At 44.3% G+C, this 144,179-nt stretch overlaps 1 protein-coding gene across 1 annotated transcript; it reads left to right on the top strand.

The window, feature by feature from the left end:
- The first annotated feature begins 49,161 nt into the window (after positions 1–49,161).
- Positions 49,162–142,942, top strand: LOC146178434 (uncharacterized). The gene is made up of 19 exons (XM_084579969.1): positions 49,162–49,264; positions 84,382–84,644; positions 87,564–87,808; positions 89,597–89,757; positions 117,222–117,500; positions 118,585–119,022; positions 119,633–119,767; positions 122,178–122,383; positions 122,892–123,029; positions 126,222–126,316; positions 127,416–127,632; positions 129,012–129,198; positions 131,033–131,155; positions 133,276–133,370; positions 134,881–135,005; positions 137,124–137,392; positions 140,565–140,634; positions 140,870–141,584; positions 142,427–142,942. The coding sequence occupies exons 1-19, from the start codon at positions 49,162–49,164 to the stop codon at positions 142,940–142,942; spliced, it is 4,380 nt and encodes a 1,459-aa protein (XP_084436095.1).
- Positions 142,943–144,179: the final 1,237 nt, after the last annotated feature.

Below are 144,179 nucleotides of genomic sequence, written 5' to 3'. Positions count from 1 at the left end.
CGCCCCCCTCCCCCCTTTTCCTGCGAGTCTCCGGTTGTCAAAGCGCCGGCTCGAACTTAATTCCTTTCTTCGCTCCTCCTCCAATGCAACCCCTGTGCGGTGGCAATCAGAGAGCCAGATCGGTGGCGGCGGATCTGTATATGTGCACCGCACATATACATAAAAAAATTTCTGTGATAGTGCATACATGTGTTGCTCGATTTCTTTGCCTCAATCTATCGAAAAGGTGAAACAGCTTATTTGCTGGGCTCAAATTTCGCATTAGGAAGTAACGTAATCGTCGGTAATTTTTTTCTTTCAAGAGTGCCAGGCCGGAGCAACCGCCTTTTATTAAAACGAAATTTTTAGGCATTCCATTTTTGAGATAGCGTGAAAAAGGTCCCAGAATATCCTGAACCATCGATTCTGATTTTAAATATTTAGGACATTAATATTTAGCCTAATGTAATAGTGAAGATATTGATGACGCATCCGATTATGTGTCCCGTATAATGTGCACTGCGTGAAAAAAATTTCAGAGCGTTGTATTTACTGCTAGCATTGTTCCGCATTAAGATATTCTGAAATTTGACGTTAAGCAATGATCGCCTGTCAACAGCGCGTGCCACGTACGTCGCGTGTCAGCTGCTGGGGAGAGGAGGCGTAGATAGGGTAATCCAGGGAGCCTCCATAATACAATGGCAATAACAATTGATTTTCAGGAAAGGAAGAGCGCATTATCTGCCACAACTTTCTGTGACGGCTGACAGGCGCCGTACGGGAAGGGAGGAAGGTGGGAGTGAAAGCGGATAGATAGAAAAAGGCGCAGTATTGGGGGCTTCGGAGTAATTTCGACCACCTATAGATCTTTAACATGCACTGACGATGCACAGCACAATGACAACTCTCCATTTTGCCTCCTTTGAAACGCAGCCACCGGCAGTCGGGTTCGAATCCGGGTACTCCGTTGCAGTATTCGCCCCTGTTAACCAATGCGCCACCACGACTGGGCCTTCTATACGAACGCCATTTCCAAAGGAAAGGCGCTTTGTGTGTCAGACTTCTGGGTGGACACCTGAACTGCGGCGTAAAAGAATGCAGGAGTTAAATAGAAGAGAAATATCTACAATACTGGAGGGCTCCAGAAAAAATACAACCACCTGAGGATCTTTAACCTGCAGTAGTACCAGCGTCCTAACTAGGGAGCCTCAACTGAACGCCGTTCATAAGGCGGTAATCATTGGTTCACAGGAAAGGAAAGGCGCAGTATCTGTCCCACTTTTCTATGAACACCTGAACTGCACCGTAAGAAAAGGGAGGAAGTACCAGCTACTAGCCCAACACCCAGTGAACTAAAAGTACATAATGAATGTTTCAGAATAAACGATTTCTAGTGCCTATTATGGGTGAAGTAGCGCTCAGTGATGAACCGACAGTCACGTTTTTAGCGCTCAGTATATAGAATATTCAAGGCGCTTGCAATAAATGAACGCCGTTTCGTGGAAGCTTCCTTGTCGTCCTCGCATACTTGAACTAGAACAGCCAGAGCAGCGAGACGACGTTTTCGCTCTGCGTCCATGTTGAAACTCTCGGTAGAAAGGTTTTCGGAAGCGCGCGAACAGCGCTGGGAGGAGGGTACACGCGGATAGTCCGCTGGCTTCGTGTGAATACTCGACGACCGGATGCAACGTTACTAAAACAAACTAGTAACGTCGACCGGATGGACACGCGGACGCGTAGTCACGTGGCACCAGATCCGTGCTGATGCGCGTGGACCATCTGCGCTCCGGTCCTTTCGTCTGAACCCACCTTATGGAGCAGTCCGAGTCTCCAAGCTTGCCGCTATGGTGAGAGATGGGGTTGGGGATGTATATTCCCTTCGTTTGTCCCGGCAGTAGAGGGGATATCACAGAAGGAGAGCAGGCGCTCCGCGGCCTGTAGAGGGGGCTCCGTTACTCTAGACCGGAATCTAAGACCTCGTGCTAGAGATTTCACCTTTTCGTTGACAGGGAGGCCGCATGTGCTGGAGTCTTGAAGAGGCTCAAGGACGCCGAGGCTGCCACACGCCTACGAGAAACGGTGCGGGATATATAGCCGATGGCGTAATTTAGAACGGCAGATTTGGAGTCAGCGATAGTTCTTGTGACAGATGTAGAGATTAGAGCAAGCGTGATGGTGGCCTCTTGCGCCTCTGGTGGAATTGGTGATTATTGAGCTGGAAGTAAACAACTTTGCTTGATTGTCGGCCACAGCCAGAACCATGCGGGAGCTTGGCGCAAATTCCGCTGCGTTCATGTAGATCACCTCTTGGTCCTCGTTATACTGTTTGTGAAGTGTGTGAGTCCTGGCTATTCTCCAGTCCTCGTTTCGGTCAGGGTCCACGTTTTTTAGGGTTGGGAGGCATGTTGAGGTTAGAGCTGAGGTTAGCAGAAAGGGGGACACCGTCAGTATGGTATGTAATTGGGTTGAGGCTTAGTTGGGATAATAGAGTGCTGCCAGCCGCCGAGTTGGATAGACGAGATATTTATGCCGTAAATGTAGATTGTCTAAGTTCTTCGAAAGTGATCTGTACACCGAGTTTGAGGAGCCGGGCGTTGGATGTGCCGGGGGAACTCGTAAAGCCATTTTCGTACAACTACGTAGGAGCACGTTCTCCGGGTAAGGCCACGTTCCCGTAAATATGTGTCGATGGTGTTTAGTGCCAATTGCAGGTGTCCTTCTATTTCCGCATCCCTCCTGCGGTTAGCCCAGGCAGTGATACTGTCGGCGTAGAGGCTGAAATAGATATCGGGGATCTTTTATGGCCTTGTGAGGAATACCGCGCAAAGCGATTTCCAACTCTACAGCTACAGCAGCCGTCTCGAACTCCGCTTTAGAATAGCCGCTGCGGTGTTAGTCATTTTTTAATAAACTTTTTGATTTAGCCTAAAACTACGGCGAATTCGTTCTCATTGCGGAACCCTCAACGACACACTCGTTGTTTTTAAAAGAGTGCTCGGATATAGTTGATACTGCCCAGTCGTATGGTCATCTAACACTAGTCAGAACAGAAATTTTACGGCCGACCTATATTTGCCGTTTAATGTTTGTATGTAGATGTATACTCGCTGTGGACTTCATACACTTTCCTACTATCAGAAAGGCACATATGTCTCATTATAAGCCTTGCAAAAATATTTCATTACCTCCCGAAATTTTTTTTCTTCTTTTCACATAGTTTTCGGGGCTCGCTTTGTATTAATATGCCTAGGTGGCATTTCGAAACGTCTTGTTAGCAGGTAACATTACCGGGAACTGACAGGTTGAAGGTGCAATCGAGCTCCGGTGCTATTTCTCTTTCGCTCATAAATTAGCCAGGCCTGTGCTTGGTCGGCCTCTGGCATGACGTCAAGAGACTGGATAGAATGGGCGAAAGCAGCTGCCAACTCGGACAGCTCCTTTCATAAGAAAGGCTGTGATAGGAATTGAACACACGGTAACTTTGCAAATCCTATTTGAAGCCTGGTCATCTTGAATAATCACGATTACATCTCACCAAAGCGGTATAGGCCTGTCCACTTCTCTGACCGAAAGGCTATGCTGATCCAGTTGAGTTCGAAACCGTCACATGAAAGAAATGTCACCTACAGGAGTTCCCATGTGGTTTAGGCCACCTAATATCAGGTTGCCACAGCGCAATACATGATTCAGCAATTTGAATAATGTGTGTGTCATTTCTTTCTACCAGCGATGATATTATCACGTAGCATACGGCGCGAAAGTAACACCCTCGACAATAAATCATAATCTCATTGATCATGTTCGAATTGTTTTTCTCCGGGTCTAGAAGTACTTAAAAGAAAACAAGTTGGTAAGCCTTTCTGGTGATCACCATGACCGTGTTATCCTGTCGGACACCATAATTAAGGTAGCCCGCGCCGCACCTCACCATTGTAGTTTTAGGTATGAAATAGGAAGCTGCAGGTGGCACTAACAGATATCAATTTTCCAAAGGGTTCGCCGAATATGACGGTGCGCGAATGGCACTTTTACTAGCACACACACACAATACCATGAACATATGTCGAAATGTTACTCTAATTGATCGATGTTTTAAGCAAAGCTAAAGTGGCATATTTAGTTTAGTAGCACTTACCCACACTTTATGCACAAAATTGAATTCTTGTTAAAGTTGAGTCATTGTGAATGTGGTTTCCCCTGTAAAGGGTGCTTTGTTGCTAGCAGGAGTGTTGTAAGAAAAAGCCGAACTCTGAACTGAAAATAGGCACGACGATGCACGCTGCCGACAGCTGTGCTGTGTCACTAGCCGACATCATATCAGAGTAAGCACTACTGCTAATTGTGCCGGGTTTATTCGGCAGTTTTAAACCCGTTTCCTGACCTAATACAAGTGCTAACTTCGTTTTGGGACGTGGCATCCGCGTCTGGTATGATCAATTTGGGCGTGCCGCCATGTAGTACACCAGTTAGAGGACTGACCCATGGACTAAGTGGGCGTGATCCTAGGATAGGTGCTTACGTAGAAATCTGCGGTATCAGGGACGTTGTATTGTCCTGAGCGCAGAAAGAACTAAACGCTTTCCTAATAGGCGCAGTTAATTTGCGTCTACTCCTTTCATAATTTATTATAAATATTTCCCCGCGTGACTGCTTGTTTCAAAAACATGATGGCAAGTTAGAAAGCATGGAGGGGCATTAAGGCCAAAACCTTGCTCAGTGACGAGTAAGCGTTTGCATCTTGTACGGCGCAAACACAGGCGAAATATCAATTCCGCCAAAAATGTTATAACATTTGGTCTAAAGGAGCTTGAGGCGCTAAAGCATATTGGTGCAATATTATAACAAAATTTAACAAATTAGAGTTGAAACCCCGTATCGTCGTCGCATTCGATAAATGAAGCTTATTAGAAAACTATTGATTTCCAAATATCGGCTAAGCCGAGACCATATGAAACAAATTCAATATTTCCTATTGCTCTGAGTACTGCTCTCAGATGTGCCTTGCTTCTTGCTCTGATCTTATGATGTATTTACACGTTCTGTAATTGAATCTAATGAAAAATGAATACATTAGCTTGAATTACCACTTTCTCTACATTTAGTGCTAGCATAAAGATGTGCCTAATTTTATTACGAATACAAATTCGGCCGCTTCCACGTACGCAAAGAAGCTGCCAAGAAAAAGTGCTATTCAAACTTACCAACATTAGATCAATTAGAACTAAAATATCGGCTAGTATTGTTGCTTGCGCGAAATTACCTTTACTGTATCGAACCATAAAATATGTGCTGTTTAGCTTCCGTTATTATCACTTTAATTTGAGACAAAAGGTAGCAATGAAAGCAGCGTTTTTAGAGCAATGTCTGAAACCAAATACATATAACATAGTGCGCCCAAGCTAAGTACCAAAAAAAAAACATAGAACTGCATAAGCCGAGGTTCTCTTCTAAGGTTATTCCAAGGGACAATGATCACCAAAATATAAAACATTTGTAACTATGTGCGAAGTTCTGGCATATATTTCAATATAAAAACTGTTGTTTTTAGTTAGTATAACAGTGGTCGTGAGGTGCTAAATTATAGAGAGATTTTGCTTTTTAAATTAGTACATGCCTCTCGACTCTTTGGGAGTGAGCTCCCCTTTATTTGTCTGTTAGACTCTCTTCACTTAACTCAAGACCAATTTTGACTGAATCCTCTGAAATGTTTTTCGCAGCACCTTGCAGACGTGCAATTGAACTTCTTGTGATGGCAACCAGAAGACGCTTTTGCAGTCTAAAGGCGCACCAAACATAGTGTGAAATATTCGACGATGATTATAAAAGTGCGCCTGCAGGGATGAAGGTCTTTTGACCACAAAAGCGGAAGTACGAAGACTGAGTAATATTTTATTGTGCATTGTTGCATGCAGGAACTATGAAGCGAAGACACAGCCCTAAACCACCAAATCAAGATAATCGAAAATGACGTGCAGAGGCACACTATCTGCTTTCCTTCCCCCGGAACATAGAAATAAGATTGCCTCCGCCCAAAAAGCTTGCTTCCAGGAAAAGCGAAAGTGATGACCCAACGAAACCGAAACGAGCCCTTGTCCCTCAAGTAGTAGGGATCAGGGGAGTCGCTTGCTCGGATGTTCCGAAAACACGGCGTTCGTGTTGCACACGTCCCAAAGTTAAAGATACGAAGTGAGCTTGTAAACGTAAAAAACCAGCTTCCTCGTGGCAAGTTTCCTCGCGTGGTTTACAAAACTGCCGGCGCCGACTGTTCATCAGTTTACATAGGCGAAACAAATGATGCATGGGACGCCGCCTTATCGTCAGATCATCAGTACGACCTACGTAAAGAAAAAGTGGCAACGAACGCAATCGCACAGCACGCGAAGAAAACTGGACATCAGAATTAACTGGAACAAAGCACAGAGTGTGAGAACAAAAAAGAATACGTCAGCCTGCTGAAACCTCGAGTCACTCATCAACCAGACTATGCCTAATGGAATAAACAAGAACGATGGCACATTGCACCCTATCTATGCTAAAGCCCTAAAAATGATACTGTTACAAAAAGCCGGGCACGTCCAGCTGGTTGCTCATTTTGAATAAGGGAGCCGTAACGCTCCAGAAAAGTCATTTGTTCTTGACCACTGTCGGAGACCAGTGAGCCTCATCAAGCATTCTTCATTGCATGATCAAAGAGTAAGACAGAATTCTATGGCATTGTAGTGCAAGCGTCAATTTAAGAAATTGGGGCTATCTTGCACATTGACCATGCATCTTCCGAGGTAATGTGTCCGCCATTTTTGCTTAGTTGCTTTTCTTATTTTCCTCGAATCGATATAAATGTAACTTGTTGAATGTGCAGTTTTAACGTAATACAATATAATGTCTACTTACGCACAATTAGGCATTCACACGTTAATATTAATACGAAAAACTAAAACTTTATTTTCTTCATCGGACTGCAAAGTTACGCGGATTATTGTATCAGTTATACATGATAAGATGCTTTTTCCTCTCTTCTTTTAAGCTTTCTTGCAAGCTGCCGAGTTTTTCGGAAGCAGCCGCTCAGTTCACACAAATGTTTCCTGCCTCAGCGGTTGTTTCATTATTCATTGCAAATGCAGAACACCGATGCTTTGCAAACTAATTTCAAATATTGATTATGAATTCCTATAATCTATTTTGGATCACACACAAATGAGAAAACCATAGGCTGTTGTGTAAATGTTTCGTCGAGATATCCTTTAAGTTCGATGCTCTGACGCATAATGTTGTGCAGTATATAAGAAAACTGCAAATACAGGTTACATAATACGATGCAAAAGAGAAGCCGGAAGCACGTGAAAGGCGAAGCGGACATACAATCATCAGTATATATATATATATATATATATATATATATATACACATTCATACATACATACATACGCGCTAGGCGCAGGAGAGCGCGTAGCCTTCCGCGCATCGGCCGTCACCCCCTCCTCACCACTAGGCGGTGACGATGACTCACCAGGCTGAGATAGCCACGCAAGTCGAGGGCATCTCCTTTGAAACCGGAAAAACTACCTTAACACTCTAGGGTGTCTGGGAGTGTGCGCACCAATAGTGGCGTATCGTTAATGCTTTTCAATTATTAAGGGGTGACAGTGGTGCACAAGACGCATTGAATCTTTCTCACTGTACACACACGACCAAACTTAGACTCCGTAAGTGCTGCGACGAATAGCATTCCTCGGGATCAACGTCTTGGATTGGTCGCTGTGGTGCACTGAGCTGGAATGTGCTCATGTTTCTGGAGCCGGATTCAGCAGCCGTGTCCCAGTGTGTTCGGTAGGGACAAATGTTGCGCTTTTTGCGGGATGTACGAGTATGCGGACTCCAAGAGTGAAATGAAGATTTCAACTCGCCAGTTTAGTGTCCACTGGCTGCCTGAGTCGCGTCAGGGAGAGGCATTGAATATGATCGTGAGGATAGCTAGAGCCGGCAGGTAATCGACTGAAAAGAAATATCTGCGTTTTTCTTTTTTTTTATTTCTGGGATAAATATGGGCTCCGACTATTATCATGTAGATGTTCTAAAAGCATTTAAAATTATTTTGTGAATAACTCAAGGTATTTTTTTCGCCCAAAATGTAACTGTGGGATATCATTTCTTCGATGTGATTGCCAGATCAGCTTTGAATAAATGTTCATTTGTGTATCCATTGTATACTATCTTTTAGCTTTTAGTTTTCTTCTCTTTAGAGCAGCACACTTCAAAAAAATTTCAATAAGTAAGACAGCGTGTGTTTAGATGTGTCTTGCCTACGCTCAAAGGTAGCCGAGAAAGGCTTACAGAAAATGCCATAAGTGAACGACAGAATGCCGACGATTAGGGTCAGTTGGTACGACATGCTGAATGGAGCACCGCTAAATGTACAAAACTATTGTCCAAGTTAGCACTCCTCGATTGGAAAAAGACACGAAACGGGGGGCCAATATTCCGTAACAGTTCTTAGAGACTGATCTTTCTTACTTCATTTTTCATTCGTTCCTGTCGCCTGCCACATAAAAAGATTACGGGCGGCAAATCAAGTCATACATATGATCTAATGCTGAATAGAATAACTACAGTAGACGAATGAGTTAACAAATGCGATCTGCAACTCGCAACCACGCAATTATATATTTGTACGTCTGTAGCGGTATCCAGAAAGCCTCTCAACTTCCCATCTTACTACCCTGAGTTGTGATATTATTTTTACATATTCAATGTGGATTTACACATGAGAACTTTTTGTCTCGATACCTGTTTTATCTACTTTACATAACGTAGTGTTCCTTTTTATCGATGTACATTTTAGTGTTTTGCTTTGGTCGTTCACGATACGCCTCTGCACCTTAGAGCGGACAGCTGCGCCACCTAGCAACAGTGCTGCCTAGAGAACAGTGCGCTGTCATCGTCTGTATGAGATTTCACTCAATGAACTTAATTTATTACACTTTCTTATCTCCGTCCTGCTTGTCTCTCAAGAGCTGCGGTAAACACGCAGGTGTCGTGGTAATTTTGTGCCACCTCCTTTCGCGTGACCTAAGCAGCAGGGTGGCTTGCACACTGCGCTCGCGCAAAATTTAATAGGTCTCACCAATGAGTACTCGTTCCGAGCATTTTACTATAAGAACGACTTTAACACTCATGGCTTTCTTCCATATGGTCGCAAACTTAAATTCTTCCAAATTACTGTCGGTCTAAGGATTCCTTCAGTACCATCCATAGATTTAGTGTATTAGTTTATTTACCCATCAGATTTACACTGCAGGGATGGGCCCCAGATAAAAAGCTACATATAAGGAGCTCGAGAGAGTCTGGGGCCCTAAAAATAAAAGGTCCCAGTGGGAGAAGAAAACAAAAACAGTGCAGAGGCAGCATGATCACACACACGAGTATATACATCGAAAATACACCAATAAAGCACACTGTTGGAAACGCTTTACAAGATAAACCTATACACAAGCGAACTCTCGAGGTTATATCAAGGTCTATATTATTAAAAACCAAAAACTGCTGCGACGCAAACAACAGCCACTCATCTGTGTTAGCAAGGTAGAACTTCAAATCCTTGCCAGAAAGAGAATAAATGTTATTGTCATATTTCTGATATTTATTAAGTATGTGTGGTATTAACAATTGCAACGTTTGCATGCAATAATTTGTTCAAAGGTGCCGGCTCAGTGCCATTATACAAATGTATTGTAGTTCATATTTCGACATTTATTTAATTTACGAAATGTTTGTTTTACAAGCGCTCCTGCGATAGCGCTTGCCCTGCGCAACGCAAGCCAGCGAACAAAAAACGACCAAAACTGACCCCTAACCTATCTGCTAAGTTTTCGCGGAAAAAGGCTGCGATGAAAAGATACGAACACGGCACATTCTTTATTTTTCCCAGGATCGAGGCCTCGACTGCCGGTAAACTCTCTATGCCAAGACGAATATATCAAGATGTGTGCCTTCGCCATTTCTTTGGCACTCAGCTGTAACGAAAACAGTAATATAGACGGAGAAAGCGAGTAGGCCATTGCGTCCGGCCGAAACTACGCTCCTAATCTCCCGCAATGGGAGTTGCTTCACACTCATGCGGATAACGCACGCGCTGGCACGCTCCTTCTCGCGCAATGTAGAATTCGTCCTTTATGCGCAACAGCGACGGACAGGCACTCGCAAATTACGATTATTTATGCTCCACTATCCTGAACAACCTGCTTCGCAGACGGCGAGTAACCTTCTCTTGCTGTCCCGGTGCTCAAAGTGGAATTAAGGCTCGCAAACGCGATTATAAGCGAACGGAACCGCCAGCGCATTTTCTTTTTCGGACAATGAATGTGCGCTCTTGCGGAATCAGCTTCTGTGTCTTGTTCGCTCAGCACGTGCATAGTTTTGGGAGGCTGGATTAGAACTGGCAGCCCGAGTGGCGGAAGGTTTGGCGCCTTTATTGAGGTTGAATAAGGCTTCCGGCAGCTGCGTAAGACCTCCTTCATGTTTGCAAACAAACAAGACGATCGAAGTGGTGCTGCTCTCGTCAACGATCCCACGGTAGGCAAAAAGCACGACCGCGGCACTGTGGCCAAGCTTTTCAAGGCTGTGTTATTGTGATTTGTAGGCGCCTTCTTGGCAGACCACATGCTAGTATTTCGTGGGCCTCAGCAGTGAGGACTGAAGCGATAAATTGAGAAAATCTACGTACACGGCGTGCAGCGTACGGACCCGCATGCCGTACTGATGAAGATTGGGTTCAAAGCGCACAAGAGAAGCGTTGCTGCCAGTCAAGGAAAATGAGCGACGTTGACATATATTTGCTGTTTTCTCACAAAAAAAAAAAAAAAAATTAAGCGCGGAACGCATCGAGGATTACAAAGCTTCGGATGCTTACAACTACTTTGAGTCGAGTAATCTGACGGTGATTTTTCTCGCTCATAAATAGCGCGCGCAAACCGCAAACGAAGTAGTCCGCTCGAATCATATCATTGCGTTATCGGATGATTCTTCACACCGGGCGGCAGATGAGCGTTCTTGGTAAGCAGGAAACACCTCGCTAGCGTAGAGCGGCTGTATGATTAAGGTGATTTAGGTTAGCACGGCAACAGATAGCCTTGACACCACACGGATTTGCGTATCATTTCGTTATTCGTTGAAATCACAACGCTGCGCGTCTGTTATATCTGCTCTGTTCGTGGGCGGCAGTCGTCGTTAATGGTAGAAGTTTTATAACGGGTAGTCACGCCGTTAGCTTGCATTACAATTACGAGCAGCAGCGGCCAATGTGGTTACGTGGGTTCCGGTAAAAACGTCCCAGGAAAAAATGGTCCCGGAAAAAAGGGCCCCGGATAAAACGTCCCTAAACAGATGCAATCAAACGTACTGCTAAGTCGAGCTTTCGCTTTCCCTGGTGCTCGGCTTATCAGCGATGAATTGCGCTCATTGTCATAAACTTTTAGTGTTTTATCTTACATCTTTTATGGTTTTAGCTTGAACATTATTTATGTTTTGATCCTCGCCTTTTTGTTTGTTTTTTTCACGTTCTGTAGTTTTTTTACTAAAGGCTTAGAGTGAGTTTCTTCGTCTCTAGCCGCAGTAATGTATGCTACAGTGCTTCCTTCTACCCGTCCGCTTGAAATTTGCAAAAAATGGTAATGATGCCGTGCGTTCGCGAAAAAAAAAAAAAAAAGAACATTAGGTGCCGAAATTTGTGCGGTTGAGGACAAGCACGTCTCTGAAATGTGTAATACTAGCCGGGTGATTAGAGCTATAAAAGAGCGATATTTCCTAGCTTGGAAATTGGGAACTATGCACTGCATGCATAATACTCGCTGGATGTTGTATAGTGGTGAGGTTCTTCTTTTTTTTTTTTTTCGCAATGCTTTCTCGCCAAGCCTTCTCCAGTTCCTGTACACGTGTAAAGCACCCAGAGGACCCAGTGCCCAAACAATAATTAAATCTATTCAAAAAAAAAAAAAAGAAAAGCCATCCAATAAGATGTTTAATTTTTTGCGAAGTGAGTTCCGGGCAGTTTTTCAGTCAATCTCATGGTAACTTTTTTTCCTAGGGACCGCTTCCTGAGGGGACCTTTCTGGACGTTTTTTCCGGGGCCGTATATTGTGATGTATGGATGCGAGAGTTGGACTGTGAAAAAGGCTGACCGCCGAAGAATTGACGCGTTTGAATTGTGGTGCTGGCGAAGACTCTTGAGAGTTCCTTGGACTGCCAGAAGATCAAATCAGTCAATATTGTCGACCATAAACCCTGACTGCTCATTGGAGGGTCAAATTCTAAAGTTAAAGCTCAGCTACTTTGGTCATCTGATGAGAAGAGAGGAGTCGCTGGAGAAAGATTTGATGTTGGGAAAGGTTGAGGGTCACCGGAGAAGGGGTAGGCAGCGAACGCGATAGTTAGATGGCATCCTCGAGGCACTGCAGATGAAGTTATGTGATGTTAGGAAGATAGTGAAAGACCGGAAAGCGTGGCGTGATATGGTCCATAGGGTCACGAAGAGTCGGACACGACTGAACGACTGAACTGAACTGATATTCCAGGGACCTTTTCTTCGGGGCTGTATCTTCTGGGGACCTCTTTTCTGGGGCCGTTTTTACCTTCACCCGTGGTTCCGTAGTTAGGGCGGCCCAGTTCGGTCTCGGCCACTGTGGCCGCGCTAATGTAGGATAAACCCCAGAACTCGCATTCTCAATCAGCCGCTGTGAATACAAATAAACGCGCTCGGCATAAATAAAAAAATGCAGATCTATTCCAAAACAGTAGCTACCAACGTGAAGTGGGAATCTTCATCAAGAACTAATAAAATACTTTGACGTGAACGCGGCGAATGTTAGCCATGCAACATATATATCACGGATTGAGGTGTGCAACACAGATCTCTCGCGTAGCACCTCATTGCATGCGCATATACATACAATTACCAAAGTGAAAAAAAGAACGGGCTTGAGGAATAGTTTACATAGATAAACATCAATGCATGCTCCACCAAAAAAACAGGCCTACGCATTACAACATATATATATGACTGCCTCGTCTACATATGTCACCTGCGCACCCACGCCCGCACCGGCATTAAAACAGTACCAAACAGAACCAAACTTGAGTTATTCGCGACCTTTCATCCGGTAGACCGCTCTGGCGTAAAGGTGAATAAGCTCCAGTTTAGCCGTGACGGAGTGTTTGCCGCATATTCGATGAGCAGGCGGCGGTATCCAGCCTTGGCGCTACACCGCGGCGGCTCACAACAGTTTACGGCGACCATTGTCGACCAGAAACCTGTGCAAGCTTACTAAACTTCCTCTTGTGTGCCTTTCAGCACATGTCATAGCGACGCGATTAGGCGGCATGGTGCTCTGCATTTCCCTGCAGCCATCTCACAATCACGGTAGACAAAGCGACTGAAGCGTTGTTGTGCCTACCACGCGAAAGTCACTAACGACGACTGCGCCACCGCATTTTCATGACGTAGCCGGAGTGAAGGAGGTCTATACAATCAAGATGTATGTTTAGTGGCATTAGGAGCAACTCTTGCGGAGTGGCGTGAGCCTATGTAAACTACTTATAGATGAATGCTTGCTTTCAATGCTTCACAGGTGACGTACAAGCCAGCTACCATCGGCCAGTGTGTGTCGTCGTCTGAATCTTCTGCACCTTTTGTGGACGTTTTGAGTGAATATGTCGCACAGAATAAGGATATCAAATATTATTTTCTATATAACCTTCTGCAGGTTTCGCCCTAAGCCTCATGCTCGCATGACAGAGCGATGCAGTCTGACATCCCGAAGAACTTCTGGCAACTGGTGTTTTCCTTTGAGTTCATATTTTCCGCAACAGTACATAATGATGGGCCAGTTTGTATGACGTACTAGGATAAAACAGCGGACGGGCGGCTTCGTCCTAAAATATTTTCCGATTTTGCAGTGAATTTTCTTCAGCTTTACATTTTTTCGTATCGAGCCTCAACAACCTCAAAATCACCAAAATGGATCGTTAAAACAACACAAAACTTTGCAGGAATGAGTCCTAATGCAGGCAAAAGGACCGCACATTAGCTTTCCTTGACGCCCTCGTTACAAGAGAAGGAGAGACCTAAAATTCAGCGTACGTTTGAAGCATCGTCATATTGGCCGTTATTTAAATTTTAATTTTAACCACCCCTGAAGCACAAAGTCTCGGTCTTTCCTATCTTCTGAGAAAAGCTAAATGCATCTCCTCCTCCAAAGTAGAGAAAAAAGCGGAAGAGGCCACCATGTCCGGCGAGCTGAAGAAAAATTACTACATATGCGCATTTATTGAAGTATTTCCCACCGCTCGGCCCGCAGGACAGGAGGATCTGCTGCCCAAAAACTACGAAGCGTCCTCGCCTTGTGCTCCCATACGTGAGGGGCGCAAGTGAGGCGCTTGGTCGCAATCTGCGAAAAACCATCTGCCTGTCTCACAAACCTCGGCCGTTTCTACCGGAAGATGGCATTCCCAAAGAAATACAACCTGGTGTCGTTTACAAGGTCTCGTGCTCCGAGTGCTCGGCCTAATATATCGGTGAAACGGAAAGCCTCTATCAGCGAAAAAAGCAACGAAAACATTACGTCCGGTTAATGAACTCAGAGGCAGCCCCCTCGCCGAGCACTGCGAACACGCCGACCAAAACATCGCCTTTAAAGAGTAATCATCCTGGCAGTAGAAAAAAATTCTTTTAAAAGGCGACTTGTCGAGTCTTGGTTCATCCGGCTCACAGCGGCAACAGTGAATACGAAACAAGGAACGCTGCTCTCATCATACGCCAATGGACTCCGCCACGTGTTGGGAAAAGGGAAACAAAGGTATCCGTCTGCTACTGCCGGTTCGCCTTTCACTCGCCCCTGATAAAGGGATTGATTCGGTCCCGAAACGTTGGGTTAAATAAATATTTTGGTAGGTGTTAGTGTTTTCTCGAAGTTATGTATCAAAACCCAAAGAGGAGGCTTTCCATCGAAGACGCTTTCGTTGAAAATAATAATGTGACGCAATATTTTGAGGACTACTCTGCTACCATATTTTTCCTGTTATATTATGAAGCCGCCTCGCACCCACTTTTAACAGACGTAACCTGCCTTCCCCACCCGAATGGGACAAAATAGTGCTATCATTTTCGGGCCTTTCAGCGACGGTTCACTAATCATGAAAAAAAAAAGACGGTAATAAGCTTCGGAAGATGTCACAGTTGATGAGAAAAGTATCTAGGTAGGGCGCTACTTTGTTTACTTTGCGGACGCCTCTTCTCGAACACACATCTCGAGGCACTTCTTTCCCCGTTTCCCGCGTGCCGACACACAAACATTGAGTCTGTTGATTTGTGTGAACCACGCGGGGCACTAAAAACGTTCAAAAGAAAGAAAAAAAAAACTCGAATTTCCAGCTTGCTCTTATGGGTTCTTGCTGTGGCACACAAGTTTCCTGCTGTTTATTTAGAGGGTGTGGCAGTGCCGTTCTACCTTGCAACGGGGTAATGGGAGAAGTTTGGGAGTGATTAGCTTTGTTTATTTTCCTTTCACCGGCATTTGTAGACCCAGTGCCGGGGCTCAGTGTTCTTTTTCAATTGAGGCGCAGAAGGTGGTAGTGTGTTTTTTGTTTTGTCACCTACATGTTCATTATATTCGTCTTATTTTTATTTTTTTGCAATGCAGCTTAGTCAGAGCGCTGAAAGAAAAAATATGTGAGGCGTCACAGTTCTGCTCGCTCTGGGTTCCTGCTGCTATTTGTTTTCCTTCTTCTACTTCTGCAAAAACTGCCAAAATCAGCAAACTGAGTTACTGTATCTACCTAACAAGCACACTGGTTTCACTTGTGACAGAAGGTATTTTGGGTCGCATTGCGTACCTTCACATCTTGATTGTCTTGCTGTATCAGAATAGCTTACGTTTTGCTTCGTCTTCGAACCAACGTCATACGGAGACTGATTTGCGGTATGCCGCGATGATAATCAAAGCCTGTTTTGAGCATGCGGCTGGATGGTTCTTATTTTTTCCCAAAGTGCCGTCAATGATTTGCTCAAGGAAGACAGTCAAAACAGGGTAAACAGCTACAAAGTGCGTCTGAGTTGATGCTTCATGCGTATGTCTAGCAGAATTTATGCCTGTTTGGAGTGAGTGAGTGAGTGAGTGAGTGAGTGAGTGAGTGAGTGAGTGAGTGAGTGAGTGAGTGAGTGAGTGAGTGAGTGAGTGAGTGAGTGAGTGAGTGAGTGAGTGAGTGAGTGAGTGAGTGAGTGAGTGAGTGAGTGAGTGAGTGAGTGAGAAGACTATTTATACCGATATGGACCTCGGGGCAGGGGCTCAGCCAGGGGGAGGGTCTCCTTGCCGGCTTTCCTGCGCCGTGGCCGCAGAGAAGGTCGTGGAGTAAGCCTCCTCCGCCAGGCGTAGGACGATCTTCTTCCTGTTCATCCACCTTTGGGCTGCGGATGTAGGACTGCCAGGTAATTTGATCAATGGGATCAATATCTTTAGCTCCCGGAGAGTCGGGCCATTGCCAGATTAGGTGATTTTGACATAGAGGTACGTTGCAGAGATTGCAAGCCTCTGGGTCCCCTGTCAACTAATTATGCAGAGTAACATGAGGAAAGAAACAATTGGCCTGAATTTTTCGTCAGGCCCCGCATTCTGAGGGTATTAGAGACCTATCTGGTGGGGGATAGATCCTTCTGTCCTCCTTTATCTGAGACTGATTCAAATATTGCGCGCCAGAAAGTAGTTTGGGCTTTTCGCCACGAGGAGGCGTAGCGGCTGTTTCTTGCGATGCATCGTATTCACTACCTGATTCATTACATTACGGAACCTTCCTTTGAGTGAAATAATGTGCAACAGTAGGTTGTAGGCGAACTGCGAAGCCCAATCGCGGCTTACAAACAAATATATAAATGTTTATATTTCGCAGGTTCAGCTGCTGCAGAGTCGCGTCTGGGTTTTGTAATCTGGCCGTCCTTTTCGGGCAATAACCTTGCAATTGCAATCTTTCGTAATCAATATTTTTTTCAGCAAGGTTGAAATAAGAGGACTGGTTCACAGTCACCAGTAACGAACTGTCAACGCAAGAGGGCTTTTTTACAATCATGCACACTCAAAAAAAGAAAAAAGAACTAGAAAGCTCCGTCTGAAAACGAATTCGAGATCCATTGTTCCAAATTCATTTGCAAATAAAATAATGGCGATGTTTTTTCATGCGATTCTCGCCCGAAAATTTATCCCATAGTAATTAATTTGAGTTTTCCGCCGCACAAATGCTCGTGCATAAAAGCTTTGATTACCTTCCGTGTGTAAAGGAAAAGACCTTGAGCCTACGCCTCGCTTTTTTTTTTGTACTGTTGGTTTTGTATCCTTGCGGGAGATGATAATAATCACAATATTGTATCTGAATGCTTGAGGCAACTCGGAAGTAGGGCGATATATCAAAATATCACGGAGAAGGGTCAATGGCAACCGTAAAGTGCATCTAATTCGATTTTGCGTTAACTCAATAGTGAGGCCACTCGACTGCTCAGGATGGGGACGCGGGTTCAATCCTGGTTGCGGCGGCGGCGGCTTTCTGATGGGGCCTTAAAGCATGGCGTCTGGGTACGACGCAATGTCAGTGCACGTTAAAGACTCCGAGGTGGCCAAAATTTGTAGAGTCCTCAATCACAGCCTTCTGGTAGTCTAGTCGCTTGGGGACGTTATACCCCGTAAGAAGAAACCAGCCAAGTTTTTTTAAGCTATAATTCTCTTTAGCATATGATTCTTTGCTTTGCAACTAATTTTATTGATAAAAATATGACGCAATATCAGTTCTACGAAATTTATTCCTTATTTTGTCTTTTTGGTGTAGAGAAAATACTTCATATTAAAACTATCCTCACTGGCTTTATTGTCTAAGAAATAAAAGCAGCTTCACTAGGAAAGTTCGATATCTAATGGATATCGGTATTTGTCGCAAAATCTAACCTATATATATATATTTTTTTTCATTCTTGAGTGGCCGCTTTCGTCTTTCTGATAATAATCTTTTTCTTCAATAAAAGCTTGTTTTTCAAGTCCAAGGTAAGGGGCGATTGAGAATACTGCGCTATAAATTCGCATTCAATGAAGGCCGCATGATCGAGTTCTATGTTAAAGGTTTAGAGTCGCGGTTGATGAAGAGAAGTGATTGCTTGAGTAGTCCAAGTTTCTTTAATGTTTTTGAAGCTTTTGAAGTTCTAGGTTCAGTGTGATCACCCGTGTTAAAGTAGAAATAAAAATGATTGCTTTATACTTAAATGTCGAAACTGATCGTCAAAAGCAACATTGGTATTTAGGTACGTTTTCATCGGAGTTTTCGACGATATGTTGGCTTGGATCCGCCGTATACAACACCATTCTTCTAGTTTGTTGAGAACTGACTGCAAGTCAGAAAAGTGGGTTGCACTGAATGCTCCGTTAATATTGTCACCAACACACGTAGCAAGCAGCACAACAACCGAGCTAGCCCTTTTTAATCAAGCGAAAAACTCGAGAGAGACGAGGATGAAGCTTAGCCACGTGCCAAGCCATTCGGCCACTTGGTGGCGCCAGAAGATGGTCAGCGGTGTGGCATTGCCCCCCTTCCAAGGGGCATCGACCAGATGCCGCAAGCGTAGGGGAATAGTCGAAAAGCGGGGCAAGTAATACGGGAAAGTCTCTGGCTCTGGTTTGGATCCTGAATTGGTTTACCGATTGTAATAGGGCTTCATTCTGGCAACGTGAACTATTTCAGATTTCGGCTGCCGAGAGGAGCGTACAGTGCCTTGTGGTAGCACCTCGTAGTTCACCGCGCTGAGGCGGCGGAGCACCTCGTAAGGTCCAAAGTATCGCCGCAGAAGCTTTTCAGAGCGCCCTCGCAACCGTATTGGGCTCCATACCCAGACTTGGTCGCCGGGCGTGTAAGTCACCTCTCGGTGTCGCAGGTTGTAGCGCTGGGCGTCGTGTACTTGTTGGTGCCGAATTCGCTGTCGGGCAAGCTGGCGTGCAGCTTCTGCGTCACGAATAAATTGGTCAGCCCCCACGACAGTGGAGGGAGCAGAATCTGGAAGAAGCATGGCATCCAGCATAGTCAAGGGTTCGCGTCCATGAACCAAATGAAATGGAGTGAAGCGTGTTGTTTCCTGGAGTGCAGTGTTGTATGCGAACGTGATGTACGGCAGAATCCGGTCCCAGTTCCCATGATCATCGTCTACATACATAGAAATCATATCGGCAATTGTCTTGTTAAGCCGCTCAGTCAGTCCATTAGTTTGAGGATGATAGGCTGTTGTCTTGCGGTGGGTGGTGCCACTGAGTCGAAGTATCTCACTCGTGAGTGCCGACGTAAACGAGGTTCCTCTGTCAGTTAAGACGACTGTTGGCGCACCATGACGGAGTACAATGCTGTGAATGAAGAAATGCGCAACTTCATCTGCGGTACCACGTGGAATGGCCTTGGTCTCACAGTAGCGGCTAAGGTAGTCAGTGGCAACCGCTATATACCTGTTACCCATGGAGGACTTCGGAAATGGGCCCAGTAAGTCCATGCCGACCTGTTGAAATGGGAATTTCGGGGGATCGATAGGCTGTAAGAGCCCAGCTGGTTTAATGGGTGGTGTTTTCCGCCGCTGGCACTCACGGCAGGTACGGACGTAGCGGTGCACAATGGCAGCTAGCCTGGGCCAGTAGTACTTTCGGCGTATCCGTGCCAATGTGCGAGAAAACCCGAGATGGCCGGAAGAAAGGTCATCGTGGCACGCACGAAGAACTTCGTCATGTAGCGTTGTGGGTACTACAAGCAGATAAGCAGTTTCTGTTGGACCGTAGTTCTTCTTGTAGAGCACACCATCACGCAGGCAAAATGACGACAGTCCGCGCCTGAAGAGCTGAGGAGGAGATGACACGGTTCCTTCGAGGTATTCAATGAGGGGTAAAAGTTCAGAGTCAGCCCGCTGCTTTCGGGATAAGGTGGACGTCGCGATAACACCAAGGAAAACGGAATCGTCGTCAGAGCCGTCCGCGTGGCAAGGAGTAGGGGCGCGGGACAGACAGTCAGCATCACTGTGTTTTTTGCCGGACTTGTGCACGATTGTAACGTCAAATTCTTGCAACCGAAGGCTCCATCGAGCAAGACGACCCGATGGATCTTTCAGGTTTGCCAGCCAACACAGAGAGTGATGGTCGCTCACGACACGAAACGGACGACCGTACAAATACGGACGAAATTTCATGACTGCCCACACAACAGCGAGGCACTCCTTTTCGGTAGTTGAATAATTAACTTCGGAACGGGACAAAGTGCGACTGGCGTAAGCGATGACACGTTCTGCACCGTCCTGCCACTGAACAAGGACCGCACCGAGGCCAACGTTACTGGCATCCGTGTGCAGTTCCGTGTCGGCCTCTTCGTCGAAGTGGCCAAGTATTGGCGTACATTGAAGACGGGACTTGAGTTCCGTGAAAGCGTTTTCCTGGTCGGGGCCCCAAAAGAACGGCTCGGCGTCTTTTGTCAGGCGGGTCAGAGGCTCAGCGATCTTGGAGAAATTGTTAACAAAGCGACGATAGTACGCGCAGAGGCCGAGAAATCGACGCAAGCTTCGTTTATCCGCTGGTCTGGGGAATGAAGAGACAGCGGCCGTCTTCTCTTGGTCTGGGCTAACACCTCGAGCACTGACAATGTGGCCGAGAAATTTCAGCTCGTTAAAAGCAAAGTGGCATTTTTCGGGTTTTAGAGAGAGACCGGCAGATCGGATGGCCTCGAAGACAGCGCGCAAACGTTTCAGGTGCTCGTCGAACGTGTCCGAGAAAATCACAACGTCGTCGAGATATACGAGGCATGACTGCCACTTCAGACCAGAGAGTACAGTGTCCATCATTCGCTGAAATGTGGCAGGGGCCGAACACAGGCCAAACGGGAGCACTTTAAATTCATACAAACCATCTGGCGTAATAAAAGCGGTCTTCTCACGGTCTCGCTCGTCAACCTCTATTTGCCAATATCCACTGCGGAGGTCAAGGGACGAAAAGTAAGTGGCATGGCGAAGGCGATCGAGGGAATCGTCTATGCGTGGTAGGGGGTACACATCCTTTTTCGTGACGTTGTTGAGGCGTCTGTAATCCACGCAAAACCTCAAGGTTCCATCCTTCTTTGCCACGAGGACAACAGGCGAAGACCAGGGGCTCGTCGACGGTTGGATAACGTCATCCTGGAGCATTTCTGTTACTTGGCGGCGGATGGCATCACGTTCTTTTGAAGACACCCGGTAAGGACGCTGACATAGCGGACGTTGGTCATCGGCAACTATAATTCGGTGCTTCGTTAGTGGCGTCTGTCGGACCTTGGAGGTTGATGCAAAACAATCTCGGAACGAATTGACAAGATTATCTATGCAGCGTTTCTCACTGGGCGAGAGGTGCGGGTTCACATCAGTCTGAATGGCTGTAGGCGTCGCATTGTCGGGGTCTGACGTGTTGGTTAAAGCGTACTGGCCTGTACATTCTCCAAGTTCTTCAAAATAAGCGACCGCCGTGTTCGCCGTCAAATGTTGGGGTTCACATGTGAAGTTTGTCACTAGCACGTTTGCTTGGCCACGGACAAGTTCGACAAGGCCCCGAGCTACACAAACTTGTCGAGTTAGAAGCAGTGACATGTTAGCTTCAGCAATGCCACTCGTGCCGGCGCTATGATCACATTCGACTGTGACGAACTTGCTCGCACGCGGAGGGATCGTTATGTGGTCGTCACAGACACGCAACATCGTTTTCCGGAAGTCCGTGTTGCTATCAACGGCTCGCTTCGTTGAAAACGATACCATGAGCTGCTCCCGAAGGTCTATAACCGCACCATACTCTTGAAGAAAATCCATGCCGAGAATTAGATCTTTGCAGCACTCTTGTAATACGGCAAATGTGCCAGTGAAAGTAAAACCGCAGATCTCTATGCGGCAAGTGCACATGCCAATCGGCGTCATTACATGACCACCGGCGGTACGCATCATTGGCCCAGACCAAGGCGTCAGAACCTTACGGAGTGCCGTGGCTAGCTGGCTGCTCATGACGGAGAAATCGGCGCCGGTATCCACAAGTGCGGTCACATCACAACTGTCGGCGGTTACAAAAATTTCCCCGGAAACAATGCGTTCGCAGCACGTCGGTAAGTTCATCGGATCGGGTCGTCGCCGCTCGGGCCGTCGCGTCAAATCGTCGGGTGGAGGCTGTTTAATCTGAAACGTAGCGGCGGCCCCACCCCCGGAGGTCGCCGTGTTTAGTTTTCCCGGTGAGGGGACGTGCCTCTGAATTGCCCAGAGGAAGAGTACCGACTGGGCGAAGCAAAACGCTTCGGAGATGTCGATCGCGACCGCCGTTGTGGTGACGTTGGCTGCATCTCGTTAGCAGCCAAGTACTCCTCAATCTCCTGTGGTCTTTCGCCATAGCGGGGTCGAGGCGCGTTTGGTGGAAATCCTCTCAAGCCTATTCTCCGGTATGGGCAATTGCGAAGAATGTGACCAGGTTCGCCGCAGTGATAACAGAGTGGTCGTCTGTTGGGCGTGCGCCACAAGTGCGCCTTGCTGATAGCGGGACGCTGGTATTGCTGTGGCTCGACGGGGCGCAGATCTTGTTGCTGCTCGACGGGGCGCATGTAGCGAGGTGGTGGTCCGACAACGGGACGGAATGGATTTGGCTCGGGAGCAGGTCGACGTAAGACATCACTATAAGTCATGATGCATGGCTCCGGTTGTGGTGCTGGTGTTGGTGGTGGCTGCACCGCTCGCCGAATTTCATCACGGATGACGTCCACGGTAGGATAATTATTTGCAGAGGGAGCATTCAAGTGGAGGTTTTTTAACTCTTCGCGGACAATGCTCCTCACAAGCTCCCGCAATGCCTCGTCGCTGGCTGCTGGCACGGACGCACAGCAGGGTGTGGCCGCTACGCTTGCCTGGCGGCCGTATTGGGTACTCCGTTCCTGCAGGGAACGTTCCATGCTGGTAGCTTCTCTCGCGAAATCTGCGACAGTTCTTGGGGGGTCGCGAATGAGGCCAGCGAACAACTGCTCCTTCACCCCGCGCATGAGGTGCCGTACCTTCGTTGCCTCAGGCATGGTAGGGTCGGCCCGATTGAAAAGCCTCATCATGTCCTCGACAAACATGGCCACACTCTCATTTGACTGTTGAGACCTTGAACGAATTGCAATCTCTGCATTTTCTTTGCGTGCACTCGAGCTGAATGTTGTAAGTAACTCACGGCGAAAGGCTGCCCAGTTGACAAAGGATGCCTCGTGGTTCTCGAACCACGTCTTGGCCGAGTCTTGCAGCGCGAAGTACACATTCATTAGCTTCCGCTCGTCGTCCCATTGGTTAAATGCAGCCACACGGTCAAAACTGGCCAACCAGTCTTCCACATCCTCTAACCGGTCTCCATGAAATGATGGCGGTGATCGCGGTGCGAGAAGGACGAACGGTGGGGCGTTGCTGGAAGGCTGGCTTGTCTGGCTGCTCGCCGTGGATGTCATGGTTCGTAGCGGGGTGGACAGCGGTTCAAACTCAGGTTGTAGGCCTCGCAGGCGACGGCAGGCTTTATGGACAGGAGTCGCGTCCACGCGTTGATGAGCAGCGTCACTGATGTCTTCGGGGGCAACGTACTACATGGGATCTTACCCAGCACCTCCACCAAATGTCACCAACACACGTAGCAAGCAGCACAACAACCGAGCTGGCCCTTTTTAATCAAGCGAAAAACTCGAGAGAGACGAGGATGAAGCTTAGCCACGTGCCAAGCCATTCGGCCACTTGGTGGCGCCAGAAGATGGTCAGCGGTGTGGCAATATATTACCCAGGCGTCCACAAATGATCGAATTGTACCGTTCAGGTTGGTTGCAATGGCAATAATATAACATAGGAGTAAACGTGGTCCCAGCATTTACCCATGCGGTCCACCTGACGCCGCACATGCACGGATAGTGACATGATTTCTAATTTAACTCATTGAAAATTGTCAGTGAAGCAGTGTTCAGTGCAATGCGTTCAAAATAAATTTAGGATATGGATCTTAACATCAAACGATTATAAGGGACGCAATCAAAGGCTATTGAGAAATCAAGGAACAATGCGTCAACGTACGGTGATGAAGGTAGTGAACGTTAAAATTCGGTTAATAACTCAAAGGGTTTAGTTTGGCAGAGAAGGGTTTTTCGGAAGCCGCGCTGATTGGTAGAGAGCATATTATTTTTGTTTAAATGTGGTTAAGTGTTTTAGCTTTCCAGATTAATATATAAACTCCGCCTTATTTATGTGCCTGCAAGGAACAAGATTACGACAGCCAGCCTCTTGCTCCCATTTAGAATTTTCTACAAATAAGAAAACCCTGTACGAAAAACGTGTGCATCTCCGCAATAATTGAAAAATTAAAATAAGGTAGAGAAAAAAAAAAAAAACTTTCAAAACTCTAAATCCGGAGCCGAAGAGCGTCAGGAAACAAAATTTCAGAATCCCTCCCAGGCAAGGTCACACACACCGATGTAGCAATCGACAGTCGTCAGGTTTATCAGCGAGCTTCAGGCAGAATGATGAAACAAGGAACAGCTGCAGGGTCTCTCTCGGTTATCTCCTTTTCTTTCAAAGGCAGACATCAATAGCGACATAAGCGAACCTCGAATATTAGCACACTCACTTAGCGTCAACTCTAGAGCGTTTTTTTTTTCGTTTCCAGTGAGATAGAGCAGCTTAGACAGCGCCCGTTCTAAGCCCGGTAACGTCATCAGTGATTCACTTAAAACTCCATTTATGAGTCATTTATAACTCGCCCCAGTACTGTCTTTCCTCAACACCTACGGTTCATCTAGCAGGCAAGCTATTCTACGCGCGTAGAATGCGGGTAAAAAGAAAATAAATACGCTCAGAGCACTCCCTTTGCTTCGCTGTATTCATATGCGCTAATATCTCCACACTTCACCGCTCCAGACTCAATGAAAAAATAGAGCCCTTCAAATCATCCAGATCCTAATTGCTTTAACGAATAGCTCGTATTAGATGCGAAGGCCAGGTTACAGTTAGGCAGAATATGGCATCGATTTCTCACACCTTAGGGCACAAATCGAATGAAGTCCGCTTTCAAATGAGTTATTAAATCTCTTCTCCAAGTGCAGTTTTATTTAAGCTCGTTAATCAGATTCGAGGCTTCTCGCTCCCTTTCAACTCTCACTCTTTCCTTCTCTTTGGGCTTGCATGGAGCTCATTCCTTCTTATATATATCGTTAATATAACTAGCGGCTCCCTAAGATATTTTAACTCCATCTAACTTGCGCAGTAGTGTAATCCCTCAGCACTGGCGTCGTTAAATATTTGCGTTTCGGGAGGCTCCTTTTTTTTTTTTTTTATCCTTACCCTGCAGTTATTGATTCATGAAAGTACTCAAAATTTACGCGTGCTATTCCTCCGCGGCTGTTTCATGCGTAGTTGTGCTCGAACTGCTAGATATATATTCTAGACCAAATGTTCTGTTCATTCTTTAAATAAATTTTATCTTAGACTCACCCTAATATGAAATAGTTTCGAAGAGTCGTTGTCCACTTTAAAAGGACACTAAAGAGAGAAAGGAAGTGGGTTTGCATCGATAGAATGCCAGTTCCTGATTACAAAAAGACCACTCTTACTGAACACAGAGCTGTTATAAGGTAGTAAAGAAGAATAACAGAAATACAGGTATCGCCACCACAGCCAAACGGCCGAGGCTCGCAACTACAAATCACGTGACGCGCTAGGGATCCCGGAGGCTGACAAATGCGAATTACGTTGTATGTTTGAATTCTCGGTAGTACGTTTTTTCTCAAACATGATAACACGCTTTTATCATACGTAAACGACGGCGAAAAGACAACGTAAAAGTTGCAAGGCAAATACAAAAATATACTTGGAGGCGCCACAGGCGCCCACTTCAGTTTTGGTTATGTTTCGGCTCAGGCATTTCGTGCGCACTCGGATAGTTTGTTTGAACCTGCAGCGCCTGAATTACGAGCTCGGAACAGCAGATGCGCCTTGAGGGTTCCCATTTGAGCATTCGGAGGCACGACCGAGCGAAATCCGCTACCGCCGACACGCTCCTTCGTTCACACTTCTGCGCCAACATATCGCCGCCGTTGCCGCTTCGACTGCGACTTGACCGCTTGACTGCAGCTACGTACGCCACGAAAAGCATACATATGCTAAGTACCGAAAGAAAAACGCATTATCATTCAATTGTTCACTAAATCATGGCACATCTGACCAACATATACTGCGTCAACAAGACCTTCAACGTGCTATTTGCAGGCGTCGTAAACAGAAGGGGCATACTTGCCGCTCATACCAAGGAGAGCGTCGATATATATTGCGCTCGTCGCCTGGCGAAAAAAAAAGGGGCCTCGGGTAAAAAGTTATAACTAAAAATAACGAAGCACCAGAAATATATTACAAATAGTTAAAAAAAATCCATTTGTAAAAAAAAAATGTTACCAGAAGCGGTAAGACTCGAACACGCTACTGCTTGCTCCGTAACGTTCAGCGCTAACCGCTCGGCTACGCCGCGCCACAAGTACCTTTGAAACATTTCTAGATTTTATGTCATAGCCCAGTTTACAATAAAGTGTTTCTGCTGCCGGTATAAAAATTACAACTTCTTCATCATCGGCGCATGCTGCCTGTTCTCACGTCTTGCAACTAATGTTCTGGATGCCTATGCGCACTATATTGTGCACTGGATCCATTTTAACATGTGGAATTTCACAGCGCTGGAAAATGTAGTGGTGCAGGCACTTCGGTCATGTTCTGCTACCGTGGACGTAATTTTCGCTGAACACGGAGCTGTAGCTCAAACCTTGAAGGAAAAAAGTGCGACGAAGCTTCAAAACTGACAAGCGCAGCAGCGAGGACACATTTTGCTGGTAACTTAATCTTATTTGTATGTAAACATGTCAGGAAGCGTTGCGATGACCGAGGGCTCAGTTTGTTTATACACAGTGGAAGAAGGAGCGCAAAAGCTTGAGAAACATGTAAAATATTGTGCATTACAAGCGCTGTTTTTTTTTTTCTTCCTTTATGGGCCCATCGCTCGGTAAATTACTCTCTTCATCATTTTATTTCGACTGAGGCCGTCATTGCGAGTACGCTGTTGCCAAGTTGGCCCTTGAGGGATGCGACGCCGCGGGCCGCGCCGGCTCGCTAGCTATCACGGAGTCTCCGCTTACGTCATAGTGTGCGTCACTCAACTCCAACTACGTAGTTGGAGGCCACAGTTTGAATTCGACCGGCGGGAACAAGAAAAAACCTCAACTTCTTATTGCAATATCTCAGGAATTATTCGATTTTTTGCTGCCGGATATGCGGCGACAGTGTCACCAAATGTAGTTTATTAGATTTTCATACCATCTTTGGCTGTCTTTAGTGTCCCTTTAAGCACCACCCACAGATCTCGCCAGTGCAGTCTTTGTTGCAACATAGCTTAGTGGGGGAGATGGTATAACATCTCGAATGGATCTAAAAACGCAACTTAAACGAAGGACTAGCGCTTTTCCTTTCCTTTTTTTCTCCTGGTTCTTAGTTCAAGTTGCACTGTTAAGTCTTTTTTTTTTCCCTGGTCCTTCCTTTATGTTGTACTAATGCGTCTGTTTGAAATGCAGTCATCGTGGTGGCCAGTCTTGTAAAATTTGCGCACTGTGATGAACCTCTCCCGCACAGTATCGGTAAAGGTCTCTGATTACCTTATATTTGTATTTCATCAAAATTTTCAAGAAACATTAATACTGTCCTTTTTCAAAACCAGAGTTTTTGGTTCCATTTTTATTCTTTGAATAGCGAAGTCGAAAAAAAAAAACCATCGATAACTACGGCTGAAAGCCGACTAGAATATTGTAATGTTTGAAGACATTCGTGTTGTAACATTGGGTTTTTGTTACTAAACAGTCTAAAAAAAAAGTGGGTTTAGTTTTTATGTGGAAGCATTTGAAGTCAATCAATATTCATGTGTAACCCAGAAGCTGAAAACAGCTCAGCAATATGGTAGAATAAAATAGCGCAGGAGACGGGACAAAGAAGTAGACACAACACGAGCGCTAACAACTGAATGTATTAAAAGCGTGAGTGTATAAATACACTGAGCGACAGATGCGCAGGAAGAAAAAAGAAGAAGGGCCCCAACGCCAACACGGAAAAATACCATGCTCATCATTAAGAGTTATTGATCACGAGTTAATGTTTTCTTGTCCGCCTCCAGCGCTATTTTCTTCTACCATAATCAGTCATGAACTTGCCCAGCAACACACTTAGCTGCATGCTAAGCATTAACACACGTTCGTTATCAAATAACGCGCTTTCCTAGATTTTTCGTCATGAATGCTGAAGGAGGTTTTCACATTTTCCAGTTTAAAGTGCGTGCCAATCTACAATGCTATAACGAATGCTTTCTAATTATGAATGTGTGTTTTCTGCCATTTAATTCTACAGTGAATAAGAGCGTGAAGGGAAATTCTTTGCTCCATAATAAAAACAAAATTCCAAAATAAAGTAAGTGTCACACGCCAAGAATGCCACTGTTCATGTGAATTGCTTTGTTTCCTCCCGGGCGGGAGCTCAGGCATCGCGTCTCGCCCTGGCAACCTTAAATATAAAGAAAGAAGCATCCGGAAGAATATAACGATCAACTGGTTTCCACTACCTCGCACTCTGTACTTCTTTAGCTTGTTCCACAACCGAGCCTGTGTACATGTGTACGCTGTTGCATCGTTAGTGTAATTGCTTCCGTGCGGGCCGGAGACTCGCACAAATGGGACCTCCAAGTTCCCCCGCCCCCTCTCCTCTTTCATCAGTACTCTGCTTCTGAGCGCACGACCTGAATCGGCCAAGAGCCGAAATATACGGTCCGTTTGACACCTTCGTAACGTTCTTTGTTTCTCTACGAGCCTAATTGCTGGCCCGTGTAAAAACGTGACGTGGACGTGTGAACAGAGAGAGGCGGTAACTCCTTCCTTAATGTTATCTCTGAGACAACGTTCTCGTTTTTTGGTTTTTGTTTTAACTGAGAATTTCATGCCCGCTTTTGTGGTCGCTGCTTAAATAGAGGAAGTGTTTGCAGACTACGTCGACCTGCTGCTTTATTTTGTATGCTGATTCCTTACGGTTTGTAGCTTTGAGACGGCTGTTTTTTGTTGGGCAATTATTCACCCTGACAGTATTTATCTCTGTATAATAAAGAACGAGCTGCCCTGACTTTTGACAAGGCCGCTTAGTATTCGACGTTAACTGACAATGAATAGCAATGTTGTTTCTGCCCGGTATTTTTGCTGGAGTTTAAAGATTTATACGCCAGCAGAACCAAGGTTTTCGGACATAAAAAGGGATAGTATGTCGCCAAGCGCCGTTTAATGTAACGAGAGAGATTGTCAAGCGTTCTCATTAAGTGTATTTCGTGAGTTCAGTTTGATATATTTTAGCGAGAGAGAAGTTATTTTAGCGTGAGCCTGCTGAAAATACTTTCTTCTTGAATTGATTCTGCGGTATAGAAGCAATACAATGGGGTCTTCCGGTACGCTCAATCAGATTCCCCGGAGCAATACGCACTTTGATGTGCGCCAATTAGCGCTATGAATCCGCACAATCAGAATTGTGTGCTTGCAAATTAGGTTGCCAAGAAACGCCGTGCGGTCATTGTGCCTCCAAGTGGACTCGTGAACCGCTCCGTCCAGGAGGGGCTGGTGTAAAAAGATAAGGGAATAGGGATAAATGTCTCCAGTTAAACTGCACCATTGGAGTCCCGCACGACGCCAAGGAAATGCACCACGACAAGTGGCCCAAACAAAGCGGCATTCCCACTGACGTCTTCGTAAAGGGCGCTTTATGAGAACAAAGAAATACTCGTTACTAATATTAATTTGATAACATTAGAATCCCAATTCCGTGAAACTGCAGGTTGCGTTCTCAGCCTTTAACAAACATTTCTGATTGGGGAAAAGAGGGCACGTGGTATTGTGGAATCACGGGCACCCCGGGGAGTCAGGTGTAACGCCGGTCAGTCAGCACTCGGTCTGGTCACGTGAAATTCACTCCTACCACGTTTATTTATTCAAGCTCTTTTGCAACCAACTGGTCAACTTGTCAGGCGTTGTGGCAGGTAGCGCTTGGCAAGTGACAGCCAAGCGCTAATTTGTCGGCGGGATATGTGATGACACAATACCGCGTTACATGATCGACCTGGCAAGTGCTCTAGCAGGAGTACAGAGTTGTGATGAAATCCAAGAGTTCGCTAACTATACTATTATGCAAACTATTATACTATTGTGCAAAGAATAATTGCAAGAGCGCACGAACAAATTTTCATGTTTTTCGGTTAAATATTAGAGTTTGCTTTGGTTTGCTATGGTTGCTAGGGGCAGCAGCTCCAAAGCGACAAATTTTGACCACCTCAAGTTCCTTAACATGCAGGTCGCAAATATATGGCTGCCTTGCATTTTGCCCTCATCGAAAAGTAGTCGCGTCCGCCCGGGTCGAACTTTCGTCCTATAATGTAGAGCGGAGTTTACAAACGAAAAGCTAGTCATGCCGTAAATGAGTACCTAATCAAGAAATAACACATGGAAATCGATTGATAACTTTATGGACTCAAAAACAAGGGGTGATATGAAAACGCGACCGAACATTCTCCTCTGGATCAAATAACTCACCAGTTCATCTCCATCACCAACGTCGTTTTCAAATCTAGATACATAACGTTGCGCCTTTTAAAACCTGCTATACATACGATATTGGAAGGGGAGTCGACATTATCTCTATAATTCGAACATTCGCTCTGACCGTTTTTGAATAATAGGAGACGCTAATGAAAAGCGGCGCTTTTCATCACAAAAGTGGTTTTGATGTTTTTGCTGGTTTTATTATCTTTAAGAATTCCTCTTTCATGTCCACCAACCCCAGCCTCGAATTTAGATGAGAAGTGACAAAAAAGTAGTTGTGATTTAACTCTGGTTAACCTTAGTTGAATTGCGATAGCAACTGCGGAAGCTTCTTTTGCCTGCTGTGGGGCAACGCGCAGCAATCGGAGGGCCCACGTGGTCGCCGCCACGGAGGAAGAGAGGGGGCTGAACTGGGGAACTGAGAGGGGGGAGGAGCTGGTTGTGAGGCCGACGCCGACGAATACCGGCGACGACACGAAACGCAAGAAATGGCGCCAAAGAACTCTAAAATGCGCTCTAAAATGCGCTCATGCGCATTTTAGAGTTCTTCTAAAAAGCATCTCTAAAATTCTCTAATTTCTCTTTCTCTCTTCTCTCTAATTCTCTAATCTCTAAAGCATCTCTAATTTTAGAGTTCTTCTAAAAAGTTCTTCTAAGAGCGCATTCTAAAAAGAACTCATGCGCTCTAAAATGCGATGTGAGCCGGTGAGCTGACGGACCAATGGTCACAACCGAGCTACTTCTATAACGGCTACAAATTTCATACACGGCGTCTACCGATTTTGTGGCGTTGAAAGGAGGTAGAAAGAACTTTTCACATTTTTTGAGTACTCTTGCAGTTGTAAAAAAAAAAAAAGAAAACAGAAACAAAATTTTCTATCCCCAAATCTGCACCGCCATCTCGAAACAGCCCCATCGTCATTGGTCCAAAGGAGCGGCAGTACCGCGTGTTGTTTTCACGTGTCGTGGTTCAATCAAGGACACACAGGCTTTGAGTAAGCTTTGTAGAAGCTATGCTTCCTTATTGGAATGTATTGTACTGATCAATCCGCGTGACAGTCTGCCAGGCACCAGGAAGTCTCCCTAAGGAAACTCCTGGAGTGAAGTCCCAGTGTTGCCTCAAGGCGAAAGGAGCTTGCACCGAGGACACTCCTAGGGGGCCATGCTAGGTGCCTACATACGCAGGGGAATTCAAAGGACATATGCTACATTGCAGCTCTTTAAGGTGCATTTTCCCAACTTTGCTTTTAAAAAGCGTCATAATAACTCATTACATGCTTTGTTGAAATTTGAAAACCCTCTTTGTTTCACATTTTCAAGTAACCTTACTTCTTGTGCAGAACATTACTTCATCCGCCAATGTTGTATCACTATGAAATTTTGTATGCATGTTTTTTATTATTCTCACATTACAGATATGCTATTTCTTTTTTGAACTTGCTGTTGTGAATCGGATATATATTTGCAAAAGCATTGTAGTTCCAACAATAGTAAGCAATTTAAAGAGTAATATATTTTCAAGGGTAACAAACTGGATTCCAAGGGAAGGAAAGCGTAGCAGGGGGCGGCAGAAAGTTAGGTGGGCGGATGAGATTAAGAAGTTCGCAGGGGTCAAGTGGATGCAGCTAGCACAGAACCGGGATAAGTGGAGAAATATGGGAGAGGCCTTCGCCCTGCAGTGGGTATAATCAGGCTGATGATGATGATATTTTTAAACCCTTCAGAAATTTCTGGGTAGAAAACTTTAAACTCATTGCACACAACAATGAAGGAAATGACGTACTGCTCACTGCTCTTTGATTTTTATACTGACGTCAAATAGGTGGACAAAACACCTGTATATTTCAAATGCATGACTTGCACAAATTCAGCCAATCTAGATAGGCGGGAATTAAAACCAGATTTGGAAACAGCTCCTAAAGTTTGACCAAATTTTTGGCTACTTGGCTCTAATATTAACAAAAATGTTTCCTACTAGAGCATGTCCCTCTTAAGCAAAGGTTAGCTAAGCAGCTGCTTCCTTTTTGGCAGGCTATCCTAGCTGCATGCAAGGTCACAACGAATCGAAGCATGTACGCTGCTTCAAAAAAAAAAAAAAATCAGTCTTTCGTATTTCACGCACCTTTACTGCAGCCATGGCCCCCATCAATTTTCCCGGTTCTATTCTTCTGGCGGTTGTGTCATACGCTGTGCTAGGAACATAAATTCTGCCTGCACAAGACAAGCCTTTCGACTATGTGAAAGCGTCGAAAGCTATGCCTTACCACGATTTTTTTTTCTGGAACCCTTTTCGCAACCTTTCTTCCACACCTTCATCCTTGCCCGCCGTTACCCACCGGAGCAATCCACCACACATTCTGACGGTAGTTCTGCAACAAACGAGGGGGAAGCGGGTAGAAGAAATTGAAGCCATATACCGTGCCGAAGTCACGACTGAACGCAAGAGGCGAACGCGGTAGACTTCACTATAGGTTGTTGGCGCTTTCGACGTCTCTTTTTCCTTCCGTTCTTTATTGCCCTCTCTCTCTTTTTCTTCTTTTTCTGTTCCTATTCAGCCGTCCGCTGTGTAGCGCTAGTTCCTCGGCTGCTACTTGCGAGAGCAGGTCAAGCACAAAGCGTGGCACAAATCAAACCAGAAGAACGAACCGAAGCTGGAAAATGAATGCTTCGGGCGAACCGGTCTGACCTGCATAGAATTCGGCGTCGCGGAAGGCCTGGCGGAGCTTGCAGTTCTCTTCGCACCGTCTCTTGCAGGCGGCGGTGCCATCTGCTTTCTGGGCTCTTGCAATGAAAGAAAAAAAAAATCGAATATAAAGAATGAAAATCACAGCAAAAAAGAAAAGACCCATACATTTAGCACACTATCACTGGGTGGAGAGAATAACAGTTTTGGAAAAAGGAATAGGAGGGTGGTGCCGGTTGGTCGATCGCCTTTCGTCGGTAAACTGCACAGATATATATTTCTCTTCTGCGGCACGTCCGACCCCTGCATCCTTCTTTTCCCTCAACAATCCATTCCTCAGCAGTTGGTTTGGAAGTTCAAGGTTTCACAGATCTTCCGTCCTCTAAAACATATAGTGAGTGCCGGGCATACACTGAAGGAATTAGATAGCTGTGCGTGACAAAACTGGCTTCGCGCAGCTACATCTGAAGGCATCTGAGCTACAGGTCATAGGTACGCCCACTTCTGTTCGAGGATCCTGTCTTTGAAATATTTCTGTGCCTAATCGAAACATTGTCTTCACAATAAGTACCACCATTATAACTGGCTTCTTCTTCGCAAACAGCCACTCTTGCGTTGTTAGTACACCTGATGTTTCAGAGAACGCTAAAATATTTTTGAAATTATAACGCTCAAAACTTAAAAATTTTGATTTCTTCAGGAGCAAGCTTTCAGCTTCAGTGGTCGTAATTTATTTTAAAGTTGCCGCTATTCGAAGCTAAATAACTAAAACGCAATGAGGAACTCTTTTATCTACACCTGTGTGGCTAGTGGGAAGAGGCCGCTCAAACCATGCACAAGGTGATGACATAACTGTTTTGACAAAATATTGAATTTCTAGAGCCCTGAAATCTACGGCAATTCTGCGATTTTTCTTAGAATATAAACTGGCAATGTTGTGGAATAGATTCGAATGAAGTTGAGTGGAAACACGACATTAGCTGATGAAATTTATCTGTGACTGTGAAACCCAACTGCACCATCTTTCAAACGTGCTTCTTCAACGTTAGATATTTTGAACGTTATTGAAGATTCTATAAATTTAAAAACTGGGCTTATTTTTGACATTGATGGCATTTAAACTTACATTGTAACCTTTCCCTTTGAATTAAAAAACTTAATTGGCAAATTTTAGTTCATCACTCATCCAATTATTGAGCTCTGTCAGTGACATTATGGCGGAATTGCTGTTCACATGCACAGTCTGTTTCACGTTTTAATCGCAATATCAAAAACAGAACCTGTGAATTTAAAAGAATCACCCTATGGAAGCACGCAGTATAAAACGCGTACAACAGACACTGCATCCCTGCATGTAAGCAGGTAATTTGCATCGAGAATGACTCAGCCGGCACCAGCATCATATTTCTATGACTAATAGTGAGAGCTCTGCCTATGTTTTGCCGGAGTCTAGCCATTCAGGAGCATAATGCATAGGATTTGGCTTTGCGATGAATGCGATACGTGATTCGAGAAAGCCTCCGTGCATATAATACAGCAATACAGTATGCGAGGTTCACGAGAACAGCACTGCGCACAGTTTCAGACCACTGGAGCAGCGACTGTAGAAACTACCCAGCACACGACGGCTCCACAAATCCACACCCCCATCGTGGGGCTCAAATGTTATGCGACTTCATGAATGTGCACGTACAGGGCAGATAGCTAGATGAAAAACCCATAATCCGTGGAATTGCGGTTTTGTGCAGAGCAGCAGACGCATTCAAAATGTGATGGCACGTGCCCAAGATGAACAAATATGAGCAACTCGCTCTGCTCAAAAAAAAAAAAAAAAAAAAAAAGAATTACCGCCTCCTTTTCTTCTTCTGGCTTATATACGGAAATAATCTGTTATATTTGAGACCGTATTTTAAACTTCGTGAGAATAATTCGTATGAGAATATTTTTTTTCTTCATCGTTAGCTGCTCCAGTGGAATTTGGTGCATGAGATTTTCGTATAAAGGCTCTTGCAAAACATTATAAAAATTATGGCCTGTCTCCTAGTGCTCATTTTAAAATTAAATGGAGCGTGGTCGGGAACTTTATTGAATGCTCTTTTAATGTAAGGAATATTACCGCTTAACATGACAATGAAACCACAAAACTTTGTTTATGATGGCTGAGTCGCGCAAGCAGTTTTTGAGACAGGTCTTATGAAAAGGACACATGAATTCATTGCAACTGACTGATAAGCAAACAAAATGAGCATTTAAACTATAAGCGAGCACATGGGATCCGAAAGGACGTCTTCAGGTGATAAGCAACGTCAAGTTATCGTTCCATTTGTTCTGATTTAAAGCTGAATCTGAAAGTAAAGCGTACGTTGTCCTTGACCTAAAGTGCTCATAGTTGTAGTTGGAAAATAGGGCTACAAGCGCTAATGAAAGCAGAGCTGTTGTTCCAGGCGTGTCTCTTTGCACTGCTTAATAAGCCGCCAAGTAGCGGCCAGCTTAACATTAATTTTTATTCATGCTTCCGGCGAAAACACTGCTAACACGTGGATGCCTTCCATCACTGGCGAAACTTCCGCTTGGAAATAACAACTAAAAATGGCTGACGCTATTTTTCTGAAATGTATGCTTTTGGTAGTCTGCGCAATTTCGTCGAGGAGACGATTATTTTTTTAAAAAATTGCGGGCCACTGTCACGACTGCCTACGACGGATTTAAACGGTATAATTTTGTTCACGATCACTACCTACTGCTCTGATTGTAATGATTACGGAATGATGAAACAAAGTGACTTTCGGCATAGTGTTCAATGCCAAACAACAGGAAAAAGAAGAGTGGGAGCCGATGGAAGTGTTTTATCCTCTTACTTTTGGATAATAATCGACAAAGAGTAATTTTGTGCACCTCTGTGTGGCGTGATGCTACGTTCCATTTATACTGGTGCTGATTCGCGTAGTGGATGCTTCACTTTGTTGGTAACTAGACTCAGAATGTTATATTTTGAAAAGGTGAACTCAACCAGTCCGCATGAAATGTGAGAGCGTTTTTTTAAAAATGGTCCAGCGTGGAGAAGGGACCGAGAAAAGTAAAACAGGGGCCCCACTAGCGAAGCACCTCGTGGTTTCAGTTGTTCTCATTTATCGATATGTTCATTGGCTCATTTGAAGTTTCTCATTTATTCATTTTTGCTTGGCTGCGTATTTCTTCGTTACTGTGCTCGGCAGGGTCTTGCTAGTTTTCTTTTTTAATTGTCTGCGTGCTATTTTTGTTTTCCTATTGCTTGCTTCTTTGCGTTTGTGTTCATTTTTTCATTCGGTTCCTGAATTTTTTTTAAATTTACGCGCAGCACGGCTAGGATATCATGGCGGGGCGCATCGCAGCGCGAACAATTTTTGCCTAAAATGGACTGATTCAGTATTTGAAAGCATACAGCAAAGCAGAGTCGAAAAAAATAAAAAAGAAGAAACACAGAAAAAGGATGCAGTAACATTAGAATACCTTCCATCATTTGGGCTGTTCTACGTTTCCTTTTCCTTTAAAACTGCGTAGTTTTTTACGAGACTGTCTGAGAATATAGCCTCAGTGCGTGCTGAATAGAGATGATCCTTTAAGTAATACAGAGGAGTACAAAATGAAAGATAAAAAAAATAACATCCCTTCTTTGTTTTGTTTTTTGCAGGTGAGTCCACACCGTGTATATCGCAATGAGTAAGTAAGAAGTTTTTTGCAGTACTTTTCCATCTGTTCTCACGTAGATCTCAACACGAACAGCCATTGGTGGATGTTACGGTTCTCTTAAACTCTACCTATCGTATTTGCCGCACGCGGCGTATTGTCTCCAAGCGAAATACTGTAAATGTCGTAATTTTTTAGCACACCTTTTTGTTGCGTCTTTATTGAATCACAGGTACCTATTTAAATAATGGCAATGTGAATAAATTTTACGAATATGGACCTGCAACTTCTACTTAGATAAATATTCTGATATAGTGATCTTATCACGATATGCGATATATTGGGCTCATGAAAAACAACTCTCTTAGGGGATTATAAAACTCTTAAAATGTACGACATTTTATGCAAGTAATCAAATGAGAAACGTAGCGTGACGTGTAGCAGCCTGCGCCAATACTGGTAACATATTTGGCATCCCAAGAATTCGAGGAGCACTTTGACGATATAAAGGGTGCAGAGGCGAAAGCTCTTTGCGTGTGAGCAGTTGCGGTGGCTACTAGGTGCCGGTTGAGGTTTGCGCACGAGAACACTGCGCATACACAGTGCGTGTGTATAAGATGACTCAAAGCCTAATAATAACCCAAGTATCATCGAATAATTAACTAATTATTGTTAACTGATGCTATTACACCTACACTACTCCATTGACTGATCAACTATCAGTACTTAAAGCATCCTAATCTTTCTGAAGATGATTGACAGCTGCCGCGGACGCATGGACGCATGCCGGCGAGTCAGGAGCCATAAAAGGCTTTCGACTTAATACCTGTCCACTCGCCTGCCGTAGAGAGAGGACTAAAATGTAACGCTGGCCGAGCTGAATCATGTTGTTTCTTTCTTATGTCTGGTGTCCTCGCCTTTGCACTACTTTCGTCATTCCGTATCAAGGAACACAGGCTCAACTGTAGAGGGCCACCTGATCCCCACTTTTCCCTACCATCTATAAACGAATATCTGAAACATGCATCTAGCGATATTAGTTGAACGTAAAGTACGCATTTTCACGACTTAAAAACAATAAATATCTGAACCGATACAGACATGTCTTCTATGCTGGGCGTTTGGGCGTGTCAAAGAGATTAACAAGAGAGAGCAAGCTGGAATGTCTTCGTTCATGCGCTAGTAGCGAAACGCTCCAGTTGTGACGCGTACCGTTGCACGACCGGTGCCATAAACAGGGCTGTGATCAGCCATGTTCAAGCATCGCTGCAAAAGGTGATTGTTATGACGTTACTCGGGTGTTGACATAAACAAAAGGTTAAGATGAAGAAGACTTGAGCGACCGCCTTTCACCTCATCGCATTACAAAGCTTTAAAGTCAATCGATGACTCCACTCACTAAAGAGTTATCAGGTGCACGCACTCGACGCAGTCACTGAAGCATTAATACTCTCTTCGTCCCCATTCCGTAAACAGAAATGTGATCTTCGCTTTGTACGATGTGACAGATAATTCTTTAAACCACCACATGAAAACAAAATTGTTTATAAAGCACGTGCACATATTTAAACTTATTTATACACGATAAAGCAGAGGAAGAGTGAGATTAATTTGTTCGTAAATTTGGCTCCAAATAACAAATAATGAAAGAGGAGGGAGGAGGAAACAACTTTTTTAACGCACTATTAAGCATCGAGAATGTCCTGGGCAAGGGTTACCAAGGCCAACTGGTCTTTCAGCTGGTCAGAGGCTAACCAAGCCTGCATACTTCGACGCATTCACATAAACAAAAAGCATATAGTGACATCGTTAAATATCTCGATTAACACTGATAGTTCACAATAAGAGAAAAATTGACAAAAAACCCAGCTTGGATAGATTTTTAAATTCCTCTGCTGGTATCAGAAGGAGCGACATGTGTAAACGACGTTTTGCTGTCTATTAGTATAAAAATGCAGAGTGAACATATTTTTTTTTGCATACAGGAGCATTTTAACACGATGACTCAAGTGACCACGGTGTCGCCCATACTTTATCACTTCACTCCGTCTGAGTGATCAGCAGGTGCGGCTTGCATCTTTCGTAAAAGCCTATTGGCGTCCCTAAAACTTTATAGGCACAATATACTTTCCATGCGCCTTGATGGACAAATAAATGATTAGAAGTATCGACCTGTATCCATATTCGGCCAACTCGTGGATCGCCCATGTTGACTCGGCGTCTGGAAACCTAATCGGAAGCGAAACATAGCATGACAGATATGCACACCTGTCGCTGTAACCCGCCGCTGTCCCACCACGTATCTTGTTCTCATGGCTTTTCCGCCGAGCAGTCAACATACACATATAGTGTAGTCTGATCGAGGAGCCGAATAAGTAACCTAACTTAGAAAAACAGTATATCTCTCAGACTAAACATTTTCCGTCTTATTAACGGCGCATCGTCTCGGTCATTGCTGTATATGTTTTCCATTATTCGATCCGCATACTATGAAGCTACTTCGTCATTTGATATCCATGATGATCGTTGCTACAGAGTTTCCGCAGCTCGTTTTTTTTTTTTTTTGCTCATCTGCCTGTTTCTTTCTTTGCACGCACTCAGCTACCTCTTTTTTGAAAGATGACTAACTTATGTTATCTGCTTGCTCCTTGGTATTTCTGTCCTAAGCTTCAGTCACAAGCGGCTGCATTACCGCTACCATATACAACAGTATACCCCCCCCCCTCCCCCGAGATAAATCGTCGATTATTACGCGCAGATGTGCATGTACTCTAGAAAACTATAACTCGCGCACTACCCAGTTGACGCGCACTTACCCGAGACATGAGCGGTAGTTCGTTTGCTGCGCTGTTAGGCCAATGCGTGGCCTCGTAATTATCGAAAATCAGTAACCAGAGAAAAACCAAACAAGAAGAAACAAGGACAGAAGCAGGACGCAAATACAATGCCGCCGCACCACCGCATAGTGGCGCGGAGGTCGTTTGGCAGTTAGCACCACCTGGTGACTCATGCCAGAATCTAATTTGGCGGCGAAGAAACGAGAAGCAGGGCTGACAAACAAAATTGCAGGCATAGTTATGGGGCAGCCAGATATAGGCTCTCCCACTCAGTGAAAGCTAGACGGCGATCATGACAACGGTGTACGTCGTGTTTCGCGATATTCCTATTGCCATGAAGGTAGAGCAACAGCTGTTCGGAGACCCCGGCTTGCAATCACTTTATCAGAACACGCACACACACAAGCTGAAGCACTGGCTCGCCTCAGCTGGCGTAACGCCATGATCATTCAGCGGCGTGAATCAGAGGTCGGCGTTTGTGTAATAAGGCTCGAATGCGTCTCTGAGGTGCTGCCCTCGCAGGCTTTGATTTTTGCACGTGAACGGCATATGTTGCTTATTGGCGCTCGCTTCTGTTTCTTGCTTTGCAGTAAAGGAGGAGGGGGTTGTTCTCGCCAGCAATTCTCATTTTCACTTCGTCGGAAGTTGAGATGGAGCGCCGTGTTGAATCATTCGCGGAAAGCTAGCCATAAACACAATTCACACTTTTTTTGCCAAGTTCATTGGGAGTTATTTAGATACGCCTATAGCGACCCCCCCCCCCCCCCCCTCATCCTAATATGCTTGCGGACTTGCCCGATCATTTTCATTAGGCGTGTCGTTTTGAATAAAATCAGTGATCGTAGCGCTTTTCGTGGTCTCTACAACTTCGTGCGAGACTGTGCACGCTATGTTCTCTTTCGGCATTCATTTTTGTGAACTCTAAACACCCTGGTCCCCTACGTAAGCCGTATAATTACTCGTATTAAATATGTATGGTGTATTGAGCTAAACGAGCCAAGCGCAATCAGTTTTTCGTTTTCTTTGTCTATGCATGGTAGGTGCTGCATGATGATCTACAGGAGCCCTCTTACCTGTTCCACAAGGTCGCTGATACTATTGTAAGACTTAGATTTTGCAGCAACAAATGGAACCGCCGTTACTCTAAGCGCCTCGGATTCAAGAAAGGTTTTGAGACAGGCCGTTAGAGACGACTCGGAGAATCTGAGTAACCAAGCTCGTAGTAAACGAGGATCCGGCCAGTACTGTTACACACGCACGAACACAACTGTGGGCTGAGTTTTAGATTTGATGACGTTCCTGTAGCGCAATTCTCGTTTCGAGCGATATGTACTACAACGTTTCTGGGTTTCAGCGAGGTGGCAGAGTGTGAACGTATTGCATTTAGTAGCCGGCTGCACAAAGTACATTAGGAAACTTTTTATCGTAGTGTAGTTCACTACAGTGTAACATAATATAGTGTAATATATAACATATTACAATGCAGTTTAGTGTATTATGATTTGTTTGGATTAGATTTTGAGGTTTAATGTTCCAAAGCACCTCGGCCTTGATAGACGCCATAATGAATGGCTCCAGAAATTTAGGCCACCTGAGGTTCCTTAACAGCACTGATATCGCACAGCACACGGACATCTTGCTTTACGCCTCAATCGAAAAGCGGCCAGCTCGGCCGGAGTCCAGTCCCGTATTCTTGGGTACAGCAGTCGAGCCCCCTAACCACTGCTTCACCGCGATGGGGCTTTAGTATAGTATAGTATAGTATAGTATAGTATAGTATAGTATAGTATAGTATAGTATAGTATAGTATAGTATAGTATAGTATAGTATAGTATAGTAGTGGTATAGTATGGTATAGTATAGTATAGTATAGTATAGTATAGTATAGTATAGTATAGTATAGTATAGTATAGTATAGTATAGTATAGTATAGTATAGTATAGTATAGTATAGTATAGTATAGTATGGTATGGTATGGTATGGTATGGTATGGTATGGTATGGTATGGTATGGTATGGTATGGTATGGTATGGTACAGTACAGTACAGTACAGTACAGTACAGTACAGTATAGCATAGTATAGCATATCATAGCATAGTATAGTATAGTATAGTATAGTATAGTATAGTATAGTATAGTATAGTATAGTATAGTATAGTATAGTATAGTATGGTATAGTATAGTATGGTATAGTATAGTATAGTATAGTAATGGTATGGTATGGTATGGTACGGTACAGTACAGTATAGTATAGTATAGTATAGTATAGTATAGTATAGTATAGTATAGTATAGTATAGTATAGTTCACAGTAGAGTACAGTACAGTATAGTATAGTATAGCAGAGTAGAGTTCACAGTAGAGGACAGTATAGTATAGTATAGTATAGTATAGTATAGTATAGTATAGTATAGTATAGTATAGTATAGTATAGTATAGTATAGTATAGTATAGTATAGTATAGTATAGTTCACAGTAGAGGACAAGAGAAGAGTGCAGTAGTGGAGTGTAATAAAGTAGTTTGCAATGCAATGTCGAATACAGTTTTTAGGTCATATCACAGTGGTTAATCATGACATTTACATTGTTTACTACAAAACAAAAATGCTTGGAAGCATCGTGTGCGAGGAGAAAACGGGGCCGTTAATCTCCTTAATGGTCATGATCATTCGGATCACAGCGCATCAAAGCGACGAGTTTGATATCTTAGCATTTAGAAGATTTATGCCACTCTTATACTCCCCCTCCTGCTTTCATCGAACGAACACGACTCACCCGTTATATTTCCATGGCGTCCTTAGCCGATAACTCATCCATGAAGTAGACATGTGAGTGCCATTGGTTAAGGGCTTTGAATCATTACATCGAGTTGAATATAGTTGAGTAAAAGAAATCGCCTAGTGCAAGCTGCGTTTCACGCCAAGAATGCTTCCGCTGACGATAGTAGTAACAGTTTCGTGACCGTTTAAGCATAGATATGCATGCGACCGGTCATCTGACCTTATGTGTCATTTCGCAGTCACCCAGGTCAGATGGGACCGAAAAGGTCTCTTCTCGTCTTAACAGCACGTCGACTCCTTAGTCCGAACAAAACTTAATCCGTAACATGCATGTAATCCAAGAATAAGAAATTAATTGATGATATATTGCGATAATAAAGTTACTGCCATAAATTTGCTGTACGAGATAACACACGAAATTTTACTGGGGCAGTCTGACCAACATCAGCCTGAAAAAGATTTTTTCTTACAGTTCAAATGAGACGGGCTAATTCAATTTCTGAGATTAAGACATAAACACTTTTCTTCGTTAGGTTTCAATGTTTCAGCTGCGCGTTTGACGCAGTCTTCAGTAGAGTGCTTGCTCAAAAATAGAACAATTTTTTTGCAGAAATATAATCTCGGCCTCATTACCCACCCAGCACAATAGCTCAATACTCATTTTCATTTCCTACAGATGTATCGACGTGATTTTGGAGAGACACGTGGTGAAGTTACGACTACTGCACGTAGCGACTAATGGCTTCTGTACATCCATAATGTCGCAATCTGCACACATTTCGCCCTAATACCTCGCTTCAAATTCAAACGATAATTGTGTTCGCTTTCGTTTTGTGGTCCTGTATCTTTCCAATCAATTATTTCAGCCAATAATGCAGCCGAATTGCTCTGTCTGCCTCGTGAAGTCAAGGAAAATGGCGAGCCGCGAAATGCGAGCGAATCACTGAGCGAGGAAATAAACAATTATGAAATTTGTTCCGTAGCAAGCACCGAAGGGACAACACAGCATGGAAGAGCTGCCAACAAAGGCAGTAAAGGCGTAGACGATACGAAATCAGGAATCAAACAGTGGGCATTACTAAAAAAGAAACGAGACAATTCTACGTAAACGAACGAATTACGCACACCACAGGGATGTCCGATCAGGTTAATCAAGGAATGGAGATTTGAACAAAAATGAGCCAGCAGCTAAAGAAAAAGGGTCAGAAAAGTCGACTGGCATCGTTATCGTTGTTTTGCAGGCAGATAGCAAGGATGCGATGCCGAGAGAGTGCGTTTGGTCCTTTAGGAGCCATCACATAAAGGGTAAGTGGGTTATACTACGCGGGCAAATGAATTATGCACGGCTCGAGGAACCAATGCGTCACAGTGAACACATGAGGATAGACACGAAAGGAAGGAATCCACGAGGAGAGGTAGAATAAAACATAAGAAAAGAGAAAGAGTGAACAGCGGGAAGGGAAGGAAATGCGATAACTCCTGGCGAGACGTGAGCTCATTGGATGGGTCTGAGGGTAAATAACTTCTGCGAGGCCACAGGACGTTACCCCTTTGAATGTGAACCAGTACAATGTGGCGATGCAAAGGAAGAAAAGGTTTAGAGCACAAACAGGAATAAAAAGCACATTCTGGACAAAAAGAAGGAATAGTTAAGGAGGGACGGATATCCGTCGCGTCATGGCTTCTTTCTGGGTGTCACCCTCCATCCTTTCTGAAAACCACGCAGATCCGGAAGCAACGGAGGAGTATATTGATAACGAACTGTGCTAACGAAACGTAAGACTTGGCTTCTAATCAGGTAGCGCTACGTGAGTGACCACAAAGACCTACCCACTCTACACTAACCCAGGATTTCATGAACTCTCGTTTATTGACCAAACATGTCAGCCCACAACCGAAATGAGTGATTTCTATACATGTACCTTTGTTTACATCCACCCAAATTTCCACTCCAGTCCTTGTTGATGCATGTTGGTGCATATGATGCATATGATTTAACTCATATGTTATCTCGTTCGTATTGAGTGCTGCAGCCTTCATTATGAACAACCAACATGCCCAATCAGCTACCCTCATCCCATATTGGGGTTTAAGTCATTATCACCCTAGCACCTAGCTCGAGGTTGTCCTCGTGAAAAAATTCTATAGGTCCCAAGTCTCGCACTAGCTGGTGAATTAAGAATCATTATAGGATATAGATCTTTGTGTCGTCTGAATACATTAGGCTACGCTTCGAAATAAGTTCGCTGCTTCGATTACTTTCAAAATAGCCAAGAAATACTTTCGAATTTATGCGCAACGTAATGGACAGCATACATTCACAGCACATGCTGGAGGAAATCTGTTGCTTTAGTTCGAATAACTTCTTCAGAGAACAGAAAAAAAGACAATTTTACTCCGACAAGAAATATACGTTCGTACGAAAGCGTCCATATGTAGACTGTCAATTTTCATTTAAGAGCTCTCCGATCTAGTGTTGAAGCTGGGCCACTCATATTTTGGTGCTAGGCCAAGTCTATTTTGGTGAAGAGCTGAGAGCTGGGCGAGTTGGATATAGTTCGTTTTGGTAATACTCAGCGCGCACAGACGGGGACAAAGTCGAGGAGTGTTGTAGTCCCTTTTTCAAGGAACTACAGCAATTTTGAGACAAGGAAGAAACAAAGAGTGACAGCACATGCTGTCCACTCTTTGTGTTGTAATCGTCTCAAAAGCGCTGTATTACCTTAACGAGTAACCAACTCGCCCGAACATCCATTCTTATCCTCGTTTGTCCACTCGCCTCTATCCTCGTCCGTGTGCTCTGAGTATTTGCAAAATGATCTATTTTGGTGGTTGGCCAGGTCGTTTTATATCGCAGGTCATCTCAGTCTTCGAATTTCAAGTTTCAAATTGCGCAAGCTCAATTTTAGGGACGGGCTGTGCATCGGTCAAACCGCCTCTCATCTTCAAAACGCTTTAGGTGGGAAATACGATAGTGATGTGCTTGGACCCATTGCGCACGGACGAAAAAAACGACAGTAAAACGCGCGGGTTGATTGGCTGCGGTGATAACTATACGATCAAGCCTACTTCATAGCTACTTCAATCGATAAATTCCTGGGAGCGAATCCACTCTGCATTGACGGGAATTTTTCCCTTTAGCTTGGCAGATTTCACACAAGGTTCGAGGTCTGTTTTCATCACGTTAAGCATTGATTTCGCATTGAACAACACGGACAAGACTCGAGAAGGAGGCTCAGGGGCCAAGGTTTTGACAAGGGGTGTTGTCTCTTTTGGAAAAGTTGGCTAGCGAACAGAGCCATCTTCTCAATTAGTGGCTATTTAGTTTTATCTTCCCACATAACCCTTGATTAGGCCCTTTTTCTGCCGCTGTTCTTTAAAGCCATTCTCCTAAGTTTGTTGCAAGATGTGTACGTTTTGTTTTTATTTTTTCATTGTGCTTGTGCGCATCTATTTCCCTCATATGCCAGATAATGTCTGTTAAGCCCTTATACGCCAAACCTAATTACCACCATACCGCGTTTTTTAAGAAATATATATTACGTTATCAGGTGTAAAATATATCAATGTTCTTGTCAACGCCGTTTTTATTGCGCTCACAATATTGCCTCGCATTTCCGTGCCCACGAACTGTCTACTATGTTTACGTTTTAGCAACACGCCGTTTAGGTGACGCAGTGCCTACGGACGCCTTATTCAGTAAACAAGAAACTAAATTTGGCTCTACCCTGTGGGGAATGCGTCAGATCTGCAAGTTTCGCACTCATAAGCACGGTAAGAGACTGAAAGAAGCCAAAGACAATAATTTCATTCTATAATGTGTATGTGTCATTATTCGTCTTTCTTACCCGTACGCGCTGTCTTTTTTTTTTTTAATTAACGTAGTCCAGCAGGCCCAAGTTTATCTTCTTATGGGAATTAAGCAATTACAACAAACTCAATGGGCAAGCATTGATCATACGTCGCCCACTTATACTTTTCTGGTCATGTGAGGGTATAATCAGGCGCAATTGCATATAGAGGCACGATTACCAAAATAGAATGCCATACGTGTGGCTCTCTGTTTGCGATGATTACGTTACTTCCTAATGTGAAATTTGAGCGCAGATCATTAGCTGTTTCAGCTTTCAATATATTGAGGCATGCTTTTTGGCTCGGGCGGTGCACATATCGAGATCCGCCGCCACCGATCCGGCACTCTGATTGCCGCCGCACAAGGGTGGCCTAGGAGGAGGAGCGAAGAGAGCAATTAAGTTATCGAGAGGTCGCAGGAGGCAGCGCGTGGGCCCATAGGAACGTTAGGCGGCGAAGAGACAGCAGCGACTGACTGATGCCGCTACGCCGCTAGCGAATCAAGTCAACGTGGATCTGCGTTTTGGCTTGAAATGCACGCACCGTGATCCGCTGATGCCGAGTCGGAGCTTCGGCAACCGGAGAACACCATCGCTGCCACGCAGAAAAAGAGGGGGGGGGGGGGGGGGGGGGGGGGGGTACACGTAGTGGCGAACGGTGGCGGCAGGAGCGCGGGCTGCCCCGGCTGGGAAGCTGGTTACGAAAGACAACGGCGATGGCGACGACGACGCGAAACGCAGGAACGGGCACCAAAGCGCTGCGCTCTAAAAAAAAGCTAAACAATGACGCCAAACTCCTCCATAGTGTGGCCATACAAAATTGCCACTCGTGCGAAGTGCTAATGTGTGACCGCTTATTGGAACAACACAAGAAAAACGGCTATTTTCGCCTCTTTGAAATAACCAATAGCAAACGTTTTATCTGCACGAAATCGCTCCTCGATGCTGCCATACGCTACGGCTCTTCTTTATATATAAAAGAGAATGGTACCTCACACCCGTCCAATATGATTTTTCTTCGAGCAGAGACACCAAGGCAAAAGCCAGCACCTGAAGTATACAGTAATCACAAAAACAGACTGATGAACGATGTAAAAAGAAGCGAAGGGCGCGGAAGAATAATTTAAAGGATGAAAGTGGACGGACGGAAAGAAAAAGGAAGCGCAAGATTCGGAAATCATGGTCATTTCACTCTCCTTAAACAAAGCGGTGTGCCCTCCAGGCGTTTCACTCATCGGCCACTTATTCGGAATCTCTAGCTCATTCTGTAAGTGATTCGGGGCCTCGTAATAATCATCAATAGATTCCCCTCATGCCAACCCTTCTTTCTTCAACCTCTTTTCTGACGCATTCCTTCTCCAAGCCCTTCAGTTCAAAAACATGCATATTCTCTTCTGCTCGCTTGGTTCCCACGGGTTGGTTGTCGTCCTCCTGTCTGGACAATGCGTTCTCTTTGGCGTTACACCTTCGTGCATGCACGGGGCCGCCATTTAGCATCTCATTTCCGCGGTCGTCACCTTTGCGTCTTCTTTATTACTCCCACTTCTTTTTTGTTAACCACCGACCGAGCCGTCGGTTCCGTGCAGCGATCCCGCGCTTGTCGAAGCTCTCTCCAGGCCGTTTCTCGATTCAATCGCTCTGCGCTTGTAGCGAGAGTCGATGTGCGCATGCGCCCCGAGGGAGCTTTCTCTCTCTAACTATTGTCTCGCCCCTCGTTCAAACCCCACGCCCTCGCGCTCCCCGCCATCAACCTCGGAAAGCTCGCCCAGCGGAGATTTAGCGGAGTCGGGAAAGCGCATTCGGCTCTCCTGCAGCACAGTCGCGATACTCCTCGGTGCGAGCTTGTCCCAACTGTTCGGCCACACTCCGAGACTCTCCCTCTTGTTCACTCTCGTCCGTGACTGTGTCTTGTTCCTTACTGTTCGCGCTGGCAATGCAACTGTAATTTGTATTCTTGACGAATGAGTGTAGCCAAGGGAAAACAGCGCCGACTAGAAAGAAATTATCTCCTGTGCGGCTACGCCTGGAAATCTCTCTCGCGCACGCGGTGCATTGCCGCCTATCACAGGTGCTACGTTGTCGTAACTGCCCTAGCTCTCCTATTGGATTGGCTACGGATTGTTGGCTTCTAGTTACTGCCTCTCATTTTTTTTTCGTCGTCACTGGATTGGGGTCTGGCGCCGAGATCGCAACAGGTAAAAGAGGCGACTTCTCAAACTTTTTTTTTTTTTTTTGTCGTCTGCGGCATCGTTGTCGCATGGAGTTATCGTTTGCGTAGATAGGACCAGTTGCAGTCGACGTCTTTATATGGCACGCCCCCTGACCTTCATGAGTCCATGCTCTGAAAACTGTAGGACCTTAAATCAAGCTTTCATCTGAAATGATGACGTAGAGAAATTTCTTTTTCTGACGCTGAGGCAGAATGCGAGGACATTTTCCACATACGTTGTAAGAAAGGTGCAGCTGCTGTTTAACTGCCGGTTAACGACTAAGATCTTCCTGATTCATTGCGTGGTAGCATCTTTTTCAGCATTGCTGAACGAGGACAACCGGTTTCTGACAGGGTTGGTTACTGCTGGAGTGTTAACTGTGCTAGCTTTTCGTCGGATAACTTCGACCTGACTTCCGTTTGCCGCATTCCTTCTTCCCATGGGAGCTACAATGGAGTGTTCTCTGTCCACACGACGTGGACCGTTTGGATTTATGGCGACGCTTCGCATCGTCTTTATGTTTCTGCTCTGCCACAACGTCCTAGCGAGAAGAGGTAAGTGGCAATATTTTACGTACCAGTGTCGTCCACAGATAACATTTGATTTTAAAGTTTTCCGCCCATCAAAAATGAGAGCACTTTTTGGACTTCGGTGACGTCGTCATGATGTTGTGTGTCAGAAAAAAAGAAGACGCACTCCTGCATCTTATAGTAAAAGTCCCTTTTCACGCTATGTGCATATTTTGCCATGCCTGTGATATTAGGCGGGCTTCAGCTACGGCGGAAGAATTATGGGACTTCGCTGTCACGGCCCATTTAAAGTCTGGAAGTGTAACCAGTTGATATAGAATTTAGACGAATAAGCTCTTTTGTGCCCAGGTATGTTTCGTTTTTATTTCGACATATTTTCTGGTAAACGTAATAAGGTATGGTTTAGTACTGATTCATGATAGTGGACCAGATATTCGGCGATAAGGGAACATGCAGGCGAACTAATCCGTCGGTATAGCTGCTACGCTTTTAGCACTTACTATAAGGATTGTAAAACTAACTTTCCTCCGTAATATAACTAAACTATATTTAGAAAATAATTACTTCAATTCATCTTTTTCTGATAAAAGAAATCGATATTCCTAAACAGTTATTATGGGTGCGTCGAAGTTAAATCGTACCTTTAATTTCTCTTTTTGATATGCAACTACAGGGCTGTCAAATGCTCTTAAGTGCTATCTCATAACCCTCATAGTATTACTTACATGCTTCCTGGGTGTAAACATTTTTTTCTCTTTTAGCCTGTTATCGTCGTGTTAAATTTTATTACGTAGACTGAATTGGGATGTGCAAATATAATCGAATGCTTTTGGGATGAAGCTGCAATCATATTTATGTTTCTTTCATGTGGAGAAATAAATAAGTGATTTCACCAGCGCGGAAAAAAAAAGGCCATCTAAACAAGCACTCCATGACTGTCTAGAGTGACGTGTTCTTTCCGTACGTTTCAGAAAATTCCGCTCGCTAAATTACCTGGTTTTAAATCTTGAACATGAAATTGCGCCTTTCTTGGGAATAAACGCTTCGCTTTTGTTTTTCTTTTTTTCCATGGAGGAAGAAAATCTAGTCGAGTCATTCTGAGTAAAGCTCTGGGTTGATCGACACTTGTGGTCAATGCAGCCGTGCCGACTCGCAACACTCCTTGCCAAGCACAGCGCGAGATATGCTTCCAAATGTATTTCTGTAAAGCTACTACTGCCGCCGGGCCGCCATTTCAGCGACTACCAAAAACAAATAAATTGCCACGGGACCTTGGTAACTGAGTCCGACCGCAGCCATCCTCGATTGTTTGCCCCGAGATAGCTGTAGGAATATACGCGGCACTACAGATCCAGTGGGAAAGGAGGAACCAGGACTCATTCCTACCTGTTTGTTTTGTCACTATGTACCTTGTGCACTCGTAACCTAAATCTCTTGTTATTGTCCAACTTGTACGTTGTTCTTGACCCTGTGCCTGAGTGTCCATGGATAGAGTACGTCCTTCGCATCGAGTTGAATCTCTGTTTTAGCTCGCCGCCCAAGAAGAGATATTGCCGCCTAAGGCAGCCTGACTGGACTTCGGCTTCCTGCAGGTTTCATGCTCAGGCATCATGTGCTGGAAGCGATTAACTTATTAGGAGATCAAAAAGCGTGAATAAAATAAATGTACAAACAAAAATACTGCAGAAGAGATAATAAAGTTTAAAAAATTGCCAGTAAATGTTTTTGAACGGTTTCAACCTCATACACCGCACAAAAAAGAATACGTGCTGACCTAAAGACACCACTCAACACTTCGTGCTGGTTGCTGTTGTTGTTCTCCTCTAAATTGACTGCAGATACACACACGGGGGGAACAGGCAAGAATTATGGTGCAGAGATATTTGACTTTGAGATGTATATCTACATCGCCAAAAAATATAATGATTGCTAGGGAAGAGAGAAGGAAAGTAAAATAAGAAACACCGAAAGAAAAAGGGGAAATCATAACGCACGCAGGGGGTCAACACTGAGAGATTTGTAGCTACTGATTAAAAAATTAAAAGCATATCAGCAAGGCAGACGTTTAAATTCTATTAAAAAGTTTGTTTTGAATGGCGTTGAAAATAAACCTGTGGCCTCATGTTTGTTTTTTTTCTCATTTTTTGAGCTGCAATGAAGAGAAGGAAGTGGAATTAACTATTTCTATAACCTCTCTTCGGCACAAAAATTTCGATCAGAAACCGTATCGAAAAACATAGATTTAAGAGAAAATAAGCACTTGAGTAATTGCGAGTAATGAGCAATTATCCCCTTAATAAAAATAAGCACTTCATACAAACATTCGACGGTACACCAGTACGGATAACGGTTATTCTCTTAGCAAAATATTTGCTCGGTGTTTCTATGTTTGTCTGTCATGTTTCAGCTGGTTCAAAAGGAAAAAATATGGGTGGACTGGCAGGTACTGGCTTTTTTGAGGGAATCTACTTTAGCTTTTTTTTTTTCATAAGCATTTGCGACTCAGAACGTTTATTACATATCGCGTCAATTAATAGGTGGTTTGTGTGACGCGACTACGACGGCACAAGACTCGTTGTTATGCCAGAAAACCTACTGCAGACTTCAGAATAAGAATATAAAGCAGCTCTAGAATTACGAGCTAGGCATGAACGATGAGACAGACAGAATCCTGAAACGTGCATGACAACCACTTCAAGAAAGCAGTGATGCTTTCCTTAGAGCACTGAGTTAGGCTTCAAAACAAACTTTCGCTACTAGACTTCATTTGTAAACGGGCGCTCGTGAATTATATATGATTGTAATTTGGATCATTCATTAAAGGCAGTCATGGCAGCTAGCCATCTGGCTCTAAGTTGTGTCGCACTGACACATGTAGCAAATTTAGGTGTCAGTACAAGTTGTTTCCTTTGTGTTTTAGTGTATGTTAGCGAAGCTCAAGATGACAAGATTATAGCATATAAAACAAAATAATCCCACGTCACTCGGCATCCCCTTGTGCACAAGAAGTTATTTTAGAGCTGTGAAATGAATATGCAATGAAGCGAGTTTCTGCTATTTTCAGTTCCTTTAGACTGTGAAGCTGTTTTTAATATCTCTATCTGATGTACGTTTACTATATGTGTTTATGACACTCAATCGAGAACAAGCTTTCAACTGAATCGAAGAGACAGAAGTTAAATGCAATTGCAGCTCGGCAATTGAGCCGCATAGGCGTCCGCATAGTTCTCAGCCATGTAATTGAGGTAAGTTCTAATGCTTCTCCGGGTATCTCCTAACTGTCCTAAGACCTTTATGTCCGCAGTCACTGCTGGCGCCAGGTAAGCAAATCATGTCGCAGTTACAACGTGCTAATTGCGGTTGTATTCAGTGAGAATAACGCGAACAAGTTACAAATAGACCACCATTCACTTGTTCAATTTCCGACAACCGATAACGATGTTGCACAAAATGAACTGCCATGTTCATAAAGGCGCACTAAATAGAAGTAGCTTTCATCATCATCATCATCATCAGCCTGACTATACCCACTGCAGGGCGAAAGCCTCTCCCATATTTCTCCACTTAACCCGGTTCTGTGCTAGCTGCATCCACTTGACCCCTGCAAACTTCTTAATCTCATCCGCCCACCTAACTTTCTGCCGCCCCCTGCTACGCTTTCCTTCCCTTGGAATCCAGTTTGTTACCCTCAGCGACCATCGGTTATCCTCTCTTCGCACTACATGTCCTGCCCATGTCCATTTCTTCTTCTTAATTTCCACTAGAATGTCGGTAACTTGAGTTATTTCTCTGACCCACTGTGCACGCTTCCTATCTCTTAATGTTACCCCTACCATTTTTCGTATTATAGCCCTCTGGGTTGTCCTCAACTTAAGTAGAACTCTCTTGGTTAGCCTCCACGTTTCATCGCCATAGGTGAGTACAGGTAAGATGCAACTGTTATATACTTTCCTCTTTAGCGATACCGGTAAGCTGGTAGTCATAATCTGCGAGTGCTTGCCAAATGCGCTCCATCCCAATCTTATTCTCGTTGTTATTTCCTTTTCATGGTCCGGATCTGCGGTTACTACCTGTCCTAAGTAGACATATTCGCCTACTACTTCCAGTACTTCGCTACCTAATGTAAACTGCTGTTCCTTCCCGAGGCTGTTGAACATTACATTAGTCTTCTGCATATTGATTTTCAAGCCTACCTTTCTACTTTTCCTGTCTAGGTCATCAATCATTATTTGCAGTTCATCCCCCGAGTTGCTTAGCAAGGCAATGTCATCAGCAAATCGCAGATTACTGAGGTATTCTCCATCTACCCTTATCTCTAACTGCTCCCTAAGTAGCCTTAGTTGAAGACAACTTGGTCGTAACTTAGACTTATGGCAATAAAATACGCCCCTTCTTTTTGCTTTCGCAAGGCTCAACGTCACCACTCCGCGGCCGCCTATGAAAATCCTGTACTCTGTGAAGACACAATTGTAATTCTTATTGGTTTCTTCGGATACAATGCAAATAATATTTTGAAACGCTACATATATGGATTGCAGAGAGCACGTCCCCAAAACAGTGAGCCCAGTGTAAGCGCACTATATTCACGAGGTCACTCCGCGTATTGCTCATACTTGCAGCGTTGAAATAGCCCAGTTTGCATTCATTTGTCATCTGCATAATCGGCTCACGCCGATTAGACATATACGAGGCTTTTATTCTTAAATTCGTATTTATCCCATTTCGCGTGGTTTTATTCGCACGGCCTGTTTTACTGTAGCTTCGAGGCTACATTAAGCAACCCATGCACCCAGGAATGAAAAAGATAGTGTAAAGACACACCGCTCTTCTTTCGCGCACACTAATCGCTCACGTCCAACTCCGACTCTTGCGTGTCATATCGCCGTTTTTCTACAGGCCTTACGTGAGCCTGCACTTACACCAATAGCTCCACGACGTCGTTTACAAAACACTTGATAAAAAATTGCATTCCTGGCTTCTTGTTGTTTCTTTATTTCTCTTGCTGCAAATTTTCCGCGGTAATTTCGTACTTCGTTCTCCCGTATAGGCAACAATAAAAAGAAAACTGGTTTAATGACCTGCACTCCAACCTTAGAAAGGACAGTTAGTTTTTCATTGCACGTTGCATTGCCCGGTCTTCGTATGCACCCGACGTTGGGCCATTTGGAAGGCCTCCAGACGAATTCGTTTTGTATATTTTCTCCACTTTGTCGCCGGCGAATATTGCAGACCCGTGCCGTGAAGCGCGCCTAATGCCATATTGAAAGGGATCCACCGCTGGTCGTCTGATTTTGAATGCGGCGGACCTGGTTACGAAAGCCCGCGCCGTCCCCCGAAACCACAAGGAGGTTTAGCCAAGAGACCAGATTGAAAAGGAAAAACGAGCGATGTAAGGAGAACAGAAGAAACGAAAGGGTCGCATTTCTCGAATATGGCTCCGATGAATAAGAGGAGTCCTGTCGGGTGCAGACTTCTTTGTGGAGGAGGGATTTCAAGAAGAAAACGCCATGTCTAAGGAAGGATGAAGACGAGTGCGGACGTTTGCAATAGAGTGCTGTAGTTAGTAGAAAATGAAATGGAAAAGGGCAAAGAATAATAATGGCTGGTTTGAAATGAAAACAATGTCTAAGAGAATAACCTTTAAAGCGTTCATTTTTAGGCGTTCCAGTGTGCCTTGATTTACACGAAAACAGAGTGTTCAGCCGGCATTAGATATCTCCCTTTATCACTTTTTGTGATGCTTATCTGTGTGCTACTTCTACTCTATCCCTTTGTAAAGAGAGAATCATATACCCAGCATCAGTGAGCATGCAATGTTAAGTAAAAATTAGAAGCACTATATTTAAATGTGTGTTTTAGTTCTGGCTCCTTTAGACCCAGCTATATTTTGCTAAGATTAACAGACTCGATTCGAAGTGAAGCCAAGCGTAGCATCCTAACAAGGCAAAAATGCTAGATAGTTGGTGTTTCATACTGTCGAAATAGTACTATACGGTACCAAAGGACAGATGGACAAAGCCTGCCTTTTTGTACGACTTAGAGCAATTTCTTTAGCAGCAGCTAAGCTTGACTTCGCTTTGGTTACATGCAGGAGGCTGCATAAAGTTACGCGGCAGTTGAAGTTCTGAGTTTTGCTGATAGGTGGCCGGCAGATGGTACAATGCGAGGTTAATTGACGAGATCTGGGAGAGGCCTTTGACATCCAGTAGTTGTAGTCAGGCTGCATATTGTGATCAGCATGAAGTGTTTTTTGCTTTTGTTGTAGGCGGCGTTGAGGTCACCGTGATCCAAAACCTGGAGCCAACATACGGGCACCAATTTTCCATTGTCCTGACACTAATCTCGAGTTATTTCGGAATCAGAACGGGAACATGCGGGCATTTAGCATAATTTAACGAGACGGTAAAAGAAAAATCAGTGGCAAAAGACGCGTTCACTAAGAGGAATACTGGGTTGACGTTGCGCTTTGAATTGAATTTTAATCGACGAAAATTGCTAAAAAACGACTCGGTTCCACATGCACGAAAGCAACAGCGCCCACAAAAAAATAACAGCAAAAGCTTTGATTGTGCAGGAGCCGATATCTTGTGTCATTCTATACACCGTTCATAAACTGCATCCTCTTATTGGGAGCCTGAGCTTTCGCTGACGCAATCAATCCCTAGCTTTATGTTTTTAAAATGCGAGGGTTGGACTGTGAAAAAGGCTGACCGCCGAAGAATTGACGCGTTTGAATTGTGGTGCTGGCGAAGACTCTTGAGAGTTCTTTGGACTGCCAGAAGATCAAATCAGTCGATATTGTCGACCATAAACCCTGACTGCTCATTGGAGGGTCAAATTCTAAAGTTAAAGCTCAGCTACTTTGGTCATCTGATGAGAAGAGAGGAGTCGCTGGAGAAAGAATTGATGTTGGGAAAGGTTGAGGGTCGCCAGAGAAGGGGTAGGCAGCGAACGCGATGGTTAGATGGCATCCTCGAGGCACTGCGGATGAAGTTATGTGATGTTAGGAAGATAGTGAGAGACCGGAAAGCGTGGCGTGACGTGGTCCGTGGGGTCACGGAGAGTCGGACACGACTGAACGACTGAACTGAACTGAAAAAGTATCTCTCTCTCTCTCTCTGTTTTTTCGTGGCCGATGATGCAGACGTTATTGGGAAAGGTGGTACAATCCCCACAATGTCTGCAATGTTTTGGCAGATTGGCTGTATTATCCGGCTAAAGCGATGTGCTGTTCTGTCTGAAACGTTCGTTAATGCAGCGGCCAGTATGACCTACGCACGCCATGACACACACACATGACAGAGTGAGAGAGTACAGAAAACTGTCGGCACTAAAGCCTGTTTTAATATGTCACGGCAAACAAGAGAATTAAAGAATGTGACGTTAATCACCAGATTCTGCTCTCCATTTGTCATGTGGAAAGGCCTACATAGGTAAGACTGGCCAGAGTATTAAGGTTATCTGGCAAAGCCATGAAACGCAGTGCCTCAATAGTGTGCACACTCATATATATGCATAGTAACAAAAAACAAAACGGCAGTTGCTTAGCTAGGCTACGCCAGAATATAAGTAGCGAAAGCTACCTTCCTTTGGTTTCTGCATGTTGCCGAGCCTATTGTGCTTATATTGAATAAAAATGAAGATACATTGGTCGTCATAAATCATTCTTTATTTCATGCACAGAAAGAAAGGGTGATCAGTATAGTAACACGCGGCCACAGTCCTCACACACATTGTATATGTGTCCAAAAGTATCATTCACAAAGTCTGCTTCAAATATTCGACTCACAGATGAACTTACTGACAGATAATTGGTATGATCTGTTACACGACGGGACTTTAAATCCTCTTCTGTCACTGTCGTCGGAGGCTCCTTCTGAGCTGCTATGCGCCGCCTGTTACTCTCTGCATCCTGGCGTCTCCGCATAGCGAGACATTCTTCTCTCTGACCAGGCTTCTCTGCTAGTCGCTTGGCATTTCAGTATTCATTCTTTCTCTGCTAAACGGCCCACTGAAAAGCCACAACTACTAGGTTTGAGAAATTGAGCCTCTCCTGTCGATACCGGCGCTGAGCAGCAGCTCGTCTCGGCATCTCCATGCATGAAAAGCGACAGTGCTGCGGCCGCCGTGTCTCGCCTCAGTTTATTCCTGCAGTTTGGCATGCGCAGTTATGCGCATAGCTAGAACATGGCATCCGCGTGACGTCATGCGCAGCAGCGAATCTCTCACGTCATGGCCCTCGCACCTGCTCCTCCTCTCCGCGGCGCATTGCACACATTCCAGAGCGGTTCCATAGCCAAATGCTCGAATGGTAGCCGAATGTAGCTCTCGCTTCAAAATATTACTTCTAAGAGGGGGTATGTTTTGGTATTAGTGTTCTCATCGACGAGCAGCTACTGCCACAAATGTATTCAAGCCGTGTCAGCCGGTGTCAGCAATCACCGTCAATTTCTCCGGTAACCACCGCACAATACGCAAATGTCCGCTCAATAGTCCTCATCTAATACACCACTCACAGCATGACGCTTTCTCCTCAGTATATTTTAAACGCATCGTGAAGGAGAAATTTTCGCAGCTTTAGATTTGATATCCTATTTTTGATACTAATTTCTTTCATTTACATTTCTACGCGACCCTTTTTTTTTTCTTCTATTGATGTGTGCCTTCAGAACAATTGATCTTGTTTTCTACGTTTCAGTGGATATGGAGTCCTTTTTGTAGCTCAGCACGGTACTCGTATAATGCTTCTTCTCATATTTGTCATATTGTGCTCCTCTCCATTCCTACTTATTAATCTTGCTCTTAGCGCATGATATCCTTAGTTGCTTGTGCGCGATAAAAACCAACACACCAATCATTCATGATTTACTTTTTTTTTTCATTTCTTTGTTGCTTTGTTTCGAAGTTTGGCACTCTGTTTATACCCGGACCTGTAATATAACCACATGTGGGGTGGTTATGTTTGTAAGGAAGCTATGTATGCTATCAACAAATCGGGGACAGGCGAATCTCCGCCGCGAACGCCGTTGCAGTCGGAAAGACGTTACTAGGTGTCACTGGTGCTCAACCATAGGATGCTAAATAGTCCACTCGTTCCGAGCTATAGAAGCCGCCAGATTTACCATTAGTGAACAGTTAACCCCGGCCTAAATTATTAATGACCGATCATCAGCCCCCCCCCCCCCCCTCCCCCCCCCCCCCCCGCCAAAAGCGCGCAACACCGACGGAACAATGTTGTGGGTCGAGCAGTTATCCGGAGCGTGACCACGTGCTCTATACACAACAGTCACTAAAAATGAATACGCTACATACTGTGCATCCGAGATCTCGACCATGAGCTGTGGGAAGCCACAAAGATTTACAACAGAGCGCGTGGTGCTTTTGGCACAAAACAGAAAATGTTAAAGCCAAGGCTAAGAAAAAGCCCATAAACCAAACGCAAAAACCAGATAATGCGAAAACACTAGAGACGCTTTTATTGGCACAGTGGCCATGGCCCCGCTTGCTGCGGCCGCCATGCGAAGGGAAAGGTGCAGTATCTGTCACACTTGTTTTTATGGACACCTGAACCACGCCGTAAGGGAAGGGAGGAGGGTGAGAGTAAAAGTGGAAAGAGAGGAAGGGGAGCCGTAATGGAGGGCTACGGAGTAATTTCGACCACCTGTGGATCTTTAACGTGCGCTGACATCGCACAGCACACGGACGCTTCTCCGTTTCGCCCCCATCGAGGCGCAGCCGCCGCGGTCGGAATCGAACCCGGGTACTCCGGCCCAGTAGTCGGGTGTCTTACCACTGCACCACTACTGCGGAGCACAAAGAAGGAATAGGATCGCTTCTTTGCAGAACCAACCTCGGGATCAAGCCTCGAGGAAGAAGAAAGGGGTCTCCTCTCACATTACCATAACGCACATCATTTCTGCCTCAGAATTAGACTTGTTAAATGCAGAAATAAAGACATAAAAATCTATTCGTGGAATGAAAAGGCAGTGTTAGAGGCTCTTCGCATCAAAGCTTAAGGCCAAGCTTGAGCATCCCCTTAATTTTCTAACATGAGAGCGCCTCGCGAATTCCTACCTTTCGTCTATTTATTTTCCTTTCTCTTTGTTATTTCACCAGTGTGCACTGGAAGGAAATATATATGAACAATTACTGTAAAGAATATTTAGTGCGACCTGTTTACCGAAGGTCTTGGGGGTGTTTCACTTTTCTATTTTTCAGCAATAGCTGCCTGCATTCGCTCGTTGCACACGGGATACACGTAATAAATACCTGTGCGTTTAGACAAAGAGGGAATTTGCTGCTAAGCCACTCACTTCTGCTATGTAGCGCATGAGTCTGTAGAAGAGTTCTTCATTTTGGGTAAAAGGTGTCCGACTCATCTATATTTCCAGGTAACGTCGTATGCTCGTTAGCACTGGAGTGATTAGGGAACTAGAATTCTATTCCTTCAATATTTTTTACTGTCGTCGTATCGGAATGTTAGCGATATAGTTTCAGTACACGGTGTTTTCAGTGGTGAGCCAAAAGCCTCGACAGAAGCGAAGGCACCGAGCCACTGGGTAGATGCTAAAGGGTGGTTAAGTTGTTCTTGCTTTCGACTGCGGAGAGAAAAAAATGATCAAGGGCATCCCCCGCGCATTAAGGAAGTGTTACGTTCGAATTCCAAACCATTGACGACCCTACCTGGGACGCCACTATTTAGAACATGCATACCCCAATCAACCGCTCGGCTGTCTCAGTGGAGCAACGCTAGGGAAATGTACTCTACTGCTGACCAGACACGTAGCATGAAGCCCACTCTAATGGAAAAAGGGAAAGGGTCTAAGCCAAGACAGACTTCAATAATGTGCACGAGGTTGTGCAAAGGACCAAAAAGAATAAGCGCTACACTATTAGCAACTCAGTGTTTATTGCACGTACCTCCATTGATACAGCCAAATTAAATGTGACAGCCAACAAAAAACAACATATGGCTCTGTATTCGATATATAGTCCTCGTTATGAGGGACACTCGCGATGCGCAATGTAAGGCCTTGTTTTACCATTGAAATCGACGAGGTGCTTACATATGCTTCACCTTTTTTTTCTCCTTTTTATCACAAATTCTTCGATCATCTCCTTGGTCGACTCCTCCCTGTGCTTCGTAATGGCACGTGTGCCGACCACTCTTTGCGCGATCTAATACGTACAGCAAGATGGTCGTTAATGTCAGTCTTTTGGACTTCTCTGAGGTGTTGGAGAAGCAGTCCATTAGGCAGGCACCTGTTTGATAGATGTAATCTTTTCCACGAGGTAGCGGAAAGCAGCACACGATGGCTAGAGAACAAGGCACAAAGGAGTCACGATGATTTATATTGTTGTATCTTGTATACAGTGCATAATGTATCTCATACTGCTATGACCCCGGAAAGAATACGCCCTACACATCGGAATATGACTTACAGACAGATATTGCAACACTAAGTTAACAAATATCATGGTGACGTAAAAGCGGACCTGCACATCTTCTTAAGAGAGAGAGGAGAAGGCTGGTTCTGTCGAAAATGTTGTATGCCGTACCCTGCCCTCCATTTTCGTCTGCGTCTAAAAATGAGGCTGTTATGTATTTTCCATCAAACAAAAGCAAGAAAACAAGGTTATCGTTGCCGCTTTGCAAATACTGCGGACAATGGGCGGGCCTCGTGCTCGGATTTGTGGCTCATCTCGACCGCTCGCAACATAGGTTGTTTCCATAGTGGCTGTTCAACAAACAAAACAATCGGTAGAAGAATAACGCTGCGACGAAAGTATACTGCCTGCCTGCACGTGTGTGTGTGTGTGCGTGCGTGTGTGTGTGTGTGTGTGTGTGTGTGTGTGTGTGTGTGTGTGTGTGTGTGTGTGTGTGTGTGTGTGTGTGTGTGTGTGTGTGTGTGTGTGTGTGTGTGTGTGTGTGTGTGTGTGTGTGTGTGTGTGTGTGTGTGTGTGTGTGTGTGTGTGTGTGTGTGTGTGTGTGTGTGTGTGTCCTAATGTGCGGGCGATGAGATCGTCTATAATGGTCTATATTGCAAAAAGAGAAGACGGTCCAGAAAAAACGAAAACCTTTGTACAGGCAACTCTCCTGAATAACCTTAACGCTACTGATGCTCTCGTCATTTCTTTTTTCTACTGAAATTATAAACAAGGCTACAACTGAACCCGTGATGTAGAAAGGGCTGTCTCTTCGAAGAGAGTTTTTCAAAACATGGGAAAAAAATGGCTACGGCAAGATGAAAGTTGTTGTGAGCACTAATGCCAGCATTTTACCTCGGCAGTTTGGCTGTATCTATCTTACTGAAACCTAAACGAAGGTCATTGTTCTTTATGATCATATTATCTAATCAAGCCCGTTCAAAAGCTGAAAGTATTTCCCATTGTTTTCGTAAATATTCCTTGATTATCACTGTCATCATGAATTTTTTTTTTCTAAAACGATACCTGTGTAGATTTTTTGTGCCCATTACGGCAAGGGCAATGTAAATATTTGCGTTTTTTGAGTTTAAGTGTTAGGGTCTTGCGTCTCTCGACTTCATCTGCCCAAAACGGGGTACCGGGGCGCTGCATAGCATTTGCGTGGTAAAGCAATACTCACAGTCCCGTTTCCATGTCGAGGTGAGGCACTTTGAATTGTTGGAGAGCTAGCAGAGCCCATATTTATTTCATCCTGCTATCCTTATTCATATTTCGATGAGTTTGTTTCCCTGCACAGTTCATCACTTTGCATCGAAACTTTGTGCACAACATTCGGCGTGATAGTTCTTTTATATTTGTACTGGCAGGTCGTTTGATACGTAATATATATTCATAATTTTCGCAACTTCATTTGAATATTTAGGAACGAAAATGTTTGCTGGCAGTCTCTATTAAACCGATTATAGTAAGAAAGCATGGCCAATTTTTTATCGTCTTACTTTATTTAACACCATGTAATTTCTGCTTTTTACGCGATGGTTAATTGATACAAACTTTATGTGGATAATGGCCTGGTGCGCTGCAGTTTCACCTCTACAAGTGGCGCCATCTGAAAGCCGCCCCGTCAAGTTGCGGATGCTTACCCTGCTTCAACATGGTTATAACGAGCGACCGCACCCGTGTCGTTTGTAAATAGCTTACTGTGTGATTTATGTGGATTTTGTTTTGGGGAAATACAATGTGTCAAAGCCAGGCAATAAAGTAAAAACATTAGCTGTGGTTGCCCGATGGTTAAGATGCTAGGCTGCGGAACTCGATTACCCGGGTTTGAATCCGACTGGTTCCAATGCGCTCCGATGATTTCTTGTTCTTAGTGCGAAAGCATTACACATGATCCTAGTCAGTGGTTTGTCAGTCATAGGCGTCATCACTCTCTCTCTCTCTCTGTCTTTCTCTCTATTAGCTGGCGAACTTGAACACGAACGTGAGGCTCGCACGTTGGAGCCACTATACCAGACTTGGTTTAAATTGCCCGCGCGAGGCAACATGGTTGTGACTTCACGAAACAGCTTAGCCAATTAGCATGACGGCACAAACAAGATCGGACAAGATTCTTGGTCGATGGTGGTGCGCGTATGAGACCCATTCGTGAAAATGCGATACGAAAAGTGTTGCTTTTTAGCCATTTTCTGGGCGACAACAATACTTGTGCAAGTTTGCACCCAATTCACTGATGCTTTAACTGTCATCGTGACTTTAACAGATCTAGGTAGTTATTCTCGCTAATATTACAACGCTCGCCATGACTGATCATAACGTGCGTGGTACCTATAGGAGTTTTCTTGTCAATTGATGGCTGAAATGCCCTTTGAAGTGCGCAAACAACTCATGGTTCATTAGCGAAGTCTTTGACAGGACACGCACCGCTCGCTCGATCAAGACAGCGCCGTAAACATTGATCGATAGCTCTTTCTACGCTGAGTAATTTATGCAACGAGCATCGCCTTATATGCTCCAACAGTGTGTGCACTCGATGCAGTGGTGCGCTCAAGAAAAAGCGGCTTCGATTTTCTCAAAAGAGTCCCTGAGTGCTTCGGCGGCGCTTCTAGTTGCGCAGTTCATCGCCTGGCAAATTCGCTCGTCTGAAGTGAGTGTTAAACATGAAAGTTACTGAAGAACAATTCAAAATGATGAAATATTACCTGCGCGCGTGTGTTCAGAGAAATAACTCCATACTTTGGAAGTTTTACTCCGCCGTTTATTGATCGGCACTAACAAACACAGTTGTGGAGCTTCTCAACGTAACAAGAATTCGTAAAAAATGCAGGTCCTAATGCAATTCTGTATTTGTGTCCTAAAATACCTTTATTTGCCTCAGAAGGACTCTGGTACTACCTCTGTTTCTGCTTAGATATTATTGTGTAGTTTTTTGTGTGTGTCACTCGTATTTCGATACCTTGATCAGTTTCATTCATTGCGCATTAGACGTTCCAATATAAGTTAATTTCTTTATTATATTGCGCGCAGTATTCATTTGTTTTGTCTTCTAGCCTTTCTAAATAAATATTGAACTGGGTCTTGAAAGGTACTGAAGAAGCACGCAATTAATCTGACCTCCACAGAGTTCATATAAGGCTATCTTGCACACAGTAGAACAGAACCTCCAAGAACCCTCTGCGGAGTCATTATCTTGCACTAAAAGAAACATCAAATTATAGCAGCTTTGGCAAGGTTGAGGTATATTTTAAGCGAATGCATTTTCACCAGCAAGTGGCCTGTCTTGAGAATAACTGTTGCAAAGATGCGTACAAGCCTGGCTGCTCTCGCAACGAAGGCCTCCCATGCCGCTTACGGTAGGGCGATTGAAAAAATGAAAGCTGTTACCAGACTCGCTTACCGCAAATTTTTCCCGTATTAATTTAGAAGGCGGTCTATGTGGAAGCGCAGCCACGATAGTGGCGCATAACTGTACTGGGCAGGGTGGCCACCGCCTCAAAACTGGAATAAATATAAACATAATAACTCCATACAGGAAGTTATATATATATATATATATATATATATATATATATATATATATATATATATATATATATATATATATGTACAAAATGCTCAGCCACATGCATCCAGGAATCGAGTCACGTGTAGCTTTCCAGCGCGGCGTGTACGTATAGAGTTAAAAATTGCCTTCATTAAAGGAAATCGATTTCGCTGTGAAATACATTCACCACCTCGGCGGTGATAACGTATCAGTGTCGGTCAAAAGCTCTCCCGCCTCAATGGCGTGAAAAGAACTAAGACAGTAAAACCTCCAGGGGTGCTGTTACGTCTGCTTAGTTTTGCCGTAACGAGAAAGCATTCGTCTTACTATCACTGCTCTCAACGTCGCTGCTATTGCATTACTTCCATAAAGAAAAAAAAAACATGTACCGTCTGAGTGTTGGACCTATTTAACTTTATTAAAAGAAGGATCGGCGCAGATGGAACTTGAAGAAAATGACGAGTGATATTCTTTTCTGGACGCAATTCCCTCCGGAACTCGTTCGTATGCGATTGGTTCACTGTTCCACATTTCCATCTTCAGTCCATTCGGCGCAGGTAATATGGGCCGGCAGGTGAATGCTTCCTGAAGTAAATGTCTCTGGCATCTTTTTTTTTAAGGTTGCAAGCGGTTACGTTGAGGTTTGGGCAAGTTACGAGGCAGAAAACTATAACTAGAGATGACGAAAGTGTACCGCCCACCCTAATTGATCCCCAGTTCTGGGCTTTTATGACCACGCCCTTTCATTCGAGTTGGTGGTGAGACTCGCACATGCCAGTCGGCGGCTCTGCGAGCAGAAAGCGATTGAAAAAAAAAATTATTTCACCTTAGTATCTGCGTGCGAGCAGTAGAAAAAAGCTGCTGCGTTGACCTCTTATCCCAAGAAAAAAAAAAAAAAACATCTGTCCAGAAGGATACCAAACGCAATATAATATAACAAGCTGAGATAATCAGCCCAAACCTTTAGGTCCAATCAAAAAAACTTTCTGCCGCATCAAACGTGGGCTGATCACGAACACTGGTGAGAGGGAACTGTTTATATCCCTGAGGTGAGGACAATTAAATCAAGGACAAATATTTATCCAAGAATTAGTAGTGTGGAATGCTACGATTTGGTTTAAAAATTGTATGCGGGACACCGATGCAATTTAATCAAGGAATGTCAAGGCTGATGCTTCTTGGTGGAAACCCGACGCAGTGCTCGACGGCTGGAAACTCATACACGGCACCTTCATTTCATTGCGGCACGCGTATTTTTTCGCTTCAAGAATTCAGTGGTAGAACTACTGCCTAACGTTACCCTCATGCGCACCTTTTATAAAATACTGAAATTAGGAGAAGTAGAAGATCTCGTGGAACGAAAGCACGAGGTATATCACCGTCGTCTTCCTTATCTCTGCTCGGCGCTATACCTGATATATCACACTGCGCGCTCCATTGCTAGGCGAGACAACATAAGTGCGCCGCGAAGTCAATCAACCGCCGCCCTCTTAGCTGCCGAACTATATCACTCAATGCAGCGATCTAGGCCTAACAGGTGATTCCACTTCCCTCTGAACAACGTTAAGCGGCCGTTTTTGGAAAGAATTCGTTCCCCTATTGTGTATACTGCACTTGCCGGCACCATTAACTGTTGCTGCTGCTATTGTGGTAGGGCGGATTCGAGCGCACGTTTGGAGCAACGGCCTGCCCTACTTAATATACTGCCCCTCATTGACTCTAGGTATCACTGCTTGTCTTTCTTCTTTTTATGTTCACTTTTCTCTTGCTTTTTCTATTTATGGTGCTTGTTTTCGCCCCGGCTGCTATGGGTTCTCTTCTTTCCATTTGCGGCCGCATGAACTTAGCATTTGACTTTTTTTATTTCCCGCCAGGGAGGAACGTTTGCCCTTGAATCCATAGGTACGCTTCTCGACGTGACTCTCATTCTTTTTTGTTTGTTTGTTTGTTTTACTGACAGACAACTTTTTTTTATTTTATCCGCCTTCTCTCGGCCGCTCACTCTTCTAGTGTGAGCAGCTTTGCTCCAACGCGAAATCCGTAATGGACGGGATGCGCATATCGAGACTTCCACGCACTGCATATATGAATGCGAAAGCGAGGTTCTTGTGGACCCTAACGGCAGCCCAGAACGAATACCAGCGCTTGCCCCCATAGAGAGGGGCTGTACTCAATATCCTTCCCACCAGCATCCAGCCGTGGTTGCGCTTAAGCAGTTTCATAGGAAGTCGGGCAAAAGATTCTGCTTCATTAGGTTAGCCAACATCGGCTCAGTGAGCGTCGATTCAGCCTGCCGTGAGCACATCTATTTATATGCTAGCAAAGGTCACTGTGGAAGACTGTAAAGTCAAATTAAGGGTATAGATGCACTTTGCGTGGGCAGGTTATGCCGCATTTCGTGAAGTGGGCTTGGATATCGGTGGTCCTACGTACCTACATTACGCGCTCGCAAGGTACTCTGGTAAATTTAACCAAATTATATTAAGGTTGGGGGCACGTTACGCATATGTTACGAAGGTTAAATAGGAGGGATTGTTTTGTAAATGAAGGCTGAACGTAACTTTCGTCCTCTATTATGAGGAAAGAGAGCAATAAGTTATCTACCGTTCTGGAAGTCTTACAAGGATAGACAGTGGATGTTGGGGCATTCATGGGCATTCAGCTATGTTTATCGATCGAGGAGTCAGAAAGAACACCATTCAAGACTTTAACGAATCCAAAAGAGTTTTGAACACAGGCAGGGTCATTCTATGCAGCGCTCCCAATACACTAAGGGTGACGAATGCCTATGTATAATTCGATTTCTGAGAGTCGTTTTATGAGCGGAACTGCAGTTTGACACATTAGATGCCCTCAGTTCAGTTCAGTCGTTCAGTCGCGTCCGACTCTTCGTGACCCTATGGACCATGTCACGCCACGCTTTCCGGTCTCTCACTATCTTCCTAACATCACATAACTTTATCTAATGATGAAGTTATGATGATGATGCCCTAATGAGTGTTATAAAATTCAAATAGCAGGTGAGGCTGGATAAAAACGAATAATCCCGCTAGACCAAAGCGCACAACGTAAATTAGGTAACTTTATTTTCCTAGATGTGCCTTATGAAGAAACGAAGCAAGGTCTGTCGCACGAAGCTGAAAGACGATCACACACTGCTACGGGCGTAATTAATGAAGTGATGTAGAATTTGATAATGATTATGATGATGATGATGAGCTTGGTCATAATGGCACATACCCACGGCCAGAGATTGGTCAGGGTGCATTTCAGATAATAAAAATATGTGTGTAGTATTTTGATAATTAAGAGTGTTAAACTATATTTTAAACAAAAAATCAAAATAAAAAGAAAATGCAATGAATTCTAACAGAGAGACCTACCTGACGAAGTTACATAATCGTGAACAGATTCGCACATTGGTTTTAAGTCGTATCCCTCGGCGCTTGCCCTGAAGGATAGGAGAATCGGAATAGTTAAATGAAGCCCGAATTCAGCAAGCGGGGTCTCTAAGCAAATTCTACGTAGGCGAGCAAGCTGCCAGCAGAAGAGGATAAAATGGTCTATGAACTCAGTTTCTCCATAAGACTCACAAAGGTTGGTAAAAAATAGACCTAAACGACATAAATAAAGATTTTGTTGCTGTATTCTGCAGCGCAAGATGGTCATGAACACCTCCCACTGCCTTGAACTACACATCCGCACACTCCAAGGCCATTTAGGTTTTGGTAATCCTCTGCCGCAAGTACAGACTTAAGGCTTAGATAGTGGCGACGTTGAAATCATTGAGAGCGTGCTATACTTAAGTAGACAGTATTTAGGACGTACGGAACAATAGGTCCATCCAGGGCGCACTTTGATTTAAAAAAAAAATGCCCTCTTATTAGATTTAATTCCACAGTGGCCAGGAACCCAGTGAAAGCGTATTTATGCAATTTGAGGTAGAACAAAAAAAAAATGAAAGGAACGGCAGATCAACCCATCCCTCGAATTTTCGAGCGATAACTTTAGAAATATTGCAAGGAATCTTTATTAAGGAGACCTCAATGGCCAGAAGCTGAGGTACAAAAATGGGCATTTAGTCAGGGTTCCGAAATGACGAAATCCTGTCAAGAGCCCAGAGGCATGTGTAAAAATGGCAATATGGTTAGGAACATTGTCTAGATACTCTTCTATAATGCCATTTGATACTTTGCCAGACAACTTCTTAGCAAGCTCTGAGAGGATGTCATCAAATAAGAATACAGTATCAGGCCGCCGGTGGTGAACTTGTACAAAAAAATAATATTGATACGGAAATTTCTGGCAGTAGGGAATTAGTAAACACAACATGAGGGAGCTTATACCTAAGCCAATTATTATCGAATAAGTGAGATGAGTTCGCAGTAAGTATGGGGTTAGCCAATTTAGGAACAGTCCAAAGACCTTAAAAACGTTCGCATAGTGAGAAGCTGAAATTGTGAATTTAGATTGGGTATCCGAGCCGCGGTACAGCACATCATTAGTCACTGATTTGGGCAGACCTAAGCAAAAGTGCAGAGCTCGTCGCTTCAAAACAAACAGGGTTAAAGCTTGTGCATTGCTCAACGCTGTGTCAAGCTAAACCCTTGCGCCCAGTGAGGGATGTAGTATATTATAAGGAGGTCGAGTGTGGAGAAAGAAATTGAATGAAAAACATGAGATAATAGGAAGGTCGGCACTATCCTGTGCCTTCTTCCTGTCGCTCGACTCTTTGATTTCCTCTCCCTTACTGTCTATTTCCGCCGTCCCACTTTGGATGCTTCAGAAGATTAGATAGCAGATACTGTTATGGACTAGAAACACCTTGTTTCCTTCCGGGTTTTCCCTTTATTTAATAAAACCACTTACTACTAATACTAGTTACACCTTCACTATATCGAAGCCTCCACAGGATATCAGCTTAGCAGCAAAGCCGAACAACACGAAGCGGGAGGAAAAAGTGACAAGGAGAGAGGAACCCTTAGGTGCACACAAATAAAGACTAATGTTACACGTGTGGAAGGCAAGTGACAAGGAAGAAAGCACCGGCAGGCACGATCAAAGCCAAATTGTAACAGATAGACACAGCTGTATGAGAGGGTGTCCTGCCCATCTGAATTTAGACCTTTGATGAACATCTCATTATTATCTTCCCGAGGAAATGCCTCTCCTTTCATCGTCCTGTAGGTCGCGACCTAAGATGAACAGGGGTATTTATGTCAGATCAAGGATCAAAACTTGAGGAAGGAGGAATCGGGGAGAGTGGGATAAGAGACGACAAACGCCAAGCGGCTTCATTGGCTTGCATTTGCCTCTGATGTGAACGAATGAGGTAAGTCGGGCTCAAGGAAGCAGCGAAGCATGCTCTCGCGGAGCTGCAAGCCAGGAGTTAAATGTTAATTAAGGTGGCGCGCCGTTTTCTTTTCCTTTCTGCACCTTCCTGCCTGTGGTGTTTCTTTCGTACGCTTTTCCGCATTCTGACATCCACCATGGGAGGGCTCGGCGTGCTTGCCGTCTAAACACCGCTGGTGTTCCCTGCGGACGCTGTTTGTCACCCTTTCACTAACACCGCACTTTTCGTTTCCGCTCTTTTATTAGTTTTGTTGTTTGACATTGTTTTAATATATGCCAATATTGAAGTTTATTTCTTATAACTCTTGCACGATACGCATCGGATTAAGGCGTAAACCGCGATTATCTGTTGTACCGTCATTATGTTAGCAAACTATTCTCGTTACGTCGACGAACTTCGAGGAAAATTATTGTAATCGTAATATATATATATATATATATATATATATATATATATATATATATATATATATATATATATATATATATATATATATATATATATATATATAGAGAGAGAGAGAGAGAGAATAAGAACTTCTCCTTTATACTGGCTACAAAAACATTAGTGTCTATGAATGACTGCAATTACGAGGACGAAGTGTACTTTTACAAAACCTAAAAAACATTTTCGCCTAATGCGAGGCAAAACAATGAGGACAACAATTGCTCCGTGACAAAGAACGTCACTAAGTCCCCGAAGCAAGCCACCCAGGACAATAGCCCAGCATAGCTGAACTACAGTGCTATAGCTGAACGAAGGCGTTTACTTGTAAACCGCATCATGAAGCAAAAATGGGCGACATTTACCGAGAGCAAATTTTGCTGTTATTATGTAGCAAAATGAAATGTATAAACGGTCCTTCATTCAGGGTGGCAGTTTCTGGCCCTACGGGGCTGGGACGGTAGGTCAAGCCACCGAATTTTTATCTGTTGTAGGCCGTCATTGCACCCCCCACTGCTTCGGTGATGGACGACGGCAGTTGTTGCGGCGCGCGTCTTTCTCTCCCTCTTTCTTTTCTTTCTTCTCTATTTTCTTTTCTGTCTGCACTAGGCAGCGGAGGTGGCTCAGCTACAAAGCCAGTAGCAGGCCCGTGCATTTTTTTTTCCTTCTTCCTACAGCCACAACAACAACAGCAACCTTCATTCAACCCACCTGCAAGGAGATTTTTGTTTCCTTTTTTCCTATCTCTAATATATAGCAAATAAAACAAACCTGCCAGGTATTTAGCAATTAGGGTTGAAGCTGCGCATTCTTAACAAGCGCTGAATTTCTAGACTATCTGTGTAGTTAATGCGATTATGCAATGTTTATTGAATATCATGTTGTTACAAATACGCTACCCAAATGTGTGTTGTCAAGATGGACTTGGCTCAAAAGTCCGATCTCCATCTGCGCACATTTGGCGTCGTCTTCAGCAAGAAACAATTGTTTCTCCACAGCTCCCGACATCTTGTTCGAAGGAACACATGATTACAAAAGTTCCCCCATTACATCGAAATTATTTTGACATGAGTTTGGAAGACTACACAAGCGCTTTTTCGGATCTCGAGAGTGACACACCTGGAAGCATGCCTGTGGTTTCCGGAACCACCTCAGCGCACAATTTCACCTAACTTTGCCATCACATTCAACTCATTCGTGAATATTAGCATTCCTGATTAATTAATTCAAGCAGCTGTACTTGTGCACTTGCGGTACGATAACTACTAAAAAAAGAAATTTTTTACAGCCGCTCTTACGACTGAATCCTCCTCTTCACATTAATTTGCTTCTTTTATTGAAGCAAGCAGTGCGGCTGAAAGTTGAAGCTGCTTTTTCTTTTTTTTTTTTTTTCCTTCATTGTACAGTAATCGTTTTACGGTGCATTTCTGAAATTAAGGCTTGCAATATTACGGTGGAAATAACGTTCTCGGAGCGTAAAGCTGTCAGGTTTAGTTTTTCATCGAAAAGGTACAAATTCAAAGCTTGCTTTCTTCATATTAATATAATTATTCGAGCATTCTGTCAATGCACGGCGGCTTAAGAGTTTTTCTAACTTACATGTAAAGCTTATCATAAACGGCTCGAATAGCAAAACGTTTTCCGCAGGTAGCCAACTTTTATTCAGTTCCTGTGTAAATGAACTTAGCCAGTCTGATAGGAAAAAAACCTTGCTGTTTTGTTTTTTAATGAGGGATTGTTAAATAATTGCTTAAATATACAATAACTTTAATTAGGTGCCAGGGGCTCTTGTTTACCAGTGCAAGTGTTAACAGCACGTGCGTATGAAATGTTGTGTCTTCTTTTATTTATTAGCAGCTGCATGTGCAATACTACCTAAAAGAACAGCTTTCCCCTCAAACCTCACTCCTCGAAAGTGACACTATTTCAGACCACATAGCGCGCCGCACGCATGAATATAATTGTGTATGCGATGGCTCATTTATAAAACATATTAAGACCCATAAATGACTGCTCGTGGAAACGCGCCGGATTTGCACAACAAAACAGTATTGGCCTTCGACATAATTCACCCCTTGGTTTCATTGCTCTCCTCTACTTTGCAGTAGATTCTACGTTGTAAAGATGTGCGCTGCGAAGAACATCTGCCAGTAGCGCTGTTCTAGTCATTCTACGTGTGAAATAAGAAAAACGATTAAACGATAGAAAACTCTTCCGAACAAAATAATGAGTAAATTAATAATTACAGCTACAGCCGGTAGGATCAGGAACTAACTTCAGCCCCAGTAAAAGGTTCCAGGTTCACTGAACAACACCTTCAATCTCCCACACAACCTAACGGGAAGCATTAGCGAGCAGTGGATAGAAAGAATCTGCCTCGCCAACCGTGCACCAGCACGTCCATTCGACAGCACACGACAAAATAACTACGGCGCTAAACAAGATATAGGCGACGCAGCGGCCACGAAGGAGCGAGGGAGACACGCAAACAATGCAGTCCTTATCCCTGTTCCTTCTGAAAATCACTTAAGGGTCACAGAACAGCGATAATTCTCTTAGCAACGTCAGCTATCAAAGCAAGCCTCTGTCTTCTTTCCGTTAAAAAACCTAGGTCGGCCACTCTGGTGTATTCCTTATTCGGATATATCTTCTTCCCACTGCCTCTGTTTCTTATCACCGTTCTTCCCTAGGGAGAAGCTTGAAATGTCTTGAGAGGAAAATGACCGGGCCCAAGTTCCGTGGCACCGTACAGTGGTGTCATGCTTATTTCACTAGGTTACTTGCAGCACTCAAAGCATTAGAGCCTCGCCGATCATCTGTCTGTTTCAACACGGTGCAGTGAACACGATGGTCGTGGTTTCGCTCTGTTTTTGACTGGGTCCCCCGAATTCCTTGGATCGAGCTCGCACATGATTGAGCCCGCCAATTACGATAAACCTGTTACAGAATGCAGTGCAGTGCTTAATATATGGTGCGCTGCTACAAGGCAATGTAGTAGCTTCGCGTGCTTTCTCGTAATTGCTTATTCATCGCAGTGCGAAATAAGCTTACTTGCTTGTCTACGACATGCGACAAAAGTCACAGGATTTATTTGATCTCCGACGCCTCTCTATAGCGCTCATCACCCGGATGACAGCTGGGCTAGTAGGCTAAGCGTAGTAAATTCAAAGGCCCACATGCATCTTCCGTGTACTTCTACCTCTCCGCTGATGTAAAGGTTGAATTCACCACGACGAGCTGCAAATTTGGCCAGTTAATAAGGTCTACACGAAACTTATAGCCGGTTTCAGATAAGATGCGTTTCTCTACACGTAGAGCTTATTCGTCCAAGTCGTACTGAAGGGGAAAGTGGTGGATGTGGAGGACACAGTAATAGCCAACCAGCTGGAATTCCTTCAACCCAGGACAGTGCGTAATGTCCCAAGCAGAGCTGCCTAACATTTCTGCTGCAACATCATCTTAGAGTCAAGTTGGTTCAGCCGTATTAATGTGCGCTGGCGCATATTTTGGGCCCGCACGTAAAACACCTATATTCGCTACGCCTTTGCGTAAGCTACAAATTTCTCGTAGCCCGAAAACTGGGCAAAGAAATTCGCACTAGATTAGCTCGGATCAGATTGTTCTTATCTATAATGCACAAAAGGCCGCGCTTGCTGCAGCTGCCGATGAGTGAATACGCGCATAACATTGCCTTCTTTGCGATTGAGGACATTGTCTTAGACAGGAACTGCGCCGTCCGTCTTCGTTCATTTGAATGTGCATTCTCTACGTATTAAAACTGTGCGTGTTGCATATTTAGTTGCGCTGTGACCGTGCAGTTATATTTATTGGTTAAACTGATGGTTGCGCCTAGATGAAATGCTAGTTCGTGTTCATTTAGATGCTTATACAGCTGTATAACAAAGGCGCCAGAATATTATAGCCATTATCATTCAATTTCCTTGTTGTTAAACGTTTCTGAACTTACGGCTCTTTCTCAGGTATGACTCAGCTATCTTCGGTAGAATACGAAGGAAAGGATGTAAATGTATAATGCTAATTTCATGGGACGAGATAAGAATAATAGACGTGGTGCGATACGTGATCCTTAAGTGATGTGCGAGTTATGAATTGGATCCGCCAGTCGGTACATTGGTCACCAGAGACTACACTAAGGCGAGCTCTCGTCTACCAGCTGACCACAACATCTCTCACAGCTAGGGTCACTTTGGGATGCTAGACTACATATATTATAATGATGTGTAAAGGAACCGATTCGGCGCGCCCGAAAGAGACAAAGTGAGCGAGCACATCAGAACGCACAAGGCGCTTCGCTTTCTTGGCAGGCATCAAAGTATGCTCCGAGACCTGCCTTCGTTGACTGCAGGGCATCCATAGCTAAACATGACTTCGCCTTCATCCCTCACCACTTCGCCACAGATAGAATAGAATCGGAAGAATTGCTGAATATACATCCCTTAGGCTATTGGCACTGCCATTCAAATGTTTAAATCCCATAACATGCGACGCGACACAGGACAGCAGAGGTACTAAATATGTCGTAGAAAGAGAAATACTGTCTGTACCAGGACTACCAGCACAGGAAAAAACTCCTTTCTTTCTTTTTTGCGGGGCGGCGGGTGAGGATAGACGGAACTCAGCACCCGAATAAGTGGAAATGGTCCTTGTTCGCACTCTCTAGGCGATACATTCTGAACAGGAAGGAAAATCACAAAACAAAGCAAGGACTTAAGTGTGGAGACAGGACGCTATTACTGAAAACCTCGAGGCAGGAGACACAAGAAAAAGCCTAGGAACGTCAACGGGGGAACGCTACTCTTATCGATCCTCGGTTCGGCCACCTCACTTCGAGTTTCCCTCGGGCCAAACTCCGTATGACAACAGCTAACCACCGAGGTCGAATAAAAAACGAAAAGACACGGAGAAAGCCAACAAGAGAAGGCGGGCACATGGACAGTCGATGGGGCCATCTGCAGATGACGCTGTTCCTGCTCCTCCCAATGCCGACCTGGCTGTATGGACGGTTGGCTTCCATCCATGTAGCTTTCTGCGTGGTGAAGCTACCGGCAGAGTTTTGTATTCTACTTTTCATGTTATTTCAAGAATCCCCATCTTGCAGGCGCCGTAAAGTGTTGGTATATGATGCCATTAATCTGAATTGCTGGTTTAACAAGGTTCCGACGATCAGTTTCTGCCGCCCCACAACTGTAATACGTGGTAACTGCTAAGCGGTTATATGATTTGCGGTATCAGATACCGAATTCTTTATTTCCATCCCATCTCATCCCATTTGTGCAATACTTGAATTCATCATGAAAGTATGCTAGTGTTAATTTTTGTTGCTTTATGTTAAGCATGCCGGGTTGCACCAATGAGTGCATAGCTTCCCTCTACACTACGCCTCGTATACGGTAAAGCTGATGCGGCATGGGAATTATCAATCAGCCTATTTCTCAGTGAGCCGCTTTTTTCAGTTAATGATACTAAACTTAACTGAGTAGAAAAAATAGAATAAAAAGATAACACCGAATATAGATACTTCTATGTATGTTTGCATTATAGCAAAAATATATTGTCTGGATTTTCTTGTTAGGTGCCTCTATGGCATGGAAGACCAGACAAAATGCTGTGCCGTACAAACTTTGTCGCTGTCTGGCAAAACCATGGCAAAAAAGCAAACTTAAAAATACCATTAGTACTTACGCCAAAATATCCTGACGTGCTTCTTTAGAGTGGACGAAAACACACACACACAAAGCTATAACCGACTTCATTGAACATTTCAGTGGTATATTTCACAATGCAAGTATAAATCACTCACGACTGTGACTGATGCTGCTCGTGGCCCCCTGTGTTTTGGTTGCTTTGGTTTGCGGGGTTTAACGTCCCAAAGCGACTCAGGCTGTGAGAGACGCCGTAGGGGAAGGACTCCGAAAATTTCGACCACCTGGGGTTCTTTAACGTGCGCTGACATCGCACAGCACACGGGCGCCTTGCTTTTCGCCTCCACCGAAAAGCGACCGCCGAGGCCGGGATTCGATCCCGCATCCTTGGGAATAGTAGTCGAGAGCCGTAAGCACTGCGCCACCCCGGCGGGGCTCCCTGTCCTTTGTATGATTCTCTGTCAACAACGTACGTGACTTAATCAAGAGCTGTCCCTGCTTGGACTGAATCACCTATGTGTCTGTATTCTCATTACTGACATCCATGAGCATTAAAGTCGGCCTTTAGACGTCGCTTGCTTTTATGTGAGCGAGAAAAAAATGAAAAAAGAGTATAAATTCGGTTAAAAGATCTACGTTCATGAAGGTTTATTTTTCGCTCGTGGTGAATTTATCGAAAGAGCTCGATATGCCCTTGTTCACGATCTTCTTTTCACGACTGGGGAAGTGTACCTATGCATGTGCGTGAGTACGCGCGAAAAACTCTCGATAACTGCGTATACAGTGCAGTTCGCGCTCTGAAAACGTTGCTCGTAAGAAAGAAGCAGCTTGTCGGGCAATAAATGTTTGTCATGCTTACGAACGATAACATCCAACGGTAAAGCTTCATATATTTATTTATTTATTTATTTGTCTTTACCCATCGACGTTCGCAAGAAATTCACAACACCCAGAAAGCGAGTGGAAGTGGATAAAATTTGGCCCAGCGGCTTCAGTTATCGCATTTCCGTAAAAATAAAGATAAAATCAATTGTGTAACAGCACAGTTGAAGCTGTAGTGCTGCTAATACATGCCTCAACATAGAGCTAAAGAGAGCCAAAAGAAAGAAAGATTGGGAGTTGGGAGGGCATTCATAATTTTTGGATGTCTGTGCATCCACTGCTCCTGATTATAGAGAGGTGCAAAAGTGTGAGGAAACTCGTATACACCACCACAGCCACGAGTCTTAATTTCTCCACACCGACCTTCTCCTGGGTTCAAGATGGAGAGCTCGTCTTTCAAAGAAAATGACACAGAAAAGATTTTAAGATTAAAGTAATTATTAGCGATTGATCACGAAGCCTCTTCTTTCTGGTGTAACTTTTTCTCAGTTTTTTTTTTCTTACTCTTACGTGCTGACCCTTTGATCAGTGCCAACATAAGGAGAACTTTATTTTTTATTTGCTTTTTTTTTCTAAACACTTTCATCTTCGCTTCAGCTAACTTTCGCGAAGATGCTGTTCACAAGCGAACAGTTTTTTTTTTTCTTTGCGCCCCGGCGCACGGTCAGAGGCCCATTTCACGCTAAATTAGGCGATATCGTCCTCTAGCCGGGACAATGACTCTCTTAACTAGCCGTCCCGGGGCACTGTAGAGTCAGCTTTAGAAGAACGAAGAAAATCGAAGTTATGGCAGTGCGTTCAGGTCGTCTTCTAATCGAAAATGGAAGTACGCTAAAAACAAAGTTTATGCGTAGCAATAAAGATTAGCCAAAATAGAAACAAAAACAAAGAGGAGAGCAGCAGGAGAGTGCTCTTTTGTCCCTCTTCTGCTGCTCTCCACTGCTTTTTAGCAGTGATGTAGGGAAGATTAGGCAGAAAATTAAGTGCGCAAAACGAATACCCTTGGGGAGTTAAGCTGTTCTTCGAGCCATGAGGCCATCGAGGTCACTGCTTCGGTTATTTTATTTATTTATAATTTTATTTATTTAGAAGTGCTTTTTTGAAGAGTAGCGAGAAATGCATGCACGAAGGACGGCTGGTGCGCGGGAGGCAGCTCCGCCCCTGACTTGGCTTTGGCTTCGGCTTGACTATCCGAATGGCAGCTCGCTCAGTCCGCGGAGCTTTCAGAGTATTCGTTTTGCCTGCCCTTCTCTCTGTGCATTTACCATCGATTGTTTGTGTCTAGCTATACCACAATGTTTCTCTTCTTTGAGCTCAATATATAGTGACACTGATAGTGACTAAAACATATTAATAAATGTTAAGATAAGAGACACTGCACTACGCGAGTCGTCTGCCGCCCAGAGGGAGAGCTTATACTCTCGCGGGAAGGGGAAATTATCGCGTCGAAGGCATTACTCAGGCTCGCTAGAGCCAACCAGAAAGGGCGAACACAAGCCGGAGCTGCCCAAGAATTCAACCATTAACTTGCGGCCCGACAGAGTGTTTCGGTGCAGGTACAACTTATACAGACACCAGTATCAAGGCAACACAAGAAAAAAGCAACCACAAACAACATCTCACTCAACCGTGGCACAACTATATAGATTATCTGCTGTTTGTTATGGTTTTTTCCTTGTGCTGTCTTGGGACTGGTGCTTATATAAATACCTAGTCAATATCAACGTTGTTAGTCAGCGCTTGTGTTTGAATCCATCTTTCTTATCCGCGTTGATATTGTGCTGAATTCCTCTGTATAATGAAGCAACAAGCCAGTCACTATACGTATTGAGTTTTGCGTTTTACATTTCAACTCAGTGTATGATATCTTCCTCTTTATTAATGCCACAGCTGAAACAACCTTCCAGAAGTGTTACACAAACTTCTGGTTTTGTTAGCTATTATAAGACTATAAACACCATATATTATAATGCTATTTTATCTTACCATTTGTCTTCCAGAAGGACTCTAAAGTCATAAATGCGTCCTAGAAAAGGAAGCCAAATGCCTGAGCTTGTCGGCACTTCATGTCATACCAGTAGTGCTTTTACTGCGAAAAAAAAAAACAAAAACAAAAAAAACACTCCTCTGCCATAGTTCGCTGAGAAAATCTGGCATGGTGAACGCAATTTTGTTCTCATCAAAACGGGAAGTTTTTAAAAATTACGATTGCAGACAGGGTCATCGAAAAAATGGTTTGAAGATTTTAGTACTACCATGAAGCATAGTTGGTTTCCGAGCTGAAGAAAAATACTGTAGAACAAAAGACGGATAAGACAAGATATCCAGCATTTTTCTGACTTAATTTTGAGAGGTGAGAAGTGGCTCACGCTCCCCAGAGTGGTTGTTTCAAAATTATCCAAAGTGTAGATTCTCTGTTGCGTATATAAATTTATACAAATTTATTAATATACTCGCTTCAAATGAGTGCATTGTATAGAGGTACTTCATGCGTAAAACCGCGAGACACAGGACGTCAGTACGTGGTGCCATTCGACCCTCGAACGACCTGACTTGTACACATCCTAGCTCAATACATAGGAGCATTTTCAATGCCGTCTACAACGCAGACCAAAGCCAAACACATTGCTACGTAGATAACAGAGCTTTGGATGTGCAATATGCCTAGACATAAATCCCTTAATTCGAGAATACTCGTTCACCTTTTTCATTTATTAACAGTAATTGAGCCTTGCTGGTAAACTTCTTCTTAAATAGTAACGTTATCTTAATTCGTTTCGTTCCTGCGGTGATGGAGGTAGAATATATACTTTCCAGCTGATCGACCTTTGAAAACACTTGTCGATCGCATTTACCTTTCTGTAAAAGGTAAATAAATCACTTTCAATATCTCATCGAATGTATCGCCAGTTTGGGTGGAGGTTGTCGTTCGCTTTCTTTGGTAATATCTGTTCTCCAGGCACATTTTCAGAGCGGCTGCAACAGTTTAGGAGCAATATATTCATTAGTTATAAAATATCATTCTTGATGGTCTTAATTTCATGCTTTGTTAAGCTGTTATACCCAAACTTCAGCCAAGTTCAACTGCTTGCTGCGAGTCAGAGACGTTTTTCCTCATCAGAGCAGAATACCCAAACACATCTTCAAGGGTACTTAGGCTATGTCAGTCTTTGCATAATACAGCAATATACAGCGCATTCACTTGCTCATGATGTCAGGTAGAAAACATTAGGCAAAGAGCAAACAGCCAAGCGATGGACAGTCGATGAGGTCAGATTGGCAGAAACTGTCCGCCAAGGAGTATTTATTCGTGACTCCGAACACTAGCGACATATCTATAGGTCCTCCCCGAATATTTCAGTGTCATCGTGCGTGGTCTGGGTCCTCGTAACCCATCCAATCATGTACAGCACCTTACACAAGATAGCTTCCACCGTATAACGAGCCATGAAAAACAGAGATGCTGGCTGGCGGCTCTAAATAACACCAAAAATAAAAATAAAAACGCAAGTAATCTTGAAAGGCAGTGTTTGATGACGGGTGCTATCACGTGGCCTGATGATGCGCCTGCGTCAGCAGCTGGCAATAAACCACGGAAAGAGAACAGTGACTTTTGAATACTAAATCACGCTTGCTTTTGATTTTGCATTGTATTTCTTATTACTATGAATTTACGAAACAAGAAAAAGCTGAAAAACTTCATTCAATGTCGCCCAGAGGCTTCTGTGCAATAAATCCTCCCCTCGCCCCCGCACAGTTGTTGTTTGTCGCACTGAGTGGCTTTTGGAGCTACGAAGCGTTTACGTCTAAAAGAAATTCAGCTCCTCGAAAAAAAAAAAAATGGTACGAGGTCGAGAGCCACTCGGAAATTCGTCCGTTTAACACCTTTAAGAAATCTGCGAGCGGGAAAACGAGGATAAAACCGTCACCCCAGAGAGCATATAAGAAGCCGCAACCTCGCGTTGCCGTGCGAAACATCTGCCGCTCAATGAACTCCTGTCCCGTAGAGCACTAAGACAAAACCATACGAAGCACGTCACGTCACTCCTACGACTTGCCGAAGAACAGGATATGATGGATATTTTCTGTGACATGCTCTGTCATAGCCTCCTTTATACTCTATGGCTCTGTCCAAAGTCGTAACAGAGAATGTGGCTTTGTTCTTCCTTTTAAGTGTTATGTGTACTGGCTATACGGCCCAAGCGAACTCGCGCATATGAGCTTCGCACTGATAACCTTGTACCGGAATACGCCGCAAGCAGTAGAGAAGAAGCTACAACAAAGAGAACTGTAACAACAGCCACCAATGCCATCAAAGCTGTGATTGATTTGAACCAACGCAGAGCTATAAGACGCAACCGTGTTCAGTCTGCGTACGCTTCTTTTTTCGTGTGAGACACTGTCGCTATGAGCAGCTTGTTTTTCTTTTGCGTATACGCCCAACTCTAGGCACACTTCCGAGTGCTGAAGCATCAGGAAAGAAGATATAAGCTTCAGAGTAAAATACAAAATTGCACTTAACGTGAAGGACGAGGTAGCCCGAGCATACAGCGCATGTTTCTCCGACCAAGGTTCATAAAACATTTGTCCTCTGGCAGAACCCCCTTTCACCCTCCAACTTTATCTCGCTCTTGTAGGATGAAAATATTCTACCCTGCGCCCAGAAACGAACAGATTTGATATCCCACTTTCTTACCCCCTACACTCGTTTCTCTCTTAGTTCCCACATATCCCGCCGTCTTCTCCCTTTTCTTCTTTTTCATTGCCTTTTTTCCCCATTGTCGATCCCGTTTTTGCTTCCTACCGATATTGAAAACACGGGTTATAGAGTGTGCGGCTAGGAGCAGACTGGTTTTGCAGTATTGTGCGAAGTCCCTAGCGGCTATAGGTAGCCTATGCAAGTTACTCTACACGAAACAAAAGAAGACAAGAAGCAACGACCCATGAGGAAATTGGACGGAAAAAGAGCTGCTTGGGTTGACAGGGTGTCCCCAATGCGCGTATCTGCGTCCACTGCTCGTATCTGTTCGTGTCTGCGGTGCCTCAAGAGGCAGCCGCGGTGGGCGTGGTTTTATCCGAACGCAGTTGTTTTTTCTTCTCTACCAGCACCAAAAGAATGTGGAACTGAATCATTTATTTTTCTAACTTTCTGCATGGTATTGTATTTAGATTTAGATAGCGATGCTCTCGGGTCAAGGCGTACAGGGAAACGAGGAAACAGTGACGCTGAGATGCCACTGCTGAGGAAGGGGACCTAGGGCTGAACAGAGAAGAAGGGGATTCGATTTGAATAAGGCAAGAGAGTGGATGAAAGGCGGAGTCTCGTTTCTTGGAGCCAGCAACGAAATTCGACTGCCCTATCTACGAAGCTCCCGAAGATACAATTGAACAGATTCAAATATTACAGAACTGCGCTAGTCTGCTTAAGAGCACGAATGGCAAAGCCACTTCACAAGACTCTTTTACCTACCTGCATCGGCATTATCATAATCAGTATTGCTACTGCAATCATTATAAACTAAATGCACCATGATTGTCATCGCTACTATCATCAGTATCATTGTCACTGACTGCATTTCCAAAAAAATGAACCCGTTGCATATAGCCCACCCCACCGTTACTAGTTATCATGTTAGGCTTAATTTCACTTAGTCAAGTAAAACGTGAATTATAAACCCTACGAAACGAACCCCATTATATAGAAGTCTCTCCAGTGCGGCCCGTGGCTGCAGTCCCAGGCACCCGTGTCCGGTAGCACAAAGTTGAACGGCCTGGCAACAGCTTGAAAATATCGCAAATATTTATGAGTTGAAAAAAAGTCAATCAGGAAGGTTCAAACCTAAGCCTCCCAGAGCTTCTTTCGTGCTCCCTGCAGTAAAAAAAAAAAAAAAAAAAAAACGGCGTCTCAGCGACGCAGTATCAACGAACACCGTGTGTCGCGGCTGGTAGACGTATCTTTAATCCCTTATCGGTCATGCGACGCATCAATGCTTCTCGTCTTTCTGACGTGCAGCTCTCGGCGTTTCTAATAGCAGCCAAATATGATGTTCTACTTTAAGCCCTCAAAAAGAGCATTTGAGGGCTTGCATTAAACTCTGTATCATGTCTCTCTGTTTGTATAATTTATTTGTCGGCCCAATATATTGTTAACCATAGCGAACATATTGCACTCCCATGCAGTGCATCGAATCACCGCGCATAGCGTAGTGCCAGAGCGCCATCAAGGCTAACCTCTTTCACCTCAGAGGCCTTAAAATAAATAAAAAAACATAGATACCGTAAAGTTGTTGATGGGCAGAGTGCGATTCGATGGACTGAAAAGTGGACTCAGAAATAGAAGGGGGATATAGTGAGACACTGGGCGCCTATGCGCGCTTACTACGAAATTTGTAGGTTCTCTAACACGTGCTGCTGCTTTGACGGCTGAAACGTCAGCGTTTAACATGAACGGTCTGCGTCCATTTTTGTTCGCCACAGTACTGTAGTAACCAAGCGAGACTGCTTGGCAGATTATCAGTACTAACCATATCATGCACGGTATGACGCACTAATCTTATCGTGCACAGCGCTAATTACACTGGGCAACTTTCCCCAGTCCGCACTAACTATGAAACTATGTGTTGTGATCCTGGTTCCAGCGTTGGGCATCTATATTAGGAAAACAACGAATCCTGGTGGATCACAAACCTCGGATGCACCGGTCTGTTCAATGCACCGGTACAATGAACCGGCTAGAATGCACCGGTCTGTTCAGTGCAAAGCTTTTGTCGTAATCTCTATGTTCTGGAAACCTGCGCCGTTTCTGGGGGAAATTTATGGGCTTGGTGACAAGAGCAAGCCTTTTGCCCCTTCCTTCGCGAAAAGCCATTCCCAAGTTCTTCCTGCAGACAACGCTCCAATAGCGATAACGAACAAGCGGCATTGGTTGCCCTTGGCAACGTTCCCGTTGCTCTAGATTGTATTGAACGTTTGGTCTTGTTTTTCTGTGTTGCCTTGTGTGACTTTATTATTACTATCGTATCTTTTGTTTTCTCTTCCCAATCCTATTCTTCCTTTCTGTTCGGGAAGAGGGGTGGTGTACTTATCTTTTGCGTCTTGATGTCGATTTTCTACCTCTTGTAATTACCGTCGGCTAAGAAGCGAATTGGCTTGCCCTTTGGTTTGCACATTTCTTGCCAATACATTACAGATATGTTCCTCATATTTTTGCTTGTTTTTTTGCAAAATAGGGGATTGGGAGCGTCAAGTGACCAGAAACTGAAATAAACTTACAAAGGCACGTTGCTCCATAAAAAGAGATATCTGGTTTTTTGTTTGTTCCTTTATTTTCATGGAGGTCCTTGAGATATATCGAAGGATAATGAAAGCGCAGTTTCCTTATTGCTTTATTGTACACGTTGTGAAAAGATATATTGAAACTAGCGTAGGAATTTGTTGTGTTCTAAAATACTTCGATGCTCCAGACGTTCTAAAACTTGGCACTTGATCAGTATATAAAACAAAATGAAGTACACAGGCTAATTGCCAGCTCTTCACTGATCACTCTGCTCCCTCCCCTTTGATACCATTATGATAACTATCTATCAATTATCGATTATTTGCAGTACTTTTTTCTGCCAACCTATTATCTCCCCTTATTTTCAAACAGGATATTATTGACTAAGGTGTATTTCTTCTTACCAGCCGCTCTCTATATGCTTCGCGAATTCATTGCTGACGTCCAAAGCACATGTCTCGTTGTGTGTAATCAAAGCGAGGAACTTAGGGATATGCACGGAACCCTTATTTTCTTCTTCCCCGATTCTTTTTCTCTCTTTCCTTGATGCAGGTGTGCTGGTGTTCTGGTCCCCGTTCCACGACCCGCGCGTACATGAGAACGCGTCGGCTGGCGTGCACGTGACCACCGTGCGTGCACTGGACGAATCTGCACCCGGCAATGCCGTGGCCTACAGCCTGCTTGACGTCAAGGACTCCAGTAATTTCAACCTGAACCACATCACAGGGAACATGACCACCGCCCGCCCCATCACCCGCAAGGTTGGCGAAAAGTACGAGGTGGGTGCCTCGAAGATAACCTACAGAAGTGATCGTGTAGGTCCTTGAATGAGCGCTGTCGATAATGTGTCATTATCGGTCATGGAAAGCAGGAGTAGACTCGATGCTATTATGCAGATTTTTGCAAATTATCATTGCGCAACTCCACATATAAGTTTCAATACCCAAGATGTGTCCCTCTGGTGGGTTAATGCTAAAGCAATTGCCATTTGTCACATCACTTGCGGCACCATTCAGGGCATAACATGTTCGTCCATCAAAGGATTGCGCTGATCGATGGTGATGCTATAATCGCCTGGCCGCCTGGAAATGCACGCTGGTTCAGAAATAGAGCTCACTCGTGCTAGTAAGCATATATCTGTTCTGTGTATCCAGTTTTCAGGGCTAATTTTGCCTTTCCAAAGGTATAGCCTTTGTCCGAAGTTTAGAGTCCAGAGTGCGTGCTTTTGAGCCCCATCTTGAGCCTCCTAATGCATTCTCAGTGTTTTGAATTTTTTATTAAACTTAAGCCAGTACTTCGTACGCTGGCTGCTATTTAACTCTGATACAGTGAGCTATCATTTTCAAATTGAACTTTTTTATGTAGTACCTCTATAAAGTAATTTCAGGGGAGGACCAAGGGCTAGGTCGAATGCCTCCATGAAGCACGAGAGCCTATTGCACACTGCAGACCTCATTATTGGGAGTTACAGCAATATGTAGTCACTAAATTGGAACACAGCACTTCACAATCTCTCGCACACAATACATTTGACGCGTCAGCTGGTTCCGGCAGGCTCAACGATGCGGTAGGGCAGAACGTATCAGTGAACGGCCGATGCTCGCACCGGAAAAACTTTTGGACGACGGAGAATCACTATTCTGCGATACCTTTAAACCTTCCATTTTCTAGCAAACGAATGACATATTTTATTCGGTCGCCCCCGCTGCCTCTGTCCGTTTGAAACAGCACGCTGCCTTCACCGCCGTGCGATTGCCAGAGCTCAGCGAGGCCCCGATTTGAACTCAGCGGGGGGCACGCTGTTGTCCAGGCGAACCAAAATGGACCACGCTGAAAAGTGTCTTCAGCGCTCCCGCTAAAGCCAAAAGGAGATCACGATGCTGAGAAGCTTCGCTTCAGTGATTGGCCTTTTGCGCAGTGTTCACCCTTCGACTTTTGTTGTTGAGTTGGTGAACTATTGTTTCTTTTCCTCTCTTCACGAAGTGGCCTCGCGCAGCTGGTCTCAATTCGAAGCGCAAAACGATTTTGCTTCACCGTCCCAGACACAGCTCTAAAATAAAATGTTTCTTCCGCATGTGTGTTTGTATTAAGCATCAGAGCCGGTACATTAAAAAAAATTAAAAGAAATAGAAGCGACAAAAAAAGTCAACGATGCCTGTGTATTTTTTACGCTTACTTTGAGAGCTCAGTATATTGAGAAATTTAGTACTTTTTCCTATTTCTCGGCAGCGGGGCATCGCAGTTGGCCTGGAGAGATGAAAAGAAGAGCAGGCTGCGCTCTTTATGGGAGAATTTATGGTTCTGTCGAGATAATGGAACAGTGATCGAAGTCTTGGGAGCTCTGTTTGAATTTCCTTCAACTTTTCCATTATTCCGCATTTCTGTCCTTGCATTCCCACGCATTTCTTATACAGATCCTTGCATTTTTATTTCCGCCTGTCGTTTCTGTCCTTCTTTTCATGTGTGCACTCTGATTTTCTACATGATATTCAGTTTTCATTCTTCATTTTGTTCAATTCGTAATTTTATATTTAAAATTCCCGTATGCTTAAAGCAACAGCAAAATGACAGCCCTGTACTGCATCCCTTGTACATGTATCAGTTCGGCCTCGCATCCCAGATTTTGTGACGTCATTTTTCTTTATGTGGCCTTTTATTATATTCATTTCAGCACCTTGCCCTAAGTAAATAAAATAATGGATCACCGTTAACATCCACATTAAAAACTCTCCTGCGGAAACGCTGCTCCAAATGGCCGCTTGAGAGGTTCAAAATGAATGAATGAATGAATGAATGAATGAATGAATGAATGAATGAATGAATGAATGAATGAATGAATGAATGAATGAATGAATGAATGAATGAATGAATGAATGAATGAATGAATGAATGAATGAATGAACGAATGATGAGACTAAATAGACCTCCACATATCTACATGCCCTTGAAATGAGCCCACCGAATTTCTGGTCTATGGCTCTCTCTATCTTCGCTAGAAAAATGCTGCTGAGGACGGGGGTCACACGTGACCAGATACAAATGCCGGTTCGCTGCACGAAAAACTTTCCCTTCCACCCTATGACTGTACACTGAAGATAAAACGCTAGAATTTCTAAAAACGACCCCACCGAAACACCACGCCTGGATACGAATGCGGCTCGTCATTGCGCTCCGAAATGCAGTCCTGGACGCTTTTCATGAGCTCGTTACATGGCATTGAATAGAACGAGTCCTCAGTGTCGACACCGAAGGCGGTGCACTGCCCAGAGTTGCTGCTGCTCAGAAGGCTCACCACAGCTTCTGAATTCTGAATGATGAAAGGTCCTCCACCGTCAGGCTCCCCAGGTTCTTCTGAAGGTACTTGACCATCATATCTTGCCAGGTATCCCACTCGGAACCAATAGCTCGGAACGGGATGCACTTCCTTATGTGTTTTCGCCGTGAAGCTACTAGGTGAGGTTCTTGAGCATTCTTGGTGTCACTTGCTAGTTTCTCCAGATTGTGGCGGAGCAGCATTACAACTGCCCCTTCCTTAACTTTCTTCGTCTTTAAGTCAACTTCTCTGGAGGCTTTCGCGGTGGCTGCGTGGGCTTTTTCTGCGTGTGTCCTTGTGTCCACGCGCAAACTTTTAAGTATGAATTATTAAATTAATTAATTATATAGAGACAATAAAAACAGAATGATGTCAGTTCACTGTTCTCCCTGTGTTCTTTTCATCTCTCCTTGTGGTGTAGGTGATCGTAGCCGCCGTGAGCCAGGGTGTGACCGAAGTTAAGACGATGCAGATCGAGGTAACTGTGCCCAACGAGTACCCGCCCCGATTCGAGCACTCTGCGTACCGCGTTGAGGTGCACCGGACACGTACGCGGCCCGGATACCGGGTGCTCCAGGTACGCGCCCAGGACCCAGACCCAGTACCATACAACGCCGAGGTCTACTACACCCTCGAGGCCGGACCGGAATCCACCAAGGCGTTGAGGTAAGTTATACCGACCTGTTTCTTTCCTGAGTAAACTGTTATGACACGGTTTCAATGCCTTAATTTTTATGGCCGTTGTCTTGTGAATGCATAAAGGAAAACAAGGTAATGTTATCGACGGGCATCCGTAACATGAGTCGTTGATTATGTGGAGTAAGTGGAGTATGTGCGCTGTGACTTATCACTCCCATGTTACATGCATACACCATCTTTCAAGAGCACGCTGAACCTATTTCAGTCACTGAACTTGTTGACCAGCGCGAGGCAAATCGAGCATATAAACAGTTCCTCAAACTCATCGTTTAAAAACTGTTCTTCCATAATATTACAGTTTAATATAGAAGAATATTACATACGATTGCAGGGGTTATTGGCAATACTCTACCCTGCCTACCCGCCGGTATCAGCCGCTCACCTACCCCCAGGGTCTATTATGTACACCAATGCATTACACGCAGTACTACAGGGAGTTACTGCTGTGTATAGCCCTTCCCATCCTCAACTTCCGCACAACGTAGAACGCGCATACGTCCACCCGTCTTGTCTTTAAACTTCAAGCGATCTACACTGTAATTGAATCCCTTCCGTTCGTAAGGATATTCAGTATAGTTCACGTTTACTCTGAATCCCTCGCCGCCCTTTGAGGCTCTTCGGCGCGCATTCCAAATTACACGGTCCATTCAGCAGCTCTTCACAAATCACCCTTTCCCTGTACGCATAACCCGGATTCGCTGTCATGTTCATGATTCTCATAATATCAACGTGGATGCAATGGCAAAGCTTGACGCACCAAAGAAACCGCCTATTTCCGAAGAGCACGCTCTACTGCAGCGAATACACGCTCTAATTCCGACGTGTTCGAATCGTTTCTTCCGTAATCTTACTCGGGATGAGAAGGTAGCCGTGCGCCGCCGAGGAAACGTGCACGGCGAGAATATGTCCAAGTGTCTGATTAAATTTTTCGGTGAGGCCTTTTGTTTGTGGATGGTGAGCAGTAGTCGTTTGAAGCACAGTGTTCCACGCATCCAATAAATCGTAAAGGATATGAGACAAGAAAACGCGGCCGCGGTCGAGGAGAAGCCCGAAGAGTCCCATGACGTAGGACGAATTCATGAAGGACGAATGAGACGACGTCGCGAGCACTAGGTGCGGGCAGAGCTGCAGTCTGAGCGTAGCGAGTGAGGTGGTCCACGGCGACGATGATCCAACGACTATCTGAGGCCGAACGCGGAAGGGGTTTATACTAGTCGATATCCACAAGGTCAAAGTTCGAGTCAGTGCGACACGAGAGCAACATATTCATTCTTCGGCGAAGCTCTTTGTAAATGCAAGGGGAATAGAGAAGGCCAAACAGCACATCTTAAGCTCGTTTCAGGTTTCATTGCCGAACTATCTCGGCATTCATTTACAGTGAGGTGCTAAGCAGCGGTGGTTGCTGTAGTTATTTCGAAACCAGCGCCGACGCAGCTTTAAGTACAGGACTTACAACAGTAATTGAAATCAATCAAAAATATTGTGCAGGAACAATTTAACATTTAGTTCATACTTTGCATCATCGGTACAGCACGCAAAGTCTAAACGTTGTGACACGCTAACAATCTCATCCATTTCGATCTTCTAAAGAGGCTATCAATCTTCTAAACCGGATCTTATATAGCGAGTGATTCGGGATACTTCTACAGCCTCCTTGAACAACGGTGTTGTGTTTTGAACGCAGTGTTTGGGCTGTAAGTCGAATGTCAAGCACTTCCGTGACCAAGGTTTTTGATTAACTTCGCGCTCGTCTAGGTATCTCGCCCTGGATAGCATCACGGGCGAGGTGATGCTGAATCGCAGTTTCCTGGACATCGCCGACTCCATGATCGCCTTCACCGTCATCGCCGAAGACGGCGGTTCGCCAAAGAAACAGGCCAGAGCACGTGTCGAAATCCTCGTCAAGACCATCTCGGGTGAGTAGTCAGGAGAGGGAATTTTTTTATCATAATTGTACATTATTGAGGGGATAACACAACAGCAAAGCAAACCCACGCCACCAACGTTCAAAAGGACTTGAATTGTGCTTCGGAAAATCTACTATGCCTTGCAGTTGGGTGAGTGCTCATCACCTTCCGTGTCGGCCTTATACTGCCTTGAACTCTTCAACCTCTCTCTCTCTCTCTCTCTCTCTCTCTCTCTCTCTCTCTCTCTCTCTCTCTCTCTCTCTCTCTCTCTCTCTCTCTCTCTCTCTCTCTCTCTCTCTCTCTCTCTCTCTCTCTCTCTCTCTCTCTCTCTCTCTCTCTCTCTCCGGCATCACAGCGCGAGCAGTGGATGATATGCTCTGCAAGAACACAGGATGCGTTTTGGCCAGCAGCGGAGTTTTAGAACAGCGGTTTTCTACTCAGTGCCGGCCTTGATTCCTTTTTCTCGTCTCTCACTTCATCGGGCGCTCTTCTAGTAGCATTTGAAGCCGCTTATCTGAATGTCACGTCCATTTTCAGTTACCCATGCCAATGACTAAAAAAAAAAATACTGCCTGTAGTGAGAGGGAGGAGGAATGAGTCGCCTACGCGGACAACTCCTGACTGCAACGCACATTACTGATTATACATTAAAATGTTTCGAGTTGCGAAGTCTACGCTAGATAGACTATGGCAGATTGTCGGCAAGATATTCAGGAAACATTCTCAGCATATCAAACCGTGAATAATACTCGTGTTACCATCGTTGCCAGCCTTCTAGCGAAGTCCGTAGCTGGCCGACTGCAGATATATAATTAGCGTTTTGTGGCCTCGCGGAAGCTCTCAAAGTCCTCGCAGAATCCAAAGCCGTAGTGAGTCTTAATTGCTGAACGACGTTTTCAAGGCCAACGACCTTTAGCAGACGGCGCGTTACATCAGAGTGGAACGGGCCGTCGGCTCGTCTCGAATGAGGTCTTCAAGTTTCCAGAAAATAGACCATGCATTGAATTGTTATTTTTACATTACGGTCACCTCGAGGTATTCGCGTGGGTGAAAAGAACATATTAATCATGTCGTAATAAAAATACACTGTACCGTCAATTTAGACGAACTTCAAAGCTAGGTCTCTAATCCGGAAGTGCCGAAAGGATGAATGCATCTTCTCCAGACTGTCTGTGCATATTTATTCTAACCGCTAAATTGATTGCTATTTCATAATAAATAGAGCGCCTCCCAGTTACATCATCTCACTATTAACTGGACGTATCATTGCACCAAACTTTTGATGAAGAATGAATGACAGAAAGGTCATTCGTGTAAGTGCAGTAAAATGACTTTGATTTATTACAAATATTTCGAATGTAAAAACAGAAGCTGTTTTATTTAAAAGTGGTGAGAGATTAAGTTCACCTAACGCGTTCTGAGACGCCGACGGAAGCGTATGCTCTTTTTACAGAAACTGTTTCGGCCATGGCCTTTTGACATGTCAGCATAAGGGTCATCTCCAGAAATGCGACAGCTGACTGCGTACATTGCCGTGTACATCTTTTCAACATTGATAATCAATGTTGAAATATAATCAGTATTTCAATATTGATAATATAATCAAGATAATAATAATGGAGAGCATCGGGGCGTACTTGCACTCTCATGTTTTTACCAAGTTCATCTTTTTAACAAGGAGGAAGTACTGGCTTCGATAAAAGCAAACGGAGCACGCACTGTCTTCCTAATACATATTACGCGCAACTTGGTCGAAACTGGGAAGTGTGGCATCTATCCACGCTTCAAGTGCTCACCAGTAGGTCCCACATAAACGCGCAGTTGGTGTAGATGTCTTTCGAGATAGGCTCTATTGCGCATACGACATAATAGGATGCTTCCTTCTCTTACATGCTCACCTGTACATTTGCGGCCATAATAATAATGAGTACGCTTACGCATTGCAATTCCTATCACACACACGCACGCACACATATACACATACGCGCACACACACAAGAGATTGCAGCGCCAGAAGTCTTCAGATTCATCTAACCAGCTAGCCCGCACGCAAGTACTACAGAAATTAAAGAGGTATAGCAAGAAAGGTAAACTATCGCTTTACTAACTCGGACCAGCTGCGAAAATACACTGCAAAAGAGGAACTTAACTAGGCTATCTTGAATACTGCCAGACAGCGACTACACTGCCTGTCGCGACAATGTCATACAAGCAGACGCTTTCCTTCGCTGCAGAGCTCGGAATTATGTTTCCATTACTGCCGATAGGTAACGTAGCAATACGCAAGTTTTAGTCACTTTTCATATCGTTGGATCGCATTTGCATTCCTTGTGGTTTCCGGGTGAGATTTTTGTCACTAGGTGCAATCCGTTGGTCTATGGATCCGGAAAACCCGAAGGGAGAGAACGAGGCTAGAAGGAGCATTTATGCAAATACGTTTGTTTAAAGCGGGGCGGAAAGAGGACTCGCGTTGAGTTATCGATCCACTTGATACGAAAGCTCTTCATTTTCGTTGTGTGCCAGCCTGTCGCCGTGCACCGGCCATCGAATGTGAGCCAACTAAATTAAGCTAATTAAGTTTACCCGCGCTATCAGAGTCCCGATCACGATATGCATCGACACTTTCAACAGAGCCGATACTAAGAGCACAATGGAGACGCTTAGTTCGTTACGTTGACGGAGCATAGATATATCTTTCTCAGCTCAGTTTTTCTAGCGTTTACTTAATGAGTTCTTCCTCGCCGAAGTGAGTTGAAACGATCTCAAGAAGCGTGCTTCAAATTAAAGGGCCATCAGAACGGTAGTTAGAACGGAAGTCATTACGTCGAAGCGTAGAAAGCTCCCTGCCGACCACGTTAATGTTAGGGCCTTCCAGTACTGCTTTAATGAGCACAGAGCTTCTTACCTCTGTCCCAGTGGTCGCATGCATGCCAAAACTACTTTAAAAGCAGGATGCAGCCGCATTCATCATGCAAGATTCACATCAGTGCCATGCACAGGCAAGAGGTATGGCAGAGAGTCCCATGTTTTCTTCAAAAGGAAAACATCCGCTATTCACTATCGAATTTGGCAGAGAACAGGAGGCTCCTACGTGTTTGCGCTGTACCCCGTCAGCCAGGGTAATGTTGCGATTTTTGAAATTGACTGTTCAAACTGGTGGCCACTCGTGACCCAGAAGGCCCCCATAAAGGGAGGCAGGGAGCGCAGTCTTGTTATTGCCACGTGGTAGTGACAAGGCTGTAGGCACGAAAAGAGAAGATAGACTTAATGGTACGGAAATCAACTCTTTATTGCATGACTTGCGCCCCCAAAAGAACTAAGGAACTCGGCGGCGGCAATAGGAGAGAACGTGCTCGCTGGTCGTCGAACCGAGAATGCGCGTTTTACATCGTCAGCGCCCAATTTAAAGGCAGCGAAAGAAAAATCTAGATAAAACCGCAGACGGTTGCTAGCATAATTTGAAACATTGTAGAAACACACGTGAGTGTTTAAGCTGAAGGGGTTGGGGTGCGACCTGATACCGGTGAACACCTCCGGCAACGAACTCCCTCACCAGAACAGGAATTGGCCACCTTGGTGCAGTAATTGGACACAACCGCCCATGATCGACAGGCCGCCGTTGGAAACTGAACAAAGAGGGTTCTACTTAAGTTGAGGACAACTCAGAGGGCTATGGAAAGAAACATGGTAGGGATAACGTTAAGAGATAGGAAACGTGCAGTGTGGGTCAGAGAAATAACTCAAGTCAATGACATTCTAATGGAAATGAAGAAGAAGAAATGGGCATGGGCAGGACATGTAGCGCGAAGAAAGGATAACCGCTGGTCGATTAGGGCAAGATACTGGATTCCAAGGGAAGGTAAGCGTAGCAGGGGGCGGCAGAAAATTAGGTAGGCGGATAAGGTTAAGACGTTTGCAGGGTTCAAGTGGATGCCGCTCGTACAGGACCGGATTAATTGGATGAATATGGGAGAGGCCTTCGCCCTGCAATGGGTATAGTCAGGCTCATGATGATGATGATGGTGAGAAACACGCGCGCGTGGCTGGAATCCTTCAAGATACATCTCGGCGCATCTCCGCGATAAAGGAAACCATGAATCCGCGTCTCTTGACAAAGAGCATGAACAAATATATAGAGTACACAATTTACATTTGCGCTACAATCACAGTGACAGGACCGCATGCCGGCGGCCATTAAAAAATTCAACAGAGATTTGAATGGTTCGCGGCATTACGTCGAAGGGGGGATGGGTTGTATCTGTATCTTACTGGTACTCACCAATGTGGCTGAAATGTAGAGGCTAACGACAAAAGCTTCAATTACTCTTTTCATCATAGAGCTCTGGAACAAAAAAATGATAGGTGCAACGTTGAGAGACAGAACGCTTCCCAATAAATCAGGGAACAAGCGCTACTTAATGATATTCTAGTCGAAACTGAAGAATAAATGGGCATGACCATGCAGGACATGTAACGTAAACAGCAGATAATCGATGGTCACTAAGGGTGGCTGACTGGATTACAATGGATTGCAGGTGTAGCAGGGGTAAGCATAAGTTAGGTGAACAGATTAAATCAGTGTTTGGGGATAAAATGGACGCAGCTGGTATGGAAATGGCTTTTGCACTGCAGTGGGTACAGTTGGACTTGTATTGATGATGATCAATGCGAAAAGATCAGATTGAAATATGTTTTTTGTTTTGTATATAAGGCACGGCGGTCTACAAACAGCGCTATGGCGGCAGTTGTCTAATCTGATTTAAAGAGACTGTGTGTTCGGATCGCGGTGGGCACATATGGTTGGTTTTCCTGTACATTTTAATGAATTATCCTTCGGTACATAGAAAGAAAAGTCAATTGATTCCCCTGCTTTTTCTTTCATTTCGATGACTGTAATCCCTATATATATGAGAGATTAAGTAGAGGTGTACTTAGGCACTCGTGAGTACTGTGGGTGCCTTAAGAAGTTACTACGTTGTACTTTCTCTGATGTGCGGAACGTTTACTAACACTATAGTATCCGTCATATGAGAAAAGGAATGCAAATCAAGAATAGGGAATAAAGAAAAGAAAAAGCAGGGCCCACAATCGAGCAAGAACGAACAAAATAGAGGCGCAGTCAAAATCATTAAATATTTCGACGTCGAGTTCCGTCTTCTATTCTGTAGTCCCATATCGAGTGAGTTAATAGCAGAGACACAGGCGTCGTTCATCACGCCAACGCTTTCCTAGCTTCTTTCTAGCTTCTCTGCAAGCAGTGCGGATACATGGCCTCTCACCCCACCCCTCTATCCTCGGAGTCAACGGCGTAGAAAGCCGGCTAGATGGAGAGTCATGATTGATTGACGGTGCTCTGGTCGGCGACGCTCATTCGATCACCTTGAGACAAGCGCGAACGCGCAATCAGGGCTCCTCACTCTGCCGTCTTCGCACTTATTCTATCTGCAGGTTTGTTCACTTCCGAAAGTTTCTTAAGGAGGCCGCAAACTCATCAAGTTGCTTACGGCCTAAGGGAAATGTTTTTTTCTTCTAAGCTTGTGACAGCTCCATAAAGGCAGCTAAGAACCCAGCGTAGGCTTCTTCTACGGATTATCATTTTGTTTGTTTTCATTTCCCAAAAACACATAAGGGAACCGCTAGGAACGTTGAGTGTCTGCTGTCGTTATTGCGAAACACATTTAAGGAATTATTAATCGGTTGCGACAAGGCTGCATGCTTTGCAAGGAGACAAAGAAAGCTTATATTATTTCGATGAGAAGCAAGACATTCATTTTAAATATCCTGATTGAGGACATCGCCGCTGGCTGTACATTTCTTGCGTAATGTGTTAAGAACTGTACCATTAGCTTTTGCGAATATATTATACGGATGTGCAGCACTGGCGTTTTTTTTTTTTTTTTTTTTTTTTTTCCGGGAGCATATAAAAGAACAAAAAGCGATAAGTTAGAATGTGGCGTAATGTTCAGTGCTTTGCCTCCGGTGGTTCGGAAACAGAAGTAAGACAAGCAATGAAGCGAAATCACATTAATCATATTTTGTAGAACGTTGCGATTTCTTCATTGCGCAGTCCATTTGTTTCAGTCCATCTTTGCTTTCTATGACTTGATATATTTAGCCTATTCTGACGTTGCTGCTGTTCTGGCTTATCGCTCGAGTTACGTTCGTTGGTCTCCGTCAATGAACGCAAGTTCTTGCACCTTTTTATGAATTTCAACTATTTTGGTAATTTATTTTGCGACCCCGCTTGCATTAATGTCACCGAGAAGTGGGCGCATGACATTTCTTATTCCAGAAAAACTATTGTTTTTGCGCCGATTAGTATTGATATGAACGCTTGGACATTCTTCTCAGCAGCGCGACAGGAAAGGTATATATTAATTAATGGAACTGCGGTGTAACTGTTTTAAATGAGTTCTACCACTATTCACATATTTTAATACAGTTTTCAAGTTTCTCATTTCTTTCTTTTCTCTCTTTCTTTCCTTCTTTCCATACCTTCCTTCCTAGAATAAAAACAAAGTGAAGAAGATGAAAAAAGCAAGCCTATGTAGAAGAATTTTTGCGTGTATTCGCACTTCTTTCTTTTTTCTGCTCTTCCTTTCATGTCGCTTTCAGCCCTCAACTTTTGTTTACCAAGACATCGTCAAGCACTGAATTGTTTGGTCTCACCACGCTCTTCTCAGCTCATATGTATTGCGGCAGTGGCACATTGTGTGTCATCCACTCCGCTTCGACCAACGTCGTAATTAGTGGGCCTCGAACTTGTAAGTTATAGATTTTACGCATGGCTGGTTTTTATTGTTGCGCCTCTCTATTGAGACAGCCATCGCTCTTCTTCAGTCTCGCTTTTCCATCTCAGGCAAAGTGTATTACTGCCGTCGATGTAGCCTGTAATTCCGCACCTTTATATTTTCGTCATTCTTTCTCCGCTACTTCATTATTAAAGCATTAAAGCATTATTTCCATTTGCTAGCGTTACAATGCTCTCCTTTCCTCCTCGCATTTCACGCGTTTCCTATCGCTATGACGAGTGATGTCATCGCCCGAAGACGTGAACCTAAAAATTCTACTTAGCACATTCTTTTAATTTATACCCCTGTAAGTACCCACGACCGTCTACCCTTTCTCATTTTCATGCTTTTCCGTGCGTAGGCCAGGCATCATGCCTACATGGCGAGGACACGTTGGTAAAAGAGCATTTCCCTAAACAACTCCCTTCGGGCTATTTCTCCACCTTCGTTACTTTCCCCCAGCCTTTTTTCTTGTCCTCTGTTCCTCCCCAAATCTGACTTATAATTTGTCTTTACATCAGCACATTATTAAAATAATACAAGCAATCAGGAGAGCGTCTTGATGTACCCGAGCACTAAAGTTCACATCTCCAATGTCCATCACCACCGAGAGCGTTCGTCTTGGCGAAAAACATAACTGCCAGGTTGGCTCGTTTTCGAGCGCTCCACAAGCGCGCTCTACTAGCGTGTGTATATGTCAATGCTGTCGAGAGTGCGAAAACACTTCCTCGTAGACTGCCTATTATTCATCTTTTTGACCCCGATATCTGCCTTCCTTTTGATCCGCTTAACGCTCTTGTTCTTCGGAGGAGTCTTCGCTCGATTCTTCTGCGTTATCTTCAGTAACGTTCCAGCTTGACGGAACACGTCGTTAGAAGCCTTTGGAGTAAGGTATTTTGCTTCGAGAAACATCCCAAGTTGAGCACCCTTAAGGAAGTGGTGTCAAGAATGTATTCGTTGCAAGAAAGATAGAGATCTAGCAAACATGTCTTGAAGAAGGGAAAATAAACTGTAAATTGCGGGAGTTAACGCACTTGAAGGGAACGTAGGCTTCAAGATACGCTGTAGTGAAGAGCTCTGGAATAATTTAGAACGTCTATTGGGTTCTTTACGTGAGCAGACAAGGCGCAGTACAAAAGTATTCTTCGTATTTTGGCTTTGTCAATGTACGGTCATCGCATCCAGCAGCGAAACCGCGTCGCTAGAGCACACAGTCAAATGTCACAGGCAATAAACCACGAGCCACAGGGGCTGCTGTGCATTACGTTTTCTAACCCGCTTTTCACGTCTTGTTAGTTCTGTAGGTATGGTCTCCAATAGCAAAATCACGACTATGGCGCAATTGGCTTCACACAACCAATTCTCAAAGCTTTTGGAATCGTACTGACAACAGTTTTCAACGTATGTTAGTGTCGTCACGCTTCCCCGACGCGCCAGCCACAGCGCTAAGCTCTACTCATGGTATATGGAGCGCATACAAAGCTTTGAAGTCTCTGTATACGTCTCATCATGCTCACAGCTAAGCCGATCAATAAGGAGTTAAACTTTCTTTTTTTTTTCATTTTTGATGAGCGCATCGTTTTCTAGAGAGATCGTTCTCGTGATTTAAGGAGTAAGCGCTCTTCTGTAGATCATGCAAGAACAAACCTACTAAGAGGCTCCTTAGGTTCTTCTTTTTTTATCATGAGGGATGCACCGCTACCTGCAAATTTTTTTCACTCACGTGTACGTAATTTTGACCTGATATTTGGCTGCGAAAAGAAAATTGCAACTCTACCATCATTTTCGCGTTTATGGCTGCCTTGAATATAAACACCGAACATGTCGGTTAAACGGCATATATAGACGGAATTAAACAGAGAGAGAGAGAGAGATGTACGGCCTATACATTGCTATAACGGCAGTCAGATTCGTGCAAAAGCTCATGGCGCCGTTTCAGAGGAAACTACGTGTTGTGCCTGACCAATGGTATAGCTTAAGATATCTTTTTGATGTTTCGACCATATTCTCCATCCAAGGACCCTTATTACGTGCCGACAAAAGTGAACTTACCGCCATTTTGGCTCCTGCCTACTCTGCGGCCTCAGCAATGCTCATACTCTTCCTGGCTTTTTCCCTATTTTTTCAGCTGAGCAGCACGCTCGATTCCTCAGCTGCTTTTGGGCTTTACTTGAGACGGTTTTTAAACTTTGATGTTTGTAACGCTTAGGAAAACGCGTTTAGCGTCTCTCTCTGCAGTTTGAAAAACTATAGCTTTGGCCAGTTCTTCTGTATGCTTGGTTACATGTTAGGCTGCCTAGACAACGTACGCAACCTGGAACGCAGCAGGTAAATACACTCTATCGTCTGCTATTTAGGAGAGTGATTTTATTTCTTGACTCACTGGATGTTTTCACTGCATGACCGCGATGGCAGCCCCGCCCCCTCTCAGAATAGGGAAGTGCGGGAATAACAGCTAAAAAGTGGCTACGACGAAGCTTCAAGAACTCGAAATCCGAGAGGCTGGTGCAAGAGGTTGCGATAATGGCTGAAGGGTCGAAAGCATCAGGAAAACCAGCCGGTCTCATTTCCTCTGACCTGGTTCGAACCTCGCTAGGCGCTACGTTATAGGAAAGTATCATCTCAGATAAATACTATTCCGAAGAAATATTTTAAAACCGTCTGAAGAGTTATCACGTTTAGCATTGAGTTAACCCTCAGGTTAGGTTTCGTGCTAGACCTCACATTTGACATTATTTCGAAACCATGTCGAATGTGAAGCATAATGTATATCTACAAAATACAGACCTCGAATTTGCACTGAATGGTAGCTATGCTGAAACAAATGACATAGCACACGCCCGGAATGTCCATGCTTTAAGTGCATCTTCTATTAAAGCCTTCTGAAAGAAACACAAATGACAAGACGCAAGCTTAGGCAGCCCCAATGAACGAAGATTGAAGCTGCGCCGTAGTTGACCGCGAGCCGGAATTGATGCACTTCAGCGTAATTTGTGTGTACATTAAGGAAAAATTCATGTCAAACGTCATAGACGTTTTTCCTTCTAGTAATGTTTTTTTTTTTTTTAAACGCGCATCAAAGTGGCCCTAGTTGTGGTACAAAAGTTTTTCTCTGCCCTTCATTTTTTGCGTTTTTCGCATTGAATCCATGATGCCCAAGTTACATTGTGAGGCTAAACGTCTTTGCAGGCACTATTTGTTAATTTTTTCTTCAATGAAGTAAGCCCGGATAATAAAAAACAGCGTTTATAAACATCTAGAGATGAGAAGAATTAAGACAGAAAGGACGCACCAAAAAAAGAACAAATTAAGTAGCCGCAACTATGACCAGTGCAGACAGTTGGGCTAGTTGGAAACTATGACAGTGGCAGGAAATGGAAGATCAGCCTCACGCGTTTCATCTTCGCAAAAGAAAGAGTTCGCACGTGGCAGGTTTTTGAGAGTAAACAGTGTGGAAGCTCGAAAGAGTCAAGTTTGTCGGAGATAATAGGAATCAACTGGCACAGTGGGAGACAAAACACGAGCTGATGCTAGCCAAAAAGCCCGCCAATTCCACGAAGAAATTTTGAATAAAAGCAGGTGGGAATCTCAGAGCGGCAGTGTTCCACACGCGGTGGTCAGTTTCGTGTGTGTCCGCAACAAGAACAACAAAGCATGAACAACCACTACATCAACAAAAACTATGATATGAAAAACAGCTAATTACGGAGACATGTACGCGCACAGTACCAAACGTGTCACATGTCTGTGAATATAAGCGTTGGTGTTGTCTTCATGCGATTGAGAAAGTGAAATGCGTAGAGCCTCTGACGTTATTCTCACCAATAGCTTTCGTTTCAAGCCATTCCTAAGCGCAAACTGCAAAGATACGCTGTTTTCCGAAGTTGTTTAGTGTACCGTGGTATTGGAAAAGGTGCGTATGCATACATTGACGGAGACGATTGCCGAAAAAAGGGATTGAGGGTTGTTCTCTATTCCAACACTGGTTCACTTCGTTTCTTTGTGAAGAAACCACTTCAACGTTACTTCGTTGATCCCCTTAGGCACTGTAAACTTTTCTCTTTACTTGCGGTCAGCTAATTTGCTTGTTTTTCAGCACTTTAGGCCACTAGCCTGACCTCGCTCTATAATACATTTTACGCTCTGCACGACGATTCGCTTCTGAATGACTCCTTAGCATTTTATTTTTCTGTTTTTCTAACTCCCTAATTACCCAGACAGCAACCGAGAGCCATCCCTTCAATCAAATAAAAGCTTTATTCATTCATTCATTTTTCAAATTCTTTTTTCTCTTTAAACCCGCTCTGTTATAGCTTTCACGGCAGTCGTACGGATTATCTTTAATATTGAAGATCGAATCACTGCGTTTGACTTGTAAAGCGGCTGAGTAATTCATTCGATTTGGGATATGTTAGCCTGGCCTTTGCCGTGTTCTCATGTTTTTCTTATAGGTTATTAGGATAAATGGCAGAGAAATGCATTCGATATCAATGTGGGGACGAAATAGGGTAGTGTTAATGCCGCAACGTATGCATGGCCACAAGTTTTCGGGTGGTGAGTCGGGAAGCAAAGAAATGCTGACTTATGACTTAACTTTGCATTTTTCTTGGCCCAGTACTTACGGGCAACACAAATTGAAGAATGGCGCAGCGCATTTTGATTATTTTTATCATTTTACCAGCTCATATCTGACACAGGAAACAAGCGAAATGAAGCATATAATGCTAAGTCAATAATAACGAAGGATATTTTCGCGAATGGATAACATGTTAGTGGCTATAAGTTTTGAGAAAGGAAAAACCACAGAATATTTATTTAAGGCGTTTTCTGGCTGCTATTTAAGGCCTCACACCTGTGTCTCGGGAACAAAACAGTGTCCAAAACGCATACGTTCCAAGTCATTGTGACGATTCATAACAATTTTATAACAGCCGTCGAAGGAAGCATTTGTTCGCACATTATTTCATTTTATTATTAAATTCATGTGTACGCTCCAGATGCGTACGTAATTGTTCGAACTTGCTTCAGGAAAGCATTGCAAACAAAGAATATATTTTTTAACCAATACATAGAGTGAGGAATAGTTAGCGACGCGTAATCATTTCAAGTACTTCTTTCCGAAGGAGAGCGTGTACCGCAACTACTATTCCACGTAGGAGTTTTAACTCATTTTTATTTATTGCGCTTACGAGATTTGATATGTTCACATCAGCGGATCAATCGACCTTTCCACGAGCTTGCGCATTTAAATATTATTGCAATTAACGATTTATATATATTGGCGTCGATATCATCTCCATTCTTTTCCCTTTGTGACATCGTAGTAATTCTTTTGTTTTATGCTAGCCATCGCACCATTATTGAATCAAATTTTCTGGGCTCCAATCTAGCAGTGCCTGCCCTCATAGCGGTTCCCAGTTCTGGGTATTCATTACCTACCGAACACAGAACTGGTTATCTTTTTCAGGAAGGTCAGTTTACTGCCAATGTGAAGTAATTCTTTCTTTAAATAGAATTAAGTTATCGTGCTCACTATCTCTTAACATGCTATTGTCTTGCAGGCCCGGAATATTACATTTGTAGTGGTTATCAGTTATTCTGCGCCGACCTGTTTCCGTTCCTCGAAGCGTAGGCTCGTTTCTAACTCTTTCAGCACCCACTGTGTTTTCGCTCGGTAAGAAGATAGATGACTTCTTTGTGCACACATGCTAATCGCTGCACTTAACGTTGGTCGATCTGTTCACTCTGACGCACGCTGCCCTAGATACGAAAAAGAAGACAAACTATTGGTACACTTACTAACTATAAGACCCCGCTCGCAAAAGAAATCGATTATTTTCGCTAAATAGGAGAAACGGCGAAAAAATTACGGTTGTGTTGTCTTAGCAAACTATCACTCAATGGAACGAGGCTGAGCGTTAGTGAGGCTGAATAGTCGGGGCCCACTGCTTGCTTAGCATATAACAGATTCGCTTCCATATCAATCGATTGAGCACAGTGCCTCACTCCTTCGCTTACTCGATTACTGAATGGCAAGCCTTACTTGAGCGCCGAGCTTTCGATCTGACCTGGTATAGCATGCGGAATATCTCCATATTTTTCCAGGTGTTTGGCGCTTCTTTTTCTCAATATTATATTCTTAGAAATTTACCAGGCTTAGAAGATAATACGGGAAGCCTTGATGTACAAAAGTACAAAATACTGAAAGCCGCCAACTTCAAACGATGGAGTTCAAGTCAGGGCGGACGCGCTATATGCGGTAAGAAACTAGAGTCGGAAAGTTCTCGTCGTGTATTTCGTCTTTACACTTTCCTGCCATCGAAAAAGCGATTTCGATTTCCAACGACCGAATATTTAGTGCGAGTTTATTTCGTCGGACGCGTAAAACCGAACTGCGCACTCGTCTCGGACGAAATTCTTGCGGCAATATTCATACAGTTTAAGAGAAAAGAAACTCGTCTACCCACTGTGTCTTCTCCAGTGTTCCGTTTTACCTTTCAGCGTTTCAGATGAGTGGAAACATCAGTTAAACGGAAAACGAAATATCAGTCTCAACATCAGATAAAGCACACACTTGCTTCGAAGTCTGCGCAAAAACGGCATGTTCACAAGGAAGTGCCCTGACATCGGTCAAGGCATAACCACACGTTGCTGCGCGCGTGCGACGGGGACTGAATATTTATTCCATATGTTGTCGTAAAAGCACTGGCAGTGATCGCACAGAAAATGTTGGCGTTCTCTGGCTTGACAAGAAAGTTTCGAATATTGCTCTGGATGCTGTTGAAATTCTAACTCACATTTGTATGCGTGACTACAAGTATTATCCACTGCGAAAAGAGGCAATTGCGGTTTTAAATTCGGTCGTTGCATTGAATCAGGACTTTATGCGGTACGGCTGCTGTAGTTTACTTTAGTTGAAGAAGGTTCGGCAGCGATGTCCTCGCCGCAATCGAATTCCATCAAAATCGCTGCAGTAGGTTCTTAATACCGTTATGCGAACCACTCTAAATCTAACTGAATACTTATGTTGCATCTACAGTACATTCTCTATTAAGCATGGCATGCAAATTTTTTCATGAGATACATGGAACTGATATGTTTTTTATAACCGATCCTATGTTAGCGTAGCCATTTAGTCACTGCTTTCAAATTTCGTTTCTTGCTCGCTCGCACACTACAGACGGTGTGTGCGTGCGTGCGCGCGCGCGCGCGCGCGCGTGTGTGTGTGTGTGTGTGTGTGTGTGTGTGTGTGTGTGTGTGTGTGTGTGTGTGTGTGTGTGTGTGTGTGTGTGTGTGTGTGTGTGTGTGTGTGTGTGTGTGTGTGTGTGTGTGTGTGTGTGTGTGTGTGTGTGTGTGTGTGTGTGTGTGTGTGTGTGCGTGCGTGCGTGCGTGCGTGCGTGCGTGCGTGCGTGCGTGCGTGCGTGCGTGCGTGTACCCACACATGAGATTTTCATATACCCGCGCATCTTGATAGGTATTGTTGCACATATCTCAGTTCACATAACTGAGCGTTGTTACGGGACGATATCTGTATTCTAGTTTTAAAAAGAGATGCTGCAATCGAGCTTCTTTCAGCCTGTCTACAAGATAACGTTTTAATTGTACACATTTGCTAACAGATGCTGCCGGCATACAGTGAAACAATATGACCTCCTTTTTTTCTTTTTGACAACGATACTTTTCTCTGCTGTGTTGCTGTACTCGGGGACACTTTTTCTTGGCAATGAGCGCAAAGGTAGCGAGACGGAGCGTTTTTAAACGTGTCACTCCGCTATGTAGTTATACCACGCGGCTTTCGGTCTGCATATACGTTGCATCGAGAGCCAGCGTCTCTTGAACTTGACTCTAATCGTGTCTGGTGAAAACGCTTCCAACCCTTGAGGAGTGGTTGGACCAGAACAACCGGAACGACGCGAACAGGCGACTGTCACGGTCTTGTCTGCATTGTCGGGGCGTCTCGAAAACCCGCGACATACATCAGACGACAAAACACGGTGGAACAAATAAACGTGTTTTAGACACAGCTTCATTTCGGAAAATTGGTTCCATTATCAAAAAAATACACCGTAAATAACTAGAGCTATGATTTCAATTTCTTTTTGCAGCAACTGCTGATTTAACTAGGGACTATATTCAGCTGCATAGGAGGATGATGAATTTCGGCTCCGTAGCTTTGGCTTCATTGACAAGAAAAAGTGTCCCCGAGTCATCATCATCATCATCAGCCTGACTATACCCACTGCAGGGCGAAGGCATCTCCCATATTTCTCCACTTAACCCGGTTCTGTACTAGCTGCATCCACTTGACCCCCGCAAACTTCTTAACCTCGTCCACCCACCTAACTTTCTGCCGCCCCCTGCTACGCTTTCCTTCCCTTGGAATCCAGTTTGTTACCCTAAGCGACCATCGGGTATCCTCTCTTCGCGCTACATGTCCTGCCCATGCCCATTTCTTCTTCTTAATTTCCACTAGAATGTCGGTAACTTGAGTTATTTCTCTGACCCACTCTGCACGCTTCCTATCTCTTAATGTTACCCCTGCCATTTTTCGTTCCATAGCTCTCTGGGTTGTCCTCAACTTAAATAGAACTCTCTTGGTTAGCCTCCACGTTTCAGCCCCATAGGTGAGTACAGGTAAGATGCAACTGTTGTATACTTTCCTCTTTAGCGATACCGGTAAGCTGCTAGTCATAATCTGCGAGTGCTTTCCAAATGCGCTCCATCCCAATCTTATTCTTCTTGTTATTTCCTTTTCATGGTCCGGATCAGCGGTTACTACCTGTCCTAAGTAGACATACTCGCCTACTACTTCCAGTACTTCGCTACCTAATGTAAACTGCTGTTCCTTCCCGAGGCTGTTGAACATTACCTTAGTCTTCTGTATATTGATTTTCAAGCCTACTTTTCTACTTTTCCTGTCTAGGTCATCAATCATTATTTGCAGTTCATCCCCCGAGTTGCTTAGCAAGGCAATGTCATCAGCAAATCGCAGATTACTGAGGTATTTTCCATCTACCCTTATCCCTAACTGCTCCCATTCCAAATCTCTGAATACTTCCTCTAAACAAGCTGTGAATAGTACTGGGGAGATTGTGTCTCCTTGCCTAACACCTTTCTTTATGTGAATTTTGTTACTTTCTTTATGCAGAACTACGGTTGCTGTGCAGCCACTATATATATCTTCCAGCACTTTCACGTACGGCTCGTCTACCACCTGATTTCGCAGCCTGCATCACCGCCGATGTTTCAACTGAGTCAAATGTTTTTTCGCAATCAATGAATGCTATCTATAAGGGCATGTCCCCGAGTATAACACTGATATTTTGGACACGTGGTGCTGTAACAGACATTGTTTACCCAGAAACCTAATGTTACTTAATCAATAACGTAAAGAGACCAAATACAGTTATTCTTGGGAGCAGCTCAAACCAAGCTTGTAAACGCTTGCAAGCGATGAACGTGTCAGAAAAATCCCTTGGGCGCTTTTTCCTGCAGTAACTTTACATGGAACACTCTTTTGAGTTAACGACCTTGTAATGTAAGGCAACATATCGCTTCTTGGCCGGAAAATCCGCTCCGCCAGCCAAAAAAAGCAGCCCAGAATATTTGTAAATCGTGGCAATAGGCCTTGTGTGCCACGATACATATAGGAGTTATTAACGGCTGAGTTGAAGTGGTCACACTGAGAAGGTGTACGATACGTGATACAGTCATTCCCGTTTCTTCGCTGAAAACGTCCATTACTATTGTTTATGAGCGGCTTAAACAAAATGAAATTGATTTGAATTATATACTATACTAAACTGTCAGGCGCCATGGAGGGACTTATATTGCTGGTCTGGAGGTCTTGTTTACCTTCGTCTACGGTACTTCCCCCCTTGCCACTAGTGCGTGCGCGGAATCGGATGGTGTGGTCAGCGATAATCAATTTTCCATGCTCTAGTGACTGTTTATTCAGCCTGACAGGCGTGCCACAAACGGGAGTATGGTGTCTAGATAGATGCACGGGGAATACCAATGGAACGAAGGCAAGTTGTGCCTCGGCAGGGATGTGCCCTGTGGCACAGAGTAAAGCGAATGCCGTAACGCCGGCGACTACTCACGAAAGATCACGTGTGTTCTTTTGTACTGTGTGGCGACTTTATCACTAAGATTGGCCAAAATTTTTGCAGGGATGTATTGAGCTTTGAGATTCTCAGCTAGGAGATGCACGTTCCTAAATAAAGTATTTAAAACTTTTTTATTTCAAAAGACGATGGTTTGTCAGAGGAGTGAACACGCACCGCAACAGCCTATGCTGGACGTCAGTTTGTATTTACTGAGGAAGGTTTCACAAAAGGCCAGAATCACTACTGTCTACCATTTCTATTCATTTATTCACGCCCCTATTCATACACCAAGGTGTACAGGACGCCGAGGAAAAAAGCCGTTCCACGACGACTTGACGAGCCCCTAGCCCCAAAAAACTCGGTACAATGAAAAAATGATTACAGCTTAGTGATAGCAAAGAATATGTATTTATTATCGTGTAAGCATGTACACGTATAAGAAACAAAGTATAAGAAGAAAATATTCTTTATTTTTTGTTTGGAAACACTTTTGCTGACGTTAAAGTCTAGCAGCTAAAAAGTGGCTACCTGCGGCTCTGTGCAGAACCATCAATCAAATAAATTTAGCAAGAAAGAGATAAAAGGAATCGGGAAATTAAGCGACAAAAAACAGCTCTAATTGAAGCAGGAATTGAGGAAACAATAGAGAAAGGCTCCATAGAAAAGTGGCAATATTAACAGCTAGAACTGCTCATAAGTGCGAAATTCATTGAAGTAAAAGTAAAAAACCGCTGGAAGGGAAAGACGAAACCACGAAGCTGGTAGAGTAAGGACATTTAGGAAGCCATCGAACAACGATGGGTAGCTCACCGAGATGCAGACAATGCGCAGTTATCTCAAGAGGAAATAAACAAAAATGAAAATCGTATCGTCGAAAGTAAGCGGAAGTCCAGGCCATTTTTTAAAGAAAACTAAATAGCTGTTGGTAGGTTATCTCTATGTACCAACGGCAAAACTGTTATACCTGTTAGGAATGCAGACAGGTAATTCCCGTAATTATAGGTCCAGGAAAGTAACGGGTTAGAATAGGCAACTATGTTTGAGTGCGGAATGTTTACCTTTTGACTGTAGTTACATTGAAACCAAATGTAGGATGGTGGTTGAACCCATAAGGAATGCAGTGTTGAGTTATGGTAGTATATTTTATGAAAACGTGAAAGGCCGGACAGTTTTCTTCAAGTCAATAACAGCGGGAGTTGCGAGTGTGCTTTCATATTGGTAACGCTGGCTGTCCTTTGATAGTTGTTTAAGTATAATCGGGCTGAGCGATTTTGTACTGCCTCAACGGAGTCTATGAGGGTTGCTTGATCAGGATCCCGAACATGTGAGGCGTATTCGTGTTGTGGACAAATGTATGTTGTATACATTATTAATTTTATTGATCATGGTGCAAGAAAAAAATTACGACGAATGTGTCCGAGAGTATGAGTGTATTTACCATGTAACGTTCATAAAACGAATGACACTAACATGGCGTCCTATTTAGTGCCAAAAAACAAACGCTCTCATATGGATTGTTGCAGAAAATGTTTCTGTTTGGAAATTCATTGTCATAATGCAATATCGTCTGCAGAACATATTCTCGAAAACAATGGGTAGGAGCTCCACTAGAATTATTACTTTACATTTCCCAACCGTTATCCCAAGACCTATACTACACATGTCGGGCTAGGACTAATGGGCAGGCGCACTTACTGCAGCACACTATCCCACTACCAGCGGCCCCTCGATCCATTATTGTCTAACTTGAAACGACGTTGACATTCAGTCCACTCGAGTTTCATTATTTGCGCACACGTGGCAATCCCCTGAGAACACAACTGCGGTGAAATAAAGCTCTGCAGAAACATTCCAACAGCAAAACGATTTCTCCTGTGTCTATTTACCCAGTTCTGATATCCACGAGCGGACTCTAGGAGTGTTAGCGAGAGGGAGAAATGGGGCATTATTTCAGCAACAGCATTGACACTAATGGTCTCCCGTTCTGTATTGAAGCGGTCGGTGTCACAACACACCCCGACATTTGTGGCCGGGGGCAATATTTACTAACCGCGTCCATTGCAGAAGCCATACGGGCGGCGAGAAAGCCGACCGCTTTACCGTGTTCACCGCGTTATCGGCCCCTATGCGGCAAAGGGTCTTTTTGTTCGTGTGCTGGATTGCAAAGCATGCCATCAGTGTGCGCGGGGCTGGTTAGTGTTAGCAAGAAGAGGTTGTGAAGGGAAGTCGTTATTCGTGTCATCGTTGCGTTCGTCTGGCTGTGGAAATCACGAACCCCCATGTGTTATTTGTGCTATATGGAGTTCGTGGTACGAAGCTAGATAGGCGGCAAATACTAGTATTTGTCATCGTACGCATGCGTCACGTTTACTTTGACCATCAGTTTATTGCTGGAAATATCGTCCAGTCTCGACTTCGAGAGTAGGCGTAAGCGTGAAATGGATTACATGAAAGATGTACTACGGTCCTCCTCCTACGTTTGTGAAAGTCCGTAAAGATGGGCGAACAAAGAAAACGTTTTTCTATTTTTATTTTTATTTTGTTTGCTCTCACAGTGCAGGCTAAAATGCCTCAGCATCACTTTTTCGTGCCGGTTCGTACAACCTATGTTATTTTCAAAGGTTATATATAGCAATGCTCCAGTCCTTCACCAGATCACCGACTGCAACCCCCCCCCACCCCACCCCACCCTCCACCTTTCCTCCCGCGGCACGTCCTTGTCCTTTGCTGCGCTTTCTGTGGAACTCAAGTGTACCTCTTACAAATCCGGACGTGGAGAAAAGTCAGACTTGAAAATGTTGGCCATTACGCAGTTGGCGCTACCTCTACTGCGCGCCCTTTTATATTGGCCGTACTCAACTTTGCGTCATAGGGACTCTCGGTTGCATCATCTAGCTCAGCTTGCGCTTGATCGCTCTTGAGAGAAGGGCCATTATTAAGCAGATAATCTCGCATAGGACATCTCAAACCTCGATAAGTATAGTTTCGCTTCGCATGACAGTGCCATATACGTGTTCAATAAACACACAAAATGGATGTTTTTCGTGATTTTACGGCTTCCATAAATTGTTTCAAACTTGCCTTCTACAATGGCTACCACGATAAAACAGTAGCAAAAATAAAACATTCGAAAATCTGAGCACTGGAAGAAGATTCCGATATTGCCTTCCAGTGGCTACCAGGGCCCAGTGTCATTGCCGAAAATAACTTAGCAGAAGATGCAACTCAATCAGCCACTGTAGGGCCTATTAGGTCCTGATACCACTGGCATCTGACCAGGGTATCGGCGAGAGCTTGCCCTAGACATAATAGTAGTGTCATAGTCTATCCCGGGGGCTCGGAATGTCATATGCGCCCCATCGAACTCTTACTTTAACTGAATACACCGTGCGGCCTCTCCCGCATCAAGTCTGCAGATGTGTGACCTGTGACTGGGAGCGGTGTACACAAATGCATGTGCCTGTCCCACCGCAATAGCGTACTCCGCACCGTGTGAGGACCGCGAATGCGATGAGATGATAATGCACCTACTTTTTCATTGCCGAGTATAAGCGTGTATTCCTTGCTGCAAACCTCCGCTGCTTGGATCGATCTCAAAAATGCTGAGATGTTTAGGTTTTGAAGTCAACTTTCTTTACAAAGAATGGTTACGAATAAGGTACTATCGAAATTCTTGAATCATGAGGCGGTTAATTCGAAGGTACGAAATTTGATGTATCGTGTCCTTATTGCGATGGCCTATACAGACACGCGCAAAACTGATTTCTTATTCTATTCTTCGTCGCTCACTTTGAACGTCAAAGCATTCTGCAGAAAATCCGGTATTGTAGGCGTTATCGACGTTGTGAACAAAAAATCATGGGCATGGCACTTAGCAGGTGGTTAATCAGAGATGACATTTCTGCGTGCCGACAGGCCGGTGGATTGTGCTACGTCATGAGACGACGTAAAATGGCAGGAGCTGCCAACTCAAGCTTGCACATGCCGATTGGTGGGGTAAAATAAAATCCGGTACAGACACTTAGGACCGCTTACGTGTGATAATACGAAAGCATTACTCGCTATTAATGCAATGTATCGGCACATGTATTTTAAATGTATTCATATTTCGTCGGTATCATTCGTCCCCGTCTCTCTTTTGCCGCAGTGTCTCCCGTTGCCGGTATTCCTCGTCCTGGGCTCTCGTTTGCCGCACCGCCTCGGCTGGTTGTTGAGCACGTCGGGTATTCCGTTCAACGGAACCGCTTTGTTAGCAGCGAGCGTTGCTCTCTTGGCATATATGGCTGCAATCATGCGGTCGTGTGCTTCTCTCCGTCTTCGCTGTGCCCCTTTGGAGTCGAAGTATTTGCGAGGCCTGACCCATGAAGCCTTGCTTATTGACTATTTGATGCCTATCGCGCACACGTGACGACTGATATGGCAGACAGATTGTGTGACCCCGCCGACAACCTTACCTCAACTAGCAACACCATGCGATGCGTCGCCTCCGAGAAATCAGTTTCCTTCATCCATACCGATTCGATTATCGGAGACCTGCCATAATCTATCACTGTTCCTCTGCATTCCTTTCCTCTTCTGCTGTGCTTGCCGTCTGCGAGAGGAAGCCGTCGTTTTGGGGTACCATCGAGCGTTCACGCTGAAAGCCGAGTTTTCGTGTAATGGGGATTTAAATTCAACCCTTCTAAAACCCATCGGCGACGAGTAAGCCACTCTCCTAGGCCGCGCAGACACGCACGTACGACTTATTTTAAGCGGTTCTTTACAGTTAAAAGTAACACGCCACTGTATGCAAATTACTATATGCGAGATAATATAGTTGCAGATGAAGGGATTTGATCTCAAGTGAGACGTCATGATCTCAAAGATCACGGCGTCTTGCCCTATCACGTCCTGGTGCATCAAGGGACAAGAAGTGGAAGCTGTGACAGATTTTCTCTTCTTGGGCTCCAAGATTACCTCGGAACGAGACTGCAGACATGAAATTAGGAGACGCCTGCTTCTGGGAAAGAGAGCCATGGTTAGCCTTGACCGCCTAGTAAAGAGCAGAGACATTAGTCTGCCAACCAAGATCCATATAACTCGTGCTATGGTCTTTCCAGTTGTGATGTATGGATGCGAGAGTTGGACTGTGAAAAAGGCTGACCGCCGAAGAATTGACGCGTTTGAATTGTGGTGCTGGCGAAGACTCTTGAGAGTTCCTTGGACTGCCAGAAGATCAAATCAGTCGATATTGTCGACCATAAGCCCTGACTGCTCATTGGAGGGTCAAATTTTAAAGTTAAAGCTCAGCTACTTTGGTCATCTGATGAGAACAGAGGAGTCGCTGGAGAAAAATTTGATGTTGGGAAATGTTGAGGGTCGCCGGAGAAGGGGTAGGCAGCGAACGCGATGGTTAGATGGCATCCTCGAGGCACTGCAGATGAAGTTATGTGATGTTAGGAAGATAGTGAGAGACCGGAAAGCGTGGCGTGACATGGTCCATAGGGTCACGAATAGTCGGACACGACTGAACGACTGAACTGAACTGAGTAGCAAAGTGGAATAGGCTGACGAGGATCCGTAAGAGTAGATGCAGATGGGAGCCCCGATTTTGTTCCACGTTGTCATGTGTGCGGTAGCATAATGGGTGTCGCCTACATAACATCTCTTTCTTACGCACTTGTTTCTCACCGCTTTGCATTCCGTCTCATTGCTATGTCTGCATTCTCGCTCGAAACGCCAGCGCGGAAAGCTCAGATGCTTTTACGACCTGCATACCAGATGACATCAAAGTTTTCCTTTGTCAGACGCTGTTTCTGCAAATCGCACATTCGTTCATTTTTTTTTTAATTTTCCGAGAAAATGTGTTCTTTTTCGCACCAATCGTTAGAGCGAAACCGGTTATTTTGACGTGCTTAGTTTTTCGATCAAATTTTGCGGCGAGCTTCGTGGCCCACCTGTCTCCAGAGACGATGGAGCTGTGGCACTTCTTCCGCAGCATATTACATAAATATAGGCGTCCACGTAATAAAGATGAGCGAGCAGCCTTTTCATTTTCCATCTCCGCTCGAGCCTCCTGAAAACTTTATTTTATTTTTTGTCGAATGAATAGCTAAGTAGAGGCTACTATTATTCTTTGGTTATGTGGCATTGAGTACATTGATTGTCGCTGCTGTGCATTCGAAAACAGCAGCAGTAAAGATTGTTGTCTACAATAGCCTGTAACGGACACTCTCGTATGTAGAGCTCGAGCTTGGAACGGAGGGTGGGTCGCGGTATAGGTATCATTTAATAGAAACAGAAAGCGAGGATACGAAAACACGGAGACAATTTGCTAAACAAAAATAAAGTTATCTTGTTTGTCATCAATTCAACTATCTTCTTTAAACGCGATGTTGATCATTTTAAGTCTGGTATCTCCTGTAGCCTTACAAAGAGCGCGCATATGCAAGGTTTGCTTTGCCGCACTGAGTGTCTCTTAGCAGCAAAGTCAGCTTGCCGGCACAGTGCTCGTTGAGATCGTGTTCGGCGTGTGGTTTTGCCGCCTTTGACGAGAGATCACGCGGAGGCTAGCCGAAATAACCGCGTCATTTTCTTCGAGCACTACACCACTCTATCTGGATATGCGCCATTGCTTTACAAGATGGTTGTGGTTGAAAACATTTTGCACTATTTGTGAACTCTTCGGGGCATAAACCACGCTCACTGTTCAATCATAGAGTACAATTTGGGTTCATTTATTAAAACAAGACTTTTATGGGGGTCACCTGCAAGCATGGTAATCCCCATTTTAATGTACTGCAGTTGCAAGCTTTTGGTGTAACCTGACGTAGAGATTGTACTTAGATCTACTTCTAATGAAGAATATTAAAAGTACGCATGATTGCAAAGACTTAATAAAAGGAAGAGTAAAGTCGACTACAATGTGAAGGTGAAGCCAGAGGTGAAGAATTTTTTTTTTTTTTTTTGCTGTAGTTTACCGTAGAACGTACATTTTTGCATTGCACCATTACGCTGCCTGCAGCTCTACTGTAAATTCATTTTTTTTTCAAGCTAGCAGAGTGTTTAGGGAATACAAAACGCTTTTCTAAATGTAGCGTGCGAGCATTCACTTGCACTAGCGAAGCTTTGTTTGTTTCTTTGTTTTTTGTTTTTTGGCGGGGCGGGGAGGGGGGGTGGAATAAGGTGAGGGGAGGAGGGGGTGCTGTGATGGTACCACTAGCAAACTCCAATTGGCGTAGAGGTAGAACATCCGCCTCGCATGCAAGAGGACCGTGGTTCGAATCCCGGTGCCGCACAATTCCCCACCGGATTAAAAAGAAAATCTGCGTGTCGATAGAATTGCAAAAACAGGTTTGGGGTGCAACCTGATGCCGATGAACACCTCCGGCAACGCACTCCCTCACCAGAACAGGAGTTGGCCCCCTTGGGGCAGTAATTGGCCGCCACCTCTCATGATTAGTTCCATAAAACCCCGGCCCTCACTCACCAGCGCCTGCGGAGCAACTGACCACTGCGGCGGTCAGACCTGTGACGCAGCAGGGGGTGGTAAGAATTCCTGGCTCCGCTGGACAGGCCGCCATTGGAAACTGACCCTGGCAACGTTTAACGCTAGAACCCTAGCTAGTGAAGCTAGTTTAGCAGTGCTGTTAGAGGAACTAGAGGGTATGAAATGGGATTTCATGGGGCTTAGTGAGATTAGGAGGCCGAATGAGGCATAAACTGTACTGAAGGATGGGCATGTATTGTGCTATCGAGATCTACCGGAGAAGTGAGAACTAGGGGCCTTACCAATAATATATAGCTTGTAATATATACGAATTCTATATAGCATTAATGAGAGGGTGGCAAGCCTCGTAATTAATCTTAATAAGCGGTATAAACTGAAGGTTTTAAAGGCCTAGGCACCTACATGTAGTTGTGATGACCAGGCAGTTGAAAGCTTCTATGAAGATGTAAAATCGGCAATGCGGAAAGGAAAGACACAGTATACTGTACTAATGGGCGACTTCAATGCCAAGGTAGAGAAAAAGCAGACAGGAGACCAGGCGGTGGATGACTATGGCATTGGTTCTAGGAATAGAAAAGGAGAGTTACTAGTTGAGTTTGCAGAGCGTAATAACTTAATAATCATGAACACCTTCTTCAGCAAGCGGAAGAATCGGAAGTGGACATGGAAAAGTCCTAACGGGGAGACTAAAAATGAACTTGACTTCATAATGTGTTCTAACCCCACCATTATGCAGGACGTAGAAGTAATTGGGAAGGTGCGATGCAGTGACCACAGGATGGTAAGGTCTCGAATTAGTTTAAATCTGAAACGGGAACGAAACAGATTTGTAAGAAAGAAGTTCATCAACAAAATAGCGGTGAGAGGGAGGGCAGAAGAGTTCAGGATCTCGCTACAGAATAGATATTTAGCTCTAACGGAGGATGAAGGACGACACTAGTCTAGAAGCATTGAACAATAATTTCAGATATATCATTACTGAGTGCGCTGTAGAAGTAGGTGGTAGGATAGTTAGAGAGAATACCGGTCAGCTGTCTAAAGAGACGAAAGATTTGATTGAGAAACGCCAAAGTATTAAACCTTTCAATCCAACAGACCAGATAGAATTGGCAGAAATATCAGAGCTAATCAATAAGCAGAAAGTGGCCAATATAAGGAAGTATAACATGGAGAAAATTGAGCATGCTGTAATGAACGAGGGAAGCCTTAAATCGGTGAAGAAGAAATTAGACATAGCCAAAGATTAGATGTATGCGCTAAGGGACAAGGCGGGCAATGTCATCACGTATACGGACAATATAGTCAAAGTAGCCGAGGAGTTCTATAGTGATCTCTACAGGAGGTTTGTTTGTGAGGTTTAACGTCCCAAAGAGACTAAGGCTATGAGAGACGCCGTAGTGAAGGACTCCGGAAATTTTGACCACCTGGGGTTCTTTAACGTGCACTGACATCGCACAGCACACGGACGCCATTTCGTTTCGCCTCCATGCTACCCCCTAGGTAGCATTTTGGGACATGCTCTAGACAAAATTATCGTTTACGACCAACGCTTGAACTCACTTATTCCTCCTGGTTCTTTTACGTCAATCACATGCATGCGAATTTTCTACCATTTACCTTGGGTTAGTCTTGCTGTACCCCGGTATAGTACGTCGCCATGTTTTATGGTACCTACAGTCCAGACTGCGCCCTCTGCGGTAACTAGCAGATAAAATCCCCGTCGATGCTCGCACCGGGCTGTCCAACGCTGGGTCCTACAGAGCTAGCCACAAAAGTTATCATGAGTGAGGTGTTCTGATCACCTAGAGTCGACCTCCATATCCATTGCTCTTTCTTTCTTTTTTTATTTAGGGGGGGGGGGGGGGGGGATGAGGCTATATATTTTTTCTTTCTCGCCAAAGGAAGAATAAATGCATGCACTGGAAAAAGCAAGCGATGCGTTTTCTGCACCCACCGCAGCAATAATCCAAGGAACCTAAAATTCCCACAATAACTCTTTTCAGTCGTGTTTGGCATGATTGGAGGTAAAAAAAACAAAAATACCGAGTCATCATGAACCTAAGTCATATAGACGGTATAAAAACAGAAATTCGTCAAAGAATATGCCGAATTGCACTTCCAATTCCACGGATAGCACTAGACTCCTGTGCACAAGGAAGATGTTCTGGATATTATTCATTTGTTTTTTTTTTCTGCTATTTGCTAGGGAATTGTGTTGCTGAACGGGTGTATTAGTATACACACGCAAGGCAACATTTATTTTCATAATTATTGACCAGATATAGAGAACGTAATAAAATTGATTTTTGTCAAGACAAAAGTGGAATTTTTTGGCTGATGTTGAGAATGGCATTAAGCATTAATTCCAATCTTGATGTCTTACTTTGGCCGACATACCGCAGTCAGTACAGCTGCAAGTTATCGCAGTCTATATTCGCAGCCCTAATACAAGTTTAAATTAAAATATGAATCAAAGCGTCTGGTCAGTTGGTCAGGCTTCTGCTTTAATTCAGGAAGGCGTACTTGCGTGCAGAAACAAAATACACGCTTCGTGACGAACCACCCATGAAATTGAAAAAAAGCAAAATGGTCATCGTTATCGTTAGCCTCGAATTTGGGACTTTGTGTTACGTCACATTTGTTTCATCAAATAGTACATTCTACTTCTTTCAAGTGCGTGCTATGTAAAGTTCAGCTTTGTTTTGGTTTTTATTTTTTCAATGAACAAGCCTGCCTTTTGTGATCGCCGTGTCTACGGTGATAACAATTAATAGACGAGTCCGCTAGAGGTGGACTCCCCGTGCCACTAGAATAGAAAGAAAACAGGCATGAATAAAATAAATCGAACTAGCGCCTGAATTGAAAAAAAGAAGAATAACAAATGAAGTCTGATAGAGAAAGTTCAGTGTACCACACAGTGCCCCTGGAACCAAACGAAGGGTCCGACTCTCAGCGGAGTCTATTCCACATTAATAATTTCTTCTTTCCTCTGCCGTGTGGTCTAAAGTGCTGAAAATAATTATGAAAATAAGGAGCGCCTCTTAATTGTATGCATTTTCTCCGCTCGGGTTTTTTTCCTTGTAGACCCCCAGAATGTGCGCGCCGTCGTTCTGAACGAGACGAGTGTGCGCATCTGCTGCCAGCGACCTCTGTACGGCAACGTGTCCGGCTACGTGGTCAAGTACAGGTCGGTGGCGGAGAACGCCACCTCCTCCGTCAACGTCACCACGGGCGCCACAGACAAGTGTGTGCTGGTGCGCGGCCTCCGGCCCTGGACTGACTACGAGTACCGCGTGCACGCCTGGAACTTCCGCGAAGAAGGCATCGGAAGTCCCGTGGACCGCTTTGCTACGCGCATTGACTGTGAGAATCAATCATTTACTGATCTGTCAATCGGTGAGCCAACTGATTAGTCCAAACCCATGGATGGCGATAGTGCTCATTTACCTTTTGCGTGGAGTGGGGATGTATAAAGACGAAGCCACAATTATTGCCTCGAATTCCCTGGCATATATCCAAAGCAAAGCGCCTAGACATGTTAAAAGCGCATTTACGTCCCGCAGCAGTGGCTCAGTGGTTGGGCATCGGCTGCGGAAGCCAAGGATGCGGGATCCAATCCCGGCCATGGCGACCACTTTTCGATGGATTCGCAAAGCAAAGCGCCCATGCATTGCACGATGTCAGTGCATGATAAAGTTCTCCGTACGGCCGAAATTTCCAGAGCCCTTCAACGTAACTTCCCAATAGCCTTAGTCGATTTTAGACGTTAAGTATTATAAACCGAACCAACACCTCCTTTAAATAAAGGCGGTGTTGACCGAACAAAAACAAACTAACGAATACTTCGACATCTGAACATAATATAGAGTGATATAAGATACGCTTCAACAGTCTCTGAAGGACACTTAGCAGTTAGGCGCGTGAGGTGGTAAAAGGGTGCATCTACTTAGTGCAAGTAGTCTAGGTTGCTTGACCAGGCGAACGAAAGAACTAGAACAATGAGAATTGAGCAAGAACGCATCGCTTCTGACCGGCTTCCTGCTTGCTTCTAATATCACGGAAAGGGGGGTACTAAGCTGTTTTAGCCATGGAGAGAACCGGGACGAGAAACTCGCGAGCTTCGGCCACAGTGAGGAGGGCCTATACGCTAAATTAACCTGCAGAGAAGGGCGAAATCTGACGTAACCGCGGTTAAGAGGTCGAAATCAGGGGTAACAGTAATGCCATCGCGGCAAGTAAAGCATGTTTCAGCTAATAGGTCGTCGAAGTATCGTTTTCAGCACTCCACACTGTAATGGTAGTTGTGATTAGAATATCGCGGGACTCAGTTCCAGGCCTTCTGAGGGAAATTAAAATCCAGGTCATTAGCACGAGTTCTAAGCGAAATTAAATGTTTTAGACATCGTTGTCACTCTGTATGACGCTCATTCTTGATTTCACCACTCAGACTGCCTGCTGAGCGTGTGCAAGCATGGTTCGTGTGAGACCACGGGTGACCGACCCGGATACCGGTGCCTGTGTGACCCGGGCTACTACGGCATGGCATGCGAGCACTTCGACCCGTGCTCAGAGCAGCCGTGCAAGACGTTCGGCTCGTGCGTTAACACCAGCCACGGCGAATACCGCTGCGAATGCTTCACGGGCTTCTCGGGTCGCAACTGCTCCGACTTCAACCCGTGCCTGCTGAAGCCCTCGGCCTGCCTCCACAACGGCGTGTGCCAGTCAAACTCGTCACACACCTTCACTTGCCTCTGCGTGGACGGATACTACGGCAAGACGTGCCACCAGTACGACCCGTGCTTCTCCTCTCCCTGCCTTCATGAAGCCCGGTGCATTAACGAGTCAGACACCAGGTTCACCTGTCAGTGCCTGCCAGGATATACGGGTGAGTTTCATACTTGGTATGGAATCGGTGTGTGCTATATTATCCTGAACAAGGAGTATTTAAAGTGGTAGCGTCCGCATGCATGCTCAGCACATGGTAAATTAGTTTCGACAGCTGCTTCCTGGTTGCCTTTGATTTCTCGTTCACAACGCCGACGCCAACATCGGGTTTTCTGTTGAAGGAGGCCCTTAACGGTATCGCGTTCATAACTTTGGGGGAAAATTATGGGGGACACTTAGTCTCCGCCTTTAAGGGTATGACGCGATAGCGTAGGCTACCACCTCATTCATTTAGCCGTATAAATGTGTCTGCATGGCCTGGGGGTAATGTGAGTGCAAGGCCAGCTGATACTGACATCATCCTCTCATGTGAAGGGAAATACCAGTAGGCAGCTTCTGCCAAATGTAACTTCAGGCAGCCCTATGTACTTACAGTCAGTGCTCAGCAATGTTAGCTGGCAGCTACAACCTGGCAGCGCCATGGTCGAGATGTTTCGCTCACAGTACCGACGCCGGCGCGCTATTTTCAGTGAACGGGGCCGTTAACGCTGTCACTTTAATTAATGTGACACGATAACGGTGCATAAATGCATATATGCCTGACATTTCAGGAGAACTTTGTGAGGAGAACATAAACGAGTGCCTGTCCAGTCCATGCAAGAACCGCGGTGAGTGTGAAGACGCCGTCAACAGCTTCATCTGCCGCTGTCCGCCGGGATACGGTGGGCCTCTGTGTGAGCTCAGAGGTAAGCCTCCCATTCACTCCATGCCTGTATTTCGCTTGTCCAGTAGGTTTGAAGTAATCCATGCACGGCTTGCTCTATAACGTTGAAGGCTCACTTAAAAACATGAATAAAGTGGCGGGAGTTATCTCGTTTAAATCGATTATAGTTCACCGGCGCAGGCTTTTTTTCGTCCTGATTGTTTTAACTCGGTGTATTTGCTCTTTATTCTACGATACTTCATGATTGTTGAACATTTTCACAAGACACTCGACGAACCGTTTTCTGATACTACGTCACGCAACTTTACAATTGTTCTTACGAAATTGTTTAAGAGACTTTCTGTGGGTTCTGGTGCGGTGCGCTGGAGTTTCAGCTGTACATGTGGCGCCATCTGGGAGCTGCCACCTCAAATGGCAGAGGTTTAACCATGGACTCCGCGATCAGTTCCGGTGCAACATCGTGCTTGATAGTGGAGGCCACGCGTTTAACCATATTTCGGCCGCCATCTGTAAGCCGCCTCATTAAATGGTGGATGTTTAACCTTACTTGAACCTGGTTATAACAATCGAAAGCATCGACTGCGGAGGCTCAGTGGTTAAGACAGTCGGTTATTGAACTCGAGTACCCGGGATCCAAACCGACCATGGTGTACGCGTAAAAGCACTACAAGAGGTCATGGTCGGTCACTGATCAGTGATAGGCTTCATCACTTTCTGTGTTGGTTGGAGAACTTGAAAGGCCCGGCGGAGAGAATGACGCGTTGGAACCGCTATATTGGTTTGAATCACCCGCCCGAGGCCACGTGATTATGACCTCATCGTTCAGCTTAACCAATCAGAGCGCCGGAACAAGCAAGATCGGGATTCTCGGTAGGTGTTCGTTCCCGTAAGAGTACATTTGCGCGAAGAGGATGTGTTCCTACTGTTGTCGTTCAATTTTATGTAATGTCTGCCTGTTGCTGCAAATCTTCCTTTTTATCTTGTTCGCATTTTGATTATTTCGTACCTTCTTGAGCAGTTCAATCCAACTCACCGCCAGTTTTAATCAGACATGGTCAAGGCAGTGCGCGCCTCATACCTCACACAAATGAATAATAAACGAAAAAATGAAAGTACGATTTCAACAACACTGCTTTTGAACACGTGTACCAAGCGAATGGCAAAATAAAAGAATGCCGAAATAAATACAGCATGGCTTCCAGGTAAGAAAAAAAAAACTGAACCGAGGCTGCTCACAAAACAATACCCGAATGTTACAATTTCGTTAATTGCGTACTCTTCATATGCAACCCTGAAATGCCGCCTGACGGTGACCGAGCTGCGTGCATGTTATACTCCAATATTCCTTAGGAAGACAAATATGTGGAGCACAGTGTTAGAAGATGAAGTTCAGTATCTTCATCTGATACTAAATTTGGGACGAGCTTCTCAAGCAGGTATTCCTTTATGCTTTCCTAGGTTTCGGTGGCTGTTGGCTCCGTACGTATGCATCTTCATGCAGGTGTGATACGCAGTTTCCTTTCATTGTTTAGTTTTTCAACCTGTTCGCCAATTGCGGTACAGTTTACAACTACGTTACCTTTCCTGCAGTTCAAAAGGCACATAGCGCATTCCATCATATGGACTGCTCACTTTTATAGTCGGATACAGGTCCAGAAAAAAGCGGCATCTAGCTATCAAAGGCACCCATCCAACCAATAGCTGCCAAACTTATACCATGATGGCACGCCCGACCGCCTTGCACCTACGAGTGGCGCTTGGAACGTGGTTTCTTCGAGTGAGTTCTTCATCATTCGGTGCTTCATTACATCTCGTTTCCGCCATGGAGCTCTGCGAGGTGACGCCACTGGCGACACCGACGGAAGGACGTAACCATTTTGGTAAAAGTTCGCGAGACCATGAGCACGGAAGAACACGTTTTTCTTTTTGTTTGTCTCTTTGTTTCTTTCCCCTATATGTGCCGCTACATCACACATTAGAGCAATGCCACTGGCAGCGGGGGAGGGGGGGGGGGGGGGGGGATTGAGGGCTGTTTGCCGCTTTTTTCTTGACCTGTATCCCTGTATCCGACATTAGTATATGCCCGTTTGTCTGTTCTTCTGCATAGTGGTGGTGGAAATTTTTGTCGATGTAGCTAGATTTGCGCTTCCATCTTGTCTACTGCTGTTATGTTCATTAAAAGTACGAAATATTGCATAGTCATTGCTTTCATGATGTTGCCTTGTGCACTGGGATCATGGCTGCAGCAAGCATTAAGTGCGACCGGTTGCAATGAAGGCCTCATGTAATAGGTATTCTCTATGCCTAATCATGTAGGCAATCAAAGTTACCAATTAGCATGGTTAAGGTATATGCGCGCCAATTAATTCATCTCATTTTATATTCCCGAGCTCCACTTGTTTAACTGTGCGCGACTACCACTCCGCGTTCAGACGCTTGCCCCGAAGAGCTCCAGCAAACGGACAAGGGCACTTTCCACTGGCAGCCCGTAGCTCATGGGTCGGTGGCCAAGGCCGAGTGCCCGTACGGAGCGTACAACCCGGCCAGCGAGTACAAGTACGCGCGCCGAAAGTGCCGTCTCCTCGCTAATGGACAGACAGGCTGGATGAAAGTTTCTGCGCAGCATTGCCGGTACAAGGCAAGTAGAAATCCTTTCGTACTCCCACCATTTCTCTTTTCCCGGTCTGACAAGGCGATTGCACTGTGATAGAGGTAAAGACCAGCCGTGGTGTTGAGCACGTTGGCTTGCACCATGCGTAATATTTGCAATTAGGAGAGAGGTGCGCCTTCGGAACAGGGGTGAGATGATCATGAACGAGTAGTAGCGCAGCTTCAAGGTTCGTTTGCGGACGCATGCCTCGTCACTCGTCGGTGGTTCATCGCAGAGGATTGCCGGAGTCCGAGTGTGAAAACCACGAGCAGCATGATGAGAACGTCCAGTACCGGTGATCCGCGAATGGCAAAGCATTCAGTTTAATATCATTGTGCAAGGGGTAGCGCAAAAAAGCGTAGTAACGGTCGTCGTAGAGGTCTAGGAGTATGATACAGGCATGGCAAGATTATTTGCTCTTCGAAAAAACTTTCGACGTCTTTTTTGCCGAGCAAATGACTCCCAAATGCCCGCTGTAATACTGCGTCCACTGCAGAGCTTTCAAGCGGCCGAGAACATCACCTCCGAGCTTGAGTTCCTGACGCACGACCCGACGAGCATTCGGCCAGACCAGCTGCAGAGCATAGCCGAAAAGATCGAGCCTGTCGTCGATTACGCCATCAAGGATATCAAGGTGAGCGCAACGCTGCTCTGATACGATGTCCCCATAAACGACTTCAAGATGCTTCAGGTCAACGTCCGTATTGTACAGCGCTAATGTCGCTACAGTGAAGTGCGCCATTATAAAAGCGAGAACACATGGCAAAAAGAGTGTTTGGATGAGCGCTCGAGCACTAGCACGTCGTCTTTCCTCCTTCGTCGTAAGTTTTCCCGCTGAAGTCTTTTACTTGCAAGGTGCCATTATTGAACGAGATATCTTCTAGGGGGATCCAGCGGCAGAACGTTTAAGAGGTTGCTAAAACGAAGCCCGCTGATGTACCAGAAAGTTAGAGGAAAAGTAGAGCACCGCCGTTAGGGGTATGACGCGACAGCGTTTCATTCACACACTCAGATGATGTTTTTCACTTTTTATTACTTTTTTTTATTTTGTGTAATTGTTAGAAGCCTTTCTCATAACCTGCCGGGCGAGGGCGTCACTGGTCTGCTCGAAGCCGCTTCTTGAAACTTGATGCATCTCAGTTCAGCGGAACAAGATACTTTGTTGGGCGAGTTGGTAAATATCCATTGTTAATTTAAACAGTGCGCTGCTTAAATTATCAGCGGAACAAGTTGCGTTCGATGCAACACCGGGAACACTTATGTTCCACCAATAAGGGTATGATGCGACAGCCTTTCACACAAACGAACGATGTTCTTTTTAATTTTTTTTTCAATTTTATTTTTTATTTTTACTTCTTTATACATCAATACTTCAAATACTTAACATCGATACTCAGCAGTAGCAAGCAAATATTGCTTTTCTATTCTGAGATCTTTGAACGAATTATCATTTCTTTAGTTATTTCAAATAACTGATCGATCAATTACGAGCACTAAATTTTCTTCATTATCATCATCAAGCATTGACTTTTTATTCTGAGCATTTTGACGCATTTGGTCCCCTTTTTTTCCAATTTTTTATTTTTAATGATTTCGATCATTTACTGATCCATTACGCACTGTAAACTTTCTTCATCAGCGTCATCAAACATTGGTTTTTCATTCTGAATTTTCTGACACCTTTGAACCCTCGTTTTCCTTTTTTTTCATTTTGATATATTTCAATAATTCATTTATCAATTACATACTCTAAATTATATTAAGTAGCACCTTTTTATTCTGAGCATTTTCACAATTTTAAGCCTTGTTTTTTATTTTTTATTTATTTCATTCATCAATTAATTACTTCAGAGACTTGTCATCGCGTATCGCACACCAATCAATCAGTCACTAGAAGTAAACATTGCCATGATACGGTTTTTTTTACGCAGCTCCTCATTATTTCCGACACACGGTGCCGATGACTATTACTATTGCTCGATGGCTTTTCGACCAAATTAGCTGTATTAGCTATCACGTACTAGTGCTCCGCACATTAGCATTCAAAAAGTCTCCTTAGTTTTCCTCAAAATTATCAGCAATGTCACATATTTCAATTCTAGCTCTTCGTATCTGAAAAACAAATATTATTCATCACGGAGTACTGAGGCACAATGTCCGGCTATGGCGACTCATAAGGCTATTACTAGAATTTGGACCTCTTCAGCGACATCAAACAATATCAACCGAACACAGGACAATCTCCTCCCCCCTGTTTATGGGCAAGGTTTCCGCTCTTCTCTCCGCAACTCATAAAGAAAATCGATAATGGCCATCTACACACAGCCAGTACTGTAACTCATAACCGTAAACCTTAGGCTCCTCTATTCGACAATGCCTCTCCTCCAACAAGTTGTCCCTATTCCCGCTTTCCTCCCCATTATGTACAGTACTTGAAGCTGGAAGCAACGCGACTCCCATCACCTCTTAAAAAGGTGCCCAGCCGAATTCGAAGCGCTGAAATTTTTAAATAAAAAAAAATGTTTGGTTAGAGGTTTCTCTCAGTTTTCTACAATACAATAAAATGGGGAACCGGAGAACGAAACCCGGCCAGTTAACTTGCCGCATATATATCTTGCTTTGTTATCAGCATGGCACGGCCTTTTCTGGTGACAAACATGCCCATAAGCAATGAATTTCTAACACTAAAATTCTGAAAGTATGAACAATTGTGAAAATGCTCATACGGGCACCGGAGTCAAGCCAGAATTTTGTCAACCGTCGTTGTTTCTACCTCCTTATTGACCAGCCAGATCATGACGTCACAGTCAGCGGGCCCTAGTTCGAGTAATTTATTGAGTGCTTTCGCACGGTATCATCTAAGCAGATTAAGCCAGGCTTATACTAACACGAAAGCGCTACTTCGCCTGGTCAAGCCAACAAAAATCATGTGGCTTGCATAGGAACAAAAAAAAAATACCGTAGCAGTGGAGCGGATGGAATTCGAACGCATGGCGTTCCTCGTGAGAAGCGAGTGCGTGAACGTCGTAGCTATTGCCGTTTTCTTTAACATGGCACTTTTACACCAATAATGTGCTATAATTTCAAGAACCATTTAGATAGAGAGTGCAACACACTCGCCCGCAGTGGATTACCATCTCCATTAACTTTCTTCTGTGCTCAAAAGCTTTCGCACGCCTTACTTGATTTAACAGCATTGAAACCCTACCCTTATTTTACGATTTAAAGGAGAACGACAGATTTTGCAGCTACATTTGTTTCAATATTAATCGAGAAAGAGTTCTTTTTGACTACAACCTACATCTCTCTTGCAACCAAGGCTGCACGAGCACAGAAAGGGGCCCTTCAACTACGAGTGCAGGGCTGAACCATTTTTCAAACAAATAGTCCATAATTGGAAGGACCGTTCTCCCGTTTTCTTTCAAAAACATGGGGAATGCTTCACTGGCTGGTAAGATTAGCAGAGAAATTCAGCACGATAACATCACTACAGATACCTGCTGCAAACGGTGCACCGGCATTCGCAAACTTTGCAGTGTATCAGTCGGCTGATCTTTCTGACATGCAGCCGCAGCGCAATGCTTCTTTTCCTTTCTCAGTGGTGCAGCCAGCATTATGTATGGTTCATAGGTGCGCCTCAGCATCTTTATGTGCAGCACGCTGGTCTGATTCGTTCAGGTCGCAGTAAATTCCAAATGCTGCTAATCGGTTGCGAGATGGAGTATGCAGCAAGGCCTTTGGGCTCATTGTTAATAGATGTTTGTGTTCCGCTGCTTGATAGGGTTAGGGATCCTTAACACAACGAACCACGCCGTTTACATTACAGATCGCGCAAGCAATGATCCATGTCATCAGCAACTTCCTGGCCCTTAATGACAGTGTCATTGAGCGAGGAGACCCGAATAGGATTGCCGTTGAAAAGTAAGCCCCTTCTCTTTACTGGCGGCCCCTTTCAAGCCTATCCCTTTGAAAGTGTCTAGGTGCTCACAACTGCGTGACTCTGGCTGAACTAGAATATGGGGGAGGTTTATGTTCCCGCATAATGTAGATAAGTGCGGGTGAAGTTCTAGCCTGGTATGTTTCTTGGCGGAATAGCACAACGGTGCACCATCAAGAAGAGAGAATCAGCGATGTGTCTCGTCCCTGCTTCTATTGTCCTTGTGCCATTGCACCATTTCACTCAATAATAGGTCAGACTAATTTCAATTGCCTACCACATCATGCTGTTCTAGACGGAACTTGCGGGCCCACCTGAGAAGCTTGCATGAATTCCGATTGTAGTGTTGACTGCGTAGCCCAATCTCAAATTCAAAATTCAAACCACTGCCTAACACATTTTGATTTGCTTATTCTAATAGGTAAAATATTTAACGGGAGATACATTCAACCTTGAAGCTATTTTTCTAGTCTGGCCCTTTTTTTTTTTTTTTTTGCAGCGAGAACTTCACACTAATTGTCCACTAGTATAGGGACGGGACTCTAGCGGTGTGAACTCAGCGCAGGCATCACCCTCGCGCGCTGGCCAGTAAAAGGATAAGATGACACTGCAAGAACTGCAAGTGAGCAGCAGACCTTGCAGGGGATAGAGAGTATAGTTATCGAGAAAGAACGGCAGAAAGGCCGACTAATCTACCTGGTGTTATGCGCATACAGTCGCTGGGCATATACTGTATATACAAGTGACCCGTTAGAGAAACGGAATAGATAGTAAGGGATTAAGGAGAATCATATCGGAATGCAACATACAGTGAGTTGTAATGATAGTTATTAACATCAGTTCAAACAACACGCATATGTCTGACGGGAGCAGAACGACTGAAGGTCATCGAGAGAACTGTTAGTGCAATAGTTGACCGAACTTAATATAATTTGATGAGAATGTGGGCTTTCGATCTGCTGCACTTTAATGATGTCGGGAATTAGATTTTATGAGACTGATCTACATTCTCTACAACTTTGCGAAAGTATACCTTGAAGCTTACTGAGAACTAATTTAGTGGATGCCATTGGCGACACGCAGGCTGGTTTCCGTGGTGGAGAGGTTCACCTCCGAAGTGGTGCTGGGACCAGGCGCTCTCATAATTGAGAATGAAAATCTGGTGGTAAAGGCGGTGGCCTGGTCACCCAAGTTGTTGTCTCAAGGCCAAGACTTCCTGAGCTTCTCGCTTCGTTCGAACAGAGGCCACCACCTCCACGAGGACTTCTCCGGTGACGGCGACGAACAGGAGGACGGAGATGTGAGTGCGATCGGTGAGCGGTTTGTGTACATCTGCATATCGTTGCAGCCAGCTTTGTGAAACGTGAAGCAGGCAGTAACGAACACTGTCCAATTTAGGACACGCGTTGAAAAACTTCACAATGCGACGAACGCGCATTAGGTTTAGAATGTCAGGTCGGTTTAAAATGATAAGGGCCTACGACTTCTTGTCTTTGTGATATTGAAGAAATATTGTCATGAATTAAAACAAATTAATTGGGCTCACTTTGTGTTTGTTGAAGCTGGAAAGTTGTTTCCTATTTTCGTAGCAGCCGATATGAGTGGTTGGAAGGGGCGGACTTGTTGGAATCCTGTGCGTGACGTCTCTTATGATAGATTACCTGGGAATGAATAAATACTATGTGAAAGAAAACAGCGCTGTCTGACTTTCTTCAGGCCCTCTTATTCATGCTCGCTTTGTCACTTCCAAACTACCGGCACCTTTTGGACACTTTCTTTGCCACGTTAGTTGGTTACTGCATGTGCAGCTGTTTCAAACTAAGAAATATTTATTGCATCATCTGTATTTGCAGTGTTTCTTTGTTATAATAGCAAAACACGGCAGGAGTTCCCAATCGCACAAGTAGGTTTATAAATCTAAGTGTTCGAGCGTTCGTACTAGTCATATTCCTGCACTAAATAAAATATTAATGACGTCACATCTCTTGAGTGACACGGGCCATATTCTTTTGACTGTACAATAAAAATGTGCATCATACGCTGCAGTTTTTACCGATATGTTGGAACTAAAAGACTGCTTACACAAGCAACCTAATCCCTTTTCCCTGAGGCGAGTACATATTCTTTTCGGCATGGGTTGTAGGCGGTGCGCTCTTAGGCGTGCGCAATATTTCTTTGACATCCATGTAGGTCATTGCGTTATAACATCTTCGCCGTCTCTCTTCTTTGTTTTCGCTTTTTTCTTCTCCGGAGCCGATAAGCAGGCAAATGGCAATTCTCGCTTATTGAACTCGCCATCCTTCTCTGCCTTAAACCATTGTTGTTCCATCTCTGTAACGTGGCGTAGAGTTTTCCGCGAAGGCATGAATGCTAGGACGGATTTATGGGTCTCTCTTGCATTGGAGGTACCATGTGAACTGTATACTTTTTGGAATTTCAGCCTTGACAAAATGAGATTTAGCGTAATTTTTTTAACTAAGTTTTATATTTATAAGCCGAGAGGAAGGCTGCCCACCCTCAAACCTATTTTTAGAAATCGCATTGTTTGAGACAGATCGCACAAAATGTAGTACAAATCATCTCTATAATTGCCCCATGATGAGGGGAAATTCTGCCAGTATCTCTATATACCCATCGCCTCATGTGACCGCTTTCTCTCTCTTCATGCTGCCTTAACAGAACATCATGATCACCATTCCATTCGAAGCATTGTCGATGGCGATCAACAACTCGCTCCTGGCAGCTGGCGAGCCCTACCGGCCCATCCACGAGGTGGAGAAAGGCCCGCGCATAGCATTCGTCTCGTACCGGAACGACAGATTCTTCACACCAGCTCGCCGCAGCCTCACTTCACTGGTTAGCGCAGGTGAGCAGTATAGGTCACGTGCAGAGTTCACTAAAATCACCTGAGAAGCCACGCTTTAAATTTTGGTTGAATTCGGAAGCGAGAGTAAGGTGAGTATGCGCTATCGACGAGGTATAGCGTCTGACAGTACTGATCATGAGGCTCACTGTTACTTCGACGTGGCTATGCACATTATAATTAAGGGACAGTTCATTGGGGGGGGGGGGGGGGGGAGCAAGAAGAGCAATGTTATTTGGCTGTTATTTGTCACCTTATTTCTCATGAACCACTTACTGATTTGCTGCTTGTAGCTGGCCTGATAATATTATGTTTTCGCTTAAGATGTTGCGGCTAGTACAACAGTGGCAGCTGTGTACATACACAGCTGCCACTTTGCAGCCATCCAGGCCATAGAATATTTGGGGAGCTTTTGGTTTTCTTCTTTGGGCGATCATTTCGCCCGATTGGCAGTCATGCAAGATGTGCACAATGTTAACAACCCTAGCCTACTTGAGCCTTATACCCAGTATTTCAAGAATAAATGTATCAGTGCTCAGCAATATCGCCTAAAGAGTTACAATTGCGGCTTTTGCTCACAGCAAACTGCCTGTGCTTATCTGGGGAAATAGAACGCAACTCATAATCATATCTACCCTACCTTAAAGGAAGTTCGTACTTCAGTGGCAGTGAATCCTGGTGAGTTATTATCTTAAGGCCAGAGCATTATATTTCTCTTCAAGACAAAATCCGTTGGCATAGTTGTAGGCGTCAAGGGAGAAGGTACCAAAAGTTGAAAGGTCTTAGAAGCCGTAGGCCAAGAAGTGGAGACGAAAATGACTGCATCAGCTTGTGAGCCAAAACTTTTGCTTACAGTGCCCTTCAGGGGCGGATTTTTTGTATTGTAGTGGATTAAGAGTGCATTGCGCTGAATTAAGTTTTTGTTAATGTTAATTAAGTTTAATTAAGTGGACTTCGACTGATTAAGCTTAATTACGGTGGTGTCTGGTCGGTTTCGGTCATTAACAGTAAATTACACTACTTTAGGTTGTAGTAGCTAGGGTTCATTATTATAGAATGAGTTGGATTGCGGTTGATGAGGGCAATGCAAGGAATTAATAGTGAGTTACGTAAGATTCAGTTGGTATAGAGCGGAATATATTAAAGACCGGTTGCGGCATAGTAAAGGTAAATTGTGAGTAGGCTGCGGTACAATAAGGATGATTTACGTTGGATTAGGACGGGTTACAATGGTATGAGGCGGATTAAGTTGGATTGGATTTACTGCAGTACATTAAGGGTATACAGCAGTGGATTAAATTTGGCTACCTTGTTTTAAGTCGTTATATGGTGTATTACCTCGGACTGAATTATAATGCACTAGGTTGAGGGTAAAGTCTTAAGATTTATGATGAATTAAGAAAGAATTACGTTCAGTTATGGTGTATTGCGGTATAATCACGAAAATCCAGGTTCAATATGGTGAATCGTTGATAACTAAGCAATGTTGCAGATTCGATCAGATTAGGTAGGTAGATGTGGAATAAACTGTATTATTATTGATTACGTTGGATTAAAAAGAAGTTAAAGTTTTGTCATACACGTAAGCAGTCAAGTGTTTCTGCCGCATTTCTTAGCGAACCTTACTGCTACTGCCAACATAAGGCAAACACCAAAGTGCGCGAGGTATATAAAGCGAGATGGCTTGTAGGACCTCTAAAAGTTTTCTAAACGAACGAGCACGTTGTAACTGCACAATGCATTACATTCAACCGTAGATACTGCTGATTATAGCATTACTGTATTTGCGTCGAATGACGTAAGCTCATTTGCTGTTCATTTCTTCTTCTGATCCTAGGTCAAGTCGTCCTATCGGCAAAGATTGGCGACAGCACTATCGAGAATCTCACCGATCCTTTGGTCTACTCTTACCCGACGTACAGCGCTGAAAGATACACCTGTGCTTTCTGGGACGATCAACGTGAGTACATGTGTAGCCAGAGATACCTGCTGTCAGTTTTTATATTTCTTCATAATGCCTAAAAAAGAAATACGACATTTTGGAAGGAGATATTGCGGTTTTGAAGTATACGACGTGTTTTGTAAGCTTAGCACGAAAGCATAGGTCCGAAGTCAATTATGAAAATTAAGAACTCTGTGAATGTCTGGAAGCGCTTCCCTTGTGGCATGTTTTTTCAGCCTTGTGCTGAGCAGCGCAACTCCGTTTGAAAACCTATTATCCAAACAATCTTGTTGCAACTGGCGTGCAGTATTCAGCGCACTCAATGCAAAGTAAACTATAAGAGACTTCGCGGTCAAACCACAAGAATTGGTTCCAACCGCGGGGAATGCAGTTACATTATTTGACATCGTGCGACAACTTGTCACTCCTTTTTTACGTCCTTCTCAAGCAACAGCTGAAGGATTCGACCCCGCTGCATCGTACACATCCTCCGAGCCCAATAACCGCTGATATTGAAGGCGTCAAGGCTTTGTTCTTTTGAATTGCACCATATTTATGGAAGTTTCACACTTTCGAAAGCACAACAAAGTATGAGCAATCAAAAGGGTTAATACGGCTCGCAGTTCTGAACTACAGTCTAAAGACAGCAATAGTCTGAGGAAAGAAAAAATTCTAGGAGTCACTCAAACCTTCTTAGGTGCATAGTGCGGAAGCATTTCTTTTACTGCTGTCGATTATTTTGATGCATATTTGTTTCTTTGTGTCTTTGCCGTTTTAGCGCTGTAAACCAAGGCTTTTTTGAAGCTTATTTGCTGCTCCCTGGCGAGAGCCGCACGTGAGAGCTGTGCTCTGGTCTTCTGTGCCAACCTCGCTAGATGTCGCCGCCACGCATATGTGTAATGGGAGATTCATTGTCTGATTTCTTTTGAATTTTGTATGCGCAGGTTTCTAAACGCATTCGTTGCTCTTCATGTCCTGTATTCGGGGTCAGCTTTTTAAAATGTTTGTTCATTTCATCTTTTTTCTATTACTGCCACTTTTTTCCTTTCCCTTTGCGCCCTCCAGTGTCGTTACGATTTATAAGGAGAATTACGAACTCGCTGCCGCGGGGGCGGCGTGGAGTAGAGGTTCGCGCTCGGCTTGGGAACGGAAGGATGATGGTTCGACTCCTGCCGGTGACACGATTTTTTCTTAAGTGCTTGACTGTGCAGACACGCTTTGTCCATAGGATCCGAAGACAGGCTCTGTAAACTCCACTCAATGTTATATGAGGAACGCCTGAGGAAACGAACAGTAACAGGTGGGCAGCTAAAGTATTTAAATACCTGTACCTAAAAAGCGTCGACTCACAAAGGAGGAAAAGAACTAGGAAACTAACCAGTAAGCATGCTGGTCAGGAGCACGAATAAAGAGCGTTAAGCAACAGGTGAAAAACACAGAAGGTAAAAATTGGATATATTCGATGGAAAATAAACAGAGTGTGGAACTATACCGAAAGTGGAAAAGGCAGAGCAGGAAGGAAGCTTTCTTTGATAACTCAAGAGGCAGTGCCCTACTTTTTGAACCTAGATCAGGGTGCCTTAGAGCACGCAGCTACAAAAAGAAATTTAACCAAGATGACACATGTGCAGTATGTGGTAAATCCATAGAAACAATTGAACATCTTGTACTCGTATGTGATGGAATCCATCCAGATGTCAATGCAGGCGCAGTTACTCTTCCTGAGATCCTAAGATTTAAAAATACCAGTGGTCGAGTGAATTAATCTGCGGTGGAAGCTAGCAAAATGCGATTGGAAGATTGGTGGCTTAAAATCAGAAAAGTGACATAATGTTATTAATGTAGAAATAAAGAATGAATAACTGTAATGATAATATAGTTAACCAATCTAAAACAATAATTAAGATATAGGGAGAAAAATGAGCATGATGGCTACTGCTACCACCCCATTTCAAAGGGGACTCTCCTATATTCCATCCATATATCCAACGGCAAAAAAATTACTTCACATTAAGAGCTTGCCCTTCCTCGTTCCTTCACAAACACTTTCTTTTTCTCTGAACTGCTGGACTGCACAGTTTACCACATGCACAATAAATTAGCCAGCACGCAAGTTTTACTGGCCCTTCTTTTTGCAGGAAATGAATGGTCCACTGCTGGAATTACGACCAACCAATCGGGGAATGTGACCGTATGCAGCTCGACGCACATGACTGCGTTCTCGCTGTTTCTGGTACGACCTCATATTCATAAGTGTGGATATATCGCTCCCATTCGGCTTCATTGTATGATTCGTTAGCCCCAGAAGTGTTAGCGATAAGGTGTGATAGAGGGGGGTGGCGATGCGAAATACCTCGGAAGAAAAGTTTTCGGCAAGCGCTGAAAAAAGCCCGTAATGATACTATTGACTAAACACGAAAAGAAAAGCTTGCCGGATTGTCAGTTACTCTGTCGTCGGAGAGAATGGCTGGCGCGTCCAAAATCAAGCGTTTTTTTTTTTCTTTTTTTTTTCTTTTTGTCTGGGGTAACCACGATTACGCTGGTCTCATCATGGCGTAATGAAAGGACACAGTGCACGAGGAACCAATTCAGAGAGGTGTATAATCCTTTGCGCTGAATCTTGGCGAGCCCTGACAGCAATTTGTCCAAGGCAGCTTATACAGTTTTCCACGCGCGTCTGTGAATCAGTATTAAAGAGAAACAAAGTTACACTGAATGCCCATTTTTGCGTGCATAACTGTGTAATTAACAGCTTGTTTCGCGAAGCGCTGCTTTAGAATGCTGTATTCCCTTTTTCAAAAACAAAATAACAGTGAAATTATCTTGGCATACCTATAGCCTTTTTCTGCGGATAGTGAACTACCGCGAGCAACTATCAGCCAACCAATACCAACACTACGCTAACCAAACTGTGGTGACATAGAAACACTCGTATTTCTCACGCAGGCAAACACAACTTTATTAAGGTGTTAAAAGTGAACTGCAAATTAAGCCTAAATCTTATTTCTTATGCCTTTTTAGTAGAAAGTGAAAACCAAGGCTTAAGTAACTTATGCCCCTGAAAAGGATGATTCATTGACCTAACGGCATATCTCTCACGCCTAGGGAAACATACGAAATGCGACTAGGTTTTAATTAAACGATGGCATCTCGCATCACATAGAAAACAATGCAACAAACGTAGCCTGAACCGTATTTGGTGCTATATTTAGAAAAACATATTTTGATAAAGGTCAGCAGCGGGACTTAAACAATTTTGCTCCCCTTAAAAGTTATTTCACTAACCTATCAGAAGAGTTTCGTCGACAAAAAGGTCGCTTGAAGTGTGACGCAGTTTTTATTGAATTTTGCCACCTCGCATTCATGCAAAATTACGAAAACACATTCTAATGGCTTTGAGCATAATTTTAGAAAGTGTAAACCTTCGTGGCGATAAAGTCACTGTGTATCGAGACTTTGACCTAAATATCTGCTTAACGTTTGAAAGCATAACGTGCTAGTTCCATCTGCTACGCATCGGTGAGTCAAGGGTGCATAGCATACCTGGCACGACACATGGTTCCAGCTTGATGTACAGAGCACATACCAGCGAAGAGTACAGAAACTGCGCGTAAAAGTGGACGCTTACTGTCCAGAATCGCGAAATTTATTTTCCGAACTGCATTTTGTAAAGCTCTGATATTCCGAACTGCATTTTGCCAAGCTCTGATATTAGGACGTTTTCATTATTTTTCCTCCGGTAGGGTCCATCTCCAGGAATTTCGTCCGCCCCTCATCACTTCCGGATCCTTTCACTCATGTCATACATCGGATGCCTTGTGTCAGTCGTCGCTCTGTTCTTCACCATACTGACCTACGCTCTTCATAGGTTAGCCTGTTCTATGACTATTGAAATTTATCTTCTATAAATGTGATGCGGTAGGTCATCTTACTGTATGTCTACCTTCTTTTGTGTCCGTCAAGGATTGCTTTGCATTCATTATTGCGGCCTGCGTCAACTTTTACTGTCTGTTTGCAGTTATTTAAAAGTGCAGAAAGCGTCGTGAAACAATAGATCATTTGGCTCCAGAAAAGTGAAAATGAACATTCTGCTTAGTGACCATACTATCTAAGCGAAGAAATAAACGTAAACAAAAATAATTTCAGGTGAAGTTTTTTCCTATTCATGCACCGACAAAACAACGTTGAAGGTAATAGAGACGTCTACAGTCGAGCTCGTCAGGCTGCGAGTGAAAATAAATTGAAAACCAGAGGAACACAAAATCTTTAGCTGGCACCCAGCGTCTCTATTCCAGCCCTAAAAAGATGACCGTTTGATCGAAAACATACGCAATATCTAACTACGCGCAAATTATTTCATCAAATAAGAACAAATCGACTAAATTATCTAAGATCATTTATTACATAACAGCTTGTTACATTATTAAAAAAAACTGGATCGCAGACATCGTACGCAATAGTCTAACGTCGAACACAATACAGCAATACAGATATCGCATCAGCGGCGGTTGATTGTTATTTCTGTGCATTTCATTCCCATCCGATGCGCGCTTTCAAACCTTCGACAGGAAAAATACTTTTGCGCATGTTTCTAGTGTTTTAATAGTGGATTCTACAAAATATTTTACAGTTTACATTGGTCTCATGGCGGTTCTGTGTGTATGCACATGTGTATACCTAAGCAATTGTTGCGGTTCAAAAATATTCTAGGTCAGACACAGGCACTTTACAAGTGCTTGTTTTTAAGCAAACTGCGGAACGTTTTACCGTCTCTCCAGCTCACGCAACAGTTATTGCAAGCAGTCACACCACTCAGGGTAAGAATTCTTGTCTTGGGAGTGTCAGTGCATGTTTTTCGATGCCAGGAACATACAGCACTAACGTCAAGTAGTGGCTATTCAATATCAAGGGGAATTAACTAAAATTAGTTTCATTATGAGCAGGCTTACTAGTCTAATCAGAGATTTCTGAACAGCTTTAAGAAAACAAATGAACTTCTACAAAACTCCAGGCGCTTCGGGCAGATTCGCAAACTGATATCTTGGTGTCGTGTGTCGTGACTCTACCGGAACTACTTGACATTTTGTGAGCACACTTATGCTAATGGTAACGTAGTATGCAAACACGGAGAATAAGCCAACTTTATTTCTAGTGCCTACAAAGTTTTTGTATACCAGAAATGTTCGCACCTTAAGGGCCTTACGCAATGCAGTAAGAGGCTATTTTTTTTTTCAAACTTAATTCGACTTTCAGGCCAAGAGTTATTCATCATTTCACTGCCACTGCCCAGAAAACTCCTGAGACCCCACACGCACACCCCTAGCTACTCCTGAGTATACTCACATTGCCACCTTAGCTCACTTATCACCTGTCCCGAAACCTCGTGTAGACAGAAATACTGTGGGTATGCGTCACGCTGCCTTTAGAGAGGCCACATGAACACATAAAACTCTTTGAGCAAATTTTAGACAACGGATAGAGCAGATGTTTCTATATCTACATCATCGTTCTCATCATCACCGCATCGCTTCATTGGTGTCTTGGGAGCGCATCAGTGGCAAATCAGCAAGCGAAGTGCCTCCGTGCCTTGACCGAGGAAATAATTCAGGAACTGTTAATGATTTTGTAGTCAGATAAAAGTAACAATGAAGCAGCTCAACTAACCGGTTTGTTGAGTAAAGACAGCTCGGAAGAGCCCTTGCCATTCAAGAATGCGAGGACGAAAGGGAATCCCAACGAGCGGAATAAGAATTGTGTGGATGTCACGCAGAGCATGGTAGTTAATGTATTAGTAACATATACTTTCCACCGAGATAGCACACAAAATGCAAAACGACGAGCACGGCCAACATGCCAAGAAACTTGGCAGGGACTGAGTAACAGTCAGAGCAGTCACAATCTAACGCTAACAGCGATTTTCTATTTCGCTCCAGCCAACATGTAATTAGTTTCATCACTCTGTTGCATCGATGCTGTCGTTGCGCAGGTCATTGAACAAGGACCGGTCGGGCAAGATCCTGCTCAACTTGTGTTCGGCCATGCTGCTGCTGAACGCTGCCTTCGTGGTGGGCTGTCTACACGAGCGCTTCCGCAAACTGGACGTGTGTCTAGGTTCGGCTGTGGCCACCCATTACTCCCTGCTGGCCTGCCTCGCCTGGATGGGAGTCGAGGCCACGAATATGTATCAGATGCTCGTGCATGAGTTCCCTTCTGCCGAGACGTGCTTCATGCTCAAACGCCTTCTCATTGCCTGGGGTAAGAGTGCCGCTGACGTTGAACGTTGGCTATTGCTCAGCTGCATCTTCAATGGCGTCGCAGGGTGGTTCCTTCGAATAGATATTTAGCCAGTCAAAAAAATCTACAGGCTTTCTTTTTTTTTTTTTGCCACCACAGAACCTTTGTGTGGCTTTTGACAGTGGTCGAGTCTGTAGTCGCAACAGAACTCTCTGTAGTACCATCAAAATTTTATGTAGTTAGGACAGAAAAGTGTAATGGAACCATGGACTACAGAGAAGTACTACAGAAAAACTACAGAACTACAAAAATACTACAGTATTCTGCTGCGTGGCTCATCATGTACAAAAAGATACAATGGAAAAGTCTGGCATTATGACAGAACTACAGATTATTTTTTTCTTTTCTGACTCGGTAGTGCAGTCCGTATACGCCTTCGCAGTATCTACGCATTAATCTGATTCAGTTTTATTACAGAGAGTGATATTATGAAGACTTACCCGAATCATCATTATCATCATCATCAGCCTGACTATACCCACTGCAGGGCGAAGGCCTCTCCCATATTTCTCCCCTTAACCCGGTTCTGTGCTAGCTGCATCCACTTGACCCCTGCGAACTTCATCCGCCCACCTAACTTTCTGCCGCCCCCTGCTACGCTTTCCTTCGCTTGGAATCCAGTTTGTTACCCTAAGCGACCATCGGTTATCCTCTCTTCGCACTACATGTCCTGCCCATGCCCATTTCTTCTTCTTCATTTCCACTAGAATGTCGGTAACTTGAGTTGTTTCTCTGACCCGCTCTGCACGCTTCCTATCTCTTAATGTTATCCCTACCATTTTTCGTTCAATAGCCCTCTGGGTTGTCCTCAACTTAAGTAGAACTCTCTTGGTTAGCCTCCACGTTTCAGCCACATAGGTGAGTACAGGCAAGATGCAACTGTTGTATACTTTCCTCTCGAGCGATACCGGTAAGCTGCTAGTCATAATCTGCGAGTACTTGCCAAATGCGCTCCGTCCCAATCTTGTTCTTCTTGTTATTTCCTTCTCATGGTCCGGATCTGCGGTTACTACCTGTCCTAAGTAGACATATTCGCCTACTACTTCCAGTATTTCGCTACCTAATGTAAACTGCTGTTCCTTCCCGAGGCTGTTGAACATTACCTTAGTCTTCTGCATATTGATTTTTAAGCCTACCTTTCTACTTTTCCTGTCTAGGTCATCAATCATTATTTGCAGTTCATCCCCCGAGTTGTTTAGCAAGGCAAAGTCATCAGCAAATCGCAGATTGCTGAGGTATTCTCCATCTACACTTATCCCTAACTGCTCCCATTTCAAGTCTCTGAATACTTCCTCTAAACATGCTGTGAATAGTACTGGGGAGATTGTGTCTCCTTGCCTAACACCTTACTTTATGGGAATTTTGGTACTTTCTTTATGCAGAACTATGGTTGCTGTGCAGCCACTATATATATCTTCCAGCAGTTTCACGTACGGCTCGTCTACCCCCTGATTTCGCAATGCCTGCATCACCGCCGAGGTTTCAACTGAGTCAAATGCTTTTTCGTAATCAATGAATGCTATGTATAAGGGCTGGTTATATTCCGAGCATTTTTCTATCACCTGATTGATGGTATGGATATGATCGATAGTAGAGTACCGTTTCCGAAACCCTGCTTGGTCCTTTGCATTATTGCAGTCTAAGGTTGTCATGATTCTATTAGCGATTACCTTAGTAAATACCTTATACTTAACAGACAGTAAGATGATTGGTCTGTAATTTTTAAGGTCCTTAGAGTCCCCTTTCTTGTGAATGAGGATAATGTTTGCATTCTTCCATGGTTACAGTACCGTCGATGACACCAGGCACTGCATATACAGGGTGGCCAGTTTTTCTAGCACGATATCCCCCCCCGTCCTTCAGCAAATCTGTAGTTATGTGATCCTCTCCAGCTGATTTCCCCCTTTTCATAGTTTCTAATACTTTCTTACCCGAATACTTAATCTTACCCGAATACTTACCCGAATACCCGAATTACCTGAATACTTAAGCGTATAATACTATTAACATTCCGTGGAATCACGGTTAATCCATGTACGCGTCGCCGCGTTACTCGCGCACGTGACCGTGCGCCAGTTGTGACCGTTGCGGTATAGCCAAGGTTGCCACAAAGTATACAGGTGAAATATTTTGCTGTATGTCTCAACCACTGTCGAAAAACTAGGGGTAGCACGACGAAGCTTTGGCTGAGTCTATCGCGTTACCCAGCAGCGTGTAAACACTACGCACTTTTAGTGCGCCAAATCCAAGGTGACGTTTTTGACCTCAATACTGGCTTGACAACAGCTAAGCAAGTTACTGCAGCAAAACGAGATTAACTTCAACGGCACTTGCGGCCCAAAGGCTGACAGAATAATTATATCGAGCAGCATACTTGGGCAACCAATCTACGCTGCACTGAAATGCTCTGAAATGTTAGCCAGCATCAGACCACTGTTGAATATAAAGCCACGAATTCGTAACTTTAAATCACAGCTCTGCATGTCAGCGCTAAAATCCTGTATGAAATAGGCACTTTTATGCCTTTTTCAACCCGGTTTCAAGACAACTCTGAACCAGCCACAGCGGATAGTGGTTAGCGCGCCCTACTGCTGATCCTAAGTAAGCGGGTTCCACCCTTGCCGCGACAGCAGCATTTCGAGGCAGGCATAACGCACGCCGTCCCTTTACTATATGACGTCACTGCAAGGAGACAAGCCTCAAGCAGTCGAAATTTTTTCATTCAGATCCTCTAATTATGGCGTTCCTCATATCCAACGTCTCCTTTGTTCGTTAAAACCATCATTGCATTCCATACGTACACCATAACATATCATGTCATTGCGTAATTTACCATATCATAGCGACCTCTACAGACGCATACATTATGTCTGCACTACTGCAGCTACTTATTTCTCGATCATTTCAAGCTCATCAAGGAAAATACAAATGCCATCACGAAATGGGAAAAGCCTGCAGAAAAGGCTTGCTCTCTACTCGTGGAGAAAATTTGGTATGACAGCAGTATGGTCAAAGTTTCATTTTTCTTTAAACGGCGGAGAATTTCCGGACGAACAGACCGTTTTTACGACTTTGGACCGACTTTCTTTTCAAAGGCTGTAGTGTCTTTCATCAGTATATTTTTTAATTCCAGGTATCCCAGCCGTTGTTGTTGGAACTTGCATAGTTATAGACCCGGAACCTTACAGGGATCAAAATGGCCAGTAAGTATCCTTGCACAATAAATATCTGTCTATCTTTGTCGAGCGAGAAGTATTAATCTAAAATAAGTTGTTTTAACTTGTAGTAATTTTTCTTCACTCAATAAATACACACTGGTTGTGCTGCTGTTATTACGAATACATGAAACCTTCATTTATAGCTCTTTTGAATCTCGTCAAAAGCTAACGTAAAAGTTAATAAGTGCGCCTATTCGGTTTTCTTTTTTTTTCTTTTCAGCTGCATCTTGTCTTCTAGAAACCCACTCATCTATTATGTTGCTTTCCTGGGCGTCTCCTGCTTCATCCTGTTCGTAAACCTGCTCGTATTCATCGTGGTGATGCGAGTCTTGATCAAGCCACCTACTAAAAGTGTCAACCAAACATCCCCGTTTATGCCTGACATAACAAGCAGCCCGGCGGTTACCGCGGTCCAAGTTCGCGGCGCATTCGTCGTTATGATTTTGCTTGGTGTGACGTGGATACTCGGCGCGTACGCCATGGACAAAGCAAGTATCATGTTTCAGTACGTCTTCTGTGTGGGCAACTCGATGCAGGGGCTTCTTGTTTTCGTGGTGCGAGTTTTACAGCATCCTGAAGCCCGTGCCGCCTGGGCTCAGCTCGTCACCACGGGAACTTTCAAGAAGCACCACGGACGTGCACAGCAGACAGAGTCCTGGTGCGCGAAATCCAACCCAAAGCAGAACAGTCACTCGTACATGGTGCGCGTCACGTCCACCAACACTGACAGCGCGAGCACCATTGTCTTCAACAGCAGCATCTGGAACAAGGGAAGAGGTGGCAGTACCGCCGGTCCGGATGACGTCAAACGCTGCCGCACTAGACTGTCCCGTTTCCCAGGAGTCGGCAGCATGCTGAAGAATTGCAATCTGCGAAAAGACGACAAGAAATACAATGTTGGCGAACAGTTCAGGAAGGAAAAGTCATCAAAGCTGGTAATGTGATTACGAATACATTTTGAAAGATAAAGTACAATCTGTCGCCAATATTTCAGCTGCAAAATATGCATGATAAACTATAACAGCCCCCCTTCATTTATATATACATAAGTAAATCTTCATGTTAGTCAGGCTGGCTAATACAAGCGCATTACAAACGTAGCAAACTAATGCAGCAAATGAATTTATTGTGATTTTCTAACCTTGATCTGACCTTTAAATGCATCCGTCTGTTGCCTGCACTCTTTCGGCATCCGTTATTTAACGCAGATTGCGTCCAAAACACGCTCATAGCACAGAGTGTAGGAAAACAGGTCAATGCACTTGACTACTCTTGATGGTATTTCTGAACACATCTTAGTAGTTAAAAGGTTGACCTACCTTGCAATATTGATGCCCAACTTGTGGGGAGAGGAGTCTTTTAATGTTTCATCCGATGGTTCACCTAATTGGCACGCATCTTGGCTTAAAAGCGCTGTTTCCTCGTGATTGCGCCCGTTAAGAACGCGTGCTCGCGATCCTGCAGGCGGTGGCCACGCTTCACCTTGCAATTATTCTTCAAACACCCAAGGCCACAAGATGAGCCGATTAAAACTTCAGGGTGGCTACTCCGAACGCTCACTCTCTGCATGAGGTTTCGCTGATAGAGGGCACTGCGAAAAAGTTTATCCACCGCTGGAGTGTTCCGTTTTATTTGAGGTGTGCATCTGTATTCAATTATTGTACACTCTGCCCAAATAATCGTTCAGTTATTTTTCATTAAAAAAATTTAATGTTTGAAACGCAGTGTCCCATCACTTTTATAGCCTTGAACTGGTGTTGGTATCTCTTCTACACAGGCAACCGGCGAAGGACAGGATGCAAAGGAAAATCACAAGGAGTTCTACTCCTCTCAAGACCAAGTCTCAGCTCTCGTTCCCGACCTCTACGCTGGCCAGGAACAACAGATCGTGAAGAGCCGCAGCCTTGACCCGTCTGACTCACTCAAATACATCGGGGACGAGCCGCAAAGTTCGGCCATGCTCGGTTTTGCTAATGACCAAAAAGCGCACATCCTTTTCGCCTACGCCGGGGGAGAGACAGCTCCCGTACGAATCAACGGCATCGTCCACTCTTCCGCACACCATCCAAACGTCGAGTCATTTAGCACTTTCCGGAGACTCTCGCCAGTGCCCAGCATTCCCAAGATTCCAGAGCTACCGCAGTCGTGGAACACTTTGGCGACCGCAGCGATGGAATCACAGAGCGTGGCCGTTTTGGACCACGGGCCGAACCGAAGCAGCGCATTAACAGAGGCCGCGGAAGAGACGTCATTCCTGATAGCGAATGGAGGTAGCACAATGGTAGGGCATTGATGAATACGATATCACAAGACACGAATGATCACCGATTCAAAGACAGAGTGCCTCTGAGCATTCATGGTTCCCCCTCAGAAAAGTACGGCACTGTGTCCGCGATTGTGGCAAGGATGAATCCCTACTACAGCTCAGCACTTTGCGAGAAGCAGTGACCAACTGCTGACCGCTCACCAGAAAGCGCTCCAAGAGTGCGTGGAATGGTGTTTTCATCTAACGTGGTGGCGTGCTCTTGACGAGCTGCCACTCTCCTGAAAACCGTGATCTCAATGTGATGAAGTTGAATGACCGGCAAACGGGGATGAACAACTTCGTGTCATGGTTTCGCGTTCGTCGGCGTTTCATCTTGAACCTGCCAAAGACGGCGGACTAAAATACGGCGCTGCACGTTTCGAACTCCGAGCTGTGTCACTGTGCACTGCACACGTTCCTAGTTCCTGGTCACTGTAAACTCATATCTGTATTTCAATTCGCATTGCTTACAAGACAAATCAGACTGAGGGCCGTTTTACCAGAACATGGTTGTTTTTGTTTAATTCCTTTTTGTTCTACCACCCCTCCCGCGCAGAGTTGTTTCGAGTGTTACAACAGCACGATTTATTATGACTGACTTCAGGACAAGATTTGTCTCCTAATAATTATACATTGTTGAGTGAAATATATATTGTGGAATCACATCAATTTCAATTTTCTCAAAACGCGATGCAGGGGTCTTGACAGGTTGAAGAAGGCCGGCCGGTTTCATGATGCTTCGCTTCAGACTTAGATTGAAAAATTCCAGTTGGATTTAGCTGGTTTTGGTTGGTTTCAAATGGTCCCAGCTGGTAGGTAACTAGCATTAGCTGTTTGCAGTTGGCTTCCAGCTGGGAGTCTGTTGGTCTCAGTTGGTGGTGAAATGGAACGAATTGGTCCCAGTTAGCTCCCAACTGGGAGTTAGCTGGTCCCAGCTGGTAATCTACTGGTTTCAGTTGCCTTCCAACAGGGAGTTAATTGGGCCCATTTCGCGGTCAAGGAAACCAATGAGTTTCATTTGGCATTCAGTTGGGGTTGTTATTTGCGTATCTTATTATTCACAGCGCAATCAGCGAAAGCTACAATATTATCAGCAAACGAGTATTTAAAATTAATTTAATCGTTATTGCGTTGCCATAAGCAACATAACGTGATGTAAAATGACAGAAGATTGCGAGAGAACTAGTTGCGTATGCATTAAACAGCACTGGCAATAACATGGCAG

This window comes from Amblyomma maculatum, chromosome 9 (assembly GCF_055883805.1).
Source record: "Amblyomma maculatum isolate TAMU_Amacu chromosome 9, ASM5588380v1, whole genome shotgun sequence".
Taxonomy (NCBI): domain Eukaryota; kingdom Metazoa; phylum Arthropoda; class Arachnida; order Ixodida; family Ixodidae; genus Amblyomma; species Amblyomma maculatum.
The sequence above is the reverse complement of the archived record's forward strand: the minus strand, read 5'-3'. Positions and strand labels throughout refer to the sequence as shown.

Excerpts from the sequence above, each read along its gene's own strand:
- LOC146178434 (XM_084579969.1), top strand. The coding sequence starts at position 49,162 with ATGGAGTGTTCTCTGTCCACACGACGTGGACCGTTTGGATTTATGGCG. Across the intron at positions 126,317-127,415 it reads AATAGGATTGCCGTTGAAAA|GCTGGTTTCCGTGGTGGAGA; the intron begins GTAAGCCCCTTC and ends GGCGACACGCAG. Across the intron at positions 140,635-140,869 it reads TACAGGGATCAAAATGGCCA|CTGCATCTTGTCTTCTAGAA; the intron begins GTAAGTATCCTT and ends TTTTCTTTTCAG.